The 144,179-nt window shown below is 35.3% G+C and overlaps 1 protein-coding gene across 6 annotated transcripts; it reads left to right on the forward strand.

Annotated features, from left to right (window-relative positions):
- The first annotated feature begins 16,088 nt into the window (after positions 1-16,088).
- MBNL3 (muscleblind like splicing regulator 3) lies at positions 16,089-110,010 on the forward strand. 6 transcript variants are annotated; one of them, XM_066248883.1, is made up of 9 exons: positions 16,089-16,277; positions 70,313-70,477; positions 88,773-88,964; positions 90,589-90,825; positions 94,049-94,199; positions 95,837-95,872; positions 98,661-98,755; positions 100,010-100,083; positions 101,804-101,941. In XM_066248883.1, the coding sequence occupies exons 1-8, from the start codon at positions 16,101-16,103 to the stop codon at positions 100,064-100,066; spliced, it is 1,110 nt and encodes a 369-aa protein (XP_066104980.1). In that variant the 5' UTR covers positions 16,089-16,100; the 3' UTR covers positions 100,067-100,083; positions 101,804-101,941. The 6 variants fall into 6 exon arrangements, with proteins under 6 accessions (XP_066104980.1, XP_066104983.1, XP_066104982.1 ...); XM_066248885.1 differs by lacking the exon at positions 16,089-16,277 and adding an exon at positions 62,337-62,442; XM_066248886.1 differs by lacking the exons at positions 16,089-16,277; positions 95,837-95,872; positions 98,661-98,755; positions 100,010-100,083 and adding an exon at positions 62,320-62,343 and having other exon boundaries at positions 101,804-110,009.
- The last annotated feature ends 34,169 nt before the right edge of the window (positions 110,011-144,179 follow it).

The raw sequence follows: 144,179 nt of genomic DNA on the forward strand, positions 1-144,179 counted from the left end.
AGGAGTAAGACTTTGATTGACACAGAATTTGAATTTATTTACTGTAATTAATACAAGTGATGAATTCAAGTAAGGAAATCCTCATTGGATGCCTACTAGATACAGTGTTGAATTCCTTTATGCCAAAAAAATTTCAATTTGTGAGTCTCAAGAGACCCACTGGTGTGCTGCAAGAATTTTTGAAACATGCAGTACCTGACTATTTAGTCAGGGGCACTGACCTTTTTCTATAAGATTGTCTAATACAAAAATGACAACAGCCAAAAAAAAAAGGCATCCTATGTGAATTAATAAAAATTATACCTATCTTTTTTCAGATCGGCAAAAAATATATTTTTGGTGTGCTGCAGAATTTTAGTAATTAGTCTATGTGCCATGACATAAAGAAAAGGTTAAAAATCGCTGATTTACACCATTAAATTGGTTAGATGCTCCTTTTGTTTACCTCTATGTCAAATAGTCATCCTTATGTGACTCACAAATTTGACTAAAGGCTTATTTGAGCTGTTTATAAATATTCAGAGAATAAACATTTAGTGATAGCTTTTGATTATTGTTTTTCTCTGTGTTTGTGTGTGTGTATGTGGTCATGTTTATGATTTGGTGAACAGTGACTGCTCAATCAAATTTTTTTTTAACCTAATCTTATCAGTGACAAAATAAGCTTTGAAACTTCAATTGAGTTAAATTTAATATTTACTTCGAGAGAAGCATGAATACCTTCAAACCACTGGAGTGCTGGTTAAAGTCCTGTAGCAGGAATTTATGGGATGCCATTATAGTGTAAAAGTTACTATATTAATTTAACTCATGACATGAGTTTGTTTTGTAACAAAACCTAACTGAGAAAACATTTCTGTTGAAATTTCAACTACATTTTTAAAAGGAATTTCCATCACAGAGATTACAATAGAAAAGTATTTGATTTACTTCAGAAAATAAAAATACAGTTGCATATCTTCAGTGACAGGGCTCTTTGATAAATGAATAGTTCCAACATTTCTTTGTAAAAATGAGTGAACTTGAACTAGTCACTTAAGCTTTTTGGCCTTAACTTTCACAAGTGTACAATTACATGCTCAATTAGAGGATGCCAGTTAAGTTATTCTATAATCCTGTGTACATCAATGAAGATGATACAAAATGCTTTGAAAAATGCAAAAAGGAAGCTGACCTTTTCAGCTTGTTTCTCTACCCACATTTCATGCTATACTGACCTGAATCACTGCCTGTTCTGGTTTAACAGAGCCTGTAAACTGGAGAGAAACACTCTGACCTTCATCTACTTCTTTTCATCTTTTGTTCTTCCAGAAAATGTTGGATGCATAAACTTTGCTTTGATTGTGTGTTGGCTAGTTAAACAATTTTCCAAGGGCAGGTCATTGTTAAAGTATTATATTTATGGCCACTCAGTTTCTACTCTGCTTAAACTCTTTGAAAGAAGATCTTGTTTCATAACACATATATACTCCTTGAGTCACTTTCAAGGTTTTTCAGAAATTACCCACCCATTATTTCTCTTCTGCAGTATGAACCTGCTATCTTGGCCAGGTTATGTCTGCTCACCGTACTACAAATACCAGGTGCCTAATCTCTTCTCACCCTCATTCTCACTGTTCCTCTTTCCAGAAATGATATCTGGCCTTCCATCCTCAACTAGGTCCTTATTATTTAAAAGCTAGTTCTACTTTCTCTTGTTTGAAAACTCTCTTGACTATGCCAGGTCTGAGTGACAATTTAGTCTCAAAACTCTCATTGCCTATGTTATTATTGTTACTGAATTTTGCTCTTATTTACTATTTTTTTTGCTTTTATTTAATATTATGCTATTCCTGCCTTCCTAAATCAGTGGAGAATTCCTTAGTATGGGAGAGTGTTTAAGAGTATTCCTGATTCCCCTGAAACATGTTACACAATCTGTGCATATAGTTGGTAAACAATAATGTATTGATTGATTGATATTTTTTTACATGAAAAATTTAAAGGCTTAATTTGCTTGAATTTTAAGGAATGAAAATAAACGTTTGTTAAATGGGTAAAATGAACAATGAATACGTTTATTTTTTTTCCACCCTCTCCGCCACCCTCATCCATAGCCTACCAATTGATTGTATGATTCTCAGGACAGGGGTTTTATATTGTTCATCTTTGTATCTCTAACACCTAAATCACTGCCTAAGTCATACTAAATGCACAATAAATATCTCTGGAATGAATATTCACCAAAATTACTCAGCATATATTAAATACAATCAGACTTGTGATCTATTTTTATCATTTTAATATTTTTATATTTTAATAATCTCAAATACATTATATGGCATGACTTGCCAAATATGTTAATTTTCCATTGTCTTTAAATTTAAATCCAGTTTGGAGGGAATGAAAATCTTTTAATGGCACTGGGGATTCTGTCCCATGCACATAAGCAAAAAATTAACCTGTATCATTCAGTAACAATTGTATTTAGATCCAGGTTTTATGTTGTTTTTATATTAAACTTGGTTAGTTTAAAATGTTTAATTAAGTGGTATTTGTAAGGAAGTTCTCATAATCTTGTGTACTATTTAAAAAGATATATATATATACCTTTAGAAAAAGATAACCTTCTTTGATGAAAACCAGTCATATATGTTGCTAAAGCTATGTTTGAAAGAGGCACTGTAGCACCTGTTTGTTTTTACTCCTATGACTATATATATGAACTGAGGTGGGTTTTTTAACTGCTTTATTAAATTAAATAACTTCTTTTTGTAAAAGGCATAGTATATTTAGTTCTCTGGGAGTACTTCAGGAAAAAACAATCAAGACAAAAAAACTTAATGAAATAGTTCTGCATATAAGCAGAATATCCTTATTTTTACAGTTTTTTTTAATAGAAAACAGTTTTCCATAAGATGCCTATGAAATCATGGTTTCCACCTGCAATGCTGGGCATCTCTCATAGGTCTTAAAGAATGTGTCCTGGCGGACAACTATCTATAACATGTGAAGGAAATAGAACCTAAAGCAAATATGAAAACTTGAAAGCTTATAACTTGGCAGCCTACCAATTCAAACAGTGTGTAGCAGGTGTGACATATAATTGTAGAGCCAAAATAAATGGCCACAAGAAATTGTGAGGTAATACAGATATAAAGAAAATTTAAAATGGAAAAAAGAAAACATTGTTTTTATTGTTTATTCAGGAGGTTGAGAAATTCATTTAAGAAAATGCATCTTCAGTTATTGCTTTACATGTCAAATAGTATCGTAACGATCTCCTGGAACAGATATTGACAATGTTCCTGTTATGTGCTGGTTTGTGGAAGTAAAGGAAAAGAAAGAAGGAGACAAGGAAAATGTAGAAAAAGTAGGCAAAAGTAGGTGCTGGCAGTGGCCTTGCAAACAGCTCTGGTACAAGTTACTATTTCCATTAGATCAATAGAAAATATATATTTCTTTTGTTTTACAAAGAAAACTTCCAACAGAAAAGCTGTGAAACTTTAAAGATATATATCATATACATTAGATATATATCTCATATACATTTCAAATTGATTAATTAATTAATTAATTATATAATATATATTATATACTTTTTTAAAAGGAAGCACCTAATTACTTATTGTGTGTGTACTTTAATAAAAACTTTTATATTTTTCTTATAACTTATTTAGACTTCTTATAGATGAGCATTAATTAAAATCAAGGAGAGATGATGTCATAGTAATGTGGTGTGAGAGATACTTCTGATGTCTCCCCTTGAAATTTTAAAAAATTGAACAACTATAACGCAGTGAGGGAACCCCATCTGGGCTCACAGGAATGCTTGAAATATCCATGCTCTGAATGGACTAAAGTTGTTTTTATTAGAGTTCAAAATAATACCACTTTCAAAGGCCATCAAGGAAGAAAAAAAGTGAATACCATGGCTGCATAAGACAGACAGGTAATTCAGAAAGAAAATAAAAATACTTCAGAGAGCAATCTCAATCACATGGAAACCTTGGAATTAAGTGATAAAGAATTCAAAATTAAATTTTTCAAAATACTAAATGATGTGAGGATTCATTGAGATGGAATTTAATGAGCTCAAAAAACAAATTCATGAACAAAATGAGTACTTCACCAAGGAGATTGAAATGATAAAAACAAAGATGAAGAACTCAATATATCAATAGAGAACTGAAGTAGAAAGTTTAGCTAATATAATAGACCATATGGAGAAAAGAATCAATGACATCGAAGATAGGCAACCAGAGATGCTAGAGAGAGAAGAGAGAGACTTACAAATTAAAATAATGAGAAAGCTCTATAAGAATTGTCTGACTCCGTTAGAAAGAGCAATATGAGAATAATGGGTATATCAGAAGAAGAAAAGCAGGAGAAGGGAATGGAAAACCTGTTCAAACAGATAATTGATGAGAACTTCCCAAGCCTATGGAAAGAGTTAGAACCTTGAATCCAAGAAGCACACAAAACACCAAGTGACTTCAAGCAAATCAGACCTACTCCAAGGCACATTGTAATAAAAATGTCAAAAATCAATGACAAAGAAAGAATCCTCAAGACAGCTAGTGAAAAGCAGTATGTAACATATGAAGGAAGGCCAATTATATTATCATTGGGCTTCTCAGAAGAAGAAAGCCAAAACAGAGAGGACCAAAACATTTAAAGTACTGAAAGAGAGGAATTACCAGCCAAGAATACTACATACATCAAAGCTATCAAGCTATCCTTAAAATATGAATGAGAAATAAGAACTTTTACTGACATAGAGAAGCTGATGGAATTTATAACGAGAAAACCTCTACTGCAGGAAATACTCAGGGGAGTCATTCAACCAGATACAAAGAACAAAACAAATCAAAACTACAAGTAAAAGATTTAACAAGGCCACAATAAAAACAAGGATTATCTGTGACAACAATAACAAAAAAGGAGAAGATAAAGATCTGCAGTAGCAAAGGAAGATGGAGTGATGAAGCACTCATAGAACAAAAGACTCTTGTACACATGAATATTTTTCTCTTAATAATTTAATGGTAACCATCTACTAAAAAGCCATTACTGAAACATGGGGCTTAAAAACAGAAAAAAAAATACAGGAAAAATAAATATGCAATACTACCAACAAAACTAAGTAAGAGAAACTCAAACAGAAGAATCAAACTAGACACAGAGGTATCAGAAAACAAAACATAAAATAGCTATAGAAAATCCACAAGCATCAATTATTACCTTTAATGTAAATGAATTGAACTCACAATAAAGAGGAACAGAGTATCAAATTGGATCAAAAAGCAAAACCCAACTCTATGCTGCCTTCAAGAGACACATCTAAGCTGCAAGGACAAAAGTAGACTCAAAGTGAAAGTTTGAAAAAAGTTTCTGCAAGCAAATAATATTCAAAGAAAAAGTAGTGTTGCCATGCTCATATATGACAATGTTGACTTTAAGACAAAAAAGGTAATGAGAGCCAAAGCTGGACATTTCATATGGTAAATGGGATATTATATCAAAAAGACATAACACTCCTTAATTTATATGCATCGAATCAGGGAGCACCAAAATATATAAGGCATCTACTAACTGATCAAAAAATAGAAGCAGACAAAAAGCACAGTCATACTTGGAGATCTCAACACACTATTGACCTCTTTAGATAGATCATCTAAGCAGAAAAATCAATAAAGAATATTGTCTTGAAAGGACACACTAGACCAAAAGAACATAATAGGCATTTACAAGACATTTCATCCCAAATCATCACATTATATATTCTTCTCCATTGTGCCTGAAACATTCTTCAGGTTATACCATATGTTGCACCACAAAACTAATAACTCTGATACCAAAACCTAGCAAGGACAGAAAAACAAAAAAGAAAGAAAGGAAACTAAAGACCAATATCTCTAATAAATACAGATGCAAAAATCCTAAACAAAATACTAGCAAATCAAATACAAAAACACATTAAAATAATAAATCACTATCAATACAAAAGTATCTCTTCATAATAAAGGCCATATATGACAAACCATTTGCTACATCATACTAAATAGTGAAGAAATAAGGGCTTTCTGGCTCAAATCAGGAATAAGACAAGGCTTAGCACTCTCTCCACTCTTATTCAACATATTGCTGGAAGTTTCAGCCAGAGCAATCAGTCAAGGGAAAGAAATAAAAAGCATTCTTATTGGGAAAGAAGAAGTAAAGGTACCACTTTTTTCAGATGACATGATACTGTATATAAAAAATCCTAAATACTCCATAGAAAAACTATAAGAAACAATAAACCAATACAGTTAAGTTGCAGGGTACAAAATCAATATACAAAGTCTATTGCTTTCCAATACAGAAACAATGAAACTTCAGAAAATAAACTTGAAAATATAATTCATTTTAAAATTGCATCAAAAAATAAAATACCTAGGAATAAACTTAACAAAAGATTTGAAGGATCTATGTACTTAAACTACAAAGCACTATTGAAAGAAATTGAAAAAGACACAATGAAATGGAAAAATTTTTTTATCTTCATGGATTGGAAGAATCAACATAGTTAAAATGGCCATATAACCCAAAACAATATACAAATTTAATGCAATCCTCATTAAAATCCCAATGTCATTTTTAAAGGAAATAGAACAATAAATCACCAGGTTTGTATGGAACCATAAAAAGCCCCCAATAGTCAAAGCAATACTGAGGAAAAAGAATAAAGCTAGAGGTGTCACACTACCTGACTTTAATTATACTATAGAACTAAGATAATCAAAATAGCATGATGTTGGCAGAAAAACAAACATACAGACTAATGTAACAGAATAGAGAACCCAGAAATAAAACCATATATATATGGACAGATTATCTTTGAGAAAGGAGCTAAAAACACAATGGAGAAAAGAAAGCCTAGTCAACAAATGATGCTGGGAAAATTGGAAAGCCACATGCAAAAGAATGAAACTTGACTACAGTATGTCCCCCTGCACAAAAATTAATTCAAAATGGATCAAAGACCTAAATATAAGATCTGAAACAATAAATTACATAGAAGAAAACAAAGGTATTAAACTCATGGACCTTAGCCGTAGAGAATAATTTCTGAATTTGACCCTAAAAGGCAAAGGAAGAAAAGCAAAAATAAATGAATGGGGCTATATTAAACTAAAAAGCTTCTGCAGAACAATAGAAATTGATAACAAACAAATAGGCAGCCAACCAAATGGGAGATGATGTTTGCAACCAACATATTTGGAAAAGGCTAATATCCAAAATATATAAAGAACTCACAAAGCTCAGCAACAAAGTAGCAAACAATGCAATTAAACAAATGATGAGAGGACCTGAATAGACACTTCCAAGAGGACATACAAGTGGCCAACAGATATATGAAAAGATGCTCATCTTCATGAACTATTAGAGAAATGGAAATGAAAACTACAATGAGTTAACACCTCACACCTGTTAGATTGACTATTATCAAAAAGACAGGTAATAACAAGTGTTGGAGAGGCTGTGGAGAAAAAGGAACACACATTCACTCCTAGTGGCAATGGAAACAATACAACCATTATGGAAGAAAATATGGTGGTTTGTCAAAAAAATTAAGACTATAACTACCATATGACCCAACAATTCTTGTAGTGGGTATCTATCCCCAAAACTAGAAAGCATTAGTACATAAGGACAAATGCACCCCCAAGTTTATTGCAGCATTATCCACAGTGGCCAAGACATAGAAACAAGCGAAGTGTCCTTCGATAGAGCATAGAATAAAAAATATGTGGTACATATATGCAATGAAATATTACCCAACCATAAGAAAAGATGATATTGTGACATTTACAACATGGATGAACCTTGATAGCATTATAAAGAGTGAAATAAGTAAATCTGAAAAGGTTAAGAACTATATGATTTCACACATCGATGGGATATAAAACTGAGACTCATGAAGAAAGATAAAATTGAAGTGGTTACCAGGAGGAGGGAGAATTGGGAGAGGGGGTTGAGGAAAAAGAGTTAAGAGGGACAATATAAGGTGACAGAAAATGATTTGACTTTGAGTGATGTATATACAACATAATCAACAGTTCAAATGCTATAAAAACGGTTAGCTGAAACTTATGTACCCTTATTGATTAATGTCACCCTGTTAAAGTTAGTTTTCTAAATAAAATTTTTAAAAAGTCATGAAAGAATACTTTGGGCATGTTTACTTCTATGGCTCACTGTGAAATATCCTCTTTCACCCCCAGCCCCAGTTCAGTTTCATCATATTGATTATTAGGCAAAAATATTTCAAAGATTAAAACTATTATCCAAAGATATAAGCAGAGATTACTTGGGTATTCAAAGTTTTTACTCTAAATCCTGGATAAGATCTCACTGTTATCAAATAAACAAGGGTAGATTACTCCTTATGGCAACTGAATGCTCCATAGATCAAGAGTCTCAGGTATTAGCATTCCAACTTGAAAGTTTAAATTGTGAGAAAATACTCAATTTTACAGATTTAATAAATTCAAAACTGACAGAGATGGCCAAAGCTCAGTCTGCCTTGAAAGTGCTCACCTGACAAAGCTCTTTGCTAGCATGGTACAATAGAAGGGTTAATATTGAATTATCATTTAACCTTTGACTTTTCAAAACAGGAATCTTAGGGAGTGCTAAGAAACTCTCAACTTCCAATGAAAAGGTAGAACCAGAAAAATTGAGTAACACATAATCTCTACCCTTAAGAAATTTCAAATCTAATAATGGAGAAAATTTAAGGCTATAAAGGAAAAATGTGATATGTGCCATTAGAGACACATAGTATTGTGCCATAATTAAGAGAGTAGGCTCTTGACTTAGACTACCTGGGTTTGAATCATTGTTTAATTACCTACTAGCAAAACAGTTGTGCAGTTTGAATTCATAAAACTTTCTCCACTTCTGTTTCTCAATCTGTAAAATGGGAACAGCACTACACTTTCTTTTTTTTTTTTTTTTTTTTTTTTAAATTTTATTTATTCATTTTTAGAGAGGAGAGAGAGAGGGAGAGAGAGAGAGGGGGGGGAGGAGCTGGAAGCATCAACTCCCATATGTGCCTTGACCAGGCAAGCCCAGGGTTTCGAACCGGCGACCTCAGCATTTCCAGGTCGATGCTTTATCCACTGCGCCACCACAGGTCAGGCAGCACTACACTTTCTAAGACAGATCTGGAAAGAATTAAGATCTCATGTAATTCTGAGGTATTTCTTTTCATAACTCATTTCTGTGCAGCAGTGTTTAAGTGTGTGTTTAAGAACATTCTTGAAACACAGCCTTTGGTGTAAAATTTATGGTGATTTAGATAGAGACTGATGTTGGAGTACTTAGTGTGTATTTCTACAACTACATAAACTCTCATAATCATTTTGCTTTTCTGTGGCTTAGGTCTTTTCTCAATTTAAATGAGCCAAAGGAAGTTCCATGACAGCAGAGACCTTACCAGTCTTGTTCAATATCTACAACAGTGCCCAGCACATAGTAGACAATAGATAAATATTGGTGCAATACAACTCAGGGATATTATGAAGATGGTGACACAACAGACATGAATGTACTTTTGAGAAAGAATAAAGAGTACTACAAAAAAATGACTAGCTCTTCTTCTTTAAGATTCCCAGGAGAGGGCCTTGACCAGTTGGCTCAGTGGTACAGTATTGGCCCAGCATGTGAACTTCTCCAGTTTGAGTTCTACTCAGGACACAGAGGAGAAGCAACCATATGCTTCTCCTCCCCCCTTCCTTTCCCACAGCCATGGCTCAGTTGGCTCCAGTGAATTGGCCTCAGGCACTGAGGATGGCTCAATGGCCTCTGCCTCAGGCGCTAAAAAAATGGCTCCTGTTGCAATGGAGCAATAGCTGCAGATGAGTAGAGCATCGCTGTCTAGTGGGCTTAACAGGTGGATCCTGGTCAGGGGGCATGTGGGAGTCTGACTCTTTGCCTCTCCTCCTCTCACTAGAAAGAAAGAAAAAAAAAAGATTCCCAAGAGAGATAATAGATGTGAAATGATCTCTATTATAGTTCTCTGTTGGGAATTTTTTTTTTATTTTTTATTTATTCATTTTTAGAGAGGAGAGAGAGAGGGAGAGGGGGGGGAAGGGGGGAGGATCTGGAAGCATCAACTACCATATGTGCCTTGACCAGGCAAGCCCAGGGTTTCGAACCGGTGACCTCAGCATTTCCAGGTCGATGCTTTATCCACTGCGCCATCACAGGTCAGGCCTCTGTTGGGAGTTTAACATGAATTTTCAAGTCAGAAGATCTTGCCTCAACTTGTGGCTTTAACACTTAATGCTTTTTAACCTCAGATAAGTAACCTCTAAGAGCTTTATTTCCTTCTTTGATATTTTGGGGTTATCACCTTTGCTTTAGAACAGGTGTCCCCAAACTACGGCCCACAGGCTGCATGTGCCCCCTGAGGCCATTTATCCGGCCCTCCACAGCACTTCCGGAAGGGGCACCTCTTTCATTGGTGGTCAGTGAGAGGAGCACTGTATGTGGTGGCCCTCCAATGGTCTGAGGGAGAGTGAACTGGACCCCTGTGTATAAAGTTTGGGGACCCCTGCTTTAGAGTTATTTTTTTAGAGCTCCAGTGATAAATGAAATAAAAACACTTGTGAATTGTAAATATACAAGTAAGAATGTGCTAAGCAATGGTAAGTTTATGCTTTGCATTAGAGGATCATAAATCATAAAAAGCATAATTCTGTTCTTTTTATTCAAGTCTAAGGTAATGAAGATAAAGCTATATTGTACTCAAAAGTTAATTTTTAAAACACAGATGAAAAATAAACACTCTCCCTGTCTTTTCTGCACAAACAAGCGGAGCTGCACGAAAGAACTTTCTATCACCACATTAGCTTCCTTTAGTTGTTGTATCTAGCTTTTTCTATGCTAACTCCAAAAACAGTTCCATTCTTTTTTTTTTTTTTTTTTTCATTTTTCTGAAGCTGGAAACAGGGAGAGACAGTCAGACAGACTCCCGCATGCGCCCGACCGGGATCCACCCGGCACGCCCACCAGGGGGCGATGCTCTGCCTATCCTGGGCGTCGCCATGTTGCGACCAGAGCCACTCTAGCGCCCGGGGCAGAGGCCAAGGAGCCATCCCCAGCGCCCGGGCCATCTTTGCTCCAATGGAGCCTTGGCTGTGGGAGGGGAAGAGAGAGACAGAGAGGAAGGCGCGGAGGAGCGGTGGAGAAGCAAATGGGTGCTTCTCCTGTGTGCCCTGGCCAGGAATCAAACCCGGGTCCTCCGCACGCTAGGCCGATGCTCTACCGCTGAGCCAACCGGCCAGGGCCCAGTTCCATTCTTAAGGAAGTGATTTTGGGCATTTGACTAGGGCCCCAAAAGAAGTTACAGGGGGAGGAAGGAAGGAAAGAAGGAAGGAAGGAAGGAAGGAAGGAAGGAAGGAAGGAAGGAAGGAAGGAAGGAAGGAAGGAAGGAAGGAAGGAAGGAAGGAAGGAAGGATAAGGGAAGGAATGAAGGAAGAAAGGTAGGAAGAAAGAAAAAGGAAGGGAGGAAGGATGGAAGGAAGGATGGAAGGAAGGAGGCAAGGAAGGAAAAAAGGAAGGAAAGAAGGAAGGAGATGAAGAGAAATAAAGAGAGAGAGAAAGAAAGAAAGAAAGAAAGAAAGAAAGAAAGAAAGAAAGAAAGAAAGAAAGAAAGGAGATGAGACTAAAGAGAGCAAGAAAATAGAAGAAAAAAGAGAGAGAAAGAAAGAAAGAAAGAAAGAAGATCCCTTCTTCAATTACCCTTATCTTACATAAATTGTATGAGATCATGTCCATTTTCGTTTTTATTTTTTATTTGTAAAAGTTTAAAATTCAAATTTATTATTTGTTGTCTGTTTCTTACTTCATGGATCTCTGTAGAAAAAATATTTTTCCAGACCATCACTGTTTATATATATATAAATATAAAAATATGTGTTCAGGCAGCTTATATAATATAGGGTTAGATTTTAATAACTTAAATATTTAAATATAAACTTTAAAAGTGACAGAATGTACACTTTTAGAGTAGTTTTATTATATACTGTGTCAGCTACAGTATGGGACATAATTTACTCTTGAAATACAACTTACTTGCTCTAATTAGAATAACTTGTGTCTAAGGAGAATATAAGAAAGATTGGGGTAGCAAATTTCCCCAGTAATGAGACTTTTTTTTTGCTTATCATGTGTCTGTAGACTTTTAAAAATATAATACCATTATTAATATACAATATACATACTATCCAATTCACCAATTTAAAGTGTACAGGTAGCAATGGGTATTAGCATATTAAAAAATTATGCAGCCATTACCTCCAATTCCAGAATATCTTCATCATCCTCAAAGAAAAATCCATACTCCTTAAGTAGCTACACTACTTTCCTCCTTGCCTAGGTCCTTACAACCACTAATTTGCTTTCTGACTCTATGGATTGCCTATTCTGGATATTTAATATAAAAAGAAACATGCAATATGTGGCCCTTCTGACTGGCTTTTTTGATTTTGCATAATGTTTTTCAGGTTCATTCATGTTGTAGCATCTACCAGTGCTTCATTACCCCACCCCCTTTTAAGCAAGAGACAGACAGACAAGAAGGGAGAGAAAGGAGAAGCATGAATTCATAGTTGTGGCATTTTAATTGAACATGGATTGCTTCTCGTATGTACATTGACTGAGGAGCTCAAACCTAGTCAGTGACCCCTTGCTCAAGCCAGTGACCTTGAGCTCAAGCCAGTGACCATGGGGTCATGTTTATGATCCCATGTCTAAGCCAGTGACTCCATGCTCTATTTGGTGAACCCACTCTCAAGCCAGATAAGCCCATGTACAAATTGGTGACCTCAGGGTTTCGAACCTGGGACCTCGCAGTCCTAGGTCCTGTGCTTCATTCCTTTTGATGGTAGAATAATATTCCACTTTATGGATATATCACAGTTTGTCATCCCTTCATCTGTTGATAGACATGTGTTTTTTCTACCTTTTGTCTATCATGAATAGTGCTGCTATGAATATGAATGTGCAAATATCTCTCAGAATTTGAAATTTCAATTCTTTTAGGTATATATCTAGGCATAGAAGTGCTAGGTCATGTAGTAACTGTTTAACATTTTGAGAAAGCGTCAGACTGCCACAGAAGCTGCACTCTTCACCAGCAATGTATGACAGCTCCAATTTCTTTCCTATTTTTTAAATTATAACCATCCTAATGAGTGTGAAATATTATCACATTGTGGTTTTCACTTGCATTTCTCCTATTTAGCTACATATGCAGATATATTTTGTTTTCTCAAATTTATTTGCCTGACAAACTTAGCCCTCTAGAATATGGTCTTGCATGGAACATATTGTGAAGGGGCTCTTAAACAAATAAGAGCAGTCAGGTCTTCTCCATGAAAGCCCTGCACTTTGCTCCCTTAGGCCCTTCATTCACTGAGTAACTAACTCTTATTCAACAGTCACAATTGACTATAATGTTTTTCTGAAGAGAAGTTCACTATGGCAGATATTATGGCAGGAAGATGAGTAAGAGTAGATGTCTAACCACTACAATGTGCGCCTGAAATTAATACAAAATCATGGTGAATATAAATTATAATTGAAATATAAAATTTAAATGAATACATACTTTTTAAAGTAAAAAACAGAACTGACAAATATCCATCTGCCACTGAAAGAGAAGTATAATACCTCCCAGGACATTTGTGATCTTGATTCTTCAACCAGAGGCCATTTTATTTTCAATATTTTCAAAGAAGGCAAAGTAACATATAACAAGTTATAGAAAGATTTTCACGAAGAATGACTCAGAGAAGCGCATGTTTTACTTTTCAATGTGTGAGCTTGTACAGATTATCTAGATACTTAATTTCCCATTGGCATATGAAGAATTAGATGACATTGAGCTTCATCCTTTTTCAATTTAAATTTTTATTTACTTATTCATTTTAGAGAGGAAAGAGAGAAAAAGAGACAGAGAGAAAGGGTGGGGGGAGCAGAAAGCCTCAATTCCCATATGTGCGTTGTCCAAGCAAGCCCAGGATCTCGAACCGGTGACCTCAGCATTGCAGGTTGATGCCTTATCCACTGTGCCACCACAGGTCAGGATGAACTTCATCTTGAATATGGAAAGGACAAATAGAAAAATTCAAACTCTAAAAAGTTATAGAAGACATTGTTTTAAAAAATTAAATGAGATATTTTTAGGAACTTTAATTCTAGATTTATTTGATACTCAGGACTTACTTTTGTGTTCAAAAATGCCTGTAATTTCAATATGTGTTCATAATGCCAGTAAATTAAACTTTCATGTATATTATAAGTAAAGTTGCTAAAAATTGTTGCTGGTTGACACTGGATTAAACTGCAAAGCTCAAAGCTGCACAATATTTGATGTATGAGTGAACAGTGCTTTCTGTCTCATTTATTTGTATATGATGAAACCTTTATCTAAGTTGTTCCAATATCCCTTCTTAGAGACTGATAATTGATTATGCATACACATAGAAAGAAAAAAAAGAAAGAAATCCAGCATCATTTCAAAGGAGTTTTTTAACTGAAGCACATTTTACATTTCCAGCCTCTATCCTACTTCATTTTCAGTGGGTCTCCAGCTAGTTATGTTGTGATCATCAACAACTAAATTTTAAGTACACACACAAAATTACCTCTTAAAGCAACTTAAATTTCCATAACAATTACTATTTTTTTGATTTGAGGAGAGGTAATCAATTTTTGGTAGCCCTTAGAAACTGTATACATGCAGGTGGATCATGACTGCATAAGAGATTGTAATGTCTAGTTCTGTCATTTTCTGTGCAGTGGAACCTAGAATGAATTTCTTCCTTAAAACAGATAAAAATTAAGCATTTACTTCTTTTAAATTGGGTTATTGGGTTGTTGTCAAGTCTTATATTGCAACAGTAAATTTGAGTATTTGCTTCACTTTACTATGTACAATTCTACACTGGGGAATGCCCATTTTATTTACAATGTCTCACTACGCTGTGTTGCACTGTCAGTATTTTATATGCTTCCTGTTTGGTTTCTTTGTTTGTTTTTAGCGTGACAGAAGGGTGGGGTCAGACAGGGACAGACAGCCTGGAAACATCAATATTTAATTGTGACATCTTAGTTGGTAATTGATTGCTTTCTCATATGTGCCTTGACCGGGGATTCCAGCAGAGCAAGTGACCCTTGGCTCAAGCCAGTGACTTTTTTGCTCAAGGCAGCAACCATGGGGTCATGTCTATGATCCCAGACTCAAGCTGGCGACCTCGAGCTCAAGCTGATGAGTCCACACTCAAGCCAGATGACGTGCTTCCTGTTTTAAATAGGAAATGGTTGCTTTGTTTCCAAATCTAGAGTTTAAGTCAAAATCATTATATTATATTTGCTAATTTTATTATTATTTTTTTTGCAGGTTTCTGAAAAGTGTCATTTCTGAAAACTCTGCTGCCTTGATTCCGCTCTAGAGCGGAATAAAACCCTCACCTTACAACTACCACTGTCAAAACCTGGTGTGCCTGTAATTCACCTTCAGCAACTTGTCCATTCATTTTATTTATTTAATTTTCAATATTTATAGTCAAGTATCTTCATCCTGATTTTGAAGCAATTTTTTTTCTTATAGTTGTAAAATAGGGAGAAAAACTTTTCTCCCCCTGAACTGAGACTATTCTACCAATTGAAACACAGCCAGTAACATACACTTTTTGGAAAAATAATTGAAAACATCAACTAGAGAATACATAATTATTTTTTTAAAGTCCACCAGTTATTTGAAGTAACTTTTGCAGAAAAACAAAATAAAACTGTTAATATTTTAACCTTTATGGTTCCCTTCTTATGAGTTGGTCTCTAACTGATTTTTTAGTTTTTCTGATACAGTTTTTATTATATAATTGGCTTTGAGTTTGACTAAATCTAATTCAACTTAAATAAAAAGCTAAGTGCTAATGAAGAAATATTTCACCAAAGCAACCTGTGATCTTTTTACATTTAGATTGGATTCATTTTTAATCTTTTAATAACAGCAGTAATATTGTCCTAGAGAGGGTACACTTTATTTTAATTTTGCTTTCAATATGATGGCTGTCAATGTTACCCTGGTTCGCGATACCAAGTGGCTGACTTTAGAAGTCTGTAGAGAATTTCAGAGAGGAACCTGCTCTCGAGCTGATGCAGACTGCAAGTTTGCCCATCCGTCAAGAGTTTGCCATGTGGAAAATGGTCGTGTGGTGGCTTGTTTTGATTCTTTAAAGGTGAGTCTTATCTAAATGCACATAATGTTTAAATTAAATCTTTTGATTTCTCTTTTTTGGACATATGATGTGCTTTGAAATTGGTAAAGTTAATAATAGCATGAAAGTGTTATTTTTTTTTTAAAAGACAAGATGTAGATCTTGTGTTTGTATAATAAGCTAGGCTAAATTTCACCCCAGCAAAGCCACTGATCAAGAGAGATAGACTTAAAGGAAAAAGAAATCAAGAATTTTTGTAGGAATGAGAAATCGCAGCCTTGCTATATTTTTTTTTTGTCTAGGATTTAGGTTTTGAATACAGTGATCATAATCTTTATATAATCTAGAGAACCTTTTTACTGAATTATATATAGTTTATTATCTATGTTATCAAAATACTTTTATCAGAAACTAGTCAGCTTTAAGAGAACAAAGTCATACCAAAAAAGTATACAATGAAAATCTCACTACTCAGTAAGAAAATGATGGCGTTTTGAAGTTTCTTAATCAAAGTTTATTATGAATGTTTAACTGATACACATTCTTATAAAACTAAGTTGACTAGTTTTTTCTTTCAAAACTGTTTTTTGACAAATTTCAGATTTGTGAGTACATTTTGTAAGGAAAATCCTATCGCTAAGTCCAACAAACACAAATAATATGTTTGTACATATATGATTGTAGAACAAGAAAATGCACTGATTTTCATAGTTATCTTTAAATTAAGGATAAATATATATAAAGTAAAGCATTAAAGTAAGAAAGCAATAGACTTCTGGTTTAATTAATATGATTTGTTAGGATGCATTAAAGATATTTTTTTTCAAAATGTGTCAAAATGGATGAAGCTTAACAAAAACTTTTATTTTTTGATATAGTTTTATGGTCATTATGACCAATTTTATCTCATTAACTTTTTTTATTTATGCATTGGCAAATAGAGAGGTATTCGTTCACGTGATTTTTCCTTCAGAAAACATTTTATCAACTGATATACTACTTAAGTAGTTATTTTTACTTATTTTGGGGTTACTAGTTTTGTTGCAAACCATTCCATTTCATGAGTGAAAACTTGTTTCATAAAGATAATGGCAATTTCTACCATTAAAAATGTCTGGAGTGTTCTTATTTGTGATAAATATTATGACTAAAGGACTTATTTTTTTTCATTTCAGTGTCATTCAAGTTGCATCTACAATTACTTTGTGTATTATATAAATCTGCTGCTGCAGAACTGGGCAGTGCCATGAGGTGGAAAAGAACACTGTGTTACTTGTGAGAAAAGATGCTTTTCATCCAGTCCATAAAGTGGATCTGGCTCTACATTAGGCACTTTACAATTTTTTTTCAGAAGAGCTGAGGTACCGTTCCAACCCCGCTATTGACCTCAGCTAATTAATCTGACACAACTTGAGTTATTTCACCTGTAACAGTTGGCCATTTGTCTCTACTTAACCTGCACGATCATTGTGGAGATTCCAGTAAGATAAAGATTAATGAAAAACCATTCATCACTATAAAAATGAATTAAATAAAAGATTTTCTTACTATTAACTAACATGTTTTTTTTTAAGGCTTCAAATCAGTTTTATCAACTGAGTGTTTGTTATTTCAAACTACAAACTCACGTTCCAAATCTATATGCTCAAATTTAGTTGCCTGTCATGTTAATTCTTCAAGCTAAGAATCACTGTTTTTGTGGTTTACTCTTTGGTACAGTTACTTTCAGGCTTTGTAAAGTCTGTCTTCCCAGATATTTGTGGAAGAAGACATGTGATATTCTTAATTATTGTTACAGTTTAGATCAGTTCGTCCATTTAAGGACAGTATGGAGTGCCAGGGAGGAAACATTTCTAGGAAAAGTAGTATGGAAAATGATTGTTAACCAAATGTATACTGCATTATCATTTAAAAGCTTGAAAAGTGTTTAACTCAGAAACTACAAAGATAATGAATATTAACAAGCCACTTAATTACTTAAATATACTAACTAATCACTGCATACAGAGTTTTAAAAAATAATTTTGCATTGTTGTTACATTGTGACAAGTCACGCAGGATATAGATGATTTACAACATATTATGATTATATTATAAAATTTTAATATAAATTTAATATTTCAAACATACACTGCCTTTTAAATGATTACCTTTTTATTTAAATAGCACAATTGTCACAGATCCATGTCTTCACAAAAGCTCTTTATTTCCTTTTTTTAAATATATATTATCTCTTACTGATGATATACTTGAAATGTATGTTAAGTTGAGGGTAACTGACCTATGTGGATTATACTACTATCATATTTATAATATACAAATAACACATCTTAATGGTTATCACAATCTTTGCTACCCTCATTGAGTTTGTATAATTGAAATTCCTTTGAAATGCATCTGTGCACTGTTTCTTTTCTCATGAATAGATAAATGACTGAAGCAACCATTTGTTGAGTTTTAGGCTGTTGCTTTTTATTGTTGTTGCTGTTTTGTTTTTGTAAGGACCCCATTAATACTATGTACTATACGAAATGATGATGGATATTTGCCTTCATAATGGGCACAATAGTTATAAAGTCCTATACTGAGTTCATGATGAGGGAATGTTCTGAAAATAAAGAGGGCAAGCTTGACAGTTTTTGTGCATTGTGCTGAAGTGCTATGGCCATTATTCCATGAATGCTGCATGTTCAGTGATGAAGGTTGCACTGTCTTCAGATAGAGCACAAGATTAAGTTCCAGCTACATAGAAGAGTCTTGTGTTATGTTGATATGCAGCTGTTTTTGAATCAATTGCCTAATCTGCTTGACACAAATTATTTAAAAACTTTTCTCCAAAGTATTGCTTGTTTTGTAGCAAATTATTGATATTATAGTTTACCATTGATTTGATTTGGTATTTTTAGTGGATGTCTCTGAGAGTTAACAAAACATCATCACTAAAAATACCAACCTAAAAACTTTGAGATTATTTTCATAACAAAGATTGTTATCTTTACATATTCTGCTTCAACAATGGTATGATAATCTTGAACCTTCCTTTCTGTACCTGAAATAATGTGATATTACTGTCTGTTTTCCCAAAAGAATATAAACATTGTCATTATTTCATTATGACATATCAACACCCATCACATCTTCTCAATTCACTCATCATTTTGGATAGTTTTGTAATAAAAAGTTTTCAGAAAAGGCCATAGCAGCAAGCATAGTCAGACAATAATCATGTTTATGCTTATACATTCCTAAAATATTTGAATTGGGTGAGTAACACACATAAAAGAGCTCTACACTATCTTCAAACATCATATATGATCACAAGCATAATATTTTCACAAGCATGATATAAGTGAAACCTATTCTATAGGCATATGAATGTGAACCTATCTTTGTAGATTAAATTGTCCTGAGTTACCAGTATATTCTGTACTAACATTACTAGTCACAGCAGTTTTCTCTAGTTTAAAATTTGATAAATTTTTGAGTGAATATTCACTTCACCCTTATTTGATAATGGAAAATTTACCAGGATCAGAAGACTCCTAGCAACATAATCCTAAGGGTCTCTAGATTATGCAAGATTTGGGACCATATTTTGAGCTCCATCAGAGGGGTCTTCCTTACTAAAATACACAAAAGCAACATCTGTCACCCTTAGACTCACAGAAAATAACATTTTACTGAATTACCTATAGTTTTTATGATACTGACCTAAAAGAGGAAGTATCTTTGGTTAAAGTCAATGCTATATTGGACATTGCAAAAACCACTTTTGAAAGAAAAATGGAATTGTAATTAGTACTTAAATACATATTTATATTTCAGTCTCACTTTTTAAACTTTTATTTTTGAAATAATTATAGACACACCAATGTTGTGAAAATTATACAGAGAGTTCCTGCATACCTTTCACCCAGTTTCCTATAGTGTCACCTATTTATATACCACACATAACACAGTTAACAAAATCAGGAAATTAACTCTAGTACACTATTATTAACTAAACCAGAGATCATATTTTTATTTCACCAACTTGCCCTCTTCCTTTCTCCATTTCAGAATCCAGTCTGGAACCCCCCATGTCCTTGACTTGTCATGTCTCCTTAATCTTGTCCAATCTGTGACAGTTTCTCAGTGTTTCCTTATGTTTCATTTCCATGACACTTCCAATGAGTCAGTTATTTTATAGAATGCTTCTTAAATGTTTTCTCATGATTTGATAGGTTATACATTTTTGCAAGAAAGTTACAAAAATGATTTGCCTTCTATCAAAGAGTATGTGATATTGATGTATCTTTTCATTCAGTATGCTGTAATCATTTGATAATGATGGTGTCTGCTAAGTTCCTTTGCTATAAAGTGATTCGTTTTCCTTTTCTACAAATTGATAGTATCTTTTTATTTATTCATTGTCCCTTGAAACAAGTCATTGATTGTAAGGTACATCCCAATATCCAAACTACAAAAATGTGCATCTTAGAAATAACAGGTAATGTTCCTTTATAACTATGGTCAACCAAGAAAGGGAGGGAGGGAAAAATGAAACATTAATATGACAGAGAAAGTAACAATGGCAGGCCACCCAAAAGGAATGACACTGAAGAATGGAAAAGCCTAATAAATTTTGTGATGTGCATGTCTGTGTTGCATGCTATTAGGGTGGCCCTTGCACTTGAGTTAATACCCATGGCTATACCTAAAATATTTTATGCCTTTATTTTCTTGATAAATAAAATTTCCCCTTAATTAAAAAAATTGCACATCATTATGAAGGGAAAAGAAAATGAAAAATAAATGTTTAAAATCACATACAAGAAGATAAGAACAAAAAAGAGAAGATAAAAATAAAATGTAACCAAATGTAAATAAAATGTAGTCTCAACTATCCAATACCCCAGTAACTTTTACATATTTCCTTTTAGTATTTCTGTCTTTTCCTTTTTTATATAAATTTTTATTAATTTTAATGGGGTGACATCAATAAAGCAGGGTACATATGTTCAAAGAAAACATGTCCAGGTTATCTTGTCATTCAATTATGTTGCATACCCATCACCCAAAGTCAGATTGTCCTCAGTCACCTTCTATCTAATTTTCTTTGTGACGCTCCCCCTCTCCCTTCCCTCTCCCTCCCTCTCTTTCCCACCCCCCACTCCCTAGTAACCACCAAACCCTTGTCCATGTCTCTGAGTCTTGTTTTTATGTCTTTTCTATAATTATATATACTGACTAAACCTTGCTTTACCTCCTGCCTTGCATACTATTTTTCCTCACTTGTCCCCCCTTGCTAATCCTGAACAATCAACTTCTTCTATTTCTCTTTCTTATTTTTCTCAAGATGCAAAAAAGAAAACAAAATCCAGATACTGCCTGATTTCCCCTTTGTAGACTTTTAAAAAACATACCAGTTATTGTGGTTATTTTTATTTTTTACTATTTTTAATTTTTAAATTTTATTTTTAAAATTAAATTTAACAGGGTGACTGATCATTAAGAGTACATAGGTTTCAAGTAAACATTTCTACAGCATTTAAATTGTTGATTATGTTGTATACCCATCACCCAAAGTCAAATCATTTTCTGTCACCTTATATATGTCCCTCTTTACAACCTTCCCCCCACCCACTTCTCCTTCCCCTTTCAATCAAATCCCATTCCTCCTCCTTCACGTTCCCTTCCCCCTGCTAATCACTTTACTTTTACTTATGTCCATAAGTCTCAGTTTTATATCCCACCTATGTGTTAAGTCATATAGTTCTTAGTTTTTTCTAATTTACTTATTTCACTCAGTATAATGTTCTCAAGGTCCAGCCATGTTGTCGTGAATGTCACTATGTCGTCATTTCTTATGGTTAAGTAGTATTCCATTGTATTGAGTTGGCAAGAAAGTAATTTTGGTTTTGTAGTGTGAATTAAAACTCATTTTTTATACAAAGAATAAATTTTAATCAATTATATATTTTCCATTTTGTTCAATGACCTTTTGCCACCTTTCTTGCAGCTTCATGATTCCATGCTCATAGAAATTTTGGTCCTTATCAGCAAAAAACTGAACCAAGTGTGAATTAAGGTCATCATTATTTGTGAATGTTTTACTATTCAGAGTTTTTCAAACTTCGAAATAAATGGTAATCAGATGGTGCCAGATCAGGGCTATATGGGGGGACACAAAATCACTTCCCAACCTAGTTCCAATAATTTCCCAGGAGTTACTAAAGATGTGTGAAACTTTGCATTATCATGGTGGAACACAATTCCTTGGCAATTTGCCAGTTCTGGCTGTTATTCTTTGATTGTTTCATCCAGTTTTATTAGTTGTTGACAGTAAACATCTGAATTGATCATCTGGTTTCTTGGAAGTAGCTCAAAATATACAACACCTTTGTAGTCCCACCAAATTGATAGCATAACCTCTTTTCTGATGCAATTCAGCTTTAGATGTGGTTTGTGCTGGTTTATCATGCTTGCACCATGATTGTTCTTGAATGATGTTATTGTGTAGATGACCCATTTTTTAACACCAGTGATGATTCTTTTCAAAAAACAGTTGGATTCATTGAGCTTGAGATGCATATGGCAAATATTGATTTGCTGTGTTAAGTGAATCTCTTTTGATTCATATGGAACCCAAATATCAAGCTTCTTACAGAGTCCAAGATATTTTAAGTGATTTTCAATTGTTGAGTGCAATACATTTAACATTTCTGCAATCTCTCAGTTATATGACTTTTCCCTTCAATTATGACTTTGATTTGGTCATCATCAACTTCAGTAGGTCGACCAGAATGTTAGTCAACTTTGACTGAAAAATCTCCAGAATGGAATTTTCTAAACCAATTCTGACATATGCCTTCTGTTATTAAATCAACATCATAAACTTCACATATCTTTTTTGTGAGCCTCGGCAGCTTTTTTTCTTTTACATAAAAAAGTAAAATATGGAGGGCCAAGAGCACTTGAGGGAGTGCTGCCAATGGAAAAGGGTCAGAGTGTGGGCACGGGGGCCCCGGCCACAGCCCCACACCCAGCTCTGGAAGTGCTCGGAACCCTCAGTGCCCCTTCCATGTCTGGAGAAAAAAGAGGAGAGGGTAGCAAGAATCATCAACTTTCATATGTGCCTTGGCCAGGGCTGGTATTAATAATTGCCAGGGAAGCTAAGACACTTAAGGTTGAGGAACAAAAGGAAAGAAGTGAGGTGACCTGAGAGAAGATGACAATGGCGTAGGTAGAAGTTCCAACTCCCATCTCCCAGAACCAAAGTGGATTACAACTTAAAAACAATCATCTTGAAAAGCCAACTTTGGACTATACTAAAAGGAATCTATAACCAAGGATCACTGAAGAAACCACACTGAGATTGGTAAGAAGGGTGGAGACGTGGAAAAGGGATGCCCCATTCCCAGGAGTGAGTGCAGGCCCAGAGGGACTCTCACGGCAGGGTGGGTTGCCTGGACAGTTGTGGGTTCTCAGCCCCAGGACCAGATCCTCAGTCTAGAACCCCAAAGACCAGAAGAGGCACACGGACAGTATTTAGCTGAGAAAAGAGCTGGGTTACTGTTTGTGAGAAAGAGACAGAACACTCAGGCCCCGGTTCCATCTTAAAGGGACCACACAGAAAACCTCATTCACAGTCATTTACCCGGGGCTCCAGAAGTGGGGAGAGCTGAGAGGAGTGGAGTTGCGAGAAGACAGTGTAATCTTGGAGGCACAGGTAGAGACACTGTGGGGGACAGCCACCCTAACCCCTGTGCTGAGTCACTCCTCAAATATAAAGTGACCATATAAAACAACACCAATAAAGGGAAGCAATTACCCCACCCACTGGAGGCCTTCTTGCTCCAATCAGAGCAAAGAGTCACTTAGAAACAGGGGGTGTGTCAGGGATACAGGTTTTGAGTGCTGAGTTCTGTGCTACAACACCCCCCACACTGTGGAGTACTTGCTTAAGGGCAGGCACACCTGTGGTGGCTGCAGTGGTGGGCAGATGCCGGCAGTGCCCATGCCAGAGTGCCCAAGGAGGCAGCAGTGGGCCAGTGGGCAGACCACACCTTAGGAACACAGAGGCTACACTCACTGGCCAAGAGTAGATAAAAGCCAATTGGAAGAGAAAAGATGGCAGTGGAGTAGGCAGACATACAAACTGCCACCTCCCAGGACAAAACTGGATTACAAATTAATTTAAGAACAATCATCATGAAAAAAACAACTTTGGACTAAAAGAACAGGACTCGAAAAACAAGAAGCACAGAAGAAACCACACCAAGACTGGTAGGAAGTGCAGGAACACAGTGAGGGTTCCCCGCTCCCAGGAGCAAGGGATGGCTGAGGGTCCAGAGGGATTCTCACTGTGGAGAGAGAGATCCGAGGAGGTGGGGTTCCTCATCCCTAAGATCAGAGCCCCAGCCTACAGATCCAGAAACTAGAAGAGACAACCTGAAAGCATTAGTGGGGAAAAGAGCAGGATTTCAGTCTACAGTGGTACCTTGAGATATGAGAGGAACAACATATAATTTTTTAAAGATATGAGCTGCGACTCATTCTGTATTTTTTTAAATCTTATTTTTATTAATTTTAATGCAGTGACAGTGATAAATCAGGGTACATATGTTCCGAGAAAACATCTCCAGATTATTTTGACCTTTGATTATGCTGCATACCCTTCACTCAAAGTCAAATCGTCCTCTGTCACCTTCTATCTGGTTTTCTTTGTGCCCCTACCCTGCCCCCACTCCCTCCCTCTACTTCCTCGACCCTTCCCCACCCCTCCACCCCATGCCCTGTTACCATCACATTCTTGTCTATGTCTCTAAGTCTCATTTTTATGTCCCATCTATGAATTGGTTCATATAGTTTTTAGTTTTTTTCTAATTTACTTATTTCACTCCTTATAATGTTATCAAGGTCCATCCATGTTATTGTAAATGATCCAATGTCATCATTTGTTATGGCTGAGTAGTATTCCATAGTATATATGTACCAAAGCTTTTTAATCCACTCATCCTCTGACGGACACTTGGGCTGTTTCCAGATCTTCACTATTGTGAACAATGCTGCTATAAACATGGGGGTGCATTTCTCCTTCTGGAACCATTCTATGGTGTCCTTGGGGTATATTCCTAAAAGTGGGATGGCTGGGTCAAAAGGCAGTTCAATTTTCGATTTTTTGAGGAATCTCCATACTGTTTTCCACAGAGGCTGCACCAGTCTGCATTCCCACCAGCAATGCAGGAGGGTTCCCTTTTCTCCACATCCTTGCCAGCACATATTCTGTGTTGTTTTGTTGATGAGCGCCATTCTAACCGGTGTGAGGTGATATCTCATTGTGGTTTTAATTTGCATTTCTCTAACGATTAATGATGTTGAGCACCTTTTCATATACTATTGGCCACTTTTTCATATACTATTTAGTATACTATTGGCCATCTGTATGTCCTCTTTGAAGAAGTGTCTATTCATTTCTTTTGCCCATTTTTTGATTAGATTGTTTGTCTTTCTGGTGTTGAGATTTACGAGTTCTTTATAAATTTTAGTTATTAACCCCTTATCAGACATACTGTCAAATATGTTCTCCCATTGTGTAGTTTGTCTTTTTATTCTGTTCTTATTGTCTTTGGCTGTGCAAAAGGTTTTTAATTTGATATAGTCCCATTTGTTTACCCTGTCGTTTATTTCACTTGCCCGTGGAGATAAATCAGCAAATATATCGCTGCGAGAGATGTCAGAGAGCTTACTGCCTATGTTTTCTTCTAAGATGCTTATGGTTTCATGCCTTACATTTAAGTCTTTTATCCATTTTGAGATTATTTTTGTGAATGGTTTAAGTTGGTGGTCTAGTTTCATTTTTTTTGCAGGTTGTTGTCCAATTTTCCCAACATCATTTTTTGAAGAGTCTGTCTTTACTCCATTGTATTTCCTTACCTCCTTTGTCAAATATCAGTTGTCCATAGAACTGTGGGTTTATTTCTGGGTTCTCTGTTCTGTTCCATTGATCTATGTGCCCGTTCTTATGCCAGTACCAGGCTGTTTTGAGTACAATGGCCTTGTAGTATAACTTGATATCAGGAATTGTGATACCTCCCCCTTTATTCTTCTTTTTTAAGATTGCTGAGGCTATTCGTGTTCTCTTTTGGTTCCATATAAATTTTTGGAATATGTAATCTATATCTTTAAAGTATGTCACTGGTATTTTAATTGGTATTGCATTGAGTTTATAAATTACTTTGGGTAATATAGACATTTTAATGATGTTTATTCTTCCTATCCATGAGCATGGTATATGCTTCCACTTGTCTGTATCTTCCTTGATTTCTTTTATCAATGTTTTATAATTTTCCGAGTACAAGTCTTTAGTCTCCTTGGTTAAATGTACTCCTAGGTACTTTATTTTTTTCGTTGTAATAGTGACGGGGATTGTTTCCTTAATTTCTCTTTCTGATTGTTCATTGTTGGTGTATAAAAATGCCTCTGATTTCTGAGTATTAATTTTATATCCTGCCACCTTGCTGAATTAATTTATCAGGTCCAGTAGTTTTTTTGACTGAGACTTTAGGATTTTCTGTATACAATATCATATCATCTGCAAATAATGATAGCTTTACTTCTTCTTTTCCAACTTGAATACCTTGTATTACTTCTTCTTGTCTGATTGCTGTGGCTAGGACTTCCAGGACTATGTTGAATAAGAGTGGTAAAAGGAGGCACCCCTGCCTTGTTCCTGATCTTAAGGGGATTGCTTTTAATTTTTGTCCATTGAGTATGATGTTGGCTGTGGGTTTGTCATAGATGGCTTTTATTATGTTGAGGTATGTTCCCTGTATTCCTACTTTGCTGAGAGTTTTGATCATAAATGGGTGCTGGATTTTATCAAATGCTTTTTCTGCATCTATTGAAATTATCATGTGGTTTTTCTCCTTCCTTTCATTTATGTGATGAATAACATTGATAGATTTGCAAATATTGTACCAGCCTTGCCTCCCCAGAATAAATCCCACTTGGTCATGGTGTATGATATTTTCCATATATTGTGGGATCCGGTTTGCTAATATTTTGTTGAGGATTTTAGCATCTATATTCATCAGGGATATTGGCCTATAATTTTCTTTCTTTGTGTTGTCTTTGCCTGGTTTTGGAATCAGAATTATGCTCACCTCATAAAGGGAGCTTGGAAGTCTTCCTTCCTCTTGAATTTTTTGAAATAGCTTGAGAAGGATAGGAGTTAGTTCTTCTTTGAATAGTTGGTAGAATTCACTTGTGAAGCCATCTGGCCCAGGACTTTTCTTTGTTGGGAATTTTTTGATAACTGTTTTGATCTCATTTGGTGTAATCAGTCTGTTTAGGTTTTCCGATTCTTCCAGACTGATTTTTGGAAGATTGTATGTTTCAAGGAATTTGTCCATTTCATCCAGGTTGTCTAGTTTTTTGGCGTACAGTTCTTCAAAATATTTTCTTACAATCCTTTGTATTTCTGTTGTGTCAGTTGTTATTTCTCCCCTCTCATTTCTAATTTTATTTATTTGAGTCCTCTCTCTCTTTTTCTTGGTGAGTCTAGTTAAAGGTTCATCAATCTTGTTTACCTTTTCAAAAAACCAGCTACTAGTTTCTTTGATCCTCTGTATTGTTTCTTTAGTCTCTATGTCATTTATTTCTGCTCTGATCTTTATTATTTTCTTCCTTCTACTACATTTAGGCTTTACTTGCTGTTCTTTTAGATGCAGGGTTAAGTTGTTTATTTGAGTTTTTTCTAGCTTCTTAAAGTGTGCCTGTAGTGCTATGAACTTCCCTCTCAGTACTGCTTTTGCTGTGTGTATTTTTCATTGAGATCCGAGTGAAATTCTGAGATATGAGTCATGGTTTGGGAAGTTGCACTGTTTGGCGCATTGGCACATGGGTCCAGTATCTACAGCACAACATCAGCATCTCATTCTTTCTCATGAGTTACCTGCAGAATCAAGTCAAATCTTGTGTACTGTACTCGTTTTTGCATCATTTTTTACTAACTTTTCTGTGAGCTATTATGGAGTCAAAGAAAGTGAGTGTAAATGACAGTGGTGAGTGGAAGAAGAGAATGTTATCAATGGAAGTAAAGCAAGAAATAATAGGAAAACATGAGCGTGGTGTACAAGTGATTGAGCTGGCAAGGCTGTAGGACCGCAATACATCTACAATTTGTACCATTCTTAAACAAAAGGATGCCATCAAAAGTACAAATCCAGCAAACAGAACTACAATTCTGTGCCAATTAAGTACAAATATCCATGAAGAAATGGAGAAGCTTCTGCTGATGTAGGTGAAAGAGAAAGAGCTGGCAGGAGATACAGTGATGGAGACTGTAATATGTGAAAAGGCATGTATTATTTATGGCGACTTGAAGAAGAAAGAACCATCCACCTCAAAAGAGGCAGCAGAAGACACATTTAAGGCAATTCATGGCTGGTTTGAAAATTTCAAGAAGAGATCTCGCATCCACTTGGTGCTGAGGCATGGTGAAGCTGCGAATGCTGATGTTAAGGCAGCTAAGGAGCACATCACACGTTTTGCTGTTCTTATCACAAAGGAAGGCTACATCCTCTAAAAAGTGTTCAACTGTGATGAAACAGGATTATTTTAGGAAAAAATGCCCTGGAAGACTTTCATCAATGCAGAGGAGAAGAAGCTGCCGGGCCATAAACCCATGAAGAACCATCTGACCCTTGCATTGTGTACAAATGCTAGTGGTAAGTGTGAAGTAAAGCCACTGCTAGTGTATCATTCCAAAAATCCTTGAGCTTTTAAGACTCACAAGATTCTTAAAGAAAAACTGCCAGTTATGTGGCATGCCAATGCTAGGGCATGGGTTACATGGCAGTTTTTTATTGAATGGCCAAATCTTGTCTTTGGTCCTGCAGTGAAGACATCTCTTCAAGAAAATGAACTGCTGATGAATGCATTACTAATCCTTGAAAATGTTCCAGCCCACCTACCAGGTCTTGAAGATGACATTCTCGATGAGTTCAAATTATTAAAAGTCCTCTACCTCCCACCCAACACAACTTCAATCTTGCAACCTATGGATCAGTAGGTAATTTCCAACTTTGTTTTGTGTGTGTGTGTCTTTTTTAATAAATTTTTATTAATGTTAATGGGGTGACATCAATAAATCAGGGTACATCTATTAAAAGAAAACATGTCCAGATTATCTTGTCATTCACTGATGTTGCATACCCATCACCCAAAGTCAGATTGTCCTCCATCACCTTTTTCCTAGTTTTCTCTGTGCCCCTCCCCCTCACCCTCAACCTCTCCTCCTTCCCTCCCATGCCCCCCTCCCCCCCAACCCCCGGTAACCACCACACTCTTGTCCATGTCTCTTAATCTCGTTTTTATGTCCCACCAATGTATGAAATCATGTAGTTCTTGGTTTTTTCTGAATTACTCATTTCACTCCATATAATGTTATCAAGATCCCATCATTTTGTTGTAAATGATCTTATGTCATCATTTCTTATGGCTGAGTAGTATTACATAGTGTATATGTGCCACATCTTCTTTGTCCAGTCTTCTATTGAAGGGCTTTTTGGTTGTTTCCATGTTTTAGCCACTGTGAACAATGCTGCAATGAACATGGGACTACATGTGTCTTTACGTATCAATGTTTCTGAGTTTTGGGGTATATACCCAGTAGAGGGATTGCTGGGTCATATGGTAGTTCTATTTTCAGTTTTTGAGGAACCACCATACTTTCTTCCATAATGGTTGCACTACTTTACAGTCCCACCAACAGTGAATGAGGGTTCCTTTACAAATGGCCAACAGATATATGAAATGATGCTCATCTTCATTAGTTATTAGAGAAATGCAAATCAAAACCACAATGCGATACCACCTCACATCTGTTAGATTAACTATTATCAACAAGACAGGTAATAAAAAATGCTGGAGAGGCTATGGAGAAAAAGGAACCAACTTTAAAAAGCTTTACACAAAGCACTTGTTCTGCCACTGCTTTGAGGTGACTGAGAATACAAATCTAACCCTTTGAGAGTTTTGGAGAGATCTCTACAACATAGTGATATGTTTATAGATTATTGACTTGGCATGGCAAGAGGTTATAAGAAGAATCTTGAACATGGCATGGAAAAAATTATGGCCTGATGTTGCTGCAGACAGGGTCTTCGAAGGATTCAAACCAGAGACAGAGATAGAGGTAGAAGCATTGGAAGAGATTGTATCCCCCGGAAAGTCAATGGGTCTGGAGGTAGATGAGGGTGACGTAAATGAGCTCGTTGAGGAACATGAGGAGGAACCTCAACTGAGGGGTTGAAGGAGCTACAGATGATGCAACATAGGAATGTTCTGCAAGAGATTAGTAGTGAGGAGGAGGTAGAGTCGGAGGAAGTGATTTCTACAAGTGAAACTAAAGACATGCTGGCAATGTGGGAGAAGCTTACAAGGTTCATTGAAAAGAAACACCCAGAAAAAGTTTCAACTGTTCGTGCATCAGCACTTTTTAATGACACTTGTTCGTCACATTTCCGTAACATTTTAAAAGGCAGGCAAAAGCAAACCTCTTTGGATAGACTTTTATTCAAAAGTCCTGCAAGTGAAAGTGCAGCCAAAAAGGCAAAAACAGGTGATCATTAAATGAAAAATATGTAATGTTAAGCTTAGGTTAAGATTAAAGTTAAAGTGAATTTATTTACAACTAAGTTTTTGTGGTTTCATTTTAAGTAAAGAAAGTGCAGTTTTAATTTTGTTTAAAGTAAAGAAAGTGCAGTTTTAGTTTACACTTAGTGTTTAAAAAGTGCAGTTTTAGTTTACATATCTTCAGTGCCTGCATCCCTTCCTCCCTCCTCCTTTGCCATTCACCTCCATTAGCCAGACTGATCTGTCTCCAAGGTAAGAATACTGTACTAAATAACACATTTTTCTTTGATTTTATGTATTTTGTTATGCATTGGTAAAGTATACATGTGTGTTTCTTAATTAAAAATGTCATTTTTCATATTTTAGGATGGTTTGGGGATGTTTCACAGGGCTGGAATGGATTAAATCTATTTCCATTATTTTAAATGGAAAAAATTCATTTGATATATGAGTTGACTGACTTACAAGCTCAGTTATAGAACAAATTAAACTCGTATCCTAAGGTACCACTGTATGGGAAAGAGCTTGCAAATAAATTAATGCTTCCTTAAAGGGATAGTGCAGAAAATCTCGCTGACAGCCACTTACCTGGGGCTCCAGGGATGAGGAGAGCTGAGAGGTCTGGTCTTGTGTGAGGAGAGTCAGGGAATTAAGGCACAGGGACACAAACGGTGATGGAAAGAATACCTATGCTAAGTCATTCTCCAATACTGAGGTGGCCATATGCAAGGGAAAGGGCACTCCCACAATCCAGCATGAGTCTAGCATAAGGCCAAATGACCCACCTCCAGAAAACTCTCAAGCTCCAATCAGCATGAAAGGCCTTTTGGAAAAGAGGAAGTAAAGGGGAGGAGCAGTGACTCAGGTTTCTGGAGAGATCTGAGTCACACCTCTCCCTTCTGATACACAGAATGTGCTCTGCTCCCAGAGAGTAACTGGGCAAACCACACATTCTGATTCTTAGAGGTCACACCCAACACATTCCATTGGACTTACCATACCAAAAAAAAGGACTGGATAGAGTTTCAACTAGGGCCAACGAGTAGAATACGCCCACTGCCCCCCCCCCGGCCTAATCACAGAAGTTCCCTGCTGGGATCAGCAAACCAAACAGCAAAGGAATTAAGACTTTTATGCAGCTCACCATGTTAGGGAGAAATAAAATCAAGCAACCAGCAGAGGCTGAGTGATTAAGCCCTGGAAGAGAGGCCACATTCCCTGTACCAATCTCAGCTTCTAATTGGCACACAGAAAAAAATGAGAATACTATCCAAATGAAATGTTATGCAAATGAATCAACAAGAGAAATGCCCAGAATAAGAACTGAAAGAGATGAAAATAACGAAATTACCAGATGCAGACTTTAAATAATGATTGTTAGGATGCTTAAGGAACTTAGAACTACAACAGATTGACATAATGAGCACCTAAATAAAGAAATAACAAGCATTAAAAAGGACATTGAAATCATAAAAAGGAATCAATCAGAAACAGCAATTACAATATCAGAAATGAAGACTACACTAGAAAGAATCAAAAGCAGGCTGGATGAAGTAGAAGATTGTATCAGTGACTTAGAGGATAAGGAAAATAACAAAAAAGAAATAGAGCAGCAAAAAGAAAAGAGAATGAAAAAGTCTGAGGAAACTATAACAGAACTCTGTGACAGTATGAAGAGAAATAACATCAGATTCATAGGGATTCCTGAAGAACAGAAAGTACAAGGGATAGAGAACCTGTTTGAAGAAATCATAGCTAAAAACATTCCAAAATTGATGAAGGAAAAAGTCACACAAGTTCAAGAAGCACACAGAGTCTTGTTAAAGAGGAACCCAATGAGGCCTACATCAAGACACATCATAATTAAAATACAAAAGTAAAGAGATAAAGAAAAAATACTAAAAGCTGCAAGATAAAATAAGTCAATTACTTACAGAGGAGTCCCGTTAAAAATGACATCTGACTTTTCAACAGAAAAACTTGGGCCAGAAATAAATGGCAAGAAATATTCAAAGTAATGCAGAACAAGAGCCTACAACCAAGACTTCTTTATCCAGCAAGGCTATTATTTAAAATTGAAGGAGAAATAAAAAGCTACTCAGACAAACAAACAAACAAACAAAAAAACCCTCAAAAAATTCATTACAACCAAACCAATGCTACAAGAACTGGTAAGGGGCCTGCTGTAAACAGAACAAAATGGGAAAATTTACTAAAAGAGAAATGTAGATTTAAAGAATAAAATGGCAATAAACAACTACATATTAATAATAAACTTAAATGTAAATGGATTAAATGCTCCAATCAAAAGACATAGGGTAACTGCATGGATAAGAAAATAGGACCCATACATATACTGTTTATAAGAGACCCATGTAAAAAAATAAAAGATACATATAGATTAAAAGTAAAGGGATAGAAAAAAATATTTCATACAAATGAAAATGAAAAAAAAAAGCTGGTGTAGCAATACTTATATCTGACACAATATACTTTAAAATAAAGCCTATACTAAGGGATAAAGAAAGTCGTTACATAATGATAAAGGGAGCAATCCAATGGGAAGAGATAAAGATTATAAATATCTATGCACCTAATATAAGAGCACCTAAATATGTAAAGCAGATTTTGATGGACATAAAGGGTGAGATCAGCAGAAATACTATAATAGTGGGAGATTTTAATACCCCACTAACAACACTGGCTAGATCCTCAAGAAAGAAAATTAACAAAGAAACATCAGACTTAAAGGGCACACTAGATAAACTAGATTTAATAATATCTTCAGAACCTTTCACCCTAAAGCAGCAGAATATACACTCTTTTCAACTGTTTATGGTACATTCTCTAGGATAGATCACATGTTAGTACACAAAACAAGTCTCAAGAAATTAAAGAAGATTGAAATCATATCAAGCATCTTCTTGGATCACAATGTCATTAAAATAGAAATTAACTACAGCAGAAAAACTGAAATACACACAAACACTTGGAAATTAAATAGCCTGTTATTAAATAATGAATGGGTTAACAATGAGATCAAGGAAGAAATAAAAAAAATTCCTTGAAGTAAATGAAAATGAACATACAACAACTCAAAATTTATGGGACACAGCAAAAACAATCCTGAGAGGGAAGTTCATAGCACTACAGGCATACCTTAAGAAGCTGGAAAAGGCTCAAATAAACAATTTAACCCTGCATCTAAAGGAACTAGAAAAATAACGTAAAGTAAAACCCAGAGGAAGTAGAAGGAAAGAAATAATAAAGATCAGAGCAGAAATAAATGACATAGAGGCTAAAAAAAATTACAGAGGATCAATGAAACCAAGAGCTGGTTCTTTGAAAAGGTAAACAAGATAGATAAACCTTTAACCAGACTCAGCAAGAAAAAATAGAGAGGATTCAAATAAATAAATTTAGAAATGAGAGAGGAGGAGTAACTGACAGAGCAGAAATACAAAGGATTGTAAGAAAGTACTATGAAGAACTGTATACCATAAAATTAGACAACCTAGATGAAATGGACAAATTCCTTGGAACATATATGTTTTAGAAATCAATACAGAAAAATCAGAAAACCTAAACAGACCGATTTCACCAAATGAGATCTAAACAGTTATCAAAAAACTATTAACAAAAAAAGCCATGAGCCAGATGGCTTCACAGGCGAATTTTACCAAATATTCAAAAACAGAACTAACTCCTTCTCAAGCTATTTCAAAAAATTTAAGAGAAGGAAAGACTTCCAAACTCCTTTTATGAGGCAAGCATAATACTGATTCCAAGATGAGGCAGACAGTACAAAGAAAGAAAACTAAAGACCAATGTCCCTGATGAACTTAGATGCTAAAATTCTCAACAAAATTTTAGCAAACTGGATCCAGCAATGCATCAAAAAAAAATAATCATACATCATGATTAAGTGGGATTTATTCTGGGGAGACGAGGCTGGTATAATATTCAGAATTAATCAATGTGATTCAACACATAAACGAAAGAAAGGATTAAAAATCACATGATAATATCAATAATTGCAGAAAAAGCATTTGATAAAATTCAGCACCCATTTATGATCAAAATTCTCAGCAAAATGGGGATACACATATCCAACTTTAACATGATAAAGGCCATCTATGAAAAACCCAAAGCCAACATCATAATCAATGTGCAACAATTAAAAGAAATCCCCATAAGATCAGGAACAAGGCAGGGGTACCCTCTTTCACCTTTCTTATTCACTATAGTTCTGAAAGCACTGGCCACAGCAATCAGACAAGAACAAGTGATAAAAAGGCATTCAAATTGTAAAAAAAGAAGTAAAACTATCATTATTTGCTGATGATATGATACTGTACATAGAGAACCCTAAAGGCTCAGTCAAAAACTCCTAGACCTGGTAAATGAATTCACTAATGTGGCAGGATATAAAATCAATATTCAGAAATCAGTGGCATTTTTATACACCAACAATGAACTGTCTGAAAGAGAAGTTAAGTAAACAATCTGCTTCACTATTGCAACATCAAAAAAATAAATTTAACCAAAGAAGTTAAAGAATTGTACTTGGAAAATTATAATACATTGATAAAGGAAATCAAGGAAGATACAAACAAGTGGAAGCATATACCTTGTTCATGGATAGGAAGAATAAACATCATTAAAATGAGTATTTTACCAAAAGCAATCTATAAATTCAGTGCAATTCCTATTAAAATACCAATGACGTATTTCAAAGATATAGAACAAATATTCCACAAATTCATATGAAACCAAAAAAGAACACAAATAGCCTCAGCAATACTGAAAAATATGAATAAAGTGGGTGGTATCACACTTCCTGATATCAAGTTATACTCAAAACAGCTTGGTATTGGTATAAGAACAGGTATACAGATCAATGGAAAATAACAGAGAACCCAGAAATAAACTCACACCTATATGGACAATTGATATTTGACAAAGGAGGTAATAGCATGCAATGGAGTAAAAACAGTTTCTTTAACAAATGATGTTGGGAAAATTGGACAGGTACTTGAAAAAAAATAAAACTGAATCACCAACTTACACCATTCAAAAAAATAAACTCAAAATGGATAAAAGACTTAAATGTAAGTCGTGAAACCATAAGCATCTTAGAAGAAAACGTGGGATGCAAACTCTTTGATCTCTCTTGTAGCAATATTTTTGCTGATTTATCTCTATGGGCAAGTGAAATAAAGGACAGGATGAACAAAAGGGACTATATGAAAATAAGAAGCTTTTGCACAGCAAAAGACACTGTGAACAAAATAAAATGACAACCCACACAATGGGAGAATATATTTGGCAATATGTCTGATAAGGGGTTAATAACCAAAATTTATAAAGAACTTGTAAATCTCAACACCAGGAAGGTAAGCAATCCAATCAAAAAATGAGCCAAAGAAATGAATAGAAACTTCTCCAAAGAGTACATACAGATGACCAATAAGCATATGAAAAGATGTTCAACATTACTAATCATTAGAGGAATGCAAATTAAAATCACAATGAGATAATACCTCACACCTGTCAGAGTGGTGCTCATTAACAAAACAACATATAATAAGTGCAGGAGAGGGTGTGGAGACAAGGGCACCCTCCTGCACTGCTGGTGGGAATGCAGACTGGTGCAGCCACTGTGGAAAATAGTATGGAGATTCCTCCATAAGTTAAAAATATAACTGCTTTTGACCCAGCTATCCCACTTTTAGAAATACATCCTATGAATACCAAGTCACTGATTCAAAAGAAAAAATGTACCCCCGTGTTTATTGCAGTATTATTTATAATAGCCAAGATCTGGAAACAGCTCATGTCCATCAGTGGATGAGTGGATTAAAAATCTATTGTAATTGCAGCATGGTTCACAGTGGCCAAGACATGAAAACAACCAAAAAGCCCTACAATAGAAGACTGGATAAAGAAGATGTGGCACATATACACTATGGAATACTACTCAGCCATAAGAAATGATGACATCTGATCATTTACAACAAAATGGTGGGATCTTGATAACATTATACGAAGTGAAATAAGTAAATCAGAAAAAAACCAAGAACTGTATTATTCCATACGTAGGTGGGACATAAAAATGAGAATAAGAGACATTGATAAGAGTGTGGTGGTTGGGAGGGGTGGGGCACAAAGAAAACTAGATAGAAGGTGACAGAGGACAATCTGACTTTGGGTGATGGGTATGCAACATAATTGATTGACAAGATAACCTGGACATGTTTTCTTTGAACATATGTACCCTGATTTATTGATGTCACCCTAGTAAAATTAATTAAAATAAATAAATAAATATAAATAAATAAATAAAACATGTATACCATAAAAAAAAACTATTGTACATATACACAATGGAATACTCCATGGCCGAAAGGAAGAAGTAAAACTTACCTTTTGCGACAACATGGATGGACCTGCAAAGTATCATGCTAAGTGAAATAAGCCAAGCAGAGAAAGAAAAAATATGATATGACCTCATTCATTGGAGAATTCAATGAACAATGTGAACTGAGGGATGGTACAGAGGCAGAGGAGAGGCGGGATCAAAGGGACCAGAGTGAAAGCGGTCAGAGGGAAAGTGGAAGAGAATATCAATCTGATCAGTTAAGGGAAAGAGATTAGTGAATTTATAAATACATAACATAACATTATAGAGAACAGGACAGCAAATCCTGGAGGGAAGGGGGGAAGGCATTGAGGGGAGGATACAAAGAGGGGTGCTGAGGGGAACATAAGGGTTGGGGAGATATATTTGGTGGGACACACAAATCTATGTAAACACAATAAAATAAAATCATAAATTTAAAAAAATGGTAAAAAGGAATTAATACTCAGTTCTCCAAAGAGGACATACAGATGGCTAATAGGCATAAGAAAAAAAGTTCATCAATAATCATTAGAGAAATGCAAATTAAAACCACAATGAGATACCATCTCACACCTGTCAGAATAGTGCTCATTAACAAAGCAACATATAATAATTGCTAGTGAAGGTGTGGAGAAAAGAGAACCCTCCTGCACTGCTGGTGGGAATGCAGACTGTTACAGCCACTGTGGAAAACAGTATTGACATTCCTCAAAAATTTAGAAATGAAACTGCCTTTTGACCCAATTTTAGGAATATATCTTAAGAATTCCAAATCACTGATTCAAAAGAAGAAATGCACCCGCATGTTTATGGCAGCATTGTTTACAATAGCCAAGATCTGGAAACAGCCCAAGTGTCCGTCAGTGGACGAGTGGATTAAAAAGCAATGGTACATATACACAATGGAATACTACATGACCGTGGAAAAGAAGGAAATCTTACATTTTGAGACAACATAGATCGACCTGGAGACTATAATTCTAAGTGAAATAAGCCAGGCAGAGAAAGAAAAATATCATATGACCTCACTTATTTGAGCAATCTAATGAACAATGTGAACTGAGAAACAGAATAAAGGCAGAGGCAGGATAAGAGGCACCAGAAGGACAGCTGTCAGAGGGAAGGGGGATGAGTGGATGGGATCAGAGAAGGGGAAGCAATTAGTGAAATTATATATACATAACACAGCATTAGCCTGACTTGTGGTGGAGCAGTGGATAAAGTATCAACCTGGAATGCTGAGGTTGCAGGGTCGAAACCCCAGAGTTTCCTGGTCAAGGCACATATGGTAGTTGATACTACCTGCTCCTCCCCCTGTTCTCTCTCTGTGTTTCATCTCTCTCTCTTTCTCTCCCCCCTCTCTCCTCTCTAATGAAAATGAATAAATAAAAATTAAAAAGCACACAACAAAAACACACAGCATTATATTGAGCAGGATAGGAAACCTGAAGGGAAGGGGGGAAGCTATTGGGGGGAGGGCTCAATTGTGGTGTTGAGGGGACCATGGGGGTGGCAGAGAGATATATTCAGTGGGACACTTGGATCTCTGTAAACACAATAAATGAAATCAATAAAAATTAAAAAACAAAAGTAAAATATGCCAAAAATCTTTATTTGTGCACTGCATGTTAAAATTGACCCTAAACTAACAGCTACAAACAAAATTACATACCACTTGCTTCTGTAGTAACTAAATATGACTGACATCAAATGTGAAAAGGAAAAAACCATAACACTGACAGAAGTCCTTCAAAACAATTACAAAGCTTTCCATGTGTGAGAAACGAAAATATTTTCTTGCCATCTCAATATACATGCACCACATGTTTATCCAATCTTCTCTCCAGTGACAGTGAAGTTGTTTCCATGTCTTGGTCACTGTGACTAACGCTGCGATGAATATGAGGGTGCATGTGTCTTTAAGTACCAATATTTTCAAGTTTTGGGGGTAGATACCCTGTAGAGGTATTGCTGGGTCATATGGTAATTTGATTCTTAAATTTTTGAGGAACCACCATACTTTCTTCCATAATGGTTGTACTAATTTCCATTTCTACTGGCAGAGAATGAGGGTTCCATTTACTCCACAGCCTCTCCAACACTTAATATCTGTCTTGTTGATAATAGCCAATCTAACATGTGTGAGGTAGTTTCTCATTGTACTAGTTTTGACTTGCATTTCTTGAATAACTTGTGAACATGAGCACCTTTGCATATACGTGTTGGTCACTTGTATGTCCTCTTGGGAGAAGTGTCTGTTCACATCTTTCCACACCACTTTTTAATTGAATTGTTTGCTTGTTTGTTGTTTGTGAGTTATTTATATATTTTGGATATCAACCCCTTGTAGAAGTTGTTGCTTGCAAAGATCATCTCCCATTTAGTTACCTGCCTATTTGTTTTGGTGTCAGTTACTTTTGCTGCTGAGAAACTTTTTAGTTTGATACAGTCTCATTCATTTATTTTTGCTTTTTCTTCCCTTGCCTTTGGAGTCAAATTCCTAAACCGTTCTCTGTGGCCAACGTGCATGATCTTAGTACCTGTTTTATTCTATGTAATTTCTCATTTCAGATCTTATATTTAGGTCTTTGATCCATTTTGAATTAATTTTTGTTCAGGGGGACAAACTAGTCAAATTTCATTCTCGTGCATGGTTTTCCAATTTTCCCAGCACTATTTATTGAAGAGGCTTTCTTTTCTCCATTGTGTGTTTTTGGCGTCTTAGTCAAAGATGATCTGTCCGTATATATATGGTTTTATTTCTAGGATCTCAGATCTGTTCCATTGGTCTTTATGTCTTCCTTTCTTCTAATACCATGCTGTTTTGTTTATTTTGGCACTATAGTATCATTTGAAGTCGGGTAGTGTGATACCTTCAGCTTCATTCTTTTTTCTCAGTATTGCTTTGGCTATTTGGGGATTTTTATGGTTTCATACAAAGCTGGTAATTTTTTGTGCTATTTCTTTAAGAACTGACATTGAGATTTTGATGGGGATTGCATTAAATTTGTATATTGCTTTGAGTAATATGGCCGTTTTAACTATGTTGATTCTTTAAATCCATAAACATGGGATATTTTTCCATTTCTTTGTGTCTTTTAAATTTCTTTCAATAGTGTTTTTTAGTTTTCAGTATAGAGGTTCTTCACATTCTTTTTAAGTTTATTCTTAGTACTTTATTTTTTGTTGCAGTTGTAAAAGGAATTGTTTTTTGTTTGTTTGTTTCATTTTGTTTTGTTTTTTAGTTCATTTTCCGAAGTTTCATTGCATATAGAAAACTAGTAGAATTTTTTGTATTGATTCTGTATCTTGCCACTTAATTTTATTGGATTATTGTTTCTACCAGTTTTCTTGGTGGAGTCTTTGGGGTTTTCAATATAAAGATTCATGACATCTGCAAAAAGTGATAACTTTATCTCTTCTTTCCCAATATGAATGCTTTTTATTTCTTCCTCTTGTCCGATTGTTCTGGCTAAAACTTTCAGAACTATGTGGAATAAGAGGGGAGAGAGTGTGCTGCCTTGTCTCATTCCTTATTTTAGAGAAAAAGTCTTCAACTTTTTTTTAGCATTCAGTATGATGTTAGCTAATGGTTTGTCATGTATGTCCTTTATTATGTTGAGGTACTTTCTTTGTAGTCTGATATTATTGTTTTAAATATAAGGCATTGTTTAATTTATCTAATGCTTTTTCTGCATCTATTGATAGCATCATATGATTTGTTCTTTGTTTTGTTAATGTGGTGTATTATGTTGATCTATTTATATATGTTGAACCATTTTAGTGCTCCTGGACCCACCTGACCATGATGTATTATTTTTCTAATGTGTTGTTGTGTTTGATTGGTCAACATTTTGTTTAAGATTTTTGCATCTGTATTCATTAGAGATATTGGTGTATAGCTTTCTTTTTGGGGGTTGTCTTTTTCAGGTTTCAGTATTACAGTTATGTTGGTCTCATAAAATGTTGCTGGAAAGTATTGTTTCTATATTTTGGAAGACTTTCAGAAAGATAGGTACTAAATCTTCTTTGAATGTTTGGTAGAAATCACTACTGTAACCATCTGGTTCTGGACTTTTGTTTTTGGTGAAGTTTCCAATAATTGTTTCTCTTTCCTCCCTGATTACAGGTGTATTTCGGTTTTCCACTTCTTCGTGACTCAATCTAGGAAATTTGTGTAGTTCTAGAAATTTATTCATTTCTTGTAGGTTGTTGAATTTGGTGGCATATAATCTTTCATAATATTCTGCTATGATTTTTTGTATATCTATGATGTATGTGAAAATTTCTCCTCTTTTATTTCAAATTTTGTTTATCTGAGTCCTCCTCTCGTTTTTTCTTTAGTGAATCTAGCCAAAGATTTGTTAATTTTATTGATATTTTCAAAGAAATAGCTCTTTGTTATATTAACTTTTTTCTATATTAATTTTCCCTATTTATTTTAATTCTGCTCTAATTTTTACAATTTCCTTTCTTCTGCTGACTTTGGGTTGCCTTTGTTCTTTTATTTCTAGTTCCTTAAGATGTGATGTTAGGTTATTTACTTGGGATATCTCTTGTTTATTGATATAAGCCTTAAATGATATAAACTTCCCTCTTATTACTGTTGTTGATGCATCCTCAGAATTTTGGTTTGTCCTGTTGTCATTTTCATTTGTCTGTATATATCTTTTTATCTCTGCTTTTGTTCTTTTATTTCTGCTTTGACCCAGTGGGTTTTTTTTTGTTTTGTATTTTTTTGTGAAGGAGACAGAGAGAAAGACAGAGAGAGGGATCGATAAAGACAGACAGACAGGAAGGGAGAGAGATGAGAAGCATCAATTCTTTGTTGCAGCACCTTAGTTGTTCATTGATTGTTTTCTCATATGTTTCTTGACTGGAGTGCTATAGCAGACCAACTGACCCCTTGCTCAAGCCAACAATCTTGGGTTCAAGCAGGTGAGCTGTGCTCAAACTAGATAAGCCTTGCTCAAGCTGGCGACCTTAGGGTTTCAAACCTGCATCCTCTGTGTCCCAGTCCAATGCTCTATCCACTGCACCACCACCTGGTCATGCAACCAGTAAATTTTTTAGAAGTATGTTGGTGGGTGGGGTGTGTTGTGAAGGCTTTATGGTTTTGACCTTATGGCTTCTGCTTCACCACTTCAGACTTTTGCTTTATGGCTCTAACAATAGTGATCTCAGGCTTCTGGGCACTCCTTCCCACGTCTCAACAGACCTGGGGACCGGACATGGAGCACCTTTGTTCTTCATGGGAGAGAGTGGCTCTGGAGAGCTAGCTGTGGGGTTTGTCTCTACTGCTTTCCATACTACGAGGAGTGGGAGGTGGGATCCTGGTGGCTGGGGGCCACACTTTAGCTTTCTCTGTCTCTGCCAAGTGCAGGCTGCAGACAGACTGGGAACACTGGCCATGAACCAGTGTTCTGGCTGCTTTGGTTTATAACCCTCTCTGCCTTTCTGTCTTACTGCTTCTCTCAGCAGAAGAAAACCTAGTCACTTTGAGTTTTCCTCTTTGTTCCCCTCAAACAAAATCCAGAGAGCCCAAGCTTCCCTCCTCCATGTAGTTCAGTAGAGAAATGAAACTCAGTCACACAGGGTTTATTTCTTTTCCTCTCCAAAGCCCACCATAATTATGTTTTATCTTTTGCCCCCATTTTCACCCCATCCCACCTTTAGTCCATTTGGTATGTGGATTTTTCAGGAACACCTATCATCTCAGCTATAGTTCCTTTGCTGCATTATATTTGTTCAATTTTTTGAAATTTCATGGTGAGAGCTCAGGAGTATCTCTCACACCACCATTATTCTGACATCATCCACAAATTAAGAATTTTAACTTTAGAAGAAAGACTATTCAGTTCAAATTGCTATCATATAAAAATACTGGAGAGTCAATGAGGAACAGTTACTTGCCCAAGGTCACATTAACAGTTATCAAAAGAACCTGAGGACTCTCATGTTCTATAAACTTAGTGTTTTTGCTCCTCCCCTCCCCTGTAGAGAAGGAGATAAAGTAAACATCAATTGGGCTACTGTTGTATTTAACCAAAGGTATCTGACCTTTATCTTGTTCACATTTTCTCATGTTACATTTTGATGAACTCTCTGTGAATTTTTGTTGCTCTCCTTCATTTTTTTACACTACAAAAAGAAGGGAAAAGCAACTATCCCTTTTCTACTCCTTCCCTCACTTATTGTTTCATGATTATGTAGTTCTATTAATACTTCAAATTAAGGTTTATATTTAGTTTTTTCACAATCATTTGGGCTATTAATTTTGTGAAAGAGGAAAGGAGGCATAGTGCTCTTTATTTTTAGATGAATTTATCTAACTTAGTGATTCTAAGCTTTGTTTAATTGCTGAGAGTCAGTGTACTGAGCTACATCTACTCCCTTGTCCATTCGTTTTCTTAAATTCTGCTTTGTTGAGTTAACTAGCCAGAATTGGGCATTATATCTAACTATGGGTTATGTACATCTTTACTGCATAAAACTCTTTGATGTCTGATATTGGTTTATACTCATTAGTATAATGGCCTGGTCAGCTGGTATGGGGAGGGCAGAACCTGTCACTGGTCAGCTGAAAATATGTCAGTGGCTGTTCAGCCTGCTTTGAGTCAATACTGTTCTGTAAAATAACTGGAATCTTTCCCAGCTCATTTAAAATGTTGTTTTATAGGAGCATAGTTTAAAATCTTCTCTGTCCTCCTTGAAGCCAAGTTTTCAATTACCTACTTGTTAAGGAAGGACTTGTGATATGACTACTATTAAGATTGATGTTTTCTTACAGAAACCACATTTAGTATAAGAGATCTGAAAATCTGAAGTTTGAGAACTGTCTACTATTTGTCAACTCTTTTGTTTGGAAGAAACTCTTACATGTTCGGGAAATGCATGCACAGTCCTACTTGATCATTAAATAATTCTTTTCATGTTGTGTAGCTGTATGAAGTCATTATAAATATTTTCTTTTTTCTATTTTAAGTTTTTGTGAAATGAGGTACTTTTGTGTATAAGGTACTTCTGTGCTCTGGAAATAGTAATTAGTTCTTCTAAGAACATGACTGTATAGAACATCATTTGTTGTTGTTGCTGTTGCTGTTGTCTTATCCAGATTTGCAATCCTGCTTGGGTTTTCAATTTTTCTATTTTTGTGTCTCCAATTCTCACCAGAGTCAAGTTTTACTGCTAGGTATGGTTTCAAGTTTAACTCACAGTTTTTCCTGTGTTTTTTTTCTTTCCTTTTCTTTCTCTCTCCCTCCCTCCCTTCTTTCTTTCTTTCCTCCCTTCTCTCCTTCCTTTCTTCCATCCTTCTTCCTTTTTTCCTTCCTTCTTCCTTCTTTCTTTCCTTCCTTCCTTCCTTCCTCCCTCCCTCCCTTCCTTCTTCCCTTCCCTCCCTCCCTTCCTCCCTCCCTTCCTTCCTTCCTTCCTTCCTTCCTTCTTTCCTTCAATTTTCCTTTCCTTCCTTCCTTTCTTTCTTTTTTTCTTTCTCTCTCTCTCTCTCTTTCTTTCTTTCTTTCTTTCTTTCTTTCTTTCTTTCTTTCCCCTTCCTTCCTTCCTTCCTTCCTTCCTTCCTTCCTTCCTTCCTTCCTTCCTTTTTTCCTTCCTTTTCTTTTATAGTGAGAGAAAAAAAGGAGAGAGGGACAGACAGGGATTGATAAGCAGAAAGGAGAGAGAAGAGAAGCATCAATTCTTCATTGCACCACCTTAGTTTTTCATTGATTGCTTTCTCATATGTGCCTTGACCAGGGGTCTCCAGCAGAGCAAGTGACCCTTTTTGCTCAAGCCAGTGACCTTCCTTGGACTCTAGCCAGCAACCTTGGGTTTCAAGCTGCGACCTACAGGCTCAAGCTAGAAAACATGAGGTCATGTCCATGATCCCACACTCAAGCCAGCAACCTTCTACGTTCAAGCTGGGTGAGCTTGTGATTAAGCTGGATAAGCCCGTGCTCAAGCCAGTAACCTCCGGGTTTTAAACCTGGTCCCTTAACATCCCAAGCCAACATTTTATCCACTGTGCTACTGCCTGGTGAGGCTTTCCTGTGTTTCTTAATATTATTTTCTTAAAAGTCAGTGAATGATTCCATTTTTTTTTAACTAAATGATCTCCACTATTTGAATTTAACCATGTTGTCTCTAGAGTTAAAATAAATTATTTTTCATAGCTTGTTTATGATGAATCTGAATAATATTGCTGAATGTCATATCTTATCTGTTATTTAGTGTAATAGATATATCTATAGCACCCATCAGTTTTGGTCATGGACATTTAAATATATGCTTTCAGTTGGATATTTTTTTTTCTTTCCAACTGGATATATGTTTTTCTATCGAAACTCAAATTTTTATCTACTGAAAATTTGTAGAAAATAAATTAACATTTTTTTCTATCCATGTTCTTATGATTAGACATTGGATAACAAAGACAGTTTCAACATTCTAAAAACCATCTGTTACTTTGAAAATATAGAGTTCACAGTGATGTAACTATTAAATATGTGCCAAATATGATAAATCTCTTTCTTTTTAAATAATTTTATTTTTTTAATGGGGCAACATTAATAAATCAGGATACATATATTCAAAGATAACATGTCCAGGTTATCTTGTCGTTCAATTATGTTGCATACCCATCACCCAAAGTCAGATTGTCCTCTGTCACCTTCTATCTAGTTTTCTTTGTGCCACTCCCCCTCCCCCTTTCCCTCTCCCTTTCCCCCCTCCCCCCGTAACCACCACACTCTTATCAATGTCACTTAGTTTCACTTTTATGTCCCACCTACGTATGGAATAATGCAGTTCCTGTTTTTTTCTGATTTACTTATTTCACTTCGTATAATGTTATCAAGTTTCCACCCTTTTGCTGTTAATGACCAGATGTCATCATTTCTTATGGCTGAGTAGTATTCCATAGTGTATATGTGCCACATCTTCTTTATCCAGTCATCTAGTGATGGGCTTTTTGGTTGTTTCCATGTCCTGGCCACTGTGAACAATGCTGCAATGAACATGGGGCTGCATGTGTCTTTAAGTATCAATGTTTCTGAGTTTTGGGGGTATATACCCAGTAAAGGGATTGCTGGGTCATAAGGTAGTTCTATTTTCAGTTTTTTGAGGAACCACCATACTTTCCTCCATATTGCTTGTACTACTTTACATTTCCACCAACAGTGTATGAGGGTTCCTTTTTCTCCACAGCCTCTCCAACATTTGCTATTACCTGTCTTGTTAATAATAGCTAATCTAACAGGTGTGAGGTGGTATCTCATTGCAGTTTTGATTTGCATTTCTCTAATAACTAAAGAAGATGAGCATCTTTTCATATATATGATAAATCTCTTAAATTAAGATATAACTTATGTGTCCCCCATGATTTTCTGGCTAACTATATAGAAGTAAGTTTTAAATTCTGTCTTTAGCATGCAGAAATGTAAACAAAAACTTTTTTTATATCACTTTAAACACTTCACCATATTTTATAAATGTTAAGGTACATTGAGTAAACCTCTTTGTAGTATCAATCATTTCTTACTCCCAAATACCTTTTGGAGACTACATTTTAAAAAATAAAAGAGCCTGACCAGACGATGGTGCAGTGGATGGAGTGTTGACCTGGGACATAGAGGACCCAGGTTCAAAACCTCAAGGTCACTGGCTTGAGTATAGGCTCACTTACTTGAGCATGGGATCTCTGGCTTAGCGTGGGATTATAGACATGACTCCATGGTCTCTGGGTTGAGGCAAAAGGTTGCTGACTTGAGCAATGGGTCACTGGCTAAGCTGTAGACCCCCGGTCCATGCACATATGAGAAAGCAATCAAGGAGCAACTAAGATGTCACAACTATGAGTTGATGTTTCTCAGCTTCTTTCCTCTCTGTCCCTCTCTCTGTCTGTGTCTCTCTACATAAAAAAGAATGAGATTACACTTTTTAAAGTGAATTTTTTTTACAACCACATTGAAGCATTGTTTTAAAATTTTTGTTCATCTTATTTTTGAAAGAGAGTAACACTGAAATAAAAATTTGAGGCTGATTACTTCTTCAAGAGCTCTGTTTTCTTGTGTTAAACATTTGATGAATATCTATTTCAGAAGTTTTTTTGTTATTAGTATTTATGCTTAATACATCATTAAATAAACTTATTTTTTTCAGCTTTTGTAAAAACATAATCTCTAGAGTATTTGTAATTTCCTGCTTATTTCAATTTCTATTATCCAGGAAAGCATTTTATATATTTGTAGAATGAAATCTGTTCTTAATTTTAAAATAACTGAAAATATTAAAAATCTTGTCTGTCCATTTTTATTTTATTAGTACCTCACTGAAGGAAATATTTATTTTTTCCTACTTTATCGAGATATAATTTACATTGTACATTTTTAAGGTATACAAGATGATAATTTTGTACAAGTATTTATTGTGAAATGATTAGGTTAGTTAACACTTCTACCACCTCACATAATTACCTTTTCTATTTTTTATGTGATGAGAACATTTACGGTGTACTATTTTAGCAAATTTCAGGTATATAATAAAGTATTGTTCACTATAGTCTCCCTGCTGTACATTAGACCTCCAGAACTTTTTTTAACTGGAAATTTGTACCCTATATTATCTCTCCATTTCCCCTAATTTACAACCCCTGATAAAATCTATTTTACCCTCTTTCTCAGTTCAGTTTTTTTAGATTTCTCATGTAAGTGAAATCATACAGTATTTGTCTTTCTGTGCCTGGCTTATTTCATTTAGCATAATGCCCTCAAAATTCATCCATGTTATTGTTAAGGACAGGATTTCATTTTTCCTTCTTGTGGCTAAATAATATTCCACAGTATATATTTGGCTATTGTATTATTTTTCCAAGAAGCCTTAAAAGTAGTCTTGATAAATGCCTCTTTCTTAGGTGAACTATAGAAGTAACCATGGAAATACATGAAAAGAAACATGGTATCAACAAGTGAGGTAAGCATAGAAAATGCTGCCTTATAATACCAACTGTAACAAAGGCCCTTTGTGTGGCCTTGAGCGAGTCATGGGAATCCTACTACCTGTGTTTCTCTTCATGCAAGGCAAGCAGCAGTGTTCAGTTTGTAGGACTGTTGGTTGTGGTTTAGTAAAAGGACTTTATAAATGTCAAGGGTCATTTAATGCTGAAAGTCCTGTTAAATTTCTTCAGAGTTTTGTATACATTCAATTTTCCAAAGAAATGATTCATTCAACAAACATTTATTGAAATCAATTACATGTTAGGCATATGGCTCAGTACTGTGCAGAATACAATGTTACAAAGATGTGGTCCCTGCCTAACTTCTTAGTATGAAGTCGTTTGTGTTATTTGCTTTAATCAGCTACAAACTAACCTCTAAAAGCATCCAAGCAGAGAGGCTGGGGCTGTGATTACAGCCGGCTGTTGTGGTTAAAGATGCAGTCATATTAGAGGTGCTGTTTGAGGTATTCTTTGAAAGTGGCATGGGAAGATATTCAGGGCGGATGGGATACCCTGAAGGAAGATAGAGGGGGGAAAACCGTGATGTGTATTTGGGTAGTTGAGTGTTATGTCAGCTTGGTTGAAGAATAGAGCTTGTGTTGGCAAAGAAGTAGCTTAACAGTCAGTGAGATACTTTATGTGTATTACTGTGGAATCTGACATCAGCCTATGAAAGATGAATGGGTAAAGCAAAAGAGACTGGCAAGAGGAGACCTCTGAGAAAGCTGTTTAAGTATTGAAGGTACAAAATTGTAAGAATTTAAATTAGGTGGTGGCAGTAGAAAGGGAAAGCCAGTGATGGTGTTGAAATACTACTGAAGTCAATATATTTAACTAAGTGGAGGTTTTTGCTCTATTCCAGTCTACTGTGATTGTATTCAGCTTACTATCTGATCTGCCATACTTGTTTTAGTTTCATGTTAGATGCTGTCTTGTTTATCACTGAATTTTTTGTGCCTAGCACATATAGCACATAGTAAAAGTTTAAAAGTTCTTTGTTGAATGAAATGTGACCTTACAGAATCATTTTGAGAGATTTACAATAAATATGGGCTCCCCTCCATGATGCCCAGTCATCTCGCTATCTGCATTTGTACTTTACTCCCAGTACAATTTTCACTTAAATATGAATGAAAACTCTATACACTGTTTTGTTGGCTTTTCTCATTCAACCACATTTTAATCTTAATTTAGCGGTCTACAGGTTTCTGATTTTTGTAAATTTACTTTTGTTCCTTACCATTATAGAAATGTTCTTTGGACAGATGCCATTGTATATACTCTCCAAAAGTTGCCTTTTGAGTGTTTTTATCCTACCTATGAATTGTAAAAACTTTGCAGAGTGGCCACTGTGATAAGTTAGTCAAATTCAAGCATTATTTTTGCCTTAAATGTTTGAAATAGAATTTTACAACAGATGGCTAATTTGCAAATTAAGATATTCTTGAAAACATGATTTGTTTTAATAAGGTTATTCTGAATTAACCATAAAGTCATAATTTGAAAAAAAAAGGGTTTTGTGCAATAATGATTGTCTAACATAATAAAATACATTTAAAATTTAATAAGTAGCTTTTGCTTTGAATATACAGTGATATTTTTAAAGTTCAATAAGTTTAATCATAAAATGGTAAAGAGAAATTCTCATAGAGAAATCTAATGCATTGACATTTTAAAATACACTTAATAATAGTCCTCAATAACTAGAAATTAATCCAAACAATCTGCTTTTTAAAAAATAAGAAATAAACAAAGGGAAACTAATTTTAAGATGTTACTTTCTAAAGATCTCTAAATGTATTAGCTATATCTTGGAGTTTATGCAATCAGCTCAATTTCTTATAACTGTTTCATATTTATCTCCATTTCTGTCTAGTGATTTCTGCTTTTCAAAATAGATGAATCTGAGGCCTTAGAAGCAATCTTCTGTAACCAAGATATGATTCAGGTTCGGGCAACTGAGTCTACTTTCAGAAACTGGAAATTTCCTGGAACATTTTAGAAAACTGTTTCAATAATGCTGCAATGAACATAGACTTTCATATATTCTTTTGCATTAGTGTTTCTGCTCCTTCAGATATAACCCCATCAGTAGATAAATGGATAAAAAAGCCATGGTACATTTACCCAATGGAATATTACTTGACTGTTAAAAAGAAGGTATTCTTACATTTTGCTACAATGTGAATAGACCTGGAGAGCATTATGCTAAGTGCAATAGGCCAGTCACAGAAAGATAAATATTATATGATTTTACTCATATGTGAAATCCAATGAACAAATAAACTAACAAGCAAAATAGAGATAGACTCATAGATACAAAGAACAGATTGACAGCTGCCAGAGAGAAGGGATGTTGGTGAGCTGAGTGATAAAAGTGAAAGAATTAAGCAAAAAACAAAAATAAATGAACAACAAAAGCAAAAATTAAAAAAAACACATCATAGACACAGACTATGGTTATTACCAGAGGGAAAAGGGGATGAAAGGAGGTAGAAGAGGATAAAGGGGAGATAAATGGAAATGAAAGGGAACGACTTTAGATGGTGAATGCACAATAAATACAATATACAAATGATGAATTATAGAACTGTGCACTGGAAACTTAGATATACTGATCACAAAAATTAGAGGATATTTCAAAGTGAATGGGAAGCAATAAAAGAAACATTTGATTTCTTTATTAAACAAGAATCTCTGAAAAGCAAACAAGTCAAAGTAAGTTGTTTGATTATGCAAATGAGATATAAAACCAACTTTTATTTCACTGGTGAAAATACCTATACAAAAGGCTAAAAGTGCTAAAGTATCTGTATATTCCCTGATCCTTAAATTTTTTGAGCAATATGGGTAATTTTATTAACCCATATTATGCTAATGGATTTAATAAAATTTAAAAAGGAAATAAAATAATTTCAACTATTAGCAGCATTAAGCTGATATCATTAATATTTTAATGACATAAATAATTGTTACTTGCACATGTTAATGAACCACTGACAACTAAAACTAAATCAAGGTTCTCACATTTCCCAAATTCTAAAGTTCTCACTCAGATGGCACACGACATTTACTCCATCTTTGAAGTATTAGTGATAGAACATTTAAATGTATTTCACTTGTTTTTCCCCCAATTTTTCTATTTTCCTACTAAAGAAACTTTAAAAAAAATGACATTATTTCGAAGCTAGAGATTATGAAAAAAAGGGAAGGAAGGAGGGAATAAAAGAAAGAATATAGAAAAAAGAAAGAGAGAGACAAAGAGAGAGACAAAGAAAAAGAAAGAAGAGAGAGAGACAGAAAGAAAGAGACAGAAAGAAAGAAAGAAAGAAAGAAAGAAAGAAAGAAAGAAAGAAAGAAAGAAAGAAAGAGATAGGAAGAGAGAGATAGAGGGAAAAGAAAGAAAGAAAGAAAGGTAGGAAGAGAGAGAGTGAAAAGAAAGAAAGAAAGAAAGAAAGAAAGAAAGAAAGAAAGAAAGAAAGAAAGAAAGAAAAGAAAGAAGGAAAATTTGGAGACAACTATTGCGAAAAGTTTTTAATTTTGAAATACTTCATCTCCAATAATAATGTATTTGAAACAAAACCAGAATGAAAATGTAATGAATAAATAACATATTAATGAAAAGGAAGTGATAGAGAAAGGAAGACTCCCTAGAGAGATAATTATTTATGCCATTTTTATCTCACATTTTCCACTATAAACTCCTCATACTTATCTGAAGCAGAAGTGAAGAGCTGTTATTAATTATAGCTCAGAGAAGTCTCATTTTTTCTATCAGGCTTGCTCTTCTTTCTTCTCAACAGCACCACTGAAAGCAACCCCAGTCATCTTTGATTTCTGTCCCAGTAGGCCAAGTGCTAGGGCCCCTTCCAGCAAAATTCTTCATGCCTCTGCAGTTGCAGGAGAGATAAGATATCTAAACTCTTTCTGGGCAGATTCCATGTCCTGTTTTTCTTTATGTCTTCCACAGTATCAGCAGTCTTTTAACAGAGAGGTCCTTATTAACCAGGTTTTTTTTCACACAATAAGAACAATGTAATTCACTATAAGTCCTATTTACTATGGTTGCCAGAGAGCTCAGAGCTAAATTTACTGCCCAGCTGAAGCAATTCATCTTAGTCTATATTTTTATGTTTTTGATATATTTGTTGCTGTTATTTCACCTTCACTCTTTTACTATTTACAGTTATGATATTGATTTTATTGGAAATGTACATTTCTTTCTATCTATAAGCTATTTTCAAATGTTTGCAGAAGAACATATTTCCATATCTAGTGAGAGAGCAAAGGAAAGAGATAATTCTATTTCTGAATTTCTTATTTGCAACTTAAGCTACCTATTTGTTTTCCCCCTTTTTGATATGTTAATGTATTGTAGGCCTTCCAGTAATGCAAGCAGAGGGTTTCAGTTTTAATAGGCCTCCAGTTAGAAGTAAACTAAGTGTTGTTGAGATAAATACGTGTAGCTCTGTAGATGTCTTTTTTTTAACAATTAAAAGGTCATAGTGTTGTATGAGCTGTACTGTTTTATTACTGCATCCTTGCTGCAGCGTACAACAGATGAACTTTAGTTTCAGTGCTTGTTTTGAGGTCTGAGAATCTATTGATACATCAACTTCTGTTTGTCCATGCTGAGATGCCTTGATCTTCACTAGGTTGTTTGCTTCATTGATATGAAAAGTATTTTCCTCTTAGCTTGTCTTTTTCCAGATATTTAGGGGGGGGGAGTGAGGAAAAAGGGCAATGCTTACAATTGAGTCAGTATGGTTTCTGCTGTGAGTAAAAGTATTAATTTATTGGAAAGCTGAGGAAATTTTACCACAAATATCCTTTATCTGCTTAAATTTGGGCACATAGCAAAAATTAAGAAAAACACTGGGGAGGTTTGTAGAGCAAATGTAAGCAACATGTCTTACAGAGCTCTTAACTTTATAATTAATACCACTCACTATTTTGTAAACAGAAAATTATTGTTTCTGAAAAGTAGTAGAGAGGAATTTGGGAAGTTGTCTTATTTTTTTTTTTGGCATAACTTGAACTGGCCTTTTATAAGATTGCTAACATTATTACTGAGGTTAGAAATTTGGAATGAAGATACCAACATAACTGAATCTTTTAGAAACTGAATTGTCAGTAATGTAAGAAAGTGCTTAATAAACAGCTAAATCCATTGTTGGTTAGGACAGTATTCCTACAGAGCAGAGATCCTCAGTAGTTGTGGGCAGACTAGCAGCACCAGCTCTAACTGGGAACTAGTTGGAGATGTAAATTCTTAGGTCCCACCCCAGAACTGCTGAATCAGAAACACTGGGGGTGGGTCTGAGAGTCTGTGTTTTAAGAAAACTACTTGTTGATTTTGATGAACACTAAAGTTTGAAAATCACTGTTTTAGAGGAAACAATGCCGGTCCAGAAGAGTATCAACTAAGGATGATTTATCTCAATTTCAGAATTGTTAACACTCTGTCCCTCAATGTTTCTTCTTTCATTTTTTCCCACTTTTTTTTTTTCAAATAGCTTAATTCTTGGGTTATTTGCATTCAGATCTGGAAGAAAAAGAAAATGGTGTCTGTACTGGAAGACATAAGCTTGCTATGTTTCTCCTCCCAAGGAGTAGCACAATGTTTATTAGCTAATAAGGTTTATTAGAGATAAGGCTTTGAAACATACTGCACAAAAGACAGCAGTTTAACTCTTTAACCCAATATTTCTAAAAAGTCTTTGACTACAGAACCTTATTTTTGTGGAGCATATCAGAAACTTCTCATAGAACATCACAGGTAGTTGGGCAAAAATAACATTAGTATTTAAATGTATGAAACCAAAAAGAAAATATAGTTTTCCACTATAACCCTTTGGAAATATTAATAACATTTTAATATCCCAACAAGTCTATTATAGGTATGACTAGCAAGTGGACTTTTAAAACTTTGTATGCAAGAAGTGTGGGGATGAAAAAGGGCATACATGTAATATATAATATGTATGTATATATTTATTAGTTCTAATATGCATCATATGTTTATAATATGTTTTATATATTTATTTTTAATAATAAAAATATGTATGAATGTATATATATCACATATACAAACATGTTTCACATTTGTATGAGTGAATCTTGGCTTCTAAAAGGTTAACATATTGAGATAAATATTTTTTAAAATGAGAAATTAGTTCAAAATCTTATAAACAGATTTATACTAAGATTCAATTATAATATTTTGCCAATTTAAATAATATTCAAAATTCATTTGCTACAATTAATTACTTGCTGGCATTTTCTTTCTTTTTTTTTTTTTTCTTTCATTTTTCTGAAGCTGGAAACAGGGAGACAGTCAGACAGACTCCCGCATGCGCCAGATTGGGATCCACCCGGCACGCCCACCAGGGGCGATGCTCTGCCCACCAGGGGGCGATGCTCTGCCCATCCTGGGCGTCACCATGTTGCAACCAGAGCCACTCTAGCGCCTGAGGCAGAGGCCACAGAGCCATCCCCAGTGCCCGGGCCATCTTTGCTCCAATGGAGCCTTGGCTGTGGGAGGGGAAGAGAGAGACAGAGAGGAAAGCGTGGCGGAGGGGTGGAGAAGCAAATGGGCGCTTCTCCTGTGTGCCCTGGCCGGGAATCGAACCCGGGTCCTCCGCACGCTAGGCCGACGCTCTACTGCTGAGCCAACCGGCCAGGGCACTTGCTGGCATTTTAAACATCATTGGCATCTTCTCTTATCATCTGTTATTTGTTTTTCTTTATCCTTCTAACTTACCAGAAAAAATGATTTGCCTGATTTCTTTTTATAATTTTAATGTTATGAATAAAATATAACAGCAGTTTCAGTTTAACAAATAAAAAATATTAAAATGTACCAACCAACCAAAGAGTGTGATGTTCCAAATCTTTCCATAATATAAAAAATACTTTAAATGTTTATTCATTATGATTATAAAGTGAATTTTCATTATGAGAGACTTTAAAGTAAGAAGCTTGTTATGGTAAAAATGTGTCTCTTGATTAGATAATAGGTCTCCCTAATTAAGCACTGGCTTATTGCCAGTCGAAAGAGAGCAATAATTCTCCTATCTTTTCAGTTATTTGCTAGGTAAGATTAAAGCCTGAATCAGCTTCTTTATACTCTGCTCTTTCACTTATCATACCACTGAGCTGTGGGAGCAGCAACTGTTTAACAATATCCAGTTCTAAGAAGAGAAGTGTCCTTGGCTCTTTAACATTGAACATAAATTCCCTTTCTAGGCATATAATAATTCATACTACTCACAATATCAAGAATTACTCATATAGTAATACATTACTTTTGTGGTGAGGAAAAGTGATAAAACACTGTAATCTGTCATACTTTTAACACTTAATTTACAGTAACAATTTTAGTTCTATTTTAAAGAACTAATAAAGAGAAGTAAATATCTATTCTTTTCAAAACATACTAAATTTTACTTTTTATTTGTTCAAACTAACTCTGAAGTATATAAGGGCAGAAATTATTCCTTGAAAAACTGATTAATAGAATTGGAAAATGATCTAGCCATGATCTTAAGGTAATCAGAATCAATAGCACTTAAATCCCAATCTAGCAGTCTTTCTAGTAAAATACTGAATTCATATTCAAATTCAAGCTTATGCTTGTTTTTTCTAGGAACAAATGCATAAGAAGTCAAAGTATGAATAGCCTGTGACCTGATTCCAAACAGTTGATTTATTTCAACTTTGGATTTGTTATTATTGTTATTTTTCTTATCATATTGCCTTTAAAAGTATAAGTATACTTTTTGGTTCTGTATGTTCAATTGTTCAGTTACTTATTATAAAATCCAGGTTTATTACTATCAGCAGCAAGTATCTATTATACTTGGCTTTTAAAAAATTGTGGAAAAACCTAACTGATAGTAATATTGAAAATGTGTTTATATTATTGAAATATTTATCCGATGTATCCATATATTGATTTGTATTTGAATTCTTTAATATTATTCACTTACTCATAACTAAATTGACACTATCAGAAAGAAAATAAACATAACATTTGCTCATAGGCTACATCGGAAGCACTGAAAAAGTCAAACCCTAGTTCTCGGGCCCACAAATCATCATACTTTGCACCATTTCAAAGTATATATATATATATATATATATATATATATATATATATATATATATATATATATATATATATATATGTTTTCTGGTCATTTGAATCAAATCCCTACTACTACTAACATTTTGGTTATGTAGCTTTTTTTGAGGTGGTGTACCTAAATTCTCATTTGCCAGTACTCTTAGCTGATTGAAATGCTTCAGAAGTATATTTCATACCACTTTTTTTTTTTTTTTTTTTTTTTGCATTTTCTGAAGCTGGAAACAGGGAGAGATAGACAGACTCCCGCATGCGCCCGACCGGGATCCACCCAGCACGCCCACCAGGGGCGATGCTCTGCCCACCAGGGGGCGATGCTCTGCCCATCCTGGGCGTCACCATGCTGCGACCAGAGCCACTCTAGCGCCTGAGGCAGAGGCCACAGAGCCATCCCCAGCGCCCGGGCCATCTTTGCTCCAATGGAGCCTTGGCTGCGGGAGGGGAAGAGAGAGACAGAGAGGAAAGCGCGGTGGAGGGGTGGAGAAACAAATAGGTGCTTCTCCTGTGTGCCCTGGCCGGGAATCGAACCCGGGTCCTCCGCACGCTAGGCCGACGCTCTACCGCTGAGCCAACCGGCCAGGGCCTCGTACCACTTTTTGATACAGTTGATATTTTGTCATTGTTTGGGGATTTTCTCTGCTATGTGAAAGTGTTGAAGCTACAGCACTCAGATATTTGTAGTCTGAGTAAAACTGTTTTTAATTGGCACTACTGTGTTTTTAAAATATTCTTCTTATAGTGTGGTAATGACAGTCACAAAATGCACACAATCTACTCTTTGAGCCCCATTTCTATCTGTTCTTTGTGTCCATCGGATTTTGATCAACTGTTTTTTTGTCAGGTCATAGTTGTTTGTGTTTAAACTCTCATAATCCAACTCCTGATAATACAACATTGCTTCTCCCAAACTAACTGGCAAAATTCCAATGTGCAAACATTTAATAAAAAGCTGAGCTAAGAGAGGGCAGGTTAGTACTAATTGTTTTGCTTCGGGAACGATGAAAGTTTTGATGCATAGAGAACATTTCAAATAGTGCCTACAACATAGTAAATACACAATAAAGTGAGCTGTGATTATTTAGGTGTATATGGTATAAAAATAAACATTCAATTTCCTTGTTTTATTCATTTTCAAGTTGCCCAACATCCCTATATACTTAACAAAACATCTCATTCTCCATAAATTTATTTTAGTTTCTGGACCTACCTGACAGCCAGGTGATATGGAATATTTTTATAATCTTAGAGGGAAAATAGTGTCCCAGACAGTAAAAATATTTGAACTAGCTTGTTCCTCAGTGAAGTTCATGTCAAAGTATTGTGAGGTAATAGTGTACTGGTTAGGAATGTGAGTTCCAGGTCTGGAGCACCTCAGTTCCCATCCCAGCTCTGCTACATTAGATTTGTCACGTTGAGTTTGTTTCTTTAACTCTTTGTGCCTCAGTTCCAGTAAAACACTGACACCCTAGTGTTTGTTTATTGCAAATGTCTAGCACACGGTAAATACATAATAATATCAGTTGTTATTATTCAGTTTGATGTTGTGTGAAAAAAAATGCAAAGCAGATCACAGAGCTCTATAAATCCCTTAAAGGTTTTTTTTCATTATGACCACTTTCAAGATATTAATAGAAAATATGATTTAATGGAGGCTTCAACCTGGCCTCCAAATATGTGTCAGCAATTGTGACATGCCAAGTAACATGAGCTAAAATTGTACTTACAATTATTCTCCAGCACACTCATAAATCATCAGGTTAGTTCACTTCTAAAGGGTAATTTAACCTTATATACCAGAGTCTAGTATATGCCCTCAATGTAAAACAAGAAACAAAATGAAACCAATTAAATGCTTGTTATATTTAGTAGAACAATGGGTGAAATAAGTATCAAAGATTGTCACAATGAAGTTTTACACGGCTTAGTTTATTTCACTGTATCACTTTGTAAAATATTTTTGTAAAATTAAATTTTATCTGCCTTAATGAGATACAAATTGGACTCATTTTATTTTTCAAAGAGATATTTTTTTCTGAAGTTTTCTAATTTTATTCTAATTGTCACCAAAAGCGCAATGAAACTAGAGTAGATAGATATTTCTTGTTTTGTTTTTCCCTCACTAAAATAAGGAGTCTATTAATTAAATGGAGCCAATTAGACTATCACTATGACCCCTGAAACTTTTTTGTGGTTAATGGAGAAGGCATATTTTTTCAAAGAACACGATATTCTTGCAAGTGCAGTATTCTCCCAATAACTCTTGTTCCAGCTATTGAAACTGACTTGAGGAGTTCAATGAATAGATTTTAAAATTACTAATTAACTTTTTCTGTTCTTTGCTTTGCTTTATTTTTTTTGTTGTTTTAGATATGGAGATAGGCATTCTTTGGTAGAGGTCATATTTCAAATTCTTTTCTGTAAGGATATGAGACTTCATGATTGAGAGATTGATTTATTTAAAAATATAAAACCTCCACTTATCATGTTATCTTCTTTAAACTAATCCCATTTCTAGTCACATTGTTTGTGGATAGCCTTGCTTTGTTCTTTAAATACCAGGAACAGTTTCATCATCATCAAATATTAACCTCTTACTGAAAGCAAGTGAGCTTAACAAAGTTACCATATTTACTAAGTTAGACCAAGAGAGGATCATTATATATATATTAAACCAATCTCAACAGTTTTATCTAGAACTTTTAATATACTTGGTAGATATTCAGGCCAGGGAGTATAAATTTTTACTTTTAAAGTAAACAGAATTTGTATCAATAAATTGTATTTTTTATGTCTGTAGAACAAAACAAACAGTAAGTTTATTTAATTCTCAGATGCTTTTAAAAAAATCTTTTGGTCAAAAACACCAATTTATTTAAATACACAATGCTTTTGGAGTTTTTAGGATTTGTCCAATATTCTAAAACAACTACAGTTTTAATAAATTAACACAAAGGTTTCAATAAGACTTTTAGTGATAAAATTTATATTTTTACTAACAAAATGTAGATGTAATCTATGCCTCAAAATATTTTAATGGCAGTCCAGGTAACGAAGTAAAACTTTCTGCTTGGAAATTGCATATTTCGCTCTAGCTTGGTATTTGGGTAGGGATATGAGGAAAATGCTTATTTTAAAATGGATATATTTCACTCTGTTTAGGGTTTGAAACATGATTTCACACTTACGAATTTAGCTAGACCTTGTAAACAACCATTTTGATATCACTCACGCTTTTAACTTTCTTTACCTGAAAGAAGTTTTATGTTTAATAAAAGAAGGGCTGATTTTCATCTTTGTTCTTCTAATTTCAAAATTCAGAGGTAAATCAATAACTATATCTGCCCTTTATATAACCTCTTGGTGGAGGGGTACATGTCTGGCCATAGATTTGTAATTATTTTATTTGGTCTTAGCAGTGTACAGAGCCCTGCAAAGATAATTTTTTTTAATCTGAAAAATAATAAGTGCCTTTCTCACATTATACTCTCCTTATAAGTTTGCAAGATAGTTGCCTAAATTTAATTCTTCTTTGTAACTTTCTTTTTACTTACAGACAGGAAACTTAATTCTGCCAAGTAGAAACTTCAAAGTTTAAGTTGAATGTAAAGCTAAAAACCTTAGGAATTAAGGGGATTGAAAAAAATGTTCTTATTTCCCAAGATTTAGCCCAGTTAAAACTCACCTGATACCATTATGTCATGGAATACCTGAGGTAAATGCCAAGGGTTCAAGGGACAGAAGTCATAGTGTAGGAAATAGAGTTAGAGAAGACTCAAAGTGTTACTTCAAACGTTGCCTGACAAGCATACATATAAAGGAAGAAAGCCCCAACAGCTATTTGGAAATATCTGACAGAACCCACAGCCTTGGCAATGGGTACTGGGGAGATGGTTGTGGGATCTTTCTTTGTAGCAATCATAGGAAACAATCACTATCTTGTTAGCTTTGGGGAAATCAAGTGAATCTTTGAATAACTTTGTTTTGTTATAAACTTGATGAGGAGGGAAAATTGATTCCCAACCAGGGCCACTGTCTCCGTGGAGTTTGCATTTTCTTCCCGAGTCTGCGTGAGTTTTCTTTGTGTCCTTTGGTTTCTTTCACATCCTAAAGGTGTGCATGTGAACTGGGGGAGTTGGGGTATCTAAATTGTCCCAGTCTGAGTGAGTGTGGGAGTGTTAGTGTCCTTGTAATGGAAGGGCGTCCTGTCCAGGGTGAGTCCTGCTTTGTGCTTAGAGCTACCAAGAGAGGCTCTGGCCACTCACCACAATGAACTAAAATAAGTGGGCTGAAAAAGAAGTCTCTTACTTGTTTTGATTCATCTTTTCTCTCTCTCTCTCTCTCTCTCTCTCTCTCTCTGTGTGTGTGTGTGTATGTGTGTAAAGCTCCCATTTATTTTCATGTTTAATATTGGAATTGTTTGGGGGTATTTATTTAGAAGTTTGGTGATGTCTTTGTGACCAGAAATATGCAGTGGAAACTTAACTCTTGTTTCCAATTAGCTAATATCATTAGCTTCTGGTAAAATTGGTTTCCTTATATGTCATTTCATTTAAAGGCTCAGTTTCCAAGAACCTATTGAAAATATTGAGGTGAGACTTACTGTATAAGCAAAAATGTTAAATGTCATTTCAATGGAAGATCCAGTTACTTGGAGTTCACCGTATTTTCCTATTTAGGAAAGAAAAAGATGAAGTTATGGAGGAAAACTAACAACTTATAAAAGGCAACAGGGCTTGGTTTCAGCTTTAGTTAGAGGGAGATGAATTAGAACAGTACTTTCATTAGGATACTCTAATGAGATATGTTAAAAGGTGTATGATGAAAAAAGAGGGATGATTTTTGTGATTAATCAATGTTGGGAAATTCTGGTAAGCAGATTTCCTTACTGTAGGACTTAGACAATCTTTACTATTCTCTGATGTGTTGTCAGTCTCTAAGAGAGGAATATAGTTTGCCATTTTCAATAAGTATTTAACCAAGAAACTCAGTTTTTGAGGCTTCTTGGAAATAGTGGTCTATGGTTACATACACTAGCAAATGCTGGATTAAATGATCTCTAAGAGCCTTTCCAGCTTTACTATTTAATATTTCTATGACATGTTGCGTATTATATAAGCTTCCTCAGTAAAGTACAATTTTTATTCTTTCTGACTGTACTAATTCTGAATCTGTGATAATTATAAAGAAGGAGTCTGCATTCTTAATGAATAAAAAATAATTTCAGGATTGTGTCTAGAAACTGATTCCTAAGTGTTCAAAATTGCCACTTCTGTCATATACATATTCTGTTATGTGGAGCTATTATGGATTGCCATTTTTCTGAATATATTATTTTGTTTATGAGAATTAACCATACCTCTCTACTTCTTCCTGTCTTTTAATATGTATAATTAAGGGTTTATTGAAAAAGAAATATATGCAAATAATGGCTATTTAAGACATTTTTGCATGTTTTGAGTATGTATCTCCATAGATCTTACATGTGTGTATATAGAAACATCATGTTAAGCAATCATTTTCCTGGGCTTCTGTGGATGACTGATGCTTGAATTTGAATATTCCACAGACAGAGCTGAAGAGAAAAAAAGTTAGTTTGCCCTTCTCACCCCTCACACACATATAAAAACCTTGAAAATATAAAAGCCTTATCTTCCTGTAATAATTCATGTGTTAAAAATTTTGCACAAATTTATTAGAGTCAGTAATTAGGCATGGTGGTCACTCACCATGTCTGTCTTCACCCCAATCTAAAGGAGGAGCTCTGCAGGCATCAAAGTCATTTGAATATACACTGGCACCAACCCCTTTGGGTGGAAAGCTGAGTGGCTGACTGGGTAGGAGCCCTGTGAAGCTTTTGATGGGAGGAGCTATGGAATAAAAACTGCTTTCCCCAACAGTCAACTTCCTCAAATTCCTTGTAGCTGGTCAGGTAAGCTGGGACTGAGAGTGCCTCTGGTTTGCTTTGGGCAACTGAAGGCCAAGTAGAACTTGGGCTGATTCCATGGAGAGGGCTGCTTACAACTTTAAGGTAAAGGGGGTAAATTGAGTTTTGGAGAATTTGACTCTGTTTTGTTCAACTCAACCAACATAGAAAAATGAATAAGGAGAGAGTTAACAGAGAATGAATTGTATTGAGCATACTTAGACTAAAAACTATTTGTTTATCTGAAATTCAAATTTTATTAAAAGTCTTGTATTTTTATTTGATAAATTTGACAACTTTAGATAGGATTATAAACCAAAGGTTTAGTTGGGAAGAAAGAATGCAGATAGGTTGCATGCTCTTTGTCCTTGTTCTAAATTGCTGTGGTACGTGACTGGATGGGGTGTCCAGAAAGGAGAGTGAGGAAACCCTAAGTCAGGAGATTTTGCTGACTATGGGCTGAGAAAGATACCCTTTATGTTGTATTATAACAAATTCTATGTAGTAAGTAGATTTTAAAGTAATATGATTTTATGTAAATTTATTTCTTGAAGTAACAAATTGAATGTCATGATTTTTTTCTTTCTCCCCCCTCCTATTTTAATGATATTTTGTGGTCACTATCAACAACTACTTTAAAGACAACTTAAATGCCTTCTGACTTTTGGTAACCTGGTACCAGTGTAATTTAATTGTCTCTGGGCTTTAATTTGATTTGGATTGGCTGTTTTATAAAGAGAGATGATGCATTCTTGAGGAGCTTATTATTGAACAGATATTCAGCTAATATTTTTCTAAAGCAATTGAAAGTACTTGATTAGATAAGAGGAAAATTGGGGAGAAGGCTGAAAGCATATTTGAGGTATTGATGAGGCAGGCTTGATTTCACTGTGAACAGCAGCTATGATTTTGTTATTTGCACTTCAAAAGATTTCAAGCAAAATATCAAGCTCATGAGGTTATTTGAAAATAAATGTTTAATGTGAATGCAGCTGTATCTTAAAATACAGGGGAGCATTTTTCTTGTAAAAAGTCAGTATATACAATAGAGGTCCACAAGAAGGCCCCACCTTATGTGATTATCCCAAAGCCAGGTATTCTACCTATGTCCAAGTAGCTTCTGGGAATTTGGCTTGCAGTTTGTTTAGAGAAATATGGGGTGGGGGTAGAACTGTTTGAGAAGGCAATTTATTCTAAGCCAACCCCAGAAATACAGTGCTCTTCTTAAGCAGGTCCAGATACTCTTTAAATATGAATTTCCTGCTAGTTCCTTTGTTCAGCTCTGCAGCATCCTATATTCTGGGGGTTGTTGTGAACACAGACCTCTGGAATTAGACCAGAGTTTATGTTTATATACCTCTTGGATTCCTGAAACTTCTCCTTAAGTTACATTGAATTACCAGAATTTTTACCCATATGGTCACATACACTTCTGAGTATATAGTCGTAGCAAAAAAAGAAAAGGATAAAGATAAAAGTTAGTTACTTTCTAGGCCTAAAGAGAATAATGGTTCATTTGGAGCAGACAACCAGGAACTTCAGTCATGTGTTGTCCATGATTCTCTTCTTGGAGAAAGATAAAATAACTTACGAAAGGAAATAGAAAAAGAAAGAATTAGGCTTCTAAGGAAGACTTACTGTTAGGCCTTGTAAGATTGTTTTTACAAAGTTTGATCATTCATTCATCAAACTTTTATGTAGTGGCTACTATTAACCAGGCACAGAAACATTCCTAGAAGATTCAAAAATGAGGAAGATATTATAGCCCTGCCTTTAGATAAGCTCAAAGTCTAATGGGGAGATAGGCATGCAAACAATTTATCACAGTGTACACAGTGATAAGTGCAACCATAAAACTGAGTACAAGGTGCAGCTGGAGGCACAAAAAAGAGGGAGATAAATTGGAGTGGGGTTGGGGAGATGAGCTCAGGAAAGTTTTTACAGAGGAAGAGTCATTTGAATTGAAAATCCTTATGGGGTAGAGAGCATCTAAAAACTTGGCTTCTGTTCTTACTGCACTGCTTATTAATTAGGACAAGCCACCTCATCTCTTTCTCTGTAAGATAAAGATGCACAGGATGTTCCTTAAAATCTGTTTCAGCCCTAAATGTTACAATTCTGGTAAACAAATTATCTTAGTGGTCTATTTCAGAACAGTGGTGTGATTATTCAGCCCATTTCTCCCTTCATGTTTTAGAGGTCACAATTTGAAAGTTTTCTTGAGACAGATAAACAAGAATATTATTATGCCCTCTTCCCAGCTTACTCCCAGTTTATTCAGATTTGGTTTCTGGTTTGCTCCAAAGTCATTGCCTGTACATGTATATCAGTGCTGACTACAGTGGAGGTATGTGTACTTGGCTGGCCCTCTCCATGGGATCTATGTTCAGCCTCATTAATTTTACCTCAATATATTCAGGAAATGGTTTATAAGCCTTTTTATTCAAAGAATTTCTTGTCTGCATCCCATATTAAAATAAAATTTGTATGCAAGATTTTAAAGATTCTCTTCAAGCATATATATTCATATTCATGGTACAATATTGGAGGAGAAAATAATGCAGATTATATTTGTTTTTATAAAGACAGAACTCTGCAAAGAAGAAAGTAGAAAATTTGCCATTAGTATGCTAACATCTGGCTAATACTCAGTTTACATCGAGGCACCTCACTTTCAGTTCTTTCATATTGTTCCTAACCTTTACTAGGTCTGTAATGGTTGGAGAAACTAGGCAACCTAATATGTATGATTTATAATTCTAAAATTCTTATTATGATACTTCTGAGAGGCCATGTCTATGCATGTAAGTAGGTTTCAGTGAAGCAGTATAAAATCAATAGGACTTTTTCATTTAATACATGATCACTGAAATGGAATAACATTTTTTCCCATAGAACAAATCATCTGTTCATTGCCTTTATTAAAATTTAACTTTTAACTCTTGATAGTCTAACAAAGCAGTGAGATGTCTTTGATACCATAATTCAGTTACTGTATTTGAGAGAAGGATTTTTTCTCCATAATTCTAAATATATTTGAAGAAACAAGTTGTTTTCCAAACAGCTATTTCTGTTAAGATACAGTGAATGACAAAGTATAAATTTCAGCTTCCTTGGGCTTGTTTCTTTTTCTGATGGATAGTAGAACTTTCTGTCATAAATATAAAAAAGTACATTTCAAAAGTTTTTCTACCACCAAAAACAGGGTAAGTCTCGTATGTGACAGACTCTCATAGTTACCAACTTAGGTGGACTTCGAATCTCTACAATGTTACTGTACTTTTCTTTCTTAGTGAAAGGCTTTGTATTCATTTGCGTAAAGAAAACTGGATTGAATTTTGGAAGTTTTATAATTGCTCTGTAACTTTTCTTTTGTCTGTCATCAACTTTTTGATTCAGATGTATTTTAGAAATTTCTCTCCCTGCTGCTTTTTTGGGTGCATTTTCAAAAAAAGTAGATAAGGGAGGAAAGTTAGAAGATTCATAAGTGTAATAACACTTATTTCAGCAGAGAATCAATCACTTGCTATTTGATTACATTGTTATTTTCTTAACTCAGTTACATACTGAAGGACCAGATGTCAAAGATTTGTATTTAAGGCCAAAGTAAATGGCAAAAGAGTGAAATTGAGGCAAGTATAACTTTTTGTACTATAATCTCTTCAATGCTTCTTTAAAATTGAGTTTATTGGGGTTACATTGTTTTGTAAAACCATGCAGGTTACAACTGTACAACTCGATAATATCTTTAGCACAACTGCATCATGAGCCTAATCTCTTTAATAATACTTTTTAAATTTTTGTGTGCATATTTAGGAGAAGGAGAAAGAGATTTGCATGGCTTGACTAGTCTTTGCTGCTATTTTTAAAACATTGCCAGTTCTACCAGTGGATGGTGGCTGTCATAGGTACATTTGTAATTGTTTATAACATTGTCTAACACATTGAACTGAGCATGTGGCAACTCTGAACCTGTGGGTCTAGATTCTAGGCTCTAGAAGGAGGATGTGGGACACTATTGACTTGGCTTGGTGATTCTGAGGGATAATATATATATTTTAAGATCAGTAACCTTTCTGGGCAGTTGTAGACCTAGTATGAGAGGGTGCCTTGTGGCCCATTTGGAGTGATTAGATGGCCTAGGGAGAACATTTCTACCTTTCTAATTCATAGTTATTGATTTTCCAAAGGACAAAAATATAGGTGATAATATATTATGTTGAGCAGTCCCTTCCCTGCCTCCACCTTATCTCATTCATACATGCTTATCAAAAAAAGCCCTAATTCCTTATAAGGAGTAACAACAAATGTTAGCCAAAGTCAAATTAACTTTGCCCCCCTACCTCCAAACTCCAATTAAAGTATTTTGGCTTATAATTAAGTTTGGGCCTCTTGAAGAATGAATACTATGCAGAGGAGATTTATTATGATCTAATGTTGTGAATATTAATATATTATCCTGAGATCTAATGTCGTTTTGAAAAGAAAAAATGCTTAAGTGGTTTAGTTTTCTTTTGAAACACTGTATCCCACAGATAATATTCATATTAAACTATATGGTCTTCTCATCTACTGTTTAGATAGAAAATGCAGATATTTTTGTATTTTATAAACTTTTCTTAACATAAGCAACAGTGTCTGGTAAGGTAGTATTGCTATACATTGGCATTGTTCCAGAATTAAATTATGGGTTCTGTCAAGTAAAATCTCATAAATACGATGAATAAGTTTTTTAAAAATAATATCATGCTGCTTAATATTCCTTACTTTAGTCTTAAAGCCCAACTTGATTTAATTTTTTAAAAGTATTTCTTTTTTCCTATTTTTTATACTGTTCTATTTTGTAAAAAAAAATGTCATTAGTTGATAAAGATAAAAGCTTAAGAAAAGTTATTATATGTAAAGGAAAATCATATAAAAGCACAAAGGCAGATGATTTTTTTTTGATAGAGACAGAGAGAGTCAGAGAGAGGAACAGATAGGGACAGACAGACAGGAAGGGAGAGAGATGAGAAGCATCAATTCCTCATTGCTGCATCTGATTTGTTCACTGATTGCTTTCTCATATGTGCCTTGACCCCAGGGTGGGGCTACACCAGAGCTAGTGACGCCTTGCTCAAGCCAGCGATCTTAGGCTCATGCCAGCGACCTTTTGGCTCAAGCTAGTGATCATGGGGTCACATATATGATCCCATGCTCAAGCCAGTGACCCTGTGCTCAAGCTGGTGAGCCTTGTTCAAGCCAAATGAGCCTGTGCTCAAACTGGCGACCTCAAGGTTTCGAACCTGGGTCCTCCGCCTCCCAGTCCAATGATCTATCCATTGTGCCACTGCCTGGCCAGACCAGGTAATAATTCTTTATCTGTAGATTGGTAGGAAATGTGCCAAATATCCTGTTTTCTCTCTCCTTTCCTTCCTTCCTCCTCCCTTTCTGATTGCATTCAATGTAAATGATGTTAAAACTAAGCTGTAACAAATGTTATAATTCTAATGTATTGATTTCCCTTTTCTTAAATTTTAAATTATCCATTGTTTAGAATTTCTGAATATGAGAGACAGTCCTCACTGTACTGCCTTTTTTTTTTTTTTTTTGAGGGAGATTACAAATTGTGTTCCGTATAAATTGCTATGGTTACATTTGCTACCTGTCTGGGAAAACTCTCAAGGTGGGTTTGCAATCCTAAGGTAAAACTGCTCAGCAGGTACCTCATTTCTTTTTTCATTGCTGCTATGTAACCCTCAAAGTATGGGGATTTGAGCAAGTGTCCTAAATGTGAGTATGTGGTATGAGGAAATAGTCTTAAGGAGAAGAAAGGTCAGAAGTCAGTTATTTAGACCTGGTTAGGGGATAGGATTTCTAAATGCTGCTGCAGTTAGTGATAAAAAAAGGACTGAAAATCAGTGAGATAAAAATGTAAGATCTGGGCCTGGTCAGTAAATTCCATGGGTTAAGAGCATTCTCCTGAAACAATAAGGTTGCAGGTTTGATCCCAAGTCAGGGCGCACAAGGGAAAAACAAAAAACAAAAAATGCACAACTTGAGTGGAACAACAAATGCTTCTCTTGTCTGTCCCCTTTCTTTCCTGTCCTCTCTCTGTCTTTCTAAAAATCAATACGAATTAAGCCCTGGCTGGATAGCTCAGTTGGTTAGAGCTTCATCCTGGAGAGTGATGTTGCCAAGTTTGATTTCCTGGTCAGGGCACATACAGGATCATCTTGATGCTCCACTCTCTCTGCCTCTCCTTGCCATCTCAGAAAAAAAGTCTAGATAGAGTAATTTCTGTGAGAGATGGAATTTTGCAAGATTTTCATTTATCTGAGGAAAACAGATTGGAGAGGTGAGCAGAGGATTTAAGACCAAACTTTGTGGAAATCTTTAATGTTAGGCTGTGGGAAGAAGAAGAAAAACACTGAAGTATAAACTAGCATGCTTGGATGTGGAAGCCTCCAAGTGTCACTGTATCCCAGGGTTGTTAATTCTGAGCCAGATAACCTCAGTTATGCTGGGTTGAGGTTGAAGAATTTTGGGACTAAAACTTTTGTGGTAAGTGTAAAAAGGAAGCTTACGTTATCTATTGGAAGGCATATTAAATGGGGGAAATCCTCCATTATTGTGATCTTTAAAGGATTTTTTAAATTTAGAAATTAAATTTAATGGGGTGACATTGATCAAATAGTGCAGAAAATAATTTTCTTACAGCCATTATATGCGCTGAAATTATGTAGCTGTTCTTAAGCTACTTTTACAAACTTTCAGAATTCAAAGAAAAATGTAAAGCTACATTGAAACTAAGATATTATTTGATTTTATAAATCACTTAATTGATTAAAAATTAATTGATCAATGGGAGAAACAGAAGGACAAACCTGATGAAAAATAATAGTTTAACCTTTAATTTCTGAAGTTATGTTTTAAGTTGTACTCAGCTTTTTGCCAGGGGAGGTAAAATAATAGAGCCACCTTGTCCCAGTGATTTAACTTAAAAGAGCAGTTTCAATGCATCTGATTTTCCATTATACATAGCTCTATAAAGTTCAAATGAGATAATTTTATTTTTAGTGAAATTATAGGAATTCTTTAGTAAAAAGGTAACTAAATATGAAAAAGTGATTGTATACACTATTTAGATGTCATAAATAAGGAAAATTGACAGCATGTGTTCAAAAAACGTGATGAACTAACTCATTTTCTCCTGGGAATTCAGGAGGCCTAGCAAGTTGCACTTTCGGGTCAGAAAAAAAAAGTTAACTTTTTCTCTTCGCCCCTCTCTCCGATAAGTTCATGCAGTGTAATGAATCTTGGCGCCTGTGAGGGTAAAAATTCTTTGCAGCTGTGCTTGTCTTAAAAGAATTGAGGTAACCCTAGTACTGTAAATGAGAGAATCATTATCTGCTTTATATAGCACTCATGAGTTAAATACAACAGATCACATTTGACAATGTGATAAATATTTGTTCAGTTTTGCTAATACATAGTAAACACTATGCTTAGAAGCCATGTGAACATTCAGGCAACATGAAAGATGCTTGATTCCATAAGACTGACATTATTCTGTTTAGAAGTGCTTAAACCATCAATAAAACATCCAAATAGCTGACACTCCAAAATAAACTTTGCTCTCAGTCATTCAAATGATCTAGAGCCGTGGCCTCTGAAACCTAAGAAACAACATGGCTGCCAGGTATAGCCATTTAACCTATGGTTAACAGAATGTCAGTGGATTTCAGGATTTTTCTCACATATGGATTCATTGAAAAAGAACTTTATACCTAAAAATATCCAGAATAATGGATGTGAAATTTAGATAATATATTTATGTGCATATAGTATATTTATATTTTTCCACACTTTAGTTGAGGAAAAAGTTAACATTTCTTCCTCAATATTCTTGATTGTTTGATATACTTGTATATTTTTAGCCATATCATATTTAAAAAATATTAATGTGTATTTATTTTTTTAATTTTATTTTTAGGGGCGGTGTGGTAGAGACAACTGCAAGTACCTTCACCCTCCTCCACACTTAAAAACGCAGCTAGAAATTAATGGATGGAATAATCTGACTCAACAAAAGACTGCTGCAGCCATGTTTGCCCAGCAGATGCAGTTTATGCTCCAAAATGCTCAAATGCCATCACTTGTAAGTCACAACATTGTCTTTGAAAAATTGTGTATGTGTGCCTTTTTTTTTTTTTGAGAATATATATCTACATTGGGATAACCTTGCAGAGCGTTTGGGAAGTTAGTTACAGAAATATTTAGGACATAAACTAATTTATTAATTGACACTACAAAGCTGTCCTGCATGTGAAGGCAATAATCAACTGTGTTTGATTTAAAATCTGGGTTGCAAGCATGAATTCAGTATATAGAAGAATATTAATAAAGGAATAAGGGCATTTTAAGGTGAAGAGATGTTTTGATTATTTTATATGATATAAATCATGAATTTTAAGATATTAATTAAAACAGTCTTTGATGATGGTTTTATACTTATTTTAATAGACTTTTTATTTTGAAATAATTTTAGATTCAAAGTAAAACTGCTAAGTTAGTACCGAGAGTTCCCATATTATTCTTCATCCAGTTTCTCTCACTGTTAATATATTTATTTCCATGGTGTTTTATTCAAAACTAAGAAACTGACATTTACACATTACTATTAATTAAACTCCAGACTTTATGCAACTTCATCAATCATGTAGTCTTTCTGTTCTAGTATTCAATTCAAATCATGTTTATTTGAATCTTGTCTTCCCTTTTTCCTCTGGTCTCTGACCATTTCCCAGTATTTCCCTGTTTCCCACAACCTTGACAGTCTTGAGGAATACTGATCAAGTATTTGATGGTGATTTTAAGTTAACCTAGTCAGAGAGTTTCCTTTTGCAGAAATTAGTAAGATTATAGTGTCATTCTAGGTAAGTGGCTAGTAATTTTGTAGAACAGTAAGATTAGATAGATCTTTTAAAAAACAGTTTTGTCTTATTGAAAATCTATCTTGTCCTGCTATGTTAAAATATGAAATTGCAGTTTGGTATTTCAGGGGTCCTTGAAAACTGCCTTTTTTGCTGACTTCTACCAGGTCCTAAATTTAGTGCAGTGGCATCTCATTCTGATTCCAGTTGACCTACTTCCTTTAAAGCATTAGCATATTACTAATTTGAGAGTTATGTCATCTTTATTTGATACTTATTTCATCAGTGATTAAGTAATAAATGCCCTGAAAACTGCGTATTTTATATATAGCTATATATGTATATAGTAGTTAGATGCAATGCAAATGTGGGTGCCAAGAGCAAAAAGACTATGCTATTATAAGGCCCATTCTCAGAACTCAAGGGGATATGTGTAGCTATATCCCTTAACTAGTCCATTCTTCCAGAGATAATGCATAAAACTGGTGGTAGGGGCATTGTTAAGTCACTAAAAATTTGGACCAAAATTCTCATTGTTTAGAATGTCTAGATAAATAGATTTTTATGTTTTATACTATTAGCTTGCCAAAAATATTTGCCTTGGAATTCAGTGTTCATTAATTACATTATAAATTAGTTCCTAGAAGGTCACCAGTGAGATCCTTAGAGCTCCTCTTTGGCCTTCAATATTACTTTACATGGTTGAAGTTCTTGAAACTTTTCCTGGGCTTTCACACACTGAAATATTTCAGTTCCTTCCTACTTCTAGAGGGATAGGGGAGAAAAAGTCTACTAGATACTGAGACAGGATAAACAAAGCCACAGAGAAATGTATGTGTTTGGTGAGTCCAGAAAATGTGAGTAGATCGGAAATAAATCAAGGAAGCTTTTCACTCACCCTTACTACTCTTAGCCTTTCATGTGATGCCCTAAATTCAGCAAGGAATAGGAGCCAGATTTTTTTTAAATTTTATTTAATTTTATTTATTCATTTTTAGAGAGGAGAGAGAGAAGGAGAGAGAGACAGAGAGAGAGAGGAGAGAGAGACAGATAGAGAAGGAGGGAGGAGCTGGAAGCATCAACTCCCATATGTGCCTTGACCAGGCAAGCCCAGGGTTTTGAACCGGCAACCTCAGCATTTCCAGGTCGACACTTTATCCACTGCACCACCACAGGTCAGGCAGGAGCCAGATTTTATCATACACCTGAACCCACCCTTTCCTATAGAGTTAGTGTATATATCTTTTCACAAGTTAATGGACAGCATCAGGGCACCAATCATGTGCCCTGTTTCAGGAAATCACAGTTAAGCCTGGGGGAAAGTATGGGTAAAGAATAAGGCTGATTATTCATCTTCTATTCAGTCGCCAGTAGAGTCTCTCCATTCCAAGTCTCAACCCTTCATGCATTATCGATGATGCTAGCTTACACTGGTGAATAAGAGTGGCTTTTTAAGAGTCTAGTAAGAGATACATTGAGTTTTCTGACTTCTAGTGCCTTATAATTTGATTCTCTGTGCTTTCTATAACAGAATACGTTTCCTTTATTTCTTCAGTTAGGGTAATTTCAGATTTCAGGCTGCAGAACATGACTAATATGATTCACAATAGTACAATTTATTGTATAGCATATAACAAGATACAAGATATTTCTTAGAAGATCCCAAGGAGCGATTGGAAATAGTTTTTCTAACTTGTAGATTATTTAACAATAGCTGTTGTGATCTGGTAAACTGATAAAATATTAATTTCTACATTTATTACGTGTCCAAAATATTAGCCTCACAATGGTTAATATGATCCTCTTTTTAGGTCTAGGAAGCTGCTTTGTAAATGTATTGTAATTGAACTAATGACAATTTTAAAGGACATTTACCAGTCTGATTGAAATAAATGTTTTTTATTAAGGGTCTTGATATTACTATAGAAGTAACATATGATTTTACTTAATTTCTCTGGCACCTACTCTCCCCAAACAATCTTCTATCCCTTTTAACGCCCTCCATAGTCTCATTGTTTTCTCTAAAACGTTCAAGCTTCTATTTAAATTTTCAATACTGACGTTTCTATGGTTGCATATTAAGATCTATTTGATATCACTGGAGTGAAATTCAAGTCTTTCCACAAAACATATTTTGATGTGTTTCTAGTATACCATAAGAGCATATTTGCTTTTGGAAAACTGAGTATTTTTTGCTTATTATAAGCTCTCTGATAAAGGGAATGTCAGCCTAAATTGTATGGTAGTTAGAGAACAGATTCTGTTCAGTGTGACTAAACAATGAATAAAAGCCACACCTACTTAATATGGTGGAATGCTTGCTGTGGCAAGCAAGTTTGTTAACTGTATTTAACAGGCCGGAATTGACATTCACTAGTACAAAATTCCATTTCTGAAAGCTTTTGTTAGTTTTATTGAGAAAGTTTTGCAAGTGAGACAAAGGGTGTGACTCTCTAATATTTTTCAGTGATAACAGACAGAATTTCTGATGTTCATGGCAAAAAAAAATTAAGCATAAGAACTCCCTTTGCTATAATTAAAGAGGCCAACTTGAGCATTGTACAAGAATTTAAGAAAGCCTGACCAGGTGGTGGTGCAGTGGATAGAGCATTGGCCTGGGATTCTGATGACCCAAGTTCGAAACAATGAGGTTGCCGGCTTGAGCACAGGCTCATCCACCTTGAACACAGGCTCACCATCTTGAGTGCAGGTTCACTGGCTTGAGCGCAGGGTTGCTGGCTTGAGCCCAAAAGTCACTGGCTTGAAGCTAAATGTCACTGACATGAGTCCAAGGTCACTGGCTTGAGCAAGACATCACTCACTCTCCTGGAGCCCCCTGGTCAAGGCACATATGAGAAAACAATCATGAACAACTAACATGCCATAATGAATCGATGCTTCTCATCTCTCTCCTTTCCAAGATGTCTATCCCTGTCTGTCTGTTTCTCTCTCACTAAAATAAAAGAAAAAAGAATTTAAAAAAATTTGACATCCTGGATTACTCTCAAATAAAGCTAATGGTTTAAAAATCCAGTATCACAACTAAGAATTTTCATTACAAGGACAAAGAATTCTCACTTCTAGATGCAATGATGCATGTATAAAGTGGACATAGTATTATAAGGCTATTAAATATTTTTGATTTAGACATTTTGCATATTCTAGATCTGTCTATATCTAGTAAATTTTTTAAATTTCTCTTCCTGAATGTGTTGATTCACATGAAGTCAGTTCTTTACAGACAGTAAATTTGACTCAGTCAAGTGCATTCAATATTTAAACAGATTTTTGGCTTGAAACATTTGGCTCAACCATTGGGGAATGCCAAATCTTCTGTTCTGCTATATGATTTTCATGGGTTGTGTTTCTGTGGTCAGGTTATGGTGTCACAAACCAAATAGTTTATAAGCATGAGTTTTACCCCCAGCTTTTCCTTTATCACAGTCATCTGTTGTATCTCTGGACTCTGTCCAAATTTTTACATCATTTGTATAATTCTATTTACTAAATACAATTCTTAAAAACAAGCTAATATGTTTATCTGACATTAATATAGTAAGAAATAAAATTATGTAACACTTTAAAACCAAAGAGAGGACAAATAAGAAGTTCCAGTTGATAGGAAGAAGAGAGACATACTAATAAATAATGTCATTATTTTTAGACTTCAATATTTTAATGTCTTTCTTTTTTAATTAAATAGGAGCTATAAGACATATATTACTTTGTGAAACTTGGAACTAAAACATTTTTAAGTTCATGGAAGTAAACTTGAAAAACTTTTATTTAATTTTCATGAAAGTTAGTAGTTAAAGTTAAAGACAAAAGGATAATATCTTTCCCTCACCTAGATCCATTATACCTTTGCATATTCACATCAAAGTTACAGTTTTTCTAGTTCACATAAACTAATTTTGTTGACTGAAGTCTAAATGCTATCTCCTTTTGTCCTGGCTCTTTTATTAAAAATTATAATGAGGCTCTGGCCCGTTTTCTCAGCAGTAGAGCATTGGCCCGGCATGTGAATGTTCTGGGTTCGATTCCCAACCAGGGTACACAGGAGAAGTGTCCATCAGTTTCTCTATCCTTCCCCCTCTCCTTTCTCTCTATCTCTTTCTTCCCCTCCTGCAGCCAAGGCTCCACTGGAGCAATGTTGGCTTGGGCACTGAGGAGGGCTGCATGGCCTCCACCTCAGGTGCTAGAATGGCTCAGTTCCAATGGAGCAACACCCCAGATGGTCAGAGCATCGCCCCCTGGTGGGCATGCTGGGTGTATCCCAGTTGGGAGCATGCAGGAGTCTGTCTGACTGCCTCCCCACTTCTAACTTCGGGGAAAAAAATATAATGAAAAAGATGGGCAAGGTATTTTTTAGATTTCAATTAAAATAAGCTATGCCCATATTCCAGATTACCATTCTCATGGTTAGTACAGAAATGGTAGTATATTTAAATGGCAGTTATACAGTGTGTTTATCAGTTTACTTATTTGAAAATTACAAACGATGATGTTTCCCTGTTTCATATCAATATGGTGACATTAAATGTTTTGTAAAGTGATTTTTGCAAAACGTTCAAGTCAGTGGATAGCAAGCATTATGTAATTATAAGACTAATATGCCCTTAATATAATAATGACTGTTATTACCATGTATAACTCCATACTGACTAAAGTTGACCAAATCACATCACAGGAATGGGTGGAGGGAAACCATGCAATGAGCCTACATTTCATCTGGATTTCACTATGCTCTCTAAAAGACTGGAGCAGATTTTACTTATAAATATAGCAACTGAAGTTTAACACTATTTATTTATTTAACAAATTATTTCCAGGGGTAGACTTACTTTGAGGTTGGTGAAGGCTCAAGGACCCTCTATTTGTATGATCTCCTTACAAGGCCTTTAGAGAAGACCAAATAGTATGTTTACAATGGGTTTGTAAAATTCCCAGAATACCCATCACCCAAAGTCAGATTGTCCTCCGTCACCTTCTATCTGGTTTTCTTTGTGCCCCTCCCCTTCCCCCATCCCCTCTCCCTCGCTCTCCCCTCCCCCCCCCGCATAACCACCACACTCTTGTCCAGGTCCCTGAGTCGATTTTTTATGTCCCACCTATGTATGGAATCATATAGTTCTTAGTTTTTTCTGATTTGCTTATTTTGCTCAGTATAATGTTATCAAGATCCATCCATTTTGTTGTAAATTATCTGATGTCATAATTTCTTATGGCTGAGTAGTGTTCCATAGTGTATATATACCTTGATTCACTGATATTACCTCATTAAAATTAATAAAAATTTATTTAAAAAAGAGAAACAAAATATAAGGTGTCAGAGGATGATTTGACTTTGGGTGATGGGTATACAGCATAATCGACTATCCAATTGATGTGGAGATATTTTCTCTAAATCTATGTACTCTAGTTGACCAATGTCACCCTGTTAAATTTAATTGTCTAATTAAAAATTTAAAAAAAAATCAAGAGTATATCTCTCTATAATCTCTCTATAAAGTTTCCTTCCCAACTCTACCAAAAAATCTTCAGGCCACACAGATCCTGGATTCACTCCCAATTTGCAATTACTGGTCCAAAGTAGAGCGGTTGTTCAGGTCCTTTTCCAATGCTGTGTATATTATACTGCTTAAAACTCCTTTTATAATAAAAATAAAATAAAATAAATCACACCAATAGTAGGTTTGCTGCCTTATGCCAACTCTGTTAGTATACAATGTGGAATCATTTTTCTTTCATAAACAGAAATGCTACACTTCTGCAGCCAAAAAAAAGGGCATTTGTACAGTATATCTTTTACAGAGCCCAGTTTCTTTGATAATTATTAACTTCAACATTCTCCATTTATCCTCCCTCATATATTCCCATGGGATAAATTTAACATAATCTCCTGTCAGTTCATTTTGTATCCTTTTCCTCTGGGGCTGGATAGCTCAATTGGTTACAGTCTGGTGCTAACAAGAAAATGGAGAAAACATGGTCCTGTTAGCTTCCCTATTCTTGGTCCCAGTCTAAGCTACAGCCAACTACCTTAAAATTTCTTGCTATGATCACTAGTGAGATGAAGACAGGAAGCTGGGAGAGCTTTGTAAAAATTGTTTTCTCTGATGGAAGATAAACAAAATAATAACAGAAATAATAAACAAAACCAATGTTTGACAATTTTACCTATGAAGAATGATATTTTTTTTATCAAGTCATCCCCTTCCTCAGATCTCCATCAGGAGACTTATTATAAATCCTGTGGTTGCCCCTGCACATGATAATAATCTTTTTTTTTTTTAAAAAAAAAACTTTTTACTTAGAAAATTAACTTTAGCAGGATGACTTTAATCAATACAAGTATGTAGATTTCAGTTGAACATTTCTATAGCATTTGAACTGTTGATTACATTGTATGCCCACCACCCAAAATCGAATTATTTTCCGGCATCTTATATGTGACCCTCTTTATACCCTTCTCCACCCCCTCCTCCACATCCCAGATAATAATCTTAAAGTTAAACATGTTCCCCAAACAACCCTAAGATCCTTAATATCCCATAAGGATCTACTAAATACTACTTTAGCTAGTCATATTAACAATTCACAAGTAGCCTAGAACCACACATTTTGTGAAAAGAAGTTACATATTTTGGTCTACAGTACCACTAAACTGTTTTTCTCAGAACTCTTCATTGAATACCTTTTTGTGCTGATGACTTAGCCATTAATTTTAAAATGTATACATGCATATGTGTGTATGTGTGCATCCATATACATCCACACACACGTGTGTGAGCATATAAAATACCCATGCTTCTCATAGCATTTCATCTAACATTTCACACCTATATCAAAAGATAATTTGATTGGCATTCTGTTTAAAGTCTCCCTCAGTAGAAAGTTAAACTGATGAATTCATCCACTACTTTTGATCCTTGAGTGTTTCTTTTGTACTGTGATTTCTGAATTGGCTTTTTCTAATTGGTGTTCATAAAAATAAGTAATGGCTTAAGAACCCCTTTTCACTCAATTCTGTAAATATTTATTGAGCATCTACTCTGTGACAAACATTTAAAAGGGTAATAAGTAGATAAAAAGATATTTTCAAGGATAGAAACAGTCTTTACCCACTAGGAAAATACTGTATAACAGTAAGATGGTGAAATATTTTTTGTTAGCCCCTTAATTTCTAATATACAACTGATCCTCTGTGTTTTTTATATAACTTTGAGCTTTTCTTTTTTTTTCCTCTATAGAGTTATCTTGCTATTAACTATGTGAGGTTTTGTTTTGATTTGTGTTATTTTGGTGGTTGTTGAACCCTTGATTATTAAAACCATTAGCATCCATTTATTCTGGACTTGCACTGAGATGTTTATAATCTCTACATGTCTTGTTGGTACTTTGTTTTGTTTTTAAGCTCTTGGCATCCCCCATTAAAAAATAATGTATATTTTGTTTTATACCTTTTGTTTAAATTGGGTAACTACTTGATTTTTTACAAATACTTTTCCTTTCCTGGTGGAATACTAAAATGCTAAAGTAATTGAATTGTCAGTATCACATGTTAGTTCACCAAAAAAACCTTTCTAGATACATTCTTGTTCACTTGGGAACAAAGTCAAAATTACCTTGCCCATATAAGAAAGAAGCCATTTGCCCTCTTGCCAGATCCTTACTTCTAATCATCACATGATGTTATACTGATCTGTGTCTAGGTTTTCCATTATAGCTCCTTGCCTACTTCCTAGCTTCTCCTCCACTAAATACAGGCAGATCTAAACCATGACTTGTCCTCCCTTGCATGCTATACTTTATACCTTTTTATACTCACAATAATTTATTGATCTTTCACTGACCTGCCTACCTTTACTGCTTCCTCTTATTTGGAGACTTCTGTGATTAATAAGGTCAGAAAATCCGGGTCTAGCTTCTATCTATCCACTTTTGACCCTTGTACTATTTTTTTCTTAGTTTTCTCTGGATCCACAGTTACTTATTCATTAACAAGTATGATTAGTGTATAAGCAGCACTATCTGCTGTGTCTATTCATAAAGTTAATTCTCAATTACCGAGGGAACAATTAACTTGTAGAGGTTATGTGGATCTACTCTCTTGCTTTTTGGCCACTTCAGTCCCTGTAGAAAATCACACAAAGATGACCAAACAAAACTGTGAAACCAAGATTATTCATTTGTGCTCCACAGGAACAGTTTCTAAAGTCTGATAGAAACAAATATTATACATTTCAAAGGGTTTTGGAATAATCTAAGGATAGAAATATGAATGGTGATGGTGAAGTAGGCTTCCTTTTATACTATATAAATGATTATAAATGAGCAATAAAATTAAGTATTGAGTGTTAGTAAAAATTAAGAGTACTATTTTTCTAGTATTAAAATCAAGTCCACAGATTGTTACCAAATGTTTACCACCCTATAAATAAAAATAGTTAGTCATTCACCTCTAGGTAGAACCTCAAAGTTGGAAGGCCACAATTATTATATTGATTTCAGGGCAAGATTAGCTGAAGTGACTTAATGTATTTTGCATTCATCCAACAATAATTGTAACTGACTTTGGATATTATTGAAGTGACTATGGATAGATCTGGGCTGTTGGGGAAACACAAAGATGGATTTTGTGTAAACTTTACTTTTTATTTCTTTGTCTTAGCATGAGGAATATACTATTTTAAATATTAAATCAATGTTTCTAAGCTATATGTGTAAATTAGACATATCTATTTGAGGCATAGTTTTTCATTGAATTATATTAATATTCAGAAGTACTTCAGAATCTTTTAAGACCAATATATGGTGAATCTTAAAATTTTATCTTTATAGGATTCTATCAAACTTCATCACTGAGTAGTTATTTTTCTATTAACAAGTAGTTTAGAGCCCTAATTTTAGTGACTCTATTAAAGATCATTTCAGCGAGTACTTTAGTATCAGTTTCTAAAGTTAACTTTTTCAACTTCTAAATCTTGCCACAAGTATTAAATTGACATTAAAAGATTTATGTGATTAGTACTTTAATCCAAAAATTGATGAAGTGCTTTATTTTTGGGAATTCTCTAGATCAAGGGGTCAGCAAACTTTTCTGTTAATGACTAGATAATGAAGACTTTAGGCTTTGTGGGACAATGACAAAGTTGAGGATATTATTCAGATACTGTACTTCTATAATAAGAGAGAAAACAAGTATCTACAACCTTTGTAACACAGATCTAATGAGAAAAGTGAACTTTATAGACACTTGAAATATTAATTTCATATAATTTTCATGTTTTATGAAATATTTTTATTTATTTATTTTTGTATTTTTCTGAAGTGAGAAGCAGGGAGGCAAAGAGACAGATTTCCACATGTACCTGACAGGGATCCACCCAGCATGCCCACTAGGGACCTATGCTCTACCCATCTGGGGCACTGCTCTATTGCAACTGGAGCCATTCTAGCACCTGAGGTGGAAGCCATGGAGTCATCCTCAGTGTCCGAGCCAACTTTGCTCCAATATAACCTTCGCTGCAGGAAGGGAAGAGAGAGATAGAGAGAAAGGAGAGGGAGAAGGGTGGAGAAGCAAATGGGTGCTTCTGTGTTCCCTGAATGGGAATTGAACCTGGGACATACACACACTGATGCTCTACCACTGAGCTAACTGGCCAGGTACAATGAAATATTTTTGATCATTTACTTTTTTCAACCATTTAAAAATGTAGAAACCATTCTTATCATTCTGGCCATATAAAAACAAGGCAGACAGGACTCAGCTCAGGGTTTGTAGTTTTCCAACTTATCCTAAAACACAAGTAAACAGTAAGTAATCCATAACTACAACCAGTGTGAACTTCATTGAAGTTCATGAACTTCCTGAGATTGTGTGCAGCATTTGTGCACATATGAATTTTTCTGTGAACAAGATCCATACTTTTGATCTGACTCTCAGAGAATCCAGGACTAAAAAAGATTAGGGGTCATTGTTCCATAGATAATTCACTGATATTTAGGAGGCTTTGCTAAGACTCTTAGAGTTTCTAGACACTATGTAAATCACTGAAGAACCTGTGGGAATCCCTATCTTAGGAGATGATCCTGCCAGAGACAATGAGAGTAAATAATTATCTGGGTGATTTTTTTTTAATAAAGTCAATTCTTTTTACCATTTTTGTTGGTTTTATAAAACTGAGAGAAAGCTGAAAATCCACATTTCCGGTTTTAAGAAGACAGACTTCCCATATTTTCAAATATTAATAAATAATTTAGGTTTGAGTTAATATCAGAAACATTTAAGTGTCCAGGCCATCTCAGGCTAAAATTAGAAATCAGATTTAACCTGTCAGGAACCTTTTCCTTTCCTTTTCTTTTTTTTTTCTTAACTGAGAAGTAGGGAGGCAGAGAGACAGGCTCCCATGTGTGCCCTGGGATCCACCTGGCAAACTCCACTATGGGGCAATGTTCTGCCCATTTGAGGCTGTTCCTTCGTTGCTTGGCAACTGAGCCATTTTTAGTGCCTGTGGAGAGGCCATGAAGCCATTTTCGGTGCCCCGGGCTAACTTGCTCCAGCTGAGCCATGGCTGGGGGAGGGGAAGAGAGAGATAGAGAGAGAGAAGGGAGAAGGGTGTTGGAGAAGCAGATGGTCGCTTCTTCTGTATTCCCTGACCAGGAATCGAACCTGGGACTTCTGCACACAGGGCCAATGTTCTTCCAGTGAGCCAACTGACCAAGGCCGAACTTTTTTTCTTTAAAATAAAAATTACCACTTGTATCAGTTTATGATGCCTCAACTGACATCTAAGGCTGTGATATAATATAAGCAGGATTAAAGTTAATAATTACAAGATGAATGTATGAGCTTGCAGCTGCTTGGCTTAACAGGGGGCTGTTTCCAGAGCTAAGCCCTAGAACAGGGGTTGGGAAGCTATGGCTTTCAGGCAGATGTGGCTTTTTGATGGCTGCATCTGGCTCACAGACAAGTCTTTAATAAAACAAATAATAACGTTAAAAATATAAAACATTCTCATGTATTAAAATCAATGAACTTCCTACCACTCATGTTCATGGTTGTGGGTGGCTGGAGCCAATCATAGCTGTCCTCTGGGACAACACCAAATTTTTATTGAATAATGCCTAATGTACACAAGTCATTGTATGGCTCTCATGAAAGTACATTTTAAAATATATGGCGTTCATGGCTCTCTCAGCCAGAAAGGGTCCTGACCCCTGCCCTACAATGTTCAAATTCATGAAGTGGAGTAGTTACTCTGGGGCAGAGGTGGGAGTGAGAAAAAAGAAAGGCCCATTTGAAAATAAATAAAAATCTCAGAAGTTCTTGCTTATGCCCTAGAATTGGGATAGGGGAAGTTGCTTCTTTTGATAACATACTTATAGAATACAGTTTATACTCAAGGAGTAAAGGTTTATAAAAGCTGTAATACTTACTAACTTTAAAACATAAAGACGGTACAGTATAGTATGCAGTGAAACGTTAAAAACATCAACATTTGGCTGTCTGTTTATTTTGATATCAGTTTCTCTTGCTGAGCAAAAACTTTTTATTCTGATGTAGTCCCATTCATTTAGCTTTGCCTTCACTTCTCTTGCCATTGGAGTCAAGTTCATAAAATGTTCTTTAAAACCCAGGTCCATGATTTTAGTACCTATGTCTTCTTCTATGTACTTTATTGTTTCAGGTCTTATATTTAGGTCTTTGATCCATTTTGAATTAATTTTAGTACACAGGGACAGGCTGTAGTCAAGCTTCATTCTTTTGCATGTGGTTTTCCAGTTTTCCCAACACCATTTGTTGAAGAGGCTTTCTTTTCTCCATTGTGTGTTGTTGGCCCCTTTATCAAAGATTATTTGACCATATATATGTGGTTTTATTTCTGGGCTTTCTATTCTGTTCCATTGGTCTGAGTATCTATTTTTCTGCCAATACCATGCTGTTTTGATTATCGTGGCCCTATAATATAGTTTAAAGTCAGGTATTGTAATGCCCCCAGCTTCATTCTTTTTCCTTAGGATTGTTTTGGCTATTCGGGGTTTTTTATAGTTCCATATAAATCTGATGATTTTTTGTTCTATTTCTTTAAAAAATCTCATAGGAATTTTGATGGGAATTGCATTAAATTTGTATATTGCTTTGGGTAATATGGCCATTTTGATTATATTTATTCTTCCTATCCAAGAACAAGAAATATTTTTCCATCTCATTGTATCTTTTTCGATTTCCCTTAACAATGCTTTGTAATTTTCATTATATAGGTCCTTTAAATGGGAAATGATATTTTCAAACAACAGCTCAGATAATGGCCTGATATCCAAAATTTACAAAGAACTCATAAAATTCAACAACAAACAAACAAACAATCCAATAAAAAAATGGGAAGAGGACATGAACAGACACTTCTCCCAGGAAGAGATACAAATGGCCAACAGATATATGAAAAGATGCTCAGCTTCATTAGTTATTAGAGAAATGCAAATCAAAACTACAATGAGATACCACCTCACACCTGTTAGATTAGCTATTATCAACAAGATGAGTAATAGCAAATGTTGGAGAGGCTGCAGAGAAAAGGGAACTCTCATCCACTGTTGGTGGGACTGTAAAGTAGTACAACCATTATGGAGGAAAGTATGGTGGTTCCTCAAAAAACTGCAAATAGAACTACCTTATGACCCAGCAATCCCTCTACTGGGTATATACCCCAAAACCTCAGAAACATTGATACGTAAAGACACATGTAGCCCCATGTTCATTGCAGCACTGTTCACAGTGGCCAAGACATGGAAACAACCAAAAAGCCCTTCAATAGAAGACTGGATAAAGAAGATGTGGCACATATACACTATGGAATACTACTCAGCCATAAGAAATGATGACATCGGAACATTTACAGCAAAATGGTGGGATCTTGATAACATTATACGGAGTGAAATAAGTAAATCAGAAATAAACAAAAACTACATGATTCCATACATTGGTGGAACATAAAAACGAGACTAAGAGACATGGACAAGAGTGTGGTGGTTACCAGGGGTGGGGGGAGGGAGGACATGGGAGGGAGGGAGGGAGAGAGTTAGGGGGAGGGGGAGGGGCACAGAGAACTAGATAGAGAGTGGCGGAGGACAATCTGACTTTGGGCGAGGGGTATGCAACATAATTTAATGACAAAATAACCTAGACATGTTTTCTTGGAATATATGTACCCTGATTTATTAATGTCATCCCATTACCATTAATAAAAATTTATTTAAAAAACAAACAAACAAAAAAAATCAACATTTTTAACAAGTCCCTTGTACCATTTACATAGATTTTAATTAATTTACAACTTATTTTCATACACATGTAACAAAGTTAAGAAGGTTAAAATATATTCCAACGAAAGCAGAACTTAACCAAGAAAATCCCCCCCAAAAAAAGAAAGAAAAAAGTATAAAGTTCAGAACTACTTTAATTAGGATGCGTTGATTACATGTACATAAGGTTTAATTATTAGTAATTAATCAGTATTTATTAGTTTTTAATGATGGTTTTAATTGGAAATTCCACACACTTGCAGGTCTTTCTTTTAATTCAATAGTTCTTTTCTCTTTTTAAAAAATGTAATAACGGTCCTTGTCAGTTCTGTAAAAGGCAAAAGCAAAAAGTATCCAGAGGATGGTGGGGTTTTTTTTTTGTTGTTTGTTTGTTTTTTAATTTATTGTGTTTACATAGATTCTAGTGTCACCCCAAATTCATCCCCCCTGCCCCATATTCCCCTCAACATCTCCCTTGTCCCCCTCCCCACAGCGCCTCCCCACTTCCCTGCAGGATTATCCCATCCTATCATCCCCTTTCCCTCTGTCTTCCTTTCCTCTGGTCCCTTTGATCCCTCCTATGTCTCAATTCTATTCCTCAGTTCACATTTTTCCTTGGATTCCTCAAATGAATGAGGTCATATGATATATTTCTTTCTCTGCCTGGCTTATTTCACTTAACATAATCACTCCCAGGTCCATCCATGTTGTTGCAAAAAGTAATATTTCCTTCTTTTTCATAGCCCCATAGTATTCCATTGTATATATGTACCACTGCTTTTTAATCCATTTGACCACTGAGAGACACTTGGGCTGTTTCCAGATCTTTCTGTTGTGAATAATGCTGCCATAAACATGGGGGTACATTTTTTTAATCAGTGATATGTTGTTCTTGGGATATATTCTTAAAAGTGGGATGGCTGGGTCAAAAGGCAGTTTCATTTTTAATTTTTTGAGGAATCTCCATACTGTTTTCCACAGGAGCTGCACCGGTCTGCATTCCCATCAGCAGTGTAGGAGGGCTCCCTTTTCTCCACATCCTTGCCAGCACTTATTATGTGTTGCTATGTTAATGAACGCCATTCAGACTGGTGTGAGGTGGTATCTCATTGTGGTTTTAATTTGCATTTCTCTAATGATTAGTGATGCTGAACATTTAACCAAGGAGATTAAAGGTTTTTGCTCAGAAAATTAGAAAACATTGATAAAAGAAATCAATGAAGATACAAACAAGTGGAAGCATATACAATGTTCATGGATAGGAAGAATAAACATCATTACAATGTCTATATTACCCAAAGCAATTTATAAATTCAATACAATGCCAATTAAATACCAATGACAGACTTCAAAGATATAGAACACATATTTCAAAAATTTATATGGAACCAACAAAAAATATGAATAGCCTCAGCAATCTTGAAAAAGAAGAATAAAGTGGAAGGTATCACACTTCCAGATATCAAGTTATACTACAAGGCCATTTTACTCAGAACAGGTTGGTACTGGCATAAGAACTGGTATATAGATCAATGGGACAGAACAAAGAACTCCGGAATAAACCCACATCTTTATGGACAATTGATATTTGACAAATGAAGTAAGAGCATACAGTGGAGTAAATACAGTCTCTTTAACAAATGGTGTTGGAAAATTGGACAGCTACCTGCCAAAAATTGAAACTAGACCACCAACTTACATCATTCACAAAAATAAACACAAAATGGATAAAAGACTTAAATGTAAGCCGTAAAACCATAAGCGACTTAGAAGAAAACATAGGCAGTAAGCTCTCTGACATCTCTCGCAGCAATATATATATATATATATATATATATATATATATATATATATATATATTTGCTGATTTATCTCCACAGGCAAGTGAAAATAAAAGACAGGATAAACAAATGAGACTATATCAAACAAAAAAGCTTTTGCACAGCTAAAGTCAATATGAACAGAATAAAAGACAAACCACACAATGCGAGAACATATTCAACAATACATCTGATAAGGGGTTAATAACCAAAATTTATAAGAACTTGTAAAACTCAACACCAGGAAGACAAACAATCCAATCAAAAAATGGTCAAAAGGAATGAATAGACACTTCTCCAAAGAGGACATACAGATGTCCAACAGAAGATGGTGGCTTTAGTGAGAAATTTACTTTGACAGAGAAAAAAGGAAGTTCAACATAGAACACTATTGTGTGGTTCAAATATAAAGTTTTTATGATTAGAGACTTGCTGATTTTGAGAAAACCATAAATCATCAAATTAATAAGGTCTACCTTTTTGTGGAAGTGTGCCTGAGTGACTGTTTCCAAGAGATTTCTAACTCATTATGTATAAGATAATATCGCATCAGCTAATTTCTGGATCTTTATATCTTATTCAATAAAAAGTATGACATGTCTATAAAGCTTCTTACATCATAATACCTAGTTAGGCTAGATCAGCCTTTGACTAGTTGTCCTCAATCCTTAAAAGCACCTCCCTGATGGCTCCACAATCTTTCTGGCACCTGATGTTGCCCCTTTCTATTTAAAGCTCTTGGCCCCATGCCCTCTCTACAGACACTAGTGAACCTTGCTATTTTTTTTTGGGGGGGGGACTCTGTCCTTCTCCATTGCCAATTAGCTAATTTGATAAACTCATCTAAGATAGAGTGGCAATGGGGAGATCCTTCCTTCACAGATGAATGTGGTTTATAACAATGACTTTAAGAAGAATATTATGCTGATGAAAATTTCAAGTCAGACTATAGGTGATGGAGTGAATATATATTGCTCTTCACTCCATACTCCACAACCTCCTATTCTAACTGTATTTAAGTAGTTCCGATTAGTGTGATTTATCAAAAGGTGTGAACACAGCTGGTTGTCAGTGTAGCAGATACATTATTTTTTTTCAATGAAAACAAAAATTTAAAAAGGTATAAAAGGACACATCTTTTTAATAATACATGGTAAAACACTACCAGTTGCACAACAAAGCACTACTTTATAGAGTCTATTTTTAAAATGTGCATTGAATCATGATTTGTTATTAATTCATTTAAATATTTATTTTTATTTTTTGTTACATTTGTTTTAAAATTTAACATTGATTATATCAGTCAATAAGTCATACACTAAGTATTGGGTTCTACAGTGGTGACAAGAGAACTATCAAAGAAATTATGACCACGTTGAGAAGTCCAGACTCACACATGTGGAACAACCTAAATTACAGCACAGTAAAGTGATAAATTATATGTTTACAGGTAATAAAGGTAATATATATATCATGCCCTTTAAGATTAAGACTTTTTTAAAATAGAAAAACAAGAACTCTGTGTTTATAAATATTTTTTTCTTTTTTAAATTTATTTTTAATTTTTTAAGATTTTCTTCACAAGTTATACTCCAGTTTATGTACCTTATACTCTTGCTTTCTTACTTCTTCCTGCCTAATGGGATCCTTGTAGTATTTTTAAGGCTTCTTTTTGAACTGTGGATATCATCTGGCCCCCTAGATAAAGACAACTCTAAGCAAGTCCGATTAGTTAGTGAAATGGGACCTTTAATTTATTTTTAAATAACCATATCAATCTCATTTTGGGTAGATATCATGAAATTGATACACTCCCCACTTTTCAAAATCTACCTCTTTATTTCTGACTCATTGCTGTCTTCTGTAATTAATAATGGGCAAAGAAAGCAAGTGTCTGGTAGAGCAAGAGGAAACTGTGTAGGACAAGCAGCCTTACAGCCAAACAGTGCTGATGGGGAAGAGGAAGAAAGAGGGTCTAACAAAGTGGGCTTTCAGGAGAAGCAGAAATCTGCTTGCAAAGTCTATGCCTATGGAAGAAGACAAGGCTGATTATCCATAAATATTATACCATTGGTGACATTGTTTCCTGGGTAAAAATTGAAGTGCTAAGGAAAACACATTTGGAACACAATCCATCATGACATTAAATTTAATTAACTCATGATTGCTAAACTTATGTGGCTTGTTTTGTCAATTTACCAATAAATTTGTTACTCAAAGAAATTTGATGGTTTAAAAACAGTTCCTATATGAAATTGATATGAATCTAAAAGAAAGTCTAAGAAACAATGGCAAATTTTGATATGCTAAGGCTTTCTAAAAGAATGCTACCTTGTGTTTTAATAGGAATAATCTGTTTACCTCTAACACTTTTTCTCTTTTAAATGTACAGACTTCCTTTCCTATGACTCCATCACTTGCAGCTAATCCTACCATGGCTTTCAATCCTTACTTACCTCATCCTGGAATGGGCCTGGTTCCTGCTGAACTTTTACCAAATGCACCTGTTCTGTTTTCTGGAAACCCACCTCTTGCATTGCCAGGAGCTGCTGGTCCAAAACTGATGCGTACAGATAAACTGGAGGTATTTATGTAGAAATATATGTGTGTACATATACATATACATATAGGTTTTGATATTAAGTTTATGCACAAAACAACATTCTCAGAGCCCAATGTTTTGAATGCTTTAAATAAGTGTATCTGGGTTGTTAGCTTACAGAGTATAAATTCAAAAAATATTAAATGTCTTACTACTGCAATTATGCTTTTTGTGAAATGCATTGATTCACTTGTACAGTAGGCCAAATAATGCCTTAGTGTACCCACCTCAGACTGCATCTCCTTTGCATGGGAAATCTGGTGGGAATGCTGGTTTTGACCAGGTTTCAGCTACATAGACTGGAACTTCTATATTTATTGATGAGTCTCTATTTGATAGAATAATCAAACTGAAAAAAGTAGACTAATCTATGAATATGGGATGTAAATGAGCTTCATAGTATCTAAACCTCTTTTTTTCCACTTTAAGAATGATGTATTAGATATTAAGTATCCCTTGATGCCTAAGAAAAAAAATCTAAAAGAAATTTCAAACAGCTTTCTGTTTTACTGGAGTCCTTCAAACATCTCTTGTCATTCTTCATAAATAACTAGTCAATATCTTACAAAACCTGCTTCATTTGGCAGCTCCTTAAATGTCTGATAGTGTATCACAATAAAATTTGTTTTTACACATAATGTAATTCAATGACAGTCCAAAAATCTGCCCCTGAAAAACCACATTGTTGTGTGATGAAAACTGGTTTGGGACCTGACCTGTGGTAGTGCAGTGGAAAAAGCAACAACATGGAACTCTGAGGTCGTTGGTTCAAAACCCCGAGCATTCTGAGCTAAGGCACATACGACAAGCAACTACTATGAGTTGATGCTTCCCACTCTTACCTTTTCTTTCTCGCTCTCTCCTCTCTCTAAAATCAATTAAAAAAATAAAGATGAACCTTGAAAATTAACAAGACAATTATTTTTGCAAACTTAGCTAATTATTAAGTGGAAAATTAAAAATTGTTTTCCAACAGTGCTCTGAAGCACTTTTATTTCAATGTAAAAAAACCAGACCACTTTCTTTTGGAGAGAAAAGATTTATTTTTCTAGGAATCAAAATGTTGTCTGTATTTACATCTGATAGTGAATATGGCTTTACCTTATCCTTCAGGTTTTTTTAGATTTTTTCTAAATAGATTATAAAATAACATATAGTATGGCCCTGGCCAGTTGGGTCAGCAGTAGTGTTAGCCCCACAAGTGGAAGTCCCGGGTTCGGTTCCCTGTCAGGGCACACAGGAGAAGCGCCCATCTGCTTCTCCACCCCTCCCCCTCTCCTTCCTCTCTGTCTCTCTCTGTTCCTGCAGTTAAGGCTCCATTGGAGCAAAGTTGGCCTGGGCACTGAGGATGGCTCCATGGCCTCTGCCTCAGGTGCTAGAATGGCTCTGGATGCAACAGAGCGACACCCCAGATGGGCAGAGCATCGCCCCCTGGTGGGCATGCTGGGTGGATCCCAGTCGGGTGCATGCAGGAATCTGTCTGCCTCCTCGCTTCTAACTTAAGAAAAATACAAAAAATTAAATAAAATAAAATAACGTATACTATTGCTTTTAAATTCGTTGGCAAAATAAATAAAACCTAATCATCTTCTTTTTTTTCTTTAAGGTTTGCCGAGAATTTCAGCGTGGAAATTGTACCCGAGGTGAGAATGATTGCCGCTATGCTCATCCTACTGATGTTTCTATGATTGAGGCAAGTGATAATACTGTGACCATCTGCATGGATTACATCAAAGGCCGATGCTCCCGGGAGAAATGCAAGTACTTTCATCCTCCCCCACACTTGCAAGCCAAACTCAAGGCAGCTCATCACCACATGAACCATTCAGCTGCCACTGCGATGGTAAGAACAGACCAGGAATTGCAGGCTATTTATTTGGGGGTAAATAATTAATATATTCTCCAATGTATCTAGTCTGTTACAACTGTAATCTTGGATAGTCACTAGTGGATCTTAATATGAATAGCCAATCTATATGCTGGAAAAGAGAATCTATTCTACTTCATCTACTAAAATTTTCTAAAGGTAATTATTGAAAAGCTTTACTAATGATTTTAGTCTATTGTGCTTTTTATCCCATTTTTAGAGAAAGAGAAAAAATATATATATAATTTAAACAGTAAATTAGTTTTGAATGGTTCAACTGGCCTTAGTATCTGAAAAAGACAGCAAATTGCCTCTCTGCCTGTGAACCATCTCCTTGGGCATTTTTCCAGTAATATCCTTAATGACTTAAAAACAGAGGACTTGGAAGATGGGATGATAAGTAGCCTCTCATTTTGCAAAGGTTAAGATTCTTTTTTCTTTCTGGAGGAATGGTTTCAAGGAAGCAGCCAGACAAGGCAGCGGGACATTTCTAAAGGGTTGGAAGAAGAGGCAGGAAGAGTTGTACTAACAAGTCAGTAAGGGGGAAAATTTAGTTCTAGTTAACTTTGAAAAAAAAAGAGCTAGGGAAAATATTTGCATGACACACTATGGTATGAAAGGCTGGGAAATAAGAATTATGATTAGTAGTTTGTCACAGCTGTCAATTATTTTGGTAATCTGCTTGCTATTTCTTTTTTGGCTTGGGAATTTCTTATTGTAATAGGATATAACAATCCACTAATGGACAAAAATCCTGGGGAATCTCACATTTCCTGACTGTGGAAAAAAATCACAAGACACTGAAGAACCTGACAGACCCCTTACCTTTAATAAGGGAAATACATTTATTTTCAAATCTCCTCATTTGTTAACAATATTTTCTTCATGATAAGTTGAAATTCACTTCACTGTAACTGGAACTTACACTTATTTCATTACACAGAGTAAGTCAATGCTTACTTCATAGGAGTGGTGACTCTAATATCTTTTTCTCTAAATGAGATACCCCAAATTTCTCCAAAGTTTTCTTGGTAAACTATGACTTTAAGGACACAGCACCAATTTTGGACTTGCTCCACTTTCTCAATACCCCTATTCTCTTAGAACTGAAAAGATCTGAGCACCAAAGTAGTACAAATGTATTTTCTACTTTGATCTGGACAATATTATCTGTTTATGAGTGTTAAAATAAAAGACTTCACCACCATATATATATATATATATATATATATATATATATATATATATATATATGAAATTCTTTCAAATGAGGGGATCTTAATCTGTGAAAATAAGACATATCCAGAATATTCAATGCAGAATATAAGCCTTCAAGTTTTAGATTATTTTTGTTGGTGGCACAGAGTTCAGAAATAGCATGGACCTATTATAAAAGAGAAAAATACAGCTAGCCCCCTAAAAATAAAGGTTCTCATTATTTGCAAGGTATATAAAGAACGGCTTGCTGGTGCCATCATGTACCTGTCCCCCATATGGGCATGAGACCTTCATACATATTTTCTTATTTCTGATAATTTGGGTGTTTTTACTAAAATGCACATAAGTCAGTCCCAAATTTCCATGTCGAAATTTAAACATTACATAGTTGGCCTTCAATTGAATGTTACTTGTGAATGTCAATATAATTTTTTTTCTGAGTAACTAATCAGAGCAGAGTCTTAGTGGTAAAGGCAAATTGGCCCATATGAATTTGTCTGAAATAAGTTTAAACAAAGGTTTTCCATGAAGAAGTTTGCTTTTCCCTTACATGTTAGTTGGGAGATAAATAGTTATAAAATTTGAATCTGGCCTGACTAGGCAGTGGCGCAGTGGATAGAGGGTCGTACTGGGATGTGGAGGACCCAGGTTTGAGATCCCGAGGTCACCAGCTTGAGCACAGGCTCATCTGGTTTGAGCAAAGCTCACCAGCTTGGACCCAAGGTCGCTGGCTTGAGCAAGTGGTTACTCGGTCTGCTGAAGGCCCACAGTCAAGGCACATGTGAGAAAGCAATCAGTGAACTAAGGTGTCGCAATGAAAAACTGATGATTGATGCTTCTCATCTCTCTTCATTCCTGTCTGTCTGTCCCTATCTATCCCTCTCTCTGACTCTCTCTCTGTCTCTGTAAAAAAATAAAAATTGAATCTGTAGTCCTCATATAATTTAGATTTTGTTTTATAGAGCTAGAGTATCAGGCTATAATTACTAATGATCTCTTTCATCACCTGTATACCATATATCTCCTAAATTCATATCAAACTATTTCTTTAGAAATTAAATTTACTGGGCCTGACCAGAGGGTTGTGCAGTGGATAGAGCATCAGACTGGGACGCAGATTAAGCAGGTTCAAAACCCGAGGTTGCTGGCTTGAGTGCGTGCTCATCAGGCTTGAGCACAGCCTCACCAGCTTGAGTGCGGGGTTGTTGGCTTGAGCGTGGGATCATAGATATGACCCCATGGTCGCTGGCTTGAGCTAAATGGTCACTGGCTCTGCTGTAGCCCCCAGTCAAGGCACATATGAGAAAGCAGTCAATGAACAACTAAGGAGCTGTAATAAAGAATTGATGCCTCTCATCTCTCTCCCTTCTTGTCTGTCTGTCCCTATCTGCCCCTCTCTCTGACTCTCTCTGTCTCTGTCAAAAAAAAAGAAATTAAATTTACTGGGCTGACATTGGTCCATTGGAACACATAGGTTTCAGGTGTACATCTCCATGGCACGTGAACTATTCATTGCATTGTATGCTGGGGAGAGAAGTAAAGGGGGTCAAATAAACAGTATTGTAATTTTAACTAGAAGAAATTTTTTTCCTGCTATAGCAGTTGTCTCTGCTAATCTCACTTTAATAGATTAATAGATAAGCATCCCTGAAATGTTAATTTTTAATACTTATTTGCTGTTAGCAGCTTCTTGACACATTCTGCCCAAATGGTGATACGGTGATGTCCTTTCATATGTGTCTAAATTAGTGAAGTTGAAAACCCTCTTTTTTTCCTTGTGTGAGTGTGGTTTGTTTTTTTTCTGGTTTTGAACTAAGTCCTCATTTAGTGAACTGCTTAATCTCTGTGGTTGGTTACCTTGATCGATGGATGTGCCTGCAGAGGGTTTCCAGACTATTCCTTATCTAACTGCAGCTTGCTTGATTTGAGTACATTATTTACTTTATTTGGTATTATTTATTAATCCATACCTCCCTCACAGGCCTTACAGCCTAGTGCATTTCAACTGATACCGAAAAGATCGGCACTTGAAAAGACCAATGCTGCCGCATCAGTCTTCAATCCCAGTGTTGTACACTGCCAACAGGTTCTGGCTAACCTGCAGCTTCCACAGCCACCATTTATCCCTGCAGGTGAGAACAGGGCTCTGGATAATGCAAGTGTGATGATATTTTGTATGTATACAATGCACACCAGCTTCCAAAAAAATATTATACCAGAACTGTCAACAAATATTTTGACTGGAAATAAAACAAAGCAGTTATTTTTTATCTGCTAGTATATATAAAAAATACTTTGTTCCTATGATCCCTGAAAATTAATTATTTGGAAACAAACTAGTAAACACTGTCAACATTTTTCTTTTTAGAATTTATTTTTGGCTTCTTAGCATTTCTTATTATTGATTCACTTCGTTCTATTTCAAACTAATTTCTTGAGTCTTAGGTATAACTTTCAAAAACATCGGTCTGCCCTCAAAAAAACCTTTCTTATTTTCAGCATTGCAAAATTATGAAGTCTATACATCTTTGATTTACTGAGGTTATAATAAAACTACCTTTAAATTTATAGTACAGTAATATATATATATATATATTTATATCTCAAGTAATTCTAGCCTCTAATTCTTAAAGCAATTAATATAAAAAACATAGCAGTTTTTCTGACATATTTTCCTGACATTTTGCAGCATATTTTTATCTCCTACCTTCAACTATATTTAGTTATGTAACAGTTTTGTACTAAATTGAATAAATAGTTTTAAGACAGAGCTTTTTTTTTCAAATACATATATATAAGGGAAAATACTTATCTTTTAGTAGTTCAGTGTTTAGAATGAACAGATAGTCTCTTAAGAATAAATTGAAAATAATAACAACTCAGGAGTACAGCAGATTTTGTTGCCAGAATTACAAATGGCCAGTTAAGATACTATTATTAAATTAAAATGACATGATTTAAAAATTAATTTGTAAAACCTTGTTAATGATATAAACATACTAAATGCATAGTATTATATACCTGGACTTGAAAAAAAAAACCCTTTTGTTCAATCAATAAATTAATCAGTCAATAAATTTTGAAAGAAGCTATTTAAAGGTATTTTGTCTAGTATTAACCACAATAGTTGTTCATGGTATCATTTAAAAAACACAATTTTTACTATTTTAAAACTTTTTGCTGGATTTGGCTAACTTAAAATTTGGATTTATAAGAAAATTATCCAAAGAATCTTGTCCCCTTTAATTAATAGCAAATTAAAAATCTCTCAGACTGAGAGCACCCTCATGATGAAAAACCTGTTTGCCATATATTCATAGTCAAGTCCTCAGTTACAAGGTGGAAGAGTCAGTGATAATAGATTAATGCTTTAGATTGAATTATTGGCATGAATTACTAGATCTTGGTGAATCTTTTAAAATAATGTATGTAATAAGTAAAATTCTCCCTTTCATGATTAAAATTACTTAGGATATATTTGTCCAAAATAAATTAAAGGATACAATTTCAGTGAAATAATGCTTTCAAAGAAAAAAGTTAATATTCATTTTTATACCTAAGAACCCAAGAATTACTTTGATTTACCTGGGTTTTTGATCTTAAAACTAGGCTGTAATTGTAAGTAAAGGAGATTACTTGGATTTGCATGAGCTGAGTAATTAATATTGCAAAGAATATCTTTCTAGTTAAAAATTACTTCTATCAGTAAAGCTTTAATAATGAATTCTCTCTTTTCTTTACATTTCACGCTTTTCTGCATGATGCACAGGGCATATACTATGCATGGCACCTGCTTCAAATATTGGTAGGTTTTGTACAAAAATTCTCAACTTTTTCTAATCTGAAAAACGTTTTTCTGTCGTGACTGTGAAAGAGATGAGTGATTGAATGATGTGGTTGGGCATTTTCTGAGTATTTAAGGTTTAATATGGTACTGTTTGGCATCTTTATGGAACCCTAATAGTCCTGCACTCTCAAGGCCTACCTGGTTGCCACTGTGATCAAATAATGACCCTGCCATTATCCTATTTTTACCCTAAAAATTATAGCTGAACTATCTTGAAACATTTTCTTATCTGGCCAGAATGTGCAGTTTTGTTCTTAACTTTACATCTGTTACTAAAAAATTATGAAATAGTTTAAATATACAATTTACAAAGTACAAAAAATTCTTCCAAAAGAAGCTATCCATAAGATCTAAATTATTAAATACTCAGATTAGTGAATTTTATAATGTTCTAGGATGAAGCACATGTGCATGGAAAGAAGGCACAATAGAATAAATTTCAGAATAACCCTTTGTGGGTTTGTGATTTTTAAACAGTTACATCAAATCCTTTAATTAATCACCAATACAATATGGTAGTCATCTCAAAACTATTTTGTAAATCACTAATACAGAAGGAGACAAGAAAATGACTTGTTTCCCTGTCTGGACTTCTTGAGACATTCACAGTTCCTATAGTCCCCATGAGCACTAGGAACAGAACTGGAGAAAATAGCTTCATTTGATATAAGGAGAAATTATTCCACCTCACCTCACCATTTCATATCAATCCAGTTTCTTTCATTGTTTTCGAGCATTTGCAATAGTTTGACCTCTGTCTCATTGTTCAACCAGAGTAGATGCAAAGCCTCAAAAATACAAAGACTTTTATTGAGAAAAAAACGAAAGGTCAAAATGACAGCCACACAGTAGTAACACTCACTGGCTATGGAGGTAAGGTTTCTTGCTATTGAAGGATTGGCTGTTACCATAAGAATGAAAAACATTTCCATTGATACTAAAAACAGACTTTTGTAAGTTTGTGAAATGTGTCTCTACCTTCACATTTTGTGACTCTGATCCCTTCTCCTTTCCCCTAAGAACTCTGTGTTGGAATGCAAACTGCATGCTTCAGTAGTGCTGCTTCCTGTATAGTTGCTGTACTCCCAAAGGGAAAACAAGAGTATTTGTAAAATTGGCACACTGTACATAAAGAATACCTATAAGTAATGGAAAACTAGAGATAAGCATAGGAATCACTACAGAGTTTTTGTTAATCACCATTTGAGGTACAACTGTAGTTTCTATGCCATTGAGTATGTTGATTTTTCTCTCTCTAGGCCATTCATTTCCTCTGCAGACTTTCAGAAAATCAGAATTCAATGAATGTAATGTAAACTATTATACATGAATGCTGTCCATTCACCCACAAACTCCTTGGTTTGTTTCCCAAAATAAGATAGCAATGAGAAAAACACCCAACATCTTTTAAAATATGGTACAAAATAGAAAAGGCAAAGAAAAAACATCCTGAAAGAGATGTTGCAGCTGCTAACAATTGTGGCTGTAATATTTTATCTGAAGACAAGATTTTGTCAGATATTTTCTATGAAGTATCTCATGTGTTTATTTGATAAATAGGCTGTTTCAAGGGGTTTAACCCCCAAATAGCTAAAACAGCCCTGAGGAAAAAGAATAAAGCTGGAAGTATCACACTACTTGACTTTAAATTATGATATAGAGCCATATAATTAAAACAGCATGGTATTAGCAGAATAACAGACATACAGACCAATGGAACAGAAGTGGGAGCCCAGAAATAAAATCACATATATATGGACAAATAATCTTTGACAAAGGAGCCACAAACACACAATGGAAGAAAGAAAGCCTCTTCAATATGTGGATAGCCACATGCAAAAGAATGAAACTTGACTACAGTTTGTCCTCCTGCACAAAAATTAATTGAAAATGGATGAAAGGCCTAAATATAAGATCTGAAACAATAAATTACATAGAAGAACACATAGGTACTAAAATCATGAACCTTGGTCATAGAGGTATACTTAAAGAGCTGCACATGTAGGTCCTTATATGCTTCATACCTGTTTTTCTACCATATACCCACCAATTGAGCTATCATATTTTTATGTAGATCATGTGAGAATACATATACCTGTCCCTTTGAACCTGAAAATCTAGACAGCAGTCATGTCTATAAGTTAGTAAACTCAAACATCAACTCATAGTTCCCTACTCCCATTTTGTATGTGCAACCCAGTTACTTGTCTGCTTAACTAGTTATTCATTCAGAGTAAATAGCCCTTAATAATGGCAGCGTGAGAGATACACCTGATCTCTCCCTTTGGAATTTTAAAAAATTGAACAACTATAACACAGCAAAGGAAACCCAGCCAGCTTGCAGGCACACCTGAAAGACCCACAGACCAAATGAACTAGCTGCTCATTAAGATAGCCTTGGTAAAATCAGATATATGCAGCCATTGAAATCTCATATGGAAATTTGTCTTTTTAATTGAAATAAGATGTAATTCTACTCAAAAACTAAATGTTGAGAATAATTTTGTTTTTTTTTTAATGTAAACTATAATTGGTTTTCCTTTTTCTCTTTTGAAAATTTTTCCCATTTCCTGCTGTGTTACTTTTCAATGGCTGTGATTGCATGTTGCACTTTGGTGTATCCATCATGATGGTGTCACATGGCTTGTTGCTGTGATGTCTACTATGCTCCATTTCATCGTTTATGTCATGGTTGCATAAATGGCTCATCATCCCATGTGTTGCTTCCATGGTTTCCTACTGCAAGTGCCCATGATGCATGGTGTTACACCTACCACTGTGTCTGCAGCAACAGCACCTGCCACCAGCATTCCCTTCGCTGCAGCAGCTACAGGCAATCAGGTTTGGTGATTATTTCACATAGATAATTACAGTGTGGTGATAAGACACAGTATATGCTTTATGGATTGGTGAGGGACATTGCTCTATATTCTTATGTGTTTCCTAAGAAATCATTACATTTAGAATTTTTATTTTTATGTTTATTCTAGAGCAGTGACTTTAACCTGTGTGCCATGGCACATTGATGTGTCACAAGAATCTTTAAAACATGCAATACATAATTATTTAGTTAGAGGCACTGACTTCTTTTCCCTTAGATTGTCAAATTAAAAAATGACAACAGCTAAAACAACAGTAGCCATCTGGTGTCAATGAATCAAATTTGTATCTATTTTTCTTGTTATATCAGCAAAAAATATATTTTGGCATGCTACAGAATTTTAATAATTAGTTTATAAATGCCATGAGATGAAAAAAGGTTGAAAATAGCTGTTCTAGAGTGATGTATTTGCTTTCCTACTTATCCTGAGATGAATCAGCAAAGTTTTCTCATTTTCAATCAGTTACCAGATGATTTTCTTGATATACTATATGTATATGATATATGTACATGATATATATACTATGTATATATATATGATTGTTGCTATCACACCAATCCTTAAATATATATACCGTTTCTTAAACACTTCCTCATTGGTCAAGAGGTGAATTTGTTTTATTTTACTACTATTTTTTATTATTGTGTTTAAACTTTCACTTAGTACAATCATCACCTTTACTTTCAGATCTACTGGGAAAAAAGCAAGTAAACGCATTTCTTTCCAAGGCACAGATATCCCTATAATTACCAAGTAATTATGTTAGAAATTTCTTCTCATACTGACATTAAGTGTGCTTGTGATGTTTTGATTTTCATTTACTTTAGGTATTTACAAGCAGAGTCACAAGACAAATTACAAATTTGGGGGGAGTCTTGAAACTGTAAGGAATACATACAATAATTATTGTGCAATATTATGACTGTTTTATCTTATTAAAGTGGTAACCACGCTTAAAACTGAGAGTTCCACTTCTGTTTCAATTACTTACAAGTATGATAATCCTATAGCACACTAAGCATTAATTAATTGGGGAAACAAATTACATTCTAATCCATGCTTTGCAAAATTAAATATTAGTGGATAAAATTAATATGTCTAAATTTTCCTGTAAATTGATTATGGTATTGATTACCATATCTAAGCAGTGAACAAAATAAACAAAATTCTCTCAAGAAAATATTTTAATCTAAAATCTTTTTTACTGCTATAGATACCCCCATTATCAATAGATGAACTGAATAGCAGCATGTTTGTTTCACAGATGTAGAAGGTACCAGTAGAACAGTAAGTTTCTTTAAGTATTAATGTAAGTAATATTTATAGGTTATATCTTTACATAATTATATTAGCTAAAGCTTTATTAAATACTTTAACTAATAGATATTCCTTAAAACTTAGAGCTTGATTTAAAGCATTCTTAAATTTCCAAATTGCAATATAGAAAGAAAATATGCAATTTTTATATGAAAATGACAGTCATTTCATATGAGACTGTATTTTCTCGATAAGCTTAAAAATTCTGAAATGTTTTCCTGTTATTAAAGGGGTATGATTTGTCAACCAAAGACAGAGATCACATTTCAATTTTAATTATTTAACATTTTCTAGGTTCTTTTTTTAAAAAAAATTAAGTAAAATAATTTTGTTACAATTTGACTGAGATTGTTATCTTAAAGACAGTAGGTAATATGCTTCTCCTATGTCATTATAGAAACTAGTGGCCCTGGCCGGTTTGCTTGGTGGTACAGCATTGGCCCGGCATGTGGATGTCTTGGGTTCAATCTCCTCAGTGTCTGATCCAGAGCCTGTAATAGTGCACACTTAATTTGATTAATCTGAGCAATCATTCACTTGGAGCATGTGACTTTTAAAGCCACTTAAAACTCCTAGGTATCTTAATTAATTATTTATAAGGATTTATTAAATAAGTTTATCAGTTATGTATTGCATATATTAGTCACTGAAAGCTTGAAGTTCCCACAACCAGAGAGTGTCATTTAGTTGAAGGAGATGACAGTCCTGTTCTCTTGATGGGCTAGTTCTCCAGAACCTGGCTGGCATTTTTTTCCTGCTGAGGACAAACAGGCCCAAAACACTGTTTTGGACAGAACCTGTACCTAGCTGACTGTGCATTAGATAAACAGGCCCCTTCAATTATAAGAAATGTTTTTAAAACCTACCTTTGAGTACACAGAATAACTCAAATAGCTGTAAAATATGATAGTTTTCAAGGGTATCATTTTGGGAGAGTGGCAACTTGGGAATTGCACCAAACATGAGACTGTAAGTTTTGCAAACACTTCTCTGATTCTCATGGGCTGCTTCAGATTAAAGTAATCAAACTAACTTTCTAACAAAACATGTTTGGGAATAGTGATTCTTTTTTTTCCCTCTCTATTAGAAAATGTAGAGGTATTTGGGTATTTGGCACACCGTAATTACCTTAATAACATATGTGGAAATTTTCTCCAAAGTTCAAAAACTGTAATCTTATAAAATACTATAGAGTACCTAGTAGCTTAGCCTCCAATGCATTTAGATAAAATGTATAAATTTTAAAAATATTTTCATGTTTCAAATGTTTGGAATTAAACGTGTTTTTTTAATTTTTCAATTACATTTCACATTCAATATTAGTTTATATTAGTTTCAGGTGTAAAGATGTTTTGTTAATATACTTGTTGAAGGAAGTGAATAGATGGGTGGTTGTAAAATAGTTTTGTCATTAGATGATGCATTAAACAATTGAGTGCATCTCTGTTAACTTAGGACAATTCTTAGGGCAGTTCTGCATATCAGCACTCAGTGAAAACCATACATTATCATGGTACATGACTTTTTTGAGACCATTTCCAACAGCCCCATTTTTACAGATGTTGAATATGAAATTCAGAGTGGGGAATATCTTGGCATACTTCACCTAAAGAACTGGAACAAGAGCCAAGTATTCCGACTCCTGCTTCAATAACCCTTAATGTTTATTACTCTTTTTTTTTCTTTTCAGTTGAAATTCTGAACAACAGTTATGGAGTATCAGAATCTCTCTGTGAGAACCTCCATATGGCCTTTCCTTATATATTCTTGTATGTCCTCTTCTACAAACACAACAATAAGCATGGTGCAGTCAATATAATAAGTAAAAAACAAAAATACCAACCAACAAATCAAATAAAAACTAAAGCATTAAACAATCAATGGAGATGTTAAAACAAAATATGAATAGAAAACTATCATCTATGTTATTTGGATTATTAGGTAGAACACTACTATAAAACTTTGTAATTTGTCACACTATTTTTTGTGATTTTCTAATAACTATAGTATTATGCTGAATGAATCTCCACAGTGGATTTTTGGCTTACTGTTCATTTTTGGTGGTAAATATTCATCTGTTTGAAGTATTACCTTACTGTTTTCTTTGTCCAGTAACTTACTGGTTTGATTTAAAATGTAAAAATTATATCCAAATATCATTTTACCCATTTCTGTATTGTACTGTATTGTGATGTATTGTGTTGTGTTAGGTTTTTACATACTACAGGGTTTTCCAGTAATGTGTGGTCTTTGGTTTCAACTAAAACATTACTAATGAGAAATAGAATTATGTGTGCTTAAAAAATGTGACAGCTTAATATTAATATACTCTCTGTTTAGAATATTTCTTTAAATTCCTCGAGGCAGATATGTTAAAGACCTCACTTTTGAGCCTTCACAAAACCTAGTCCATAAACATGCATGTGAATAATTTATGCCTGTAGATTTGACCCTGCATAATATAATTACATTAGTAGATTTTGTGAGAGATATAACCACTTGCAAAACGAAAAACCCAGTAACTTCTTAAAACATTAACTCCTAATTTCATTCCTTAAATAATTTAAAAACTAGAATTTACTTTTAAATGAATTTCTCAATGTTTATACTAAAAATATGTAAAGTATCCATTAAATTTTTGTGGCACAAGGATCGTATCTCCTAGGTTGAGTGCCTAAAACAGTAATGTGTCATCCTCAGCTGAAAAAAATTGGTCCTTGGAGGCTTAAAGGTATGGTAACTACAGGTTATAAATTAACCCGGGAGATGGGTACATGGGAATATTTTTTACAATATTGGAGGAAAGCCTGTAAAAACCATTGCAATGTAACCTTTTACACAAGAGCCATCTTTGAATTAAAATGGCTCATGCTCTTTAGACTACTCTAAATAATAAGTAAGATACAATCTAGCAAAAGTCAGTCAGAGTGAAAGAGAATTTGTTTCAAGTGAGGTCTTTCTTCTGTAATAAAGTCTTTTTTATTGATCACAGTTGGAGCCTGGGTATAAGTTTGGAGAAATTGCAGGAGGAGAACAGGAAGGCATTTAAAATTATTCTTTGACTTATTTAAAAGTTCTAGAAAGGATGTCCTCTGTAGACTTTAGCTCCAGATCAGCTGAGTTTTCAGTTTTGTTAAACACTTCAGTGAGAGAGCAAGCACCTGTGATATATGTCCAGTGTTGCCTCCCACAGCTTTATTAATAACAGAGTCTGCCTTATCATAACCAGTGTTGATTTGGATGCATTTGTTTTTATATATACATATTTTAAATGATAACATTAAGGTTTTAAGATCTTTTTGATGAGACAGAGTAGCTGCACACCACAGAGCTGAGCCCAATTCACATTGCTAATTCTCACGGAATAATTTTATCACCAAGTAAAATAGTAATTAATTTCCTCCACTTCATACAATTATTAAATTCACTATTATTATACAGTGGTGAAACCATATAATATTTTGTATTACTTAGATTTAATATTTTGTACTAAATATATATTCTCTCACTGGTAAGTATGAAACCATCAAATTTGACGTGTATAACAGATTTGTTTTCCCCTTCATGAAAATGAGAAACAAAGAAAAAATCTGATGTAGGATACCTTAAGCAGACTAGTAGTGTTTGAAAAACAGATCAGTGGAGTTGGTAAAACTGTCTCACAGTTGATGAAACTGAGGCCCAGGGCACGTGACTTGCACAAGGTTACCTACCTAGTTGGAGATATTTGGACCCAGAAATACCTTTTGGTTCTCAATTGCTCCTCTGTTTCACATTGTTTGTACTTCAGGACATTTGAGACTCCATACAAAAGCAGATTATTTTGGCTCAGTATACAAAAGAGTAAAATTAACTCTTTAATAGTTGATACCCAGATGATATTATATTAACCCAAATCATGATCATCAGTGATTTCCAAATGATCTTGCTTGTATGGAGCCATTGACATATGTTTACAAAATATTGCCTGTAGTTAAACAACAAGAGGTGCCCTGACTTTTAAGTATTGATTCTTTGAACCAGTAAATTTGTCTTTCCTCAAATCTTAACATTGTTAGAGATGAAAGGAGAGTACACTTTTATGAAACTACTTGTCTTTACAGCTGAGTTTTGTATGTCCTTTCTGGGTGGATCAGGACAGATCTGATCACAAAATTCCAGGAAGCAAGCATCTGAGCTAGACTGGATATATTCCTAAAATGATAGAGATGTTTCCAGGGAAAATAACCTTTTATTGTGTGTTTTATACTTTGATGCAACATACTGTCTCATTTCATTTTTTAAATTTCTGATGAAAATGTACATAGATATCAACCTTAGAGTACAACTGTTTTCATGTTGCTTTAAGCACTGGAAGACATTACTAATGACTTATTTTTTTTATAATGAGTTATTTTTAGTAAGAAGTTAGGTGAGGAATATTCAAGGTAGTTGAATTTTGGGTGCCACTATTTTTTATGTTGTTGGCATTTTAAAAATTGCTTTATAAATAAATTTAAAGAAAGAAAAGTCAAAGCACTAAATTTTTGATGCAGATGCAAAAGAATTTTGACAAAAATGCAATTTTAAGATAGCATTCTTAGTTGTGCAATGACTTGTTGAACTTATCTTAATTCAAGAAAAGAAGATGAGTCATTAGACTATAAATTCTCTGATAAAAAGAGAAGTCACAAAACTAATCAGTGACTCTAAACAATAATTTACTGAATTAATTGTATATATAAAATTCTAATCACTTGTGATTCCTCATTAACATTTTATATGCTTTGTAATTTGCAAGGGCCTCTATTTTTACTTATCCAAAATTTTTTTTGTTTATTTCTCTCAGCCTTTTCCAAAAATATGCCAGAGTGCTGAAACTTGAACAAAATAGGTCATTCACAGCCTGACCTGTGGTGGCGCAGTGGATAAAGCGTCGACCTGGAAATGCTGAGGTTGCCGGTTCGAAACTCTGGGCTTGCCTGGTCAAGGCACATATGGGAGTTGATGCTTCCAGCTCCTCCCCCCCTTCTCTCTCTCTGTCTCTCCTCTCTAAAATGAATAAATAAAAAAATTAAAAAAAAATAGGTCATTCACAGAGAAAATAATCTAAAAATTATTTTAAGAGGATTTTAATAATGTCAATTTTTTAAAAGCACCATGATCATAAGTATCGTTTAAATAAAGATTAAGACTAAATTGAAGTTAAGTAGATTCATAAAATTGCTACTTAAATAAAGTATTTGCTTTTGCACTTGGAGCATGATTTTATAACCAGCTATTGCATTTCATTTCACTCGTCTAAATTAGTTTTTAATTTGTAGTTGATCGTGATGTGAAAAGCTACCTTCTCCCTACTCCATCATGCTCCTTCATTTGTTTATGAACATTTTTTAAAGTACTTTGATCTTGCCAAAAATATTGTCCTACACCACTAGGCTGTGTTCACTAATTGGAAACCTCACCAGCTCTCCAGTTTGGGAAAAATAAGTGCCTCTTCACTACCATCAACAGGAAATGAATAAAATTAACCATTACAACTTGAATCTGTTTTTAATGGTAACACCAATAAGCATAGTAATGTCTGAATAAGGACAACATTGGCATTAAAATATATTAAAGAATATGTGAGAAAGCCTTGTGCTACTTGGAATGTTATTTGTTTCTTTCTCCACTCCTTTGGAGAGATAAATGAGGATGTTCTTAGGTAAAATGCAGCCACAAGGTTTCCAAGCTATTTTGGTATGTAAGGGTATGCTTTTATTCACAGAATGATTAGAAACTGGAATCCTCTTTTATTTTTTTCCATATCTTATACATTTTAAACATATTGAAAAAAAATAAGGAAATATAATTTCCCAGTTTTGTTGGATAGATTTAGAAAGGTAGTGGCGTAATTTTAATTTTACCAGTGCTTGTTAAAGGCAGTAGAATAAATAGAATGTAAAAGGGTATAACATTTTTGCAAATTTAGTTGATAATCTAATCAAACTGTAAATATAATGACAAATTAAGGTTCTTAGCATCAACTCAGTAATTGGTGCCATGTTTTCATTTTTCTTGTTAGTTTATAAGGTTTTGATTTTATTACTTTTTATATCTCTAAGTAACTAATGAATATACTTTTGAAGGAGAGTTAGAGAAAGTTTAAGATTTTACTAAATGTATTTAACCTGCTTAGATAGATTTTAAACTGACACTGAAGCATGACAAGATACAGAGTATAATCCATAACTATTCTTTACAGTTCACAGTTTAAGAACAAACTTAATGTTATATACAAATAATTTTAACTAATTAAATTTAGTTTTTTTTCTTTAGCAACAAAACCACAACGTGGCTACCTTGAGACATCTTCTTTTGGTGAAAATTTTACTTGTAAACTATACATGGTTTTTGACAGTATGGACATGTAGAAGATCCATCTCAAATCTCAGAAAACCTATATGATTGATTTTCTTTTTATCTCATATTTCCATGTGAAAGCTCAATTTGTGTCCCTATGTGACTTTTTCATCAAAATATTGATGAGACATGGATTCTAGAATCAGGCTTTATAACTTATAGAATTTGTTGTGTGGATAAGGTTATTCCATAGTATTTAGATTTCAAAACACAATTATTGCATTTCTGATGTATTACCTGACCTTTTCTCATATTTTCATTTATTCAAAATCATTTAAGTGGTATACCCATAGCTGCAAACATTATCTTTTCTAGAATTACATACTTAAAAAAATTTATCCAAATGAGGATTAATGAATGGTGAAAGCATATTATAAAATTAGTTCATTTGTGAAACCATGCATAAATGTACTGTGGAATGACCCATTAACAGTGTTTAAGAGACATATGCTGCAGTTAACTGACTGTCTCAGTTAGGGTGCGAATGTGTGAGACACAACTCTTTTGCACTTATGTACATAGTTCATAAAAACAATCCTTGGAGCTTTTTTTAATATAAGAAATCTGTGAGAGTAGTGGGAAAGTTAGTAAGAAAGAGTTATTTCTAAGGCTTTGAGAGAGATTTTTTTTTTCTTTTTTGCTATAAGACTTAACTAAAGCATGGTGTTGCTTTGCTGTTCTAATTTGCTACAGCTGACCAAAAATGTAGACTGGTAAGAGGCAACAGCTCAACTTCAGCTAGCAGCACTGAACAAGAGGAAAACTACTTAATCTTTTAGTAAGACCACTAGCAGAGATTGTTTGTTTTTTAAATGAATCCTCACTGTAAACACACACACACACACACACACACATGCATACAAACACACACACACACATGCATACAAACACACACACACACATGCATACAAACACACACACACACACACACAGCAGTTTTCTAGCTTAAGATTTTTTTTCCCAATCATTGCAAGTAGTGAAATACCTTGTAAATTCTAAAATGGATATTCCAATTATGATTAAATTAGATTGACTCTTTCACAGAAAATTATTAATTGATATGTCAGTTACATAAATTAGTATCTATTTAAGTGGCAATCAAATTACTAATGTTTACCACTATTTCACCTTTAAGATCCAGAACCCAAAACCAAATTGGCATCATTGAAAGATTTAATTTAACAGTTAAGTATGGCCAACATGGAACATTTCATTCCCTTCAACAAAGGAAATAATGCTCCTGGCAGAACTTTATAAATGGCTTTATTTGCCTTATACCTGTTCAGTGGAAGCCCTTTCCCTTCCCTTCCCTTCCCTTCCCTTCCCTTCCCTTCCCTTCCCTTCCCTTCCCTTCCCTTCTCTTCCTTTCCCTTCCCTTCCCTTCCCTTCCCTTCCCTTCCCTCCCCTCCCCTCCCCTCCCCTCCCCTCCCCTCCCCTCCCCTCCCCTCCCCTCCCCTCCCCTCCCCTCCCCTCCCCTCCCCTCCCCTCCCCTCCCCTCTCCTCTCCTCTCCTCTCCTCTCCTCTCCTCTCCTCTCCTCTCCTTTTTTCGTTGGAAACTGTTATCCAACTTAACCATTACCAGGTTAGAAAGTATTTCATTGTGCTACATCAGCCTTCTATTGTTTTAAGTAAACAGAAGAGAATCAGTCAAAATCTTCTATACATAGGAGCAGGAAAAGAATATTTTGATCAGGCCGTCTTTGATCCGCCAATTTCAATTCCCACACCCACCTACAGATAACCATTTAATTCTTTTGTTGCGTCCAAGCAATCAGATCTAGAAAAGGTTGAGGTTAGAAAGGTTTAAGGATAGATCAGCACAGGTACTTTGAGTCCTTCACATCTTTGGACTTGTTGTCCTAGCCCTGGAGAAAGAGCCTATCCTGGGGTTGAGGGAATTATTAGTATTGTTATCCATTCTCACAGTTCTCACTTATAGAGACAGCAAAATAAGCCAAAGGTAGAAAACAATTTCAGCCTTACAGTTGTCCAGTAGCTCAGGGCCAGTTAGTTAGCAATTTATTTTTTTCTCTTCAGCCCATATCACTTAGAGTTAACTATACAACTAACAGCTGGACCATTTGACCAGCATTTTCATTGATATGAAATGTAAGCATTAACTTATTCTGATTTAAGATGTCCAATTTAACCTTATCACCAATACATTTCCTTGAACGTTTTGCCACAAGAATATATTTTCATGAGGTCAATAGAAATATAATAAGATTTTAAGTCAGGAAAAATCATCTGTAAAACAGTAGGAATAGACCTAGAAGTATCACAAAAGATATGGCATGCTGTGCCTGCTGATAGCCACTGGCTCACACTCTTTGGAAATTAAACACAGTGACTGTGTTTATATAAGTAAAATTAGAGAATGAAGTACAACAAAATGTGAATAATCTGAGACCAAAAGAGGACCTCTGTTAGTAAGACTAGAAAAAGATTTAGCTAATTCATACAGTATCTAACCTCTCTAATTGTCTTTGCCTGGAAGAGAACTACCCATTTAATATTTTGAAACAAGATTTCAGAGAAATGTTATCTTTAAGTAGAATCCATCCTCAATTATAGTGCTATACCTAAAAGAAAAAAAAAGTATCACTATAAGTTATAGCTATTTGCAGACATTGTAAAATCCTCACTAGTCATCTTCTACATCATATTACTTAAAAAAAATGTCTCTATAAGAGGATCTAAAAATAACCAAATTTTTAGCAGTGCTCTTTTTTCCGAAGCACACAACCTAAATATTTATGTCACAGAACTGCATAGTTTCAGAGATTTATCTCTATATACAGATGCTGTTTGTTAATGATGAAAACCAAATTATTGTGTCGCTGTCTTTTGTGTTTAGCAGTTGAGACAATTATATAACTATCGTATTGTTGGATTCTGGGATTGCTCTTTTCAAAATAAATTCCCTTTCATTGTTTTTGTCCCTGCTTTAATTATTTGAAAATGAACCATTTGTTATATCTACTAATTACAATAATTTAAATTAAGATATTTTTAAAAGATATTCTTAAATATACTCATTTTTAAGGGCTACTCTTGCATTTATAAAACAATTCAGTATAATGTAGAAAATGTAAACACGTATTTTGCATTAAAATGTCAATTTTAAAATGCCTATAAATAAGAAAATTTCTACCTATGTACAACAATTATTGTTTTTGACCATAATATTTCACAAATATAAATTTCCTGTAATATTTTGGCTCCAAAATGCAATAGCTCATTCCCTTAACTGCTGCCAATAGGGCAGATACTTTGATTTGATTTTTATGTTTTCTTCCAAGTTATATTGCTGTACTGCTTGTTTGTGTTTAAAAGTGTGCATTATGCAACTCATTTTACTGTGATATTTCTATGTTTATTTTTTGGTCTTTTAATAAACTGTTAAATTTCTTGGTTATGTATTTTTTATGAATCCATATTCATGCATTAGTTCACTTAAAATCTGTTCATATTCTAGAATATTAATCCTAATACTTAGTAATTCTAATAAAAAAATTAACTCTGTAATTTGGTTCAATGTTATACTTCATACTTAAAATGAATTTATTTCCAAATATGTCTTCAATATTTTGAATTACATGGATAATACATCCATTGTGTTAAATGTATTATTTCTATGATAGTGAAGTTACTAACAGAAGACACACTTATATTTTAGTAAAAGAATTAAAAATTTTGAGTAATGCTTACTGATTTTGAAATTCAGAAACTTCAGAAATTGATGAATACTCTAAGATATATTATTAGAAGTTTATATTTTCCAGTCATTTTTTTTTTACCCTGAATCTTAATGTAATATGAAACCAATGCCGTTCATTTTCTTCTGTTCAAGATGGGCATCAATGGTTTCATAACAATGGAATGCAAAGATTTTTCCATTAAAATATTTTCTATCACTTAAAATTGGTTCTGTCCAACAAATGACACAGGAATAATAGGATAAACATTTTTGTTATTTAAGAAAGTGAAATGTAACTTGGTAATATTTTATTGAGTCAGATTACTAAATAGTTAAAAACACCAATTATTAACTTCTCATTGGCCACAGTTAGTAGTGAGGCTAATAGAAAACTGTGGTTAAGAGGTTTTAGATGAGACTTTGTGATAAAATAGAGTATTATTGTTCACATGTCTGTATCACTGATAAATGGCAGGGAGAATGTTGGTTCCCTGTCCAATATTAGCTGAATTATACAGAACCATTAGCTCCCTTCCCCCCTGTGCTTTATTGTTTCTAAGTGTGGTTCTCATTATGGTACTTTTTGATAAGCCAAATTTGAGCCCTTTGATGAGTTGTTGTGCGTGTTTCTGTAAGTCTGTGATAATCCCAGGACTAAAACCAATTCTACTTTTTTTATTTTTTTATTTATTCATTTTTAGAGAGGAGAGAGACAGAGAGGGAGAGAGAGGAGAGAGAGACAGAGAGAGAGAAGGGGGGAGGAGCTGGAAGCATCAACTCCCATATGTGCCTTGACCAGCAAGCCCAGGGTTTCGAATCGGTGACCTCAGCATTTCCAGGTCGACACTTTATCCACTGCGCCACCACAGGTCAGGCCAAAAACAATTCTATAAAAATACATTTACAAGGAAGATGGCCTCTTCAAAATTCACTTTATGCTTTTCTCTTTGAAGGTGATTAATGACAGGTAAGAATTCAGGGCAGACATTTCTGATCATCATGAAAATTGAGTTCTTACTGATCATAAGAAAATCGACCCACTGGCAAAACCGGATATAAACCGAGTTTACCTTGAAATATTTGACCTCTTTTCCCTACATTCTTCTAAACTCCCTTTTTTTATTCCTCATGATGGCTTCTGGCCCTTTAGAAGCTCCATAGTAGCAAGTTATCAAGCCTATTTTCCCATGTAGATCTGGGTTTTTCTCCTTCAGAGCTTCCCCATTGAGCATCTCAGGATATGGAGAATAGCTCATAGCTGCAATCTAAGAGATAACTCATGTTACATTGTTAAAGATTGGAAGTGCCTAATGTTAGCTCCCCCCTCCAAGGAGTGTTTTAATTTTAAAAAGCATGACTCTCCAGTGATCAAATATCAGATAATCATATATGTACATGAGAGAGATATGTTTTACTGAAACAAACCATTGGCGCTTGAGTTCCTATAGATCAGGGGTTGGGAAACTTTTTGGCTGAGAGAGCCATGAACGCCACATATTTTAAAATGTAATTCCATAAGAACCATACAACGACCCATGTACATTACACATTATCCAATAAAAAATTTGGTGTTGTCCCGGAGGACAGCTTTGATTGGCTCCAGCCACCCGCAACCATAAACATGAGTGGTAGGAAATGAATGGATTGTAATACATAAGAATGTTTTATATTTTTACGTTATTATTTTTTTATTAAAGATTTGTCTGCGAGCCAGATGCAGCCATCAAAAGGGCCACATCTGGCTCGTGAGCCATAGGTTCCCAACCCCTGCTATAGATGATTGGTATAGTCATTTACCTCCTCAAGAAGTCCAGAAAGGAAGACTCGCCATTTTGTTATTGTCAGGATAATTCTGATACAATAATGAATCTAAAATAGTGATACCCTAAAATTCCACAGGCTACAGCAGTCTAATGCCTGTACTTGCATTATACTACTTCACAGAAGGACACAATCTGATTTTTCACTTGACTCTTTCTGTAATAGAAATACCCATTTAACTTATTCCTGCCAGGTTTTCCTCTCAGTGCCTAGTCTTACACTTCTCATTTAAGCAGGAAGACAGTGAGAGTCTGGGAAATAAAAGCCAAGAGCCCCAGTGATAGAAATGGAAGCTACCAAGAAATAAGGGTTAGGTTTGTCAGAGGAACAATAGGTCTGATTTCTGTCTTACAAATGGATGCCAAAAGCAAAGGCACAATATTTTGAAATAGATGCAGAAATTAGTATAAGAAAAAAGTTCTGGTCAGTATACTCTTGTATTTTGTGTTGTGCATGAAAACTGAGTGCAGTGCAGAAGCAGGCAGGACACCTGGGCAAAGCACAATAGATAGAAGAAAAATCCTAGGTTTTCCTAATGAAGGAGAGGTAGGTTTCTCCTCTTAAGTGACTCAGTGCATTGCATGCATTTACAAGTGCAGAGAAAGAGATTGGTGAAAAATCAGAGTAACAGTGAATGATTAAGCAGCAAGTGATAGAAACAACACCTTTTAAAGTATACGAACTGTTCATTAACAACTGGACTTTAGAGAACACAGAAGAAATCTGAGAAGTCACTGCCATCAGCATACCTTTTAGAGACATTATAATTACAGACAATAATGGTCAACCCACTGAGGATCAATGTAGGTCTCAAGAAGAGAATCGGAAAGAATAGGATCAGGAATAAGACTTTGCTTTAGCCATCATGACCTGAATAGTTGAAGAATAGTTGAATGATTCTTTGCTGAGAAAATTGAAAGGTAAGTACAATTTTTAAATGTAAAGTGGTTATTGATGTGCTTTTATTAACTATTTAATAAATGTATGTGTAGTTCATTCAAAGTGTTTTGGTTTTTCTCTATTTCTATTCCAAAAGCCCAATGTAAATGAAATCTATGGGTTATTATCCTTTGAACACCTAAATCCACATGAATCCTAGCAATGGATGGTCACAATCTGGGGCTCCAAGTAGAAACTGCTAATAAATGAGGCATTTGTGTTAATAGTCATGCCTCAGCTTGGATTGTGTACAAGACCTCACTGAATATCACATAAGTGTTTACCATAAACTGAGCATCAGCCAATGGTAAGGAGAGACCAATTTAATAAGCAATTTCTTTCTCCTGATGGACACCAACAGAGATATTCTAGATCATGAAGATGCCTGCAACCTCAAGTGTTATGAGGATGAGATTGTGGGGCCAGAGAGCACTCAAACCATTCATAAAAGGAGCCAAAAACTGTCACACATGCAGCTACACCTGCTGTTTTTGTCCTCTACGTCCGAGAAAAATGTAGGTAGGGTAAAAATAAAGATGTACCGATCAAGATATTGTTAGGGGACTCCAAGAAAGGTTATCCATCCTGACCAGTGGATAGAACATTAACCTGGGACTCTGAAGGCTCAGGTTGGAAATCCTGAGATCGTCATCTTGAGCATGGGTTCATCTGGCTTAAGCATGGGCTCACCAGCTTGAGCAAAGAGTCACTGGCTTGAGCATGGAATCATAGACATGACACTATGGTTGCTGGCTTGAGCCCAAAGGTCACTGGCTTGAACCCAAGGGTGCTGGTTTGTACAAGGGATCACTAGCTCAGCTGGAGTCACTTGGTCAAAGTACATGTGAGAAAGCAATCAATGAACAAGTAACAGTGCCACAACTACAAGTTGATGCTTCTCATCTCTCTCCCTTCTCATCTGTCTGTCCCTGTTGGCCCTTTCTCTCTCTCAAAAGGAAGGAAGGAAGGAAGGAAGGAAGGAAGGAAGGAAGGAAGGAAGGAAGGAAGGAAGGAAGGAAGGAAGGAAGGAGAAAGAAAGAAAGAGAAAGAAAGAAAGATAGATCATTAATTATTATTCTGTCCAGATTCAGTGCTGTGCCATTCAACCCATACTCCACACTACTAGTTGAGTCATCTAAGATAAAAAAAATTGGTTACTTTCCTGACTAAAAGTTTTTCATGGCTCTTCATGTTCTATAGAATAAAGCCAACATTCTAACATGGAACTCTTCCTTACTTTGACCTTAAACTTGCCTTCTTGTTTCATCTTCTGTACCGTAAGCACTCAAGACAAACAAAAGCACTGTTGAGGAAATATAATTAAAAATGAGATCTTCCATTATTTAGTTTTTCAGGAAACCATACTGCTTTCCACAGTGGCTGCACCAATCCATATTCCCACCCACAGTTAATGAGGGTTCCCTTTTTTCGACAATCTCACAAAAATTTGTGGTTTGCCACTTTATTGATGATAACCATTCTGACTGGTGTGAGGTGATATCTCATTATGGTTTTAATTTGCTTTTCTCTGATGATTAGTGCTGTTGAGCATCTTTTCATGTTTATTGGCCATTTGTATGTCTTCTTTGGACAAGTATCTATTCAGGTCCTTTCCCATTTTGTTTCTGTTTCTTCTTTTCATTTTCTTAATTTCTTTTCTTTCTTTCTTTTTTTCTTTTCTTTTCTTTTTTTTTTTTGAGAGAGAGAGAGAGGGAGAAGAAGTAATTTGTTTTACCTAGTTGTGCCATTGATTGTTTTTCATATGTCTCAGACTTGGGCTCAAACTGGTGACCTCAGAATTCAAGCCATTGCCCTAAGAATTGAGTTGGCACCCTCTGGGTTGAGCCTGACAGGGAATTGGTCCTGTTACCCTGGGCTTAAACTGATGATCTTGGTGCTCCAGTGCAATGCTCTATCCACTGTGCCATTTCTTAATTGGATTGTTATTTTGGTGTTGAGTTTTAAAAGTTCATTGTAAATTTTAGATATTAATTTTTTTACAGAGACAGAGCAAGAGTCAGAGAGAGGGATAGATAGGGACAGACAGACATGAATGCAGAGAGATGAGAAGAATCAATCATCAGTTTTTCGTGTGGCACTTTAGTTGTTCATTGATTGCTTTCTCATATGTGCCTTGACCTATGTGCCTTGACCGTGGGGCTACAGCAGACCTTGGGTCCAAGCTAGTGAGCTTTGCTCAAACCATATGAGCCCATGCTCAAGCTAGCGACCTCAGGGTCTCAAACCTGGGTCCTCTGCATCCCAGTCTGACACTCTATCCACTGCGCTACAGCCTGGTCAAGCAGATATTAATTTCTTATCAGATATATTAGTGAATATGTTCTCCTGTTCAGTGGGTTGTCTTTTCATTTTGTTGATGTTTTTCTGTACTGTCCCCTATGTTCACTGTAATGCTATTTACAATAGCCAGTATTTGCAAGCAGCCCAAGGGCTCACCAGTAGATGAGTGGATAAAAAATATTGTGGCACATTCACATAATGGAATACTACACAGTCAGAAAAAGAAAGAAATCTTATTTTCTGGGAGAGTCTAGATGGACCTGTAAAGCATTATGCTAAGTGAAATAAGCCAGTCACAGAAAGAAGAGTACCATATGATTTCGCTTATATGTGGAATTTAATGAACAAAATGAACTAATGAACAAAATTGAAACAGACTCATAGATATTGAGAACAGATCAATATCTATGAAGGGATAGATGGTGGAGGACTGAGTGAAAACAGTGAAGGGGTTAAGCAAAAAAAAACTCCCACAACTCATAGACACAGACAACAGTATGGGGATTCCAAGGGAAAAAGGGAGGTGGAGGAGAAATAAATAAGGGTAAAGGAGGGATAAATGGTGATGGAAGGAGAAGTGACAAGTTGATAAACACACAATACAATATACAGATGATATATTATAGAATTGTACACATGAAACCTATATAATTTTATTAGCCAATGTCACCTCAATAAATTCAATTACTTTTTGTTAGATGAGGTCTTCTTCCAATCCAAAAGTCTTCTCCACAAAGGTAATAGTGGAAAAAAAAACACTTTTATTATTGAATAAGCATTAAACCAGAACATGATGTGCATCATAGGCAATCTGCTAATAATATTGCAAAGATAGAAAGGCATCTCAGTTGCTTACACTACCAAGCAGATAAAACCCATTACACACAGGTTTTCAAAATAAATTATAACTAGCCCTCAAATAAAAGAACATCATCTTTTTTATTCATATTTTATAATCATAATTGGGAGACCACCTGTATTTACTCTGTCCATAGAAAAAGTCCACAAAGGATAGTTTTAAAAACTGAAAAAAAAAAGTTCTTAAGGAAGTCAGAAAGTAGGGCTCTATCTTTCTTGGTGTTGCATTTCAAAGAGATGGCTCCTAGGTCCCTGAGGAAACATTCTGGAGTTGTGATCCCAATAAGAGACTTATTTAATCATTAAAATTTTAAATGTATTTGAAAAGGACAAGGAAAGAATTTTGTATCAAGAAAAATCACTTCACTGAGGACAAAAGGCCAGAAAACCAACTGGTCAGAGGCACAAAGCATACTCCATACACTGTGATAGTTCAGTTAGTGACAAATGTGAAGTTCCAATAATGCTAGACTCAGCAAGCTACACATGCAGCAAGCCCAAAGGAGTCCAGCAGGCACCAGATACTGTGAACAATAAATACACCCAACCGGACAGACACCACTTAGCATCTAATACACATGATCAAGTCTGAGCTTTAGAACCAGTCAACCTAAAAAGGTCACCAATGAAAGGGCCAACTGCATTCAAAACTCATACAACAGGAGGTTAAATATTACCATAAGAAAAATTCCTAGAGCAAGGAACTCAGGTGACCTAGAGCTCAGTAACACCAAGCCCATCTTTCTCATAAACAACAAATTTTAAAGTCAAAAAGTGCTACCTAATATACAGACAAAATGGACAGATAAAGAAATACGACCCAGAGATGACGTCAGAGTGATGGCGCGGTAGGAAGCGATACCGATAAATCTCCCCCAAAACTCAACAAGATCTTCAACCAGAAACAGAAAAACCTATCCTTGGAGCCTCCAGATGTTTCGCAATACATTCGAAGGAATGGTTGAGCGAAAAATTGGCTGAATATATAATCAACCCTGAAGGAAATAGGGAGTAAGAAATGCTCTGCCTTCCTCACTAACCTAAACAAGGCGGCTTTCACTGATCACTGAGAATATAGAAACTAAGGCGGGCAAAGGGGGTGAATAGATCCAGGCCATGGCACAAACGGCCAAACAAGGCTGTGGCACAGAGATCCAAGCCAAGGAAAAACTGTTCCTGTGGCAATACGGGCAATACAAGCTAACACTCGCGCCAAACCCAGACAAAGAAAGACAAGTAGGGCAGCCATTTTCCCCAATCCCCTGGTTGGCATGTGCAGATAGTGGGCGAGAGATTCCTTCCAAATCCCCGGGAGTGGGCGCCCGTGTTATCCCACAGAGAGGCAGAGTCAGAGGCCTTTGTGTGGACCAAAAGCGGAAACTCCAGACCGCCCCAGAACCCTGAAAAAGCCGTGCACAGGGAGGGAGCGAGAATTAATTCCAATGCTGGAACTTTTCCGAGCGGGTGGGGGTTTCACTCAGAGGGTGAGGCGGCCGGCCTGATATCCTGGTCGGCGCACACAGATAGTGAGTGAGAGATTCCTCCGAGTGCCTCGGCAGTGCGTGCCCATGTTATCCCACAGAGGGGCAGAGTCAGAGGCCTTTGTGTGGGCCAAAAGCGGAATCTCGGGCCGCCCCAGCGCCCTGAAAAAGCCACACATGGGGACAGAGCGAGAGCCAATTCCAATGCTGGAACTTTTCCTTGCAGGTGGGGGTTTCACTCAGACTGTGAGACTGTCGGCCTTATATCCTGGCCTGTGCATGCAGATAATGAGCAAGAGTTTCCTCCAAGCACCCCAGGAGTGGGTGCCCGCCCGTGTTACTGGACAGAGTGGCAGAGCCAGAGTTCTTTGAGTGGTTAGAAGCCCCACCTGATTATGCTAGCAGCTCTGACTGACTGAGCCTTACCCAGAGCCCTGTGCTGAGTGGGAATAGAGTGGGGAGTTGCCAGCTCTTTAAGCCTCTTACTATCCAGGCAGAGGCAGCAGCAACCCCATAGCTGGATTATCAGGCTACTAATGGAGGAAGGAAAGACTAGGAGAGAGGCTCCAGGAACACGAACTCTCTCACTGGTGGAGCCTATAAATGCTAATGAGCCTCGACTGCCAACGAGACTGAAGCACAATACATGACATCGCCATAGACACTTATAAACTGCAAACCTCTACCTGAGCATGCCAAAGAGGCAGAACCCGGGGTACAGAGTCACCAACCAGGAAGAGGGAGAGAAAAGAAAAAGCAAGATAAACTCTCAAAATCAAAAATAATCCGCAGACTTTATAACCTATCGCATTTTACTATATTTCTTCATTTGTTTCTCTTATCTTCATTCTTGATATATTTTTTTCCTCCTCTAATTTGGTCATTTAACTCTCTGCTGGTCTTACTCTCTTCTCTACTTGAACTACACTACCCATAAGTGTTACATCTCCCATTATCTTTTCTTTGCTCTTCCTTTCTCTCTATGAGGGTTGCAATCCAAAACCCTTAACTCTCTCTCTCTCTCTTTTTTCTTTTTTCTTCGTTTAGTGGCTCCCTCTTTTTTTCTCTCTCTCTCTTTCTTTTCTCCCTCTATATTAGTTTCTTCCTTCTGCTTTATGTCTCCTCTCATTCAAACCTCAATAATGAACAAATTATCTTATCTGGGACTCAAACTTATGTTTGTGGCATTTGGCGGGGGGGGGGTTACTTCACCTTTTTAACTCAATACCAGTGCTCCCATCCCTGGCTCTCCATTTTATCTAGTTCTTGTTTGACTAAATAAAATAGTAATTTTTTAATTTGTCCCCCCATTTTCCTGTTTCCCTCTTATTCCTCTCATCATAACTCTTAGTCAACCAACAACTAAAAGCAAATCATTTTATTCTTGACCCAATTTTTTTTCTTATTTACTTTTTGTGGGTCCATACCCCCTTTCTTTTATTTTTTTGCCCCTTTATTACTTCTCCCCAATTCAGGCCCTCCATTACAGGCACTGTTTGTTCTATTTAGTACAATATAGTTCACCGTTCACCACAAGATTTTCTCAAGATAGAGAGGAGAGGAGAGGAGAGGAGAGGAGAGGAGAGGAGAGGAGAGGAGAGGAGAGGAGAGAAAAAAAGGAGGGAGGGGAGAATAATTTTTTTTAATTTTAATTTATTTTACTTTATTTCATTATTAATTTTTTTTAAAAAAACAACTCTTTTCAATTTTTTATTTTTTTAACTTTTTATTCTTTATTAAATCTCATTAATACTATCAACAAAACCACCCTCAGATTCCATTCAGGAAGAGAAAATAGAATATAATGGATACAAAAGAAAGAGAGGTAACACAGCTAGATGAGGAAAAATCTATGGAGAAAAAATTTAATATATTAGAAACCTTGCAGACAAATGACAGAGAATTTCATATAGAAATTCTAAAAATACTCAGAGATATACAAGAAAACACAGAAAGGCAATTTAGGGAGCTCAGAAAACAACTCAATGAACACAAAGAATATATTTCCAAGGAAACTGAAACTATAAAAACAAATCAAACAGAGATGAGAAACTCAATTCACAAGCTGAAAAACAAGATAACAAGCTTAGCTAATAGAACAGGCCAGATAGAAAAGAGGATTAGTGAAATAGAAGACAAGCAACTTGAGGCACAACAGTGAGAAGAAGAAAGAGATTCAAAAATTTAAAAAAATGAGATAGCCCTACAAGAATTATCTGACTCCATCAAAAAGAATAACATAAGAATAATAGGTATATCAGAGGGAGAAGAGAGAGAAAAAGGAATGGAGAACATACTCAAACAAATAATAGATGAGAATTTCCCAAGCCTGTGGAAAGAACTAAAGCCTCAAATTCAAGAAGCAAACAGAACTCTGAGTTTTCTTAACCCCAATAAACCTACTCCAAGGCACATCATAATGAAATTGGCACAAACCAACAGCAAAGAAAAAATTCTCAAGGCAGCCAGGGAAAAGGAGAATACAACATATAAAGGAGGCCCATTAGATTATCATCAGATTTCTCAGCAGAAACTCTACAAGCTAGAAGAGAGTGGACCTCAATATTTAAAGTCCTGAAAGAGAGGAACTTTCAGCCACGAATACTCTAACCATCTAAGCTATCTTTCAAATATGAAGGATAAATGAAAACATTCACAGATACAGAAAAGATAAGGGAATTTACCATCAGAAAACCCCCACTCCAGGAATTAATAAAGGGGGTTCTCCAATCAGATACAAAGAACAAAAAAAAAAAACAAAGCCACAAGTAAAAGCTCCACCAAGAACACAATAAAACCAAATTTAAACTGTGACAACAACAAAAAGAAAGGGGGGAGAGGATGGAGATTAACAGTAGCAAAGTATGATGGAGTACAAAAGAACTCACAAAATAGTGCACTACAATGAACAGGGTAGGAACCCTTTTCGTTAATTAAAGGTAACCACCATTGAAGAAACCACCACAGCCTGACCTGTGGTAGCGCAGTGGATAAAGCATCGACCTGGAAATGCTGAGGTCGCCGGTTCAAAACCCTGGGCTTGCCTGATCAAGGCACATATGGGAGAGTTGATGCTTCCAGCTCCTCCCCCTTCTCTCTCTGTTTCTCTCTCTCCCTCTCCCTCTCCTCTCTAAAAATGAATAATAAATTAAAAAAAATTAAAAAAAAAGAAAAAGAAAAAACCACCACAGAAGCACATGAGATAAAAAAGATAGCAACAGAGGAAAGATGTATGGAATACAACCAAATAAAAACAAAAGATAGAAAAACAAAAGAGAAGTATCAAAAAAGACAAAAAACTAACAGAAAACAATCTATAAAATGGCAATAGGGAACCCACAAGTGTCAATAATTACACTAAATGTAAACGGATTAAACTCACAAATAAAAAGGCACAGAGTAGCAGAATAGATTAAAAAAGAAAATCCAACTGTATGCTGCCTACAGGAAACTCATCTAAGTAACAAGGATAAAAACAAATTCAAAGTGAAAGGCTGGAAAACAATACTCCAAGCAAATAACATCCAAAAAAAAAGCAGGCATAGCAATACTCATATCTGATAATGCTGATTTTAAGACAGCAAAAGTACTCAGAAACAAAAATGGCCATTTCATAATGATTAAGGGGACACTGAATCAAGAAGATATAACAATTCTTAATATATATGCACCAAACCAAGGAGCACCAAAATATATAAGACAGCTACTTATTGACCTTAAAACAAAAACTGAAAAAAATATAATCATACTTGGAGATCTAAATACACCGCTGACGGCTCTAGATTGGTCATCCAAACAAAGAATCAACAAAGATATAGTGCCCTTAAACAAAACACTAGAGCACCTGGATATGATGCACATCTACAGGACATTTCATCCCAAAGTGACAGAGTTTACATTTTTCTCCAGTGAACATGGATCATTTTCAAGAACTGACCATATGTTGGGCCACAAAAACAACATCAGCATATTCAGAAAAATCAAAGTTGTACCAAGCATATTTTCTGATCATAAAGCCTTGAAACTAAAATTCAACTGCAAAAAGAGGAAAAAAATCCCACAAAAATGTGGAAACTAAACAACATACTTTTAAAAAATGAATGAGTCAAGGAAGAAATAAGTGCAGAGATGAAAAGATATATACAGACTAATGAAAATGAAAATACGACATATCAGAATCTATGTGATGCAGCAAAAGCAGTGATAAGAGGGAAGTTCATATCACTTCAGGCATATATGAACAAACAAGAGAGAGCACAAGTGAACCACTTAACTTCACACCTTAAGGAACTAGAAAAAGAATTACAAAGACAACCCAAAACCAGCCGCAGAAAGGAGATAATAAAAATCAGAGCAGAAATAAATGAAATAGAGAACAGAAAAAGTATAAAAAAAATTAATAGAACAAGGAGCTGGTTCTTTGAAAAGATCAACAAAATTGACAAACCCTTGGCAAGACTTACCAAGGAAAAAAGAGAAAGAACTCATATAAACAAAATCCAAAATGAACGAGGAGAAATCACCACGAACACCGTAGATATACAAAGAATTATTGTAGAATACTATGAAAAACTTTATGCCACTAAATTCAACAACCTAGAAGAAATGGATAAATTCCTAGAACAATACAACCTTCTTAGACTGTGTCAAGAGGAAGCAGAAAGCCTAAACAGACTTATTAGTAGAGAAGAAATAGAAAAAACCATTAAAAACCTCCCCAAAAATAAAAGTCCAAGCCCAGAGGGCTATACCAGCAAATGTTATCAAACATTCAAAGAAGACTGGGTTCCGATTCTACTGAAAGTTTTCCAAAAAATTGAAGAAGAAGCAATACTTCCAAACACATTTTATGAGGCCAACATAACCCTCATACAAAAACCAGGCAAGGATGGCACAAAGAAAGAAAACTACAGACCAATATCTCTAATGAATACAGATGCTAAAATACTAAACAAAATACTAGCAAATTGAATACAACAACATATTAAAAAAAATAATACATCATGATCAAGTGGGATTCATCCCAGAATCTCAAGGATGGTTCAACATACGTAAAACGGTTAACGTAATACACCATATCAACAAAACAAAGAACAAAAGCCACATGATCTTATCAATAGATGCAGAAAAGGGTTTCGATAAAATACAACACAATTTTATGTTTAAGACTCTCAACAAAATGGGTATAGAAGGAAAATATCTCAACATGATAAAGGCCATATATGATAAACCATCAGCTAACATCATATTAAATGGCACTAAACTGAAGGCTTTCCCCTTAAATCAGAAACAATACAGGGTTGTCCACTCTCTCCACTCTTATTTAATCTGGTAGTAGAGGTTCTAACCAGAGCAATCAGACAAGACAAAGAAATAAAAGGCATCCATATCGGAAAAGAAGAAGTAAAGTTATCACTTTTTGCAGATGATATGATCCTATACATCGAAAACCCCAAAGAATCCACAAAAAGACTATTAGAAACAATAAGCCAATACAGTAAGGTCGCAGGATACAAAATTAACATACAGAAATCAATAGCCTTTCTATATGCCAACAATGAAACATTTGAGAACAAACTCCAAAGAATAATCCCCTTCATGATTGCAACAACAACAAAAAAATAAAATACTTAGGAATAAACATAACAAAGAATGTAAAGGACTTATATAATGAAAACTATAAACCATTGTTAAGGGAAATCGAAAAAGATATAATGAGTTGGAAGAATATTCCTTGTTCTTGGTTAGGAGTAATAAATATAATCAAGATGGCCATATTACCCAAAGCAATATACAAATTTAATGCAATGCCCATCAAAATTCCAATGACATTTTTTAAAGAAATGGGGCAAAAAATCATCAGATTTATATGGAACTATAAAAAACCCCGAATAGCCAAAGCAATCCTAAAGAAAAAGAATGAAGCAGGGGGCATTACAATACCTGACTTCAAACTATATTATAGGGCCACGACAATCAAAACAGTATGGTATTGGCAGAAAAATAGATACTCAGACCAATGGAACAGAATAGAAAACCCAGAAATAAAACCACATATATATAGTCAAATAATTTTTGATAACGGGGCCAACAACACACAATGGAGAAAAGAAAGCCTCTTCAACAAATGGTGTTGGGAAAACTGCAAAGCCACATGCAAAAGAATGAAACTGGACTCCAGTTTGTCCCTCTCTAATAAAATTAACTCAAAATGGATCAAAGATCTAAACATAAGACCTGAAACAAATACGTACATAGAAGAAGACATAGGTACTAAACTTATGGACCTGGGTTTTAAAGAGCATTTTATAAATTTGACTCCACAGGCAAGAGAAGTGAAGGCAAAAATTAATGAATGGGACTACATCAGACTAAGAAGTTTTTGCTCAGCAAGAGAAACTGATAACAAAATAAACAGACAGCCAACTAAATGGGAAATGATATTTTAAACCACAGCTCAGATAAGGGCCTAATATCCAAAATATAAAAAGAACTCATAAAACTCAACAACAAACAAACAAACAATCCAATAAAAAAAATGGGAAGAGGACATGAACAGACACTTCTCCCAGGAAGAAATACAAATGGCCAACAGATATGTGAAAAGATGCTCATCTTCTTTAGTTATTAGAGAAATGCAAATCAAAACTGCAATGAGATTCCACCTCATACCTGTTAGATTAGCTATTATTAACAAGACAGGTAATAGCAAATGTTGGAGAGGCTGTGGAGAAAAAGGAACCCTCATCCACTGTTGGTGGGAATGTAAAGTAGTACAACCATTATGGAAGAAAGTATGGTGGTTCCTCAAAAAACTGAAAATAGAACTACCTTATGACCCAGCAACCCCTCTACTGGGTATATATCCCCAAAACTCAGAAACTTTGATACATAAAGACACATGCAGCCCCATGTTTATTGCAGCATTGTTCACAGTGGCCAGGACATGGAAACAACCAAAAAGCCCGTCAATAGATGACTGGATAAAGAAGATGTGGCACATATACATTTATGGAATACTACTCAGCCATAAGAAATGATGACATCGGATCATTACATCAAAATAGTGGGATCTTGATAACATTATACGAAGCGAAATAAGTAAATCAGAAAAAACCAGGAACTGCATTATTCCACATGTAGGTGGGACATAAAAGTGAAACTAAGAGACATTGATAAGAGTGTGGTGGTTACGGGCGGAGGGGGGAGAGGGAGAGGGAAATGGGGAGTGGGAGGGGCACAAAGAAAAGTAGATAGAGAGTGACAGAGGACAATCTGACTTTGGATGATAGGTATGCAACATAATTGAATGACAAGATAACCTGGACTTGTTATCTTTGAATATATGTATCCTGATTTTTTGATGTCGCCCTATTAAAAAAATAAAATTATTTTTAAAAATAAATAAATAAATACATAAAAGGGATTTTGAAACCTGTAAAAAAAAAAAAAAAGAAATAGAACCCAATGAATCACCAAGAGAAATACCCAGAAAAAGAACAAAATGAAATGGCAATAACTAAACTACCAGACACAGAGTTTAAAATAATGATCTTTAGGATGCTCAAGGAGCTTAGAGCAACAATGGATGGTCAAAATAAGCACCCAAAGAAAGTGATAGTAAATATGAAATAGGACATTGAAATTATAAAAAAGGACCAATCAGAAAAGATAATATCAGGAATGAAGATTGTACTAGAATGAATCAACAGTGGGCTGGATGAAGCAGAGGATCAAATCAGTGATTTAGAGGACACGATAAATGTAAGTACAGAAGCAGAGCAGCAAAAAGAAAAGCGGCTCAAGAAGACTGAGGAAACTCTGCAACAACATGAAGAGAAAAAACATCGTTATCATAACAGTTCCTGAAGGAGAGGAGAATGAATAAGGGATAGAGAGCCTGTTTGAGGACATCATAGCTAAATTTTTCTTAAATTGATAAAGAAAAAGTCACAAAAGTTCTAGAAGCACAGATAGTCCCATTAAAGAGAAACCCAAGGAGGCCTACACCAAGACACATCATAATTAAAATGCCAAAGTTAAGAGACAAAGAAAGAATACTAAAAGCTGCAGGAGAAAAGCAGTTAATTACCTACAGAAGAGCCCCCATAAGAATGATATTTGACTTCTCAACAGAAACACCTGGGGCCAGAAAGGATTGGCAAGAAATATTCAAAGTGATTGAAAACAAGAACCTACAACCAAGACTTTTATTTCCTGAAGTTAGAAGCAGGGAGACAGTCAGACAGACTCCCACATATGCCTGAATGGGATCCACCCAGCATCCACCCATAGCGAAGCTCTGCCCATCTGGGGCATCTCTCTGTTGCAGCCGGACCCATTCTAGCATCTGCAGCAGAGGCCATGGAGCCGTCTCCAGCACCCAGGTCAACTTTGCTTCAATGGAGCCTTGGTTGCAGGAGGGGAAGAGAGAGATAGAGAGGAAGGAGAGGGGTAAGGGTGGAGAAGAAGGGCACTTCTCCTGTGTGCCCTGACCAGAAATCAAACCGGGACTTCCACACGCCAGGCCAATGCTCTTCCGCTGAACCAACCGGCCAGGACTTACAACCAAGACTTCTTTATTCAGCAGAATTATCATTTACAATTGAAGGAGAAATAAAAAGCTTCCCAGACAAAATAAATAAATAAATAAATAAAGACTCAAGGAATTCATTACAACAAAACCAGTACTAGAGGAAATGTTAAGGATACTGCTTTAAAAAGAGCAAAGGAAAAATATTTAGTAAAAAAGAATTGTAGGATTAATAAATAGCAATAAATAAGTACATGTCAATAATAATCTTAAATGTAAATGGAATAAATGATTGAATCAAAAGACATAGGATAGCTGCAGCATGGATAAAAAAACAAGACCTGTGTATATGCTGTCTACAAGAGAACTATCTCAAAACAAAAGACATATAGACTGAAAGTGAAGAATTGAAAAAAAAAGTATTGGATGCAAATGGAAATGAAATATAAAAGCTGGGGTAGCAACACTTATATCTGACAAAGTAACCTTTGAAACAAAGGCTATAATAAGGGATAAAATAGTTCACTACATAATGATAAAGGGAGCAATCCAACAGTAATATATAACCACTCTAAATATTTATACACTTAAAATAGGAGCACTTAAATATATAAAGCAGCTTTTGATTGACATAAAAGGCAAGATAGAAAGCAATACCATAATAGTAGAGGATTTTAATACCTCACTAACATCAATGGATAGATCCTCCTGACAGAAAATTAAAAAAAAAAAAAAAAGAAACAGCAGCCTTAAATGATGCTCTATATGGCCCTGGCTGATTGGCTCAGTGGTAGAGCATTGGCCCAGTGTGTCAAAGTCCTGGGTTCAATTTACGCCCGAGGCACACAGGAGAAGCGCTCATCTGCTTCTCAACCCTCCCCCTTTTACTTTCTCTCTATCCCTCTTTTCCCCTCCCACAGCCAAGGCTCCATTGGAGCAAAATTGGCCCGGGCACTGAGCATGGGCTCCATGACCTCCACCTCAGGTGCTAAAATGGCTTCGGTTGCAATGAAGCAATGGCCCAGATAGGCAGAGTATGGCACCCTACTGGACATGCAGGGTGGATCCCAGTCAGGCGAATGCAAGTGTCTGTCTCTCTGCCTCCCTGTTTCTCACTTCAGAAAAAAAAATATTACACACTAGATCAATTGGAATTAATTGATATCTTCAGAACCTTTCACCCCAAAGCAGCAGAATATTCATCCTTTTCAAGTGCTCATGGTACATTTCCTAGGATAGACCACAAGTTAGGACACAAAATAAGTCTCAATAAATTTAAGAAGATTGAAATCATATCAAGCATCTTCTCTGATCACAGTGAATGAAACTAGAAATCAACTACAATAGAAAAACTGAAAAACATTCAAACACTTGGAGGCTAAACAGCATGTTATTAAATAAGGAATGGGTTAATGATAAGATCAAGGAAGAAATCAAAAACTTCCTAGAAACAAATGATAATGAGCATACAACAACTCAAAATTTATGGGACACAGCAAAAGCAGTCCTGAGAGGGAAGTTCATAGCATTACAGGAATACCTTAAGAAGCAAAAAAAAAAAAAAAAAAAAAAAAAAAAAAAAAAATAATAATAATAATAATAAATAAAAAAATCAAACATCCCTGCACTTTTAAAAAAAACTAGGAAAAAAATCAGCAAATTAATCCCAGAGGAAATATGAGTAAAAGAATAATAAATATCAGGGCAGAATAATGTATAGAGGCTAAAAAACAATACAGAGGATCAATGAAACCTAGAGTAGGTTCTTTGCAAAGATAAACAAGATGGATGAACCTTTAAATAGACTCACCAAGAAAAGAAGAGAGATGACCCAAATAAATAAAATTAGAAATAAAAGGGGAGAAGTAACAACTGACACCATAGAAATACAAAGGAGTTTAAGAAAATACTCTGAAGGTCTGTATTCCCCAAAATTGGACAACTTTAACAAAATGGATAAATTCTTATAAACATGCAGTCTTCCATAACTCAATGTGGAGGAATCAGAAAACCAAAACAGACCAATTACAATAAAGGAAATTAAAACAGTAATTTAAAAATTCCCAGCAAGGAAAAGTCCTGGGCCCTGGCCAGTTGGTTCAGTGATAGAGCATTGGCCCAGTATGTGGATGTCCTAGGCTTGATTCCAGGTTAGGGCACACAGGAGAAGTGCCCATCTGCTTCTCAATCCCTCCTTCTCTCACTTCTTTCTTTTTCTATCATTCTCCTCCTCCCCTCCTGCAGCCATGGCTCAGTTAGAGTGAGTTGGCCCAGGGCCCTGAGGATGTCTCCATAGCCTGCACCTCAGGCACTAAAAAATGGCTCCAGTAGCCATAGAACAAGGGACCCAGATAGGTAGAGCATCACCCCCTAGTGGGTTTGCTGGGTGGATTCCTTCGGGGCACATGCGAGAGTCTGTTTCTGACTCCCCTTCTCTCACTGAATTAAAAATATATACGGATATCCTGGACCACTGGCTTTACATGCAAATTTTACCAACCATTCAAAGAAGAATTAACACCTATCCTTCTCAAGCTATTTTTTAAAATAAACTAAAGAGGAGAAAAGACTTCCAAGCACATTTTATGAGGCAAGCATTATCCTCATCCCAAAACCACGTAAAGATGCTACTCTGTCTCTCTCTTCCCCTCCTGCAGCCAGGGCTCCATTGGAGCAAAGTTGGCCTGGGCGCTGGGGTTGGCTCTATGGCCTCTGCCTCAGGCGCTAGAATGGCTCTGGTTGCAACAGAGCAACACCCCAGATGGGCAGAGCATCACTCCCTGGTGGGCATGCTGGGTGGATCCCAGTCAGGCGCATGCGGGAGTCTGTCTGACTGACTCCCCATTTCCAACTTCAGGAAAAAAAAAAAGAAAAAAAAAAAGAAAGTAAATTATAGGTCAATATATTAGCAAACCGGTTCCAGGAATACATTAAAAAGATCATACATTATGATCAAGTGGAATTTATTCTGGGAGGCAAAATTGGTACAATATTCACAAATCAATAAATGTGGCTCATCACAATGACGAAATGAAGAATAAAAATCACATCATTGCCTGACCTGTGGTGGCGCAGTGGGATAAAGCGTTGATCTGGAACACTGAGGTCGCCGGTTCGAAACTGTGGGCTTGCCTGGTCAAGGCACATATGGGAGTTGATGCTTCCTGCTCCTCCCCCTTCTCTCTCTCTCTGTCTCTCTCTCTCACTCCTCTCTCTCTAAAAAAAAAAAATCAATAAATAAAATTAAAAAAAAATCACATCATTACATCAATAGGTGCATAAAAAGCATTTTATAAAATCCAGCACCCATTTATGATCAAAATTCTGAGAAAAGAGGGAATTCAGCTAACATACCTCAACATGATAAAGGCCATATATGACATAATGGCAACCAACATCATACTCAATGGGTAAAAAGTAAAAACAATCACCTTAAATTCAGGAACAAGGTAGGGGTGCCCCCTTTCACCACTCTTATTCAACATAGTTCTGGAAGTCCTAGCCACAGTGATCAGACAAGAAGAAGAAATAAATGGCATCCAAATAGGAAAATATGGAGTAAAACTGTCATTATTTGCTTATGACATGTTACTGTACATAGAAAACCCTGAAGTCTCAGTGAAAATACTACTAGACATGATAAATGAATTCGGCAAGGTGGCAGGATATAAAATTAATATTCAGAACTCAGTGGCATTTTTATACACCAACAATAAACTGTCTGAAAGATAAATTAAGGGAACAATCCCCTTCACTACTGCAAGAACGACAACAACAAATAAAGTACCTAGGAGTAAATTTAACCAAGGAGGCAAAAGACTTGTACTCAGAAAATGATAAGACATTGAAAAAAGAAATCAAGGAAGATACACACAAGTGGAAGTATCTGCTGTGTTCATGTATAGGAAGAATAAACATCATTAAAATGTCTATACTACCCAAAGCAATCTTATAAATTTAATGCAATTCCTATTAAAATTCCAATGGCATACTTCACAGATCTAGAACAAATATTCCAAAAATTTACATGGAACCAAAAAAGAATACAAATAGCCTCAGGAATCTTGAAAATGAAGAACAAAGTGGGAGGTATCACACTTACAGGTATCAAGCTAAATACTACAAGGCAATTGTCCTAAAAACAGCCTAGTACTGGCATAAGAACAGGCATACAGATCAATGGAACAGAACAGAAAACCCAGAAGTAAACTCATGCCTTTATGATCAATTGATATTTGACAAAGGAGGTAAGAACATACAATGGAGTAAAGACAGTCTCTTTAATAAATGGTTTTGGGAAAATTGGACAAGTACATGCAAAAAAAAAAAAATGAAACTAGACCATCAACTTACACCATTCACAAAAATGAACTCAAAAAGGATAAAAGACTTAAATTAAGTCACGAAACCATAAAAGTCTTGGAAGAAAACATAGGCAGTAAATTTTCTGATATCTCTCATAGCAATATTTTTGCTGGTATATCTCCACAGACAAGTGAAATAAAAGACAAAATAAAGAAGTGGGACTATATAAAAATAAAAAGCTTTTGCATAGCAAAAGATAACAGAAATTTAAAAAAAAGACAACCCACACAATGAGAAAACATATTCGCTGATATGTCTGATAGGGAGTTAATAACCAAAATTTATAAAGAACTTCTAAAACTCAACACCAGGAAGGTAAACAATCCAATTAAAAAATGGGCAAAAAGGCCTGACTTGTGGTGGCGCAGTGGGTAAAAGTGTCGACCTGGAACACTGAGGTCGCTGGTTTGAAACCCTAGGCTTGCCTGGTCAAGGCACATATGGGAGTTGATGCTTTCTGCTCCTCCCCCCTTCTCTCTCTCTCTCTCTCTCTCTCTCTCTCTCTCTCTCTAAAAAAAAATAAATAAATAATAATCTAAAAACAAAAATTAAAAAAAATGGGCAAAAAACCTGAATAGACACTTCTCCAAAGAGGACAAGCAGATGGCCAATAGGTATATATAAAAAATATTCAACATTAATCATTAGAGAAATGGAAATTGAAACCACAATGAGATAGTACCTTATACCTGTCAGAATGGCTCTCACTAAGAAATTAACACAGAAGTGTTGGCATTGGTGTGGAGAAAAGGGAACCCTCCTGCATTGCTGGTGGGAATGCAGACTTGTGCAGCCACTGTGGAAAACAGAATGGCATTTCCTCAAAAAAAATAAAAATGAAACTGCCTTTTGACCCAGCTTTCCCACTTTTAGAAACATATCCTAAGAATACCAAATCACTGTTTCAAAAGAAGATATGCACTCTCTTGTTTATTACAACATTGTTTTCAATAGAGAAGATTTGGAAACAGCCCAAGTGTCTATCAGTGGATGAATGGATAAAAGAGCCATGGTACATATTCACAATGGAATACTATGCAGTGGTGAAAAAGAAAGGAAATCTTACCTTTTGCAACGGCATGGATGGATCTGGAGATTATTATGCTAAGTGAAATAAACCAGGCTGATATGTAGAATCTAATGAACACAATGAACTGAGAAACAAAATAGAGGCAGAGGCAGGGTCACAGGGAGCAGAGGGACAGCTGTCAGAGGGAAGGGGGATGAGGGTATGTATTTAGAGAAGATGAAGGGATTAGTGAAATTAGATATACATAACATAGAGATACAGATAGCAGGACAGCAAACCCCAGACGGAAGGGGGAGGGTGTTAGGGGGAGGGGAAAGGAGGTGTAATGAGGGTATGTTGTTTGGATGTGAGGGTGTTATATTGAGTGGGACATTTGAATCCATGTTAACACAATAAATTTAAAAATTTAATTAAAAAATTAAAAAAATAAATTAAAGGAAATTCGAAAGGAAAGGGAAGGAGTGCAGTAGAAATCTGTTCTCTTATTTTCCACAAGAAGAATTTAATATCTTATTTTAATTTTGTGTTTACATTTATATCACTTACTATTGCCTGTATACATACATCCCATAGTCCATGTATCTTTAAGTTATCTTTTCTTTCTACTTGGAGAAACACATTCCTTTATTTTTCTCTCTTCTTCTTTCTTACCATTCATTAGGTTTATCTATCTATTTAATTATATATCTATCTATATCAAACTCATTATGCAAAGTATATATGAACTATCAACTCTTTTTTCTTTGAGATATTCTCTGACCTTATCAGATACTACTGAGATGCAACTAATATTTATAAAGTACTTAGCAGATAATCTCAAATCTCAGCAGGCACCTCCCTTGTAAAGCTTCTTACATTGTCTATATGACTCTTCCTTTAACTTGGCTTCTCAAAGGCAAGAACAAAGTATAGTTAATATTGGTATCCTTTAGGTGTCTCAAACAATAGCCACACAGTAAATGCATAATGAATGTTTTTAGAGAAATAATTTACTAAGAATTCAGGGTACTTTTATTGTAAATTAAAAAAACCACACATTCAAATAGAAAGGATTTATATAATGATACAGGGAAATTTCACAAATTCCAATTGCGAGAAGAACAACTGTGCTTTGTGGAACTGGAAAGTTATCAGGTAGCTTATTTCCTGTGTCTCTCTCCCTCCCTCTCTTCAAACCAGCTTTCTCTACTTGCTTATCAGCAGTTGATTGATCATGGCCACTTCAAAATGATTGTCTTTTCCTAAGAGTTATATCAGTGATAGCCTGCACCAGAAGGACCTGGAAGGCTTGTAAAACAGATCCCTAGGACCCACTCAAGAGTGTCTGATTCAGTAAATACAGAATGAGGTATGAGAACTTGGTTTTCTAACAAGTTACCAAATGATTGTAATATGGACACAATTTGAGAATGACTAATCTATTTGACTTTCAAGCTTGGATCCCCACAAATAACTGACTCAGTCACTGAGACCCAATACCTGAATCTGAGAGAGATTTTGATTGATGAGTTGTATGTTCCTCCTCACTACATTCAGTTCTGGCCAAAAGGTTGTAGTTAAATGGTACATAATGAAAGTTTGTATCTTTGAAATTATGACCTGGAAAACTTCCTGAAGTGAATCTCTAGTGTAGTCACTCAATTGGCTCTTTTTAAAGTTATAAGGATTTCCACTAAACTAGAACCTTTATCTATGCAGCTCAATTTCTGTAACCAATAAAGCCAATAAAAAATAGTACCATCACGCCAAATCAGGTAGTGGCACAGTAGATAGAGTATCGGACTGGGATGCAGAGGACCCAGGTTTGAGACCTCGAGGTCGCCAGCTTGAGTGCAAGCTCATCTGTTTTGAGCAAAGCTCACCAGCTTGGACCCAAGGTCGCTGGCTCAAGCAAGGAGTTACTCGGTCTGCTGAAGGCCCACGGCCAAGGCACATATGAGAAAGGAATCAATGAACAACTAAGGTCTCGCAACGAAACACTGATGATTGATGCTTCTCATCTCTCTCTGTTCCTGTCTATAAGTCCCTATCTATCCCTCTCTCTGACTCTCTCTCTCTGTGCCTGTAAAAAAAAACCAAATACCAAAAAACAAAACAAAACAAAACAAAAAAAAAACACAATACCATCTATTGGACACCTCCAGCCAGTCATCTTAAAATAAAACCACTCTTTATATCCATCCTTAAACTCATAATCTTTCCTCTCAAATATGCTGCTTATCTACCCCATTGTACAAGCAAGAAACCGGGAAATCACTTTTTTTATTAATTTTACTGGGGTGACATCAATAAATCAGGGTACATATGTTCAAAGAAAACATGTCCAGGTTATCTTGTCAATCAATTATGTTGAATACCCATCACCCAAAGTCAGATTGTCCTCCGTCACCTTCTATCTAGTTTTCTTTGTGCCCCTCCCCCTCCTTTTGACTCCTCCTATCCTGTGTATTAAATCTATCAAGTCCAGCCTTTTCTATTTCATGGTTATTTTCTGTATCCCTGCTATACTTAGTTAATTTAACTTGACACCTTGGCTCCAATGCTGCCTTCTTCTGATCGATTTTTCACACAACTGTCAGAATGAGCTATATAAAACAACTTCCCGGTGTTAGATATTAGGGGAGTTTTGTTGCATTAGGCCTGAGGTAGATAAAGCCTGGGCCTAATATTTCTAGCACCATGCAGTTGCAAGTTTACTTACCTCAGAATGCATAGAAAAATGGGCCCTGACCAATTGGATCAGTGGATAGAGCATTGGCCTGGTGTAGGAAAGTTCAGGGTTTAATCCCTGGTCAGGGTACACAAGAAAAGCAATAATCTGCTTCTCTTCCCCACTCTCTCTCCCTTCTCTCCCTCTTTTTCTCTTGCTAGTGGCTAGATTGGTTCAAGCCTGGGGCCTGGGGATAGCTCTATTGGTCCCAGTGTGTCAGGCTCAGGCACTAAAAAGAACTTCGTTGAGTCAAGCATCAGTCCAAGACAGGGATTGTCAGGTGAATCCTGGTATGGATAAATATAGGAGTCTTTCTCACTATCTCCCCTCCTCTCATTTTTGAAGAAAAGAAAAATGATCATGTTATGTATATACAGCAATAGAATTTTTAAGAAAGAATGGTAAGCTCTGATCTAAAGTACAAGTTTGACTATGTAACTCCACTCCTTAAAACCATTCAATAATTTTTAATAGTTTTCAGGATAAAGCCTAAACACACCTTATGATAACCTATAGCATATAACATCCAGTCCCTTTCTACCTCCCCGACTCGTTTTTTGCCACTTTCTACCTCGAGTTTGTTACTTGAGCAGTGTTCTCAGCAAACACCCTGCTATTTCATGCTTGTAAGTCATTGCTCATGGTGTCCTTTTTTGCTTAGAATTTACAAACCTCTCCCTTTTGGCATGACTAGCATCCTTTGTGATGTTGTTTAGGTTATCATATCACCATGAAAAACTTTTATGTCTGTTTCTGTTTCCCACCTCCACTAGTGTACCTGACTTTGAAAATCTCATATTACCTTGAGCATAGAATTGCGATTGAATTTGACATACTTCTTTAGAATATGTTCTGCTGCTCCTACTAGCCAATGAGTTTGTTGAGAACAGGGTTAGTGCCTTATCCATTTCTATATTTTCAACATCTAGCATAGTGATAAAAAGTAGTATCATAGAAGCCCTGGCCAGGTAGCTTTGCTGGTTAGAGCATCGTCCCAAAGTGCAGAGGTTGCTGGTTTGATCCTCGATCCAGGCACATATGGGAACAGCTCTATATTTCTGTCAGTCTTTCTGTCTGCCCTTTCCTCGCTTCCTGAAATCAATAAAAAGAAATTTTAAAGTAGTATTACAGAACTTATCAGCAAAACAAACAAAAACACTTAATTCAAAAATAGACAAAGGAAAGAATGGAATAGATATTTTTCAAAGAAGAAAGACAAATGACCAATAAATACATGAAAAAGATGTTCAACATCATTATTCAATAGGGAAATACAAATACAACTACAATGTGATACCTCTTCACATTCACTAAAATGCCTTTAACAAAAAATGGAAAATTACTAATGTTGGTGAGGGTGTGAAGAAATGAAAACATTGCTGATAGGCAGGAAAAATGATACAGCCATTGTATAAAAGATTTTGGCAGTTATTCATAAGGTTAAAGGTCGAATTACCATATGAATCAGCAATTTCCCAGCTGGGTATATACCCCAAACAATTTAAATCAGGATCTCAGATATACTTATACACTAATGTTCATAACAGAAGTATTCACATAGCCAAAAGGTGGAAGGAAACAATGTGTCCATTGATGGATCAATGGATGAACAAAATTTGGAATATACATGTGATGGAATACTATTCAACCTTAAAAAGAAAGAACATTCTGACACATGCTACAACATGGATGAACTCTGAGGATATTATGCTAAGTAAAATAAGACAGTCACAAAAGGACAAATAGTCTATGATTCTATTTATATTAGGTATCTAAAGTAGTCAAATTCATAGAGATAAAAAGTAATGTGGTGGCTGCCAGGGAATGGGAGCAGGGGGAATAGGAAGCTATTGTTTAATGAGTGTAAAAGTTCAATTCTAAAAATGAAATGAGTTTTGGAGGTGAATGGTAGAGATTGTGGCAGAATAATATGAATGTACTTAATGCCTCCAAACTCTACACATAAAAATGGTTAAGATGCTATTTTTTCCAGCTCTATTGAGCTATAAATGATATATAACATGTGTAAGCTTAAGGTGTGCAATTTGATAATTTGATACACATATATATTGCTAAATGTTTACCACAATAAGGTTAGTTAACACACAGTTCACCTCAAATAATTGTCAATTTTTTTTTGTCATCATTGTTATGGTGAGAACATTAAAACTGTACTATTATAGCAACTTTCAAATCTACTATACAGTATTGTTAAATACAGCTACTATGTTGTACATTATACCCTCAGAACTTATAACTGAAAGTTTGTATTCTTTTACAGACATCTTCTCATTTCTCCCAAACTTCATCCCTTGGCATTCAAAATTCTACTCTTTTTTCCCCCCTATGAGCCTGATATATTTAGATTTTATATATAAGTGAAATGGGGTGTGTATAAATAAGAGAAAGTGGAACCACTTTTCCTTGTGTGCCCTGACCAGGGATTATCCTGTGTCTTTCTCTGTCTGATTTACTTCACTTATCAGAATGCCCTCAAGGTTCATCACTGTTGTTGTAAATGACAAGACTGTAAAAAGATTAGACAAGGAAGAATAAATTCTTTACCCTTGCGAAATGGGAGGGAAAGATACCTGTGGCACTGAGGTGAAAACAACAACAACAACAACACATAGCTACTATCAGTGAATGATGTTTAGAAAAAGTAAAATGGAGGCAAGAGTACATTATAAGAACCTGGTTTTCTATTTATCAGTGTTCTTTTAGTTATAAGTAACAGATTAAAATAAAGCTAGGTTAGAAAAAGAGGACATGGTCTGACCTGTAGTGGGACAGTGGATAGGGTGTTGACCTGGAATGCTGAGGTTGCCGGTTCAAAACCCTGGGCTTGTCTGGTCGAGGCACATATGGGAGTTGATGCTTCATGCTCCTCCCTCACTTCTCTATCTCTCTCCATCTCTCTCTTTCCTTTCTCTAAAAAATTAATAAATAAAATCTAAAAAAAGAGGATCTGTATTAAGTCACATAGTTGAAAGCTCTATAGATGGTTTGGCTTCAGGCCCAATTGTATGCTGGTTCTCAAGCTGTGAGGTTAGGGATCCACTGCTGTCATTTTTGTGGCTTTAATTTCCTCTATGTTTATTATTGGAAGGTCCATACTTGCATCTAACTAGATGAGCAATCCAAAAGAAGAGGTTATTTTGATCCTAATAGCATAATTCCAAGAGCTAATTTATTAGCCTAGTTTGGGGCATATAATTATACCAGTTTATATTGCATGCCTATTCTTGAAGCCAGGGTATACAACATTCTAATTGAAAAGGTTAGAGTTTATGCACCTACTCTTTTATCCAAGAAACAGGCAATTCTGTTAAAACCTTATGGATTGAAAGAGAGAGAGAGGGAAAGATAGAACTGATTCCTCAAAGGAAAATCAGATTGTTTTTCCCAAACAATTGAGAATGTATGTTGGAGAGAAAAAAAAAAAGAACTTGATAGCCCACCCAATTTACAAAATGTCTTCAACTAATATTATACCACTATACCATTCATATGCAAATAAAAATGTATTCACAATTTCTATACAGATAAATTTAAATTCATGTGTCCCAAATGTACCCAACATTAAGCCCAAGATCTTTAGGTAATTCATACTCATCTTGGGTAGGTCTTAATGTAGCTGCCAATAGTTTCACATTTATAGATAAATTATACATTTAACCCTATCCAAAATACTCAATGTCCAATATTGGAGACAAAATGGGATGAACTATATAATTAACTTTCCCATTTGAAAATAGAATACATACAATACACAGAGATTACCAATCATTATCATTTCAATTTGTGTATTGTATACATGAATAGACAGAACTTCTTGACCTAGCAATAGAATGAGTTATTGGTCAGCCCAGCTAAGTGTCTTAGATTCTGTTCTCTGAGAACATCACCTTTATCCATTCTTCTATTAAGCTACTCCTGAAAAGGTCTTTGGCAAAATATGCCTTCTGAGAACTGCACCATTTCAGCAACCTATTTCCTGTAGATGTGAGTTGAGTGACTTGGTTGAATGGTTAAGTGAGTTGAGTGACTTGGCCTTAATGGTTGAAAAGTTATAGGCTTTTAGATTTTCATGTCAAGGCTTGGCTTTTCTCTGACAATACACTTCCTTAAAATTTAGTAGATACATCACTTAGTATTAAATTTATTTTCCTATAAGATAAAATTCCCAAATAAAAGTGACCAATTAAAGATGGAGGTTTATTTATTTCATAAAAGAAGTCTGAAGGTATATTGTCCAGAGTTAGTATGAAGCACACAACTTCCTTTTAGCTCTTTACTCTTCTATCCCTATAGTATGGCTGTTATCCTCATGACCTAAGATAACTGATAAAACTACAGATACCATAGCAGTATCCAGACAGTATGATGAAGAAAGGTAATAAGAGGAATGCCTCCTCCTTTCTAAGAAGACTTCTCAGAAGGCCCACAAAACACTATTGTGTATTATGTTTCATTGACCAAAACTTAAAGGTATGACCATGCCTAACAGTAAGAGGGGAGGTTGGGAAATGTAGTCTATTGCCATTTTACTCCAAATGGCAATATGCCAGGATAAAAATTGGAAATTGGTTACTATAGAAGGAAAAAAAATAGATGATGGAGTAGGCATCTAGAATTCTACATTGTATCACAATAGATTTGATTTAAATTCTAGTTCACAGGGTGGTAGTCAAAGGAAAAAATATCAACACTAACTTAGTCTTTTCTTTTACCAACAGATATTAGAACTCTTCCCAGGCCTCCTAATCCCTCAATTAAATAACCTCTATCTTGGATTTTGCAATAGGGTCATTAAGAAGTCACATTAGGGTGAAGAAGGCACATTTAATCTGCCTTTTTTTTAAAAAAATATGCATCGAAGGTATTGCCCTCATTTTGATAGGAGTAGGTGCATGAGGGATACCTGGAGGATCTAAATTTCCAAGGCCCTATTATTTTGTTCCACTGTGTTTCATTTTAATCATTTTTTTCAAGTATCTCCTTTTTATCTACTCATTTCTGCACTCTACCCATTACCCAGCACTAAAATAAACTTGGTTAATGAGAAACCACTGATAATTAGATTGTCAGCAAGTTTTTCCTTAGTCTGATGAAAATTTTTAACAGAACCTATTTGAGAAAGGCTTTAACCACCAATTATATCTTCTGCTATGGTTGTCAATTATTTGCCACTGATTGCACCAGAATTAGATAGAGAAACTGTTGTTTTTTCCAATCCTGTAATTCTCCAAATTATGGAACAAGCAGTCAATTTAGACTACAGTGCATGGACTGAAAGCACTTATTCTAAAAGTACTGTATTTCTTCCTACATGTACTTGCAGACTTCCTCAGTAACAGTTTGAGTTAATTCCTCCCTTGTAGAACTTTGGTGAAAGCAACAGGAAGCAAGTAGTAAATATCAACATCTTGTTTTCCCCCTGTAATATCTCCTAACACTGCAACCATTTCTCCTTGCACATCGACTTCATTCTTCTTTATTCAGAACAAATGTCTTTGTTTCAATGATCTTTCTGCTGCCCCCCAGCAATGCTTGGGTTAACATATATATCAGCAGCTTACTCAAGAACACCATGACTCACCAGAATCTTTGAGTCCAAAATTTAGCTCCCATATGGAAAGAATGTTACTGATTCAGTTTGGTTAGTTGTCCACCTCTAAATCAGCTATAGTCAAGAGGCAAAGATTGTGTACTATGAACATGGCAGACAGGACTATCCCCTGCATTTTTTGCAGTCATTCACCAAATAGAGATTTGGTTGTCTGGGAAGACAACTGAAAAGGTGTATACTACAGATGTAATTATGAATAATAATATAATACAGTATAAATAGTATAAGAAAGATACGAAGAAGATATCACAGCAATATAAAGAAAGAAGAGATTTTTTTCAGTGAAGAAGCTTCATAGAAATGATTGTAGAGGTAGAGAATGGAATGATACAGCTATAGGCCAAAGAATTTCAAGGCTTACCAGCAGAAACCAGAAGCTAGAAGACGCAAAGAAGAATTTTACCCTGTAGGTTTCAATAGAAACATGGTACTGATGGCACCTTGATTTTAGACTTCCAACTCCCAGAACTGTAAAAAATTTTTGTTTTAAGCTAACGTTTGTAGTACCTTCTATAACAACCCTAAGAAATGAATACACACTCTACAGTGATAGATACTATGTGCTCCAAAGCCTTACCTTACCTGTCTCTGTATAACATCTTAATTAATGACAATCATTATAAGCAATGACTTCAAGTAGGGAAATATTCACTGTGACCCAATCTACCCCTCCAACTTCTCATTTTCTCTAATCATCTTTTCCTATAACTTTCTTAGGAAAAAAATTATACATAATTTAGCATTTATTTATTTATTTATTTATTTATTTATTTATTTATGTATTAAATTTAATGCAGTGACATTGATAAATCAGGGTACATATGTTGAGAGAAAACATCTCTAAATTATTTTGACATTTGATTGTGCTGTATACCCCTCCCCCAAAGTTAAATTGTCTTCTGTCACCTTCTATCTGGTTTTCTTTGTGTCCCTTCCCTCCCCCAACCTCTCTCTCCTTCTTCACCCCCTCCCCCCTCCCCCAACCTCCCACCCCTGTTGCCATCACATTCTTGTTCGTGTCTCTGAGTCTCATTTTTATGTCCCTTCTATGTATGGATTCATCTTAGTTTTTTTTCTGATTTACTTATTTCACTCCGTATAATGTTGTCAAGGTCCATCCATGTTATTGTAAATGATCCGATGTCATCATTTGTTATGGCTGAGTAGTATTCCATAGTATATATGTACCAAAGCTTTTTAATCCACTCGTCCTCTAATGGACACTTGGGCTGTTTCCAGATGTTTGCTATTGTGAACAATGCTGCCACAAACATGGGGGTGCATTTCTCCTATTCGAGCCATTCTATGGTGTTCATGGGGTATATTCCTAAAAGTGGGATAGCTGGGTCAAAAGGCAGTTCGATTTTCAGTTTGTTGAGGAATCTCCATACTGTTTTCCACAGTGGCTGCACCAGTCTGCATTCCCACCAGCAGTGCAGGAGGGTTCCCTTTTCTCCACATCCTCGCCAGCACTTATTTTGTGTTGTTTTGTTGATGAGCGCCATTCTGACTGGTGTGAGGTGATATCTCATTGTGGTTTTAATTTGCATTTCTCTAATGATTAGTAATGTTGAGCATTTTTTCATATGCCTATTGGCCACCTGTATGTCCTCTTTGGAGAAGTGTCTATTCATCTCTTTTGCCCATTTTTGGATTGGGTTGTTTGTCTTCCTGGTGTTGAGTTTTACAAGTTCTTTATAAATTTTGGTTATTAACCCCTTATCAGACGTATTGTCAAATATGTTCTCCCATTGTGTAGTTTGTCTTTTTATTCTGTTCTTGTTGTCTTTAGCTGTGCAAAAGCTTTTTAGTTTGATATAGTCCCATTTGTTTATCCTGTCTTTTATTCCACTTCGCCATGGAGATAAATCAGCAAATACATTGCTCCGAGAGATGTCGAGAGCTTACTGCCTATGTTTTCTTCTAAGATGCTTATGGTTTCATGGCCTACATTTAAGTCTTTTATCCATTTTGAGATTATTTTTGTGAGTGGTGTAAGCTGGTGATCTAGTTTCATTTTTTTTGCAGGTAGCTGTCCGATTTTCCCAACATCATTTGTTAAAGAGGTTGTGTTTACTCCATTGTATTTCCTTACATTCTTTGTCAAATATCAGTTGTCCATAGAGCTGTGGGTTTATTTCTGGGTTCTCTGTTTTGTTCTGTTGATCTATATGCCTGTTCTTATGCCAGTACCAGGCTGTTTTGAGTACAATGGCCTTGTAGTATAACTTGATATCAGGAAGTGTGATACCTCCCACTTTATCTTTCTTTTTTAAGATTGCTGAGGCTATTCGTGTTCTCTTTTGGTTCCATATAAATTTTTGGAATATGTGTTCTATATCTTTGAAGTATGTCATTGGTATTTTAATTGGTATTGCATTGAATTTATAGATTGCTTTGGGTAATATAGACATTTTAATGATGTTTATTCTCCCTAACCATGAGCACGGTATATGCTTCCACTTGTTTGTATCTTCCTTGATTTCTTTTATCAACATTTCCAAGTACAAGTCTTTAGTCTCCTTGGTTAAGTTTATTAGGTACTTTATTTTTTTGGTTGTAATTGTGAAGGGGATTGTTTCCTTAATTTCTCTTTCTGACTGTTCATTGTTGGTGTATAAAAATGCCTCTGATTTCTGAGTATTGATTTTATATCCTGCCACTTTGCTGAATTCATTTATCAGGTCCAGTAGATTTTTGACTGAGACTTTAGGGTTTTCTATATAAAATGTCATATCATCTGCAAATAATGATAGTTTTACTTCTTCTTTTCCAACTTGAATGCCTTTTATTTCTTCTTCTTGTCTGATTGCTGTGGCTAGGACTTCCAGGGCCATGTTAAATAAGAGTGGTGAAAGGGGGCACCCCTGCCTTGTTTCTGATCTTAAGGGTATTGCTTTTAATTTTTACCCATTGAATATGATGTTGGCTGTGGGTTTCTCATAGATGGCTTTTATCATGTTGAGGTATGTTCCCTGCATTCCCACTTTGCTGAGAGTTTTGATCATGAATGGGTGCTGGATTTTATCAAATGCTTTTTCTGCATGTATTGAAATTATTATATGGTTTTTCTCCTTCTTTTTGTTTATGTGATGAATCACATTGATTGATTTACAAATATTGTACCAGCCTTGCCTCCCCAGAATAAATCCCACTTGATCATGGTGATGATTTTTTCTATATATTGTTGGATCTGGTTTGCTAATATTTTGTTGAGGATTTTAGCATCTATATTCATCAGAGATATTGGCCTATAATTTTCTTTCTTTGTGTTGTCTTTGCCTGGTTTTGGAATCAGAATTATTCTCGTCTCATAAAAGGAGCTTGGAAGTCTTCCTTCCTCTTGAATTTTTTGAAATAGTTTGAGAAGGATAGGAGTTAGTTCTTCTTTGAATATTTGGTAGAATTCCATTATGAAGCCATCGGGCCCCGGAATTTTCTTTGTTGGGAGTTTTTTGATAACTGTTTTGATCTCATTTGTTGTAATCGGTCTGTTTAGGTTTTCTGATTCTTCCAGATTGATTTTTGGAAGATTGCATGTTGCAAGGAATTTGTCCATTTCATCCAGGTTGTCTAGTTTTTTGGCATACAGTTCTTCATAGTATTTTCTTACAATATTTTGTATTTCTGTTGTGTTAGTTGTTATTTCTCCTCTCTCATTTCTAAATTGATTTATTTGAGTCCTCTCTCTCTTTTTCTTGGTGAGTCTAGTTAAAGGTTCATCAATCTTGTTTACCTTTTCAAAGAACCAGCTCCTAGTTTCATTGATCCTCTGTATTGTTTCTTTAGCCTCTATGTCATTTATTTCTTCTCTGATCTTTATTATTTCCTTCCTTCTACTACATTTGGGCTTTACTTGCTGTTCTTTTTCTAATTCTTTTAGATGCAGGGTTAAGTTGTTTATTTGAGCTTTTTCTAGCTTCTGAAATTGTGCCTGTAGTGCTATGAACTTCCCTCTCATCACTGTTTTCGCTGTGTCCCATAAATTTTGAGTTGTTTTATGCTCATTGTCATTTGTTTCTAGGAATTTTTTTTATTTCTTCTTTGATCTCATTCTTAATCCATTCATTATTTAACACCCTGCTATTTAGTTTCCATGTGTTTGAGAATTTTTGAGCTTTTCTGTTGTGATTCACTTCTAGTTTCATGCCGTTGTGATCAGAGAAAAGTGCTTGATATGATTTCAGTCTTCTTAAATTTGTTGAGAGCACTTTTGTGTCCTAACATGTGGTCTATCCTAGAGAGTGTACCATGAGCACTTGAAAAGAATGTATATTCTGCTGCTTTAGGGTGAAAGGATCTGAAGATATCT

The sequence above is a fragment of the Saccopteryx bilineata genome, chromosome X, assembly GCF_036850765.1.
Source record: "Saccopteryx bilineata isolate mSacBil1 chromosome X, mSacBil1_pri_phased_curated, whole genome shotgun sequence".
In the NCBI taxonomy this organism is placed as follows: domain Eukaryota; kingdom Metazoa; phylum Chordata; class Mammalia; order Chiroptera; family Emballonuridae; genus Saccopteryx; species Saccopteryx bilineata.

What these genes read in the sequence shown, in the direction of transcription:
- MBNL3 (XM_066248883.1), top strand. Translation starts at nt 16,101, where the DNA reads ATGATGGCTGTCAATGTTACCCTGGTTCGCGATACCAAGTGGCTGACT. An exon ending in GCCACCATTTATCCCTGCAG is followed by an intron (nt 94,200 to 95,836) that starts GTGAGAACAGGG and finishes CATGATGCACAG; the next exon opens with GGCATATACTATGCATGGCA. An exon ending in GGCACCTGCTTCAAATATTG is followed by an intron (nt 95,873 to 98,660) that starts GTAGGTTTTGTA and finishes TCCTACTGCAAG; the next exon opens with TGCCCATGATGCATGGTGTT.